The sequence below is a fragment of the Anas acuta genome, chromosome 14 (genome assembly GCF_963932015.1).
Source record: "Anas acuta chromosome 14, bAnaAcu1.1, whole genome shotgun sequence".
NCBI classification, from domain to species: Eukaryota; Metazoa; Chordata; class Aves; order Anseriformes; family Anatidae; genus Anas; species Anas acuta.
Genome location: NC_088992.1, coordinates 14,166,655 through 14,306,798, shown reverse-complemented (window position 1 = coordinate 14,306,798; position 140,144 = coordinate 14,166,655). Strand labels below are relative to the sequence as shown.

The 140,144-nt window shown below is 49.4% G+C and overlaps 3 protein-coding genes across 5 annotated transcripts; all 3 read left to right on the top strand.

Annotated features, from left to right (window-relative positions):
• Window positions 1-5,709: 5,709 nt before the first annotated feature.
• TLX3 (T cell leukemia homeobox 3) lies at window positions 5,710-8,574 on the top strand. Its single transcript, XM_068697997.1, has 3 exons — window positions 5,710-6,395; window positions 6,630-6,873; window positions 7,583-8,574. Exons 1-3 carry the CDS (start codon window positions 5,984-5,986, stop codon window positions 7,791-7,793), a joined length of 867 nt encoding a protein of 288 aa, XP_068554098.1. The 5' UTR covers window positions 5,710-5,983; the 3' UTR covers window positions 7,794-8,574.
• Window positions 8,575-38,087: 29,513 nt separating this feature from the next.
• Window positions 38,088-50,573, top strand: NPM1 (nucleophosmin 1). Its single transcript, XM_068697754.1, has 11 exons — window positions 38,088-38,249; window positions 38,758-38,837; window positions 41,461-41,580; window positions 42,409-42,502; window positions 43,378-43,481; window positions 43,848-43,909; window positions 44,296-44,350; window positions 45,577-45,666; window positions 46,604-46,705; window positions 49,175-49,249; window positions 50,217-50,573. Exons 1-11 carry the CDS (start codon window positions 38,186-38,188, stop codon window positions 50,253-50,255), a joined length of 885 nt encoding a protein of 294 aa, XP_068553855.1. The 5' UTR covers window positions 38,088-38,185; the 3' UTR covers window positions 50,256-50,573.
• A 9,446-nt stretch (window positions 50,574-60,019) lies between these two features.
• On the top strand, window positions 60,020-130,600 carry FGF18 (fibroblast growth factor 18). Of its 3 annotated transcripts, none has more exons than XM_068698402.1 (6): window positions 60,020-60,114; window positions 61,179-61,215; window positions 79,038-79,175; window positions 85,884-86,064; window positions 111,641-111,747; window positions 129,589-130,600. In XM_068698402.1, the coding sequence occupies exons 1-6, from the start codon at window positions 60,035-60,037 to the stop codon at window positions 129,853-129,855; spliced, it is 810 nt and encodes a 269-aa protein (XP_068554503.1). In that variant the 5' UTR covers window positions 60,020-60,034; the 3' UTR covers window positions 129,856-130,600. The 3 variants fall into 3 exon arrangements, with proteins under 3 accessions (XP_068554503.1, XP_068554502.1, XP_068554504.1); XM_068698401.1 differs by lacking the exon at window positions 60,020-60,114 and adding an exon at window positions 60,531-60,849; XM_068698403.1 differs by lacking the exons at window positions 60,020-60,114; window positions 79,038-79,175 and adding an exon at window positions 60,535-60,849.
• Window positions 130,601-140,144: the final 9,544 nt, after the last annotated feature.

Genomic DNA, 140,144 nt, shown 5'->3' with positions numbered 1-140,144 from the left:
CCCCCAGTGTTTTCTTCTCAAGAGCCCCATGTGAGTCTGTCTGGTTATGCAAACCAACTGGGGCTGCAAAATAGTTCTGAGTCTCCCCCAGCTGTGTTCTCTGCTGTCCCAGCGAGAGGCACCAAGAAACAAATCTCAGGTAAGCATCCGTCCTCCTGAGAGGGGAGAATAAAGCAGCCCCTCGAGCAGCCTCGCTCTGCACAGGCAAAGGCAGCTTTCTAAGGAAAACACAAAGTTTTAATATCTTGTCCTGCTTGCATAAGGAGGCTTTGAAGAAACTCAGCCGTGAGTATATGCACACTTTATAAAATAATTCCTTGGACTAGTTAATGTTTTATTGTAGTATGAGTTTATGATGACAGCAAACCTTTCAAACTGTAGAGGGATAACATGCTTCCTTGCTGTATTAAAAAATAATGTTAGTGTAGATTTTATGTACCATAGTTTAGATTGCTGTTAAGAGCGCTTCTTTGACAACATTCTTTTTGAGGCTTACAGAAAGCGCAATAAAATATGTAAGTTACATTTCTACAAACAAAAGCCATAACATAAGTTATTTATAAGTGTGAGATCCAAACAGTATCACGATAAATAAACCTTAATGGATACCTGCGGCATCCATCCTAATGTAATTTGCCCAACAAAAGTCATATTTAGTAGAAAAATCTGGCAGCAACCGCATGTTGGTATATAAAACAAGCATAGGAGAGGAGAAGGAAGGCACCGGCTGCGCTCCGGGTTTACGCAGCGAGCACCTGCACCTCCCCACAGCCCCTTGGCGAGGTGTGGGGACCCGATGGCCGCGTCCTGCAGGGTTTGTCCCGTTACCGGGATGTTCCCCTCAGCTCCGCCACAGCCTGAGGTGCTCAGAGGTGGCAGAAAGAAACGGCCCCGTCTGCCCCGCGTCCTCCTGCCGCTCTCCTCTCAGCCCCGGCTCCTTTCCTCACGCCCTCCCCATGTCACTGAGTCTCACGCTTTGGTGTGGAGCGATGCACGGATTTTGAGCCAAAACAAAGTTCAGGCTTTTCTAATAAAACCCGTAAGGCTACCAACCGGATAAAAATGCGCTCTGAAACGTGACTTGAAGCCACTAAGGTACGTTCGGTGTCTGAGGCTGCACGCCACCTCTACCCGTTTGCTCTGATAGCGTTTAACCCTTCCGACCCCTCTGCAGGGACCCACGGGGTTTATTTACCTCCCTCCTCTGCTTTTTGGGGGCTGGTGCCTCGCGGTGAGCGCAGACCCCGGCTCCCCCAGCCTGTGCTGGCGGGGGGCTCATCGCCCCTCTGCGCCAGGAGAGGTGCGGGAGGGTGAAAGGGGTCAGAGCTGGGGGGCTCTGCCTGGGAGGGACGCACGGCACAGCCTGGCAGGGCCCTGCAGGAGCGGGGACAGTGGCAGGGGACAGCTGAGAGCGGCCCAGGTGGGGGCTGCTGCCCAGCCGCCCGGCCTCCTTCCCCTGCCCGCTCCAGCCTCACCCCGCCGGCCTGCGAGGCCTGGCAAAAGCCTCTGCAGGGGGTCCATGAATAGTGGCAGGTGCTGTGTGTTCAAGGACACGTTTGGGGGTTACCCAAGGGATTTTATTTATTAGTAATTCTCACCCCGCTTTATCCCTACAGAACAGGCCGTAGAGAGCCAGCCCGGCCTTGCCTGCTGCCAGTGCCAGGCGCTGCAGCAGAAACCTCTCCGCACCCAGCACCACTTCCAGGCCCCGTGTGGGGAGAGACAAAACCCAAAGCAGCATCGGGGGCTGCTTTTGGGGTGTCGTGTCCCCGCCTGCAGGCCTGCGGCTGGCAGTGATGCGAGGTGCTGCGAGCAGGCCTGGTGGCTGCGGGACCTGGCTGCAAGGGGAGCTGCCCTGCAGCGGCTGGATTCCTGCATCAAAGCACAGCCTCGGGGTAACGGGGTGATACCTGAGAGGAGACGCTGCCCTGAGCATCCTTTAGAGGAGGAGGGTTTATTTGTGGCAGTGAGACCGCCAGAGAGGCAGCACGGAGATGCTGCTGAAGACTGGTGCTAGGTCAGAGGCATGAGCACGCGACCTTCACAACACTTTTTTTTTCCTACCTTGTTTCAGACTCGAGCAGGGCCTTGGGGAGGGTCCTGCAGCCACTGCCAGCCCAGGCCCTGGCAGCAGGAGCCCTTGGAGCTGGGGCAGGAGGCAGGGACAGGGCAGGAGGCGCTGGCCATGCAGGATCACAGCTGGATGGGGCAGGAGGGGGGGCTGCAGCGCTCCTACATCCACCTGTGTGCCACGGGTGGGCTGCACAGCCTCTTCAGGGCTCGGGGTGGATGTTTTCCCCAGCTCTGGGGTCGCTTCTCCTCTCCAGCTGGCTGCTCCAGCCCGGCCGGGCCTCCTGGCCTCAAGTCTCCTGCGCGAGCATCGATCTCGCTGCGGCCCCGCGCTCCCGCTCCTAGGAGCTGCGCAGCGATGTTGCCATCAATTAACGGCCCATTATTATAAAACGCTGCCTCCCGGTTTTAAAAGGTTGGAGGAGTCCCGCAGTGGTTTCTCTTGGTCTCATTCCCAGAGATCTGTCCCTCTCACCTTTGAAACAAAATGCCCCGTTTTAAAAATAATTAATGGTAAATATGATAAAAAAAAAATAAATTAAAAAAAAAAAAATGTAATGGATCATTTGGCCCACGCTAAATTTTGTCAATAAACATTTAACCAAGGCTACTTAGAGCAGAGCTGCATGGAGGGATGCTGCCTCGGGGTGCAGCCGGATTTAAAGCCAGGGGGTGCCCTGGGTCCCCCCAGAGCCACCCATGGGTGGTCTCAGGGTGGCGGCAGGACCAGGGGGCGGGTGGGGATGCTCGAGTTGGCAGCACCAGCCTCCTCCTGACAGGGATTTCGTTTTCCCTGGCACTGGACATGTCCAGGAGAGGGGACCAGCCCCATCTTGCCTCTGCTTTCCAGGAATCGCTGCCTCTTTCTGCCGCCCATGGGGTGCAGGAGCACGTGTGGGCAGCACGGCTGGGGCTGCTGCCAGCAAACCTACCCCAAACGCAGGAACCGAAATGTCTGGGGCCGCAATGGAAGAGGGGTGCAGGAGCCGACTCGTTTAAAAGGCGTTTGGGACTGGGGCAGTGCCTATTTCATCACAGTTTTATTCTCCCAGCCTACAGGAAGCTCCTTGCAGATGGATGGTGGCATCAGCTGCAGCCTGGCATGTGGCAGGGCCTGCGAGGACGCCCTCTCTGATCTGAGCCCATGGATGTGGTGGAGGCTGAGGGGTTCACGTGCACCCCACAACCAAACCCAGTCCCCCCGGGCTGTCACACATCCCCCTCCACACCCCACAGCCACGGGGCCGGGCACAGCTCCGGGTTTCGGGGCAGGCGAGGGGGGCTCTGCCTGGCCGCCCCCAGATCCTCCTGCGGGCAAACTCCGGGAGCTGGGGAGCCGGCTGGTTATTCCTCTTGTGTGCCACTATTTTCCTCTGTCCCCTTCGATTTCCTCCTCCCCCCGGTGCCTCTGCAGGTGGCTGGGCACAGCTCCCCAGGGTGCAGCACCCCAGGGCGCATCTCCCCAGACCCCCCCCGCCGGCTCCGGCGGTGTTTTGGCAGGGCGCAGCGCGACTTTTCCCGGGACGGGAAACCTTGCGAGCCCACCGCGGGTGCCCGCTGCCTGCCCCCGGCCCGGCTCCGGCTCCCGACGGCCCCGAGCAGCCCCCGCCGGGGTCCCGGGGCCGCGCCGTCGGGGCGAGCCCGGGCGCGGAGCCCCAGCGCTGCGCGGGTTCTGCGCGGGGGCTGCGCGCCCCCGGCCCGCGGAGGGGCGAGGGAGAGGAGGCGGCAGCGGGGGAGCCGCATTTAAGGATACCATACGTCCCGGGTTATTAATTATAAAACGTAATTAAAGTAAAACTGCAGAACGTCAACATATTAAATTTAAAAGCTAATATTAAAATAGAGTTAATATTTAATAAGGTAGCCGAGCGTTACAAAGCTCTACTCTATATTTAACTGTGTAAAACCGGGAGAGTTTTCCCAAAGAAAAATGTATTGTTTAGCTGATTATCAAAGACTCTGTGATATATTATCCATTTCACAAAAATAATATAGATATCTTTTTAAATATAGTAATAAAAACATACTAGCGCCTTTTAAATATACTATTACTTACCACCCCTTTTCATATTGTACTATCACAGACACTTTGGAATTGGTTTAAAAGCACATCATTCATTATTCAAAGCTCATCTTTGCATATTATTCCAGCTCAAGTCTGCCAGGCTCCCTGTGAAATCGTTCACAAAATTGATAACAGCAGACACACATGCAATAAAAAGATAGCCTTGGGCAGCCAGAGTTCCCATTATGCAGATCAAGCTGCAATTTTCTCTAACAAAGCCTGCCCTGATTCAGGACCGGGTGTCACTTTATTTATTTATTTACCCTCCCCCGGGTTGCTTTTATTTTTGTCGCCCCCCCCCCCCCCCCCCCGCTCCCCTTCCCCGTGTCCCCCCCTCCTCTCTCCCCGCCGCCCCCCACCCGCAGCCGGGCTCTCCCCGTCGGCGCTGCCCGGCCGGAGGGGGGGGTCCCCGCGGGCTGCCCCCCGCCGCCCCCCGGCCCCGCACCATCTTGCCGGGCTCGGGGAAATCCGATTAGCGCCGCTCCGGGGCCGGGGGGGAGCCGCGGCGGCTGCTGCGGGCGGCCCCGAGCGGGGACGGCCCCGTCGGGCTGCCCAAGGCCGGGGATGGCCCGGGGCGGCCCCGGGGCACGGGAGGGGACGGGGGGGGGGCCCGGTAACGGCCGAGCTGAAGGACCGCAGGGCACGGGGAGCCCCCCCCCGACGGCCCCGACGGCCGCGGGCAGCGCCGCGCTCCGTGGGCGAGCGGCGGCGGCTCCGGGGCTCGGCTTCAACCGGGGCTGGGGGGGACACGAGGGGGCCCCCATAGCCTCCTACAGCCCCCCGTAGCCCCCCATAGCCCTCTAACCCATTGCCCCCCCGGGCCGTCGGGGCGGGGGCAGGGGCCGGGGGCCGCCCGCGCTCGGCGCTGCCGTAGGACTGGCTGGGCGCGCCGGGGTAATTGAATCCCGGGCTGTACAAACTAATAAACTGCCGCCTTGTCACCGCTCCTGCGAGCACGGGCTCGCCCTACCAGGTGCTGATCAAATACCATTACATTCTATTAAAAGGAAAATTCTATTCCCTGTTTTCATTTCCCTTTATAAGAGGGGAACTAAGTAAATGCGGCTGAGCGTTATTTAATTTTTAACGCCTTTAGTCCAATTTGGACGTCAGGGAGCGTCTGCAAACTCGCTTAGCGGCCGCCTCCCGCTCCGCCGCCGCCAATTAACCGGGGCCGGGGCCGCGCCGGGACCCCCCAAAAAAAATCCCCGGACCCGCTCCCCGCTGCCGTCGGGGCGGGCGCCGGGGCTCGATCGCCGCCGCCGGGGGCCGCGGGGCCGGGCGGGGCCGTGCCCGACGGGGCGGCCGGGGGGGCCCGGGGGGCTGCGGGGCGCTGCGGGGCGCTGCGGGGGGCTCCGTGCCCCGCGCTCCCCCCGCGGGCGCGCCCCGACGGCGGCCCCGCCCCCGCGCCCCGCCCCGCGCGCGCCCATTGTCCTCCCGCCCCGAGTGACGTCACCGCGGGTCCGGCGGTTCGGGGCGGGAGGGGGGGGGGGGGTGTGGGGGGGGCTCTCCCCCGGTGGCGGGGCGGCGGGAGCCAATGGGAGCGCAGAGGCCGGGCGGCGGCGGCCAATGGCGGCGGCGGGGGCGCACGCGGCGCGGGGCGCGCGGCGGCCCCGCGGAGATGCCGGGCGGGCTGGCGGGGCGGCGCGCGCTCCGCAAAGTTCCCGCGCGGCGCTCGGCGGGGCCGGCCGGGCCCGCGCTGCCGAGCGGTGCCGGGCGGTGCCGGGGCCGAGCCGGGCCGAGCCGGGCCCTACCGCGCTGTCCCGGGCCGCGCCGCGCCGGGCGGTGCCAGCGGCTCCTTTATAGCGGGCGCGGGCGGCGGCGGCGGGGCGGCGGCGCGGGAGGAGGATGGAGCCGGCGGCGGGCGCGCAGCCCCAGCCGCAGCCGCAGCACGAGCCCATCAGCTTCGGCATCGACCAGATCCTGAGCGGCGCCGAGCCCGACGCCGCTCCCCCGCCGCCGCCGCCGCCCCCCCGGGGCCCCGACGGCGCGGCCTTCCTGGGCGGGCGCGGCGGAGCGCCCTACCCGGCGCTGCCCGCGCCCTTCCCCGCCATCGCGGCGCCCTTCGAGGACTCGGGCTCGTACGGCGTCAACCTGAGCCTGGCCCCCGGAGGCGTGATCCGGGTGCCGGCGCACAGGCCCATCCCCGGGGCCGTGCCGCCGCCCATCCCCAGCGCCATCCCCGCCGTGCCCGGCCTGGGCGGCCTCAACTTCCCGTGGATGGAGAGCAGCCGCCGCTTCGTCAAGGACCGCTTCACGGGTAAGGCGGCGCCGGGCCGCGGCTAACGGAAAGAAAAAGGGGAAAAAAAAAAAAAAGAAATCGAAAAAATAAAAATTAAAACCGTAACAAAATAGCGGTGGCGGCGGGGGGAAGGAGCGGGCGGCGGCGCGGCCCCGGTCCCCCCCCCCCCGGCACGGAGCCGCCGTCGGGGGGCGGCGGGCGCGGGGCCGCCGTCGGGCCGGGGCCGACCCCTGTTGCTTCCCCCCCGGGCAGCGGCGGCGGCGCTGACGCCGTTCACGGTGACGCGGCGGATCGGGCACCCCTACCAGAACCGGACCCCGCCGAAGCGCAAGAAGCCGCGCACGTCCTTCTCCCGGGTGCAGATCTGCGAGCTGGAGAAGCGCTTCCACCGCCAGAAGTACCTGGCGTCGGCCGAGCGCGCCGCCCTCGCCAAGTCCCTCAAGATGACGGACGCCCAGGTGAAGACCTGGTTCCAGAACCGGCGCACCAAGTGGCGGTGAGTCCCGAGCCCCCGGGGCCGCCCCGTCGGGGCCCGGCACCGCCCGCAGCCCCGGCAGCGCCGCGGCCGCGCTGAGCCGGGCCGGGAGCCGGGAGCCGGGAGCTCGGCGTTGGGCTGCGGCTCCTCCTTCCCTTGGTTTTCCTTAGTTATTTTGGGTTGGGTTGGGGTTTTTTTTGTTGGGTTCGGTTTGGGATTTTTTTTCTTTATTTTTATTTTTTTGCTTTGGTTTGGGTCGTGTTTGTTTTGTTCGTTTGGTTTTTCTTTTTGGTTTGTGTTTGTTTGTTTTTTTTTTTTGGTTTGGTTGGTTGGTTTTGTTTGTTGTTGGTTTTTTAATTATTATTATTATTGTTATTATTTTCTTGTTTTATTTTATTATTTTATTTTTTTTTACATAACGTTCTATTCGGAAAGAACGAAAAAAATGAAGGAAGGGAACTACTGGGAAAATTCGGGGGAAGGATTGGAAAAATCGGGGGAAATATCGGGAAAACGAGGGGTTGCTCGGATGGGTTGTCCGGCAAACGGCTGATTTCGAAAAGGGCAGATATTCTGCAAAATGGGGGGGGGGTCGCCGCAGCTCGGGGGGCTCCGCCGCCCGCAGCGCCTCCGCCGGGGCCGCCCCGCTCCCGGTCCCGGTCCCGGTCCCTGTCCCGACGGTGCCGGTGCCCGTCCCCGGGGCGGCCGGGCTGAGCGTGTCCCCTGGCAGGCGGCAGACGGCGGAGGAGCGGGAGGCCGAGCGGCAGCAGGCGAGCCGGCTGATGCTGCAGCTGCAGCACGACGCCTTCCAGAAGTCCCTGAACGAGTCGATCCAGCCCGACCCGCTGTGCCTGCACAACTCGTCGCTGTTCGCCCTGCAGAACCTGCAGCCCTGGGAGGAGGAGAGCGCCAAGATCCCCCCGGTCACCTCCCTCGTCTGAGCCCCGGCCACCGCCGGGCACGCAGCGGACTCGCCCCCGCTCCCGGTCCCGGTCCCGGTCCCGGCACGAGCGGAGCCCCCGGGCCCGGCCCCGTTCCCGGGCCCAGCAGCAGGACCGGGCCCCCCGCGCCGCTTCCCCGGGGCCAAGGCGGCCGCGGCGGGGCCCCGCGCTCCGCTTGTATCTTCGTGTCGATGTTCCACTAGGAGGGGAGATAATGTCACTTTTTGTAAGAAGTGTTAATAATTTAATTTATTTATGCATCGAGATTTTGGGCACTATTAATATGGAATTATATAAAACCTCGATTATTTATATCGAAATCCGGACATAGGGATTTTGTGTTGGCTTTGGAACAAAAGGCTATTTTATTTTATTTTTTTTCCCGTTCTGAGGATAGTCTAAAGAAAAAAAAAACGCACCTACCTATCACTTAGCGGAGGGGACTAAGTGGAGCCGGTGATGACTCATTAGCTTAGGAAACCCTATTAAGCTGAAAAGCGGTAGCTTCCATCTGTCCCAGGTGAAGTTAATGTCAGCTGTAATTTATTCACCGTAGTAATAAGGGCTCCTTTCAGGCGACACACACACTTTATTTCGTCCTCACCTTCTCCTGCCGACGAGCTTAGCGCACCGAAACAGCACCCGCACCCTCTCCTTTCGCCACCGACTCTAGAGAAAGCGCCTTATGTTTCATAATAAAGAAGATTTGGGGTTGACACAGACCATGTATAATACTTTGTACTTGCCGAGACGTGTAAATAAACGTTTTCTTTAAAAACGCCTCTCCGCTCCCTGCGTGCCTCGGGGCGCCGCCGCCGCACCGGGACCGGGACGGGGACGGGGACGGGGACCGGGGCCGAGCCGGGCTGGAAACGGCGGGGCCGAGCCGGAGGTGAGCGGGCGGCGGAGCGGGGACGGCACCGGGCCGGTACCGGGAGGGCACCGGGGAGGGCACCGGGACCGGCACCCGCGGCTCCGGGCGGTGCCGGCGGCTTCGGGAGCCGCTGCCACGACCCCGCCGCCGGCCCGGGGGGCTGCGGCCGCTGCCTTTCGTTTCCCGCTTTTATTTTGCGTTTGGGTTATTCGGTATCGAAGGCCGGGCCGCTGGGGGGCTGCGGGGCCGGCCGGGGGCGGCGGGCGGCGGAGCGGGGCCGGGCGCCGCGAATGGGGCCGCCGGGGGTCGCCCGCTCCTGGGCTGGCCCCGACCCCCGGCAAGGGGCAGGGTCGGGGCTGGAGCCCGTCCCCGGGGTGGGGGGGGGGGGGGGGAAGCGGCACCGCATCTCCTGCCAGCGCCGCTCCCGGGGGCGATGGGGCTCGGGCTGCCCCTGCCGCAGGGGTTTGGGTTGGATTTGGGTTGGGTTTGGGTTGGTTTAGCCCGGGGGGGGGCTGCGGCGGTGCGAAGGCAGGGCCCGATCCTGCCCCCGGGGCTGTACCGAGGCTGCTCGGCCGGAGCCGTTCAGCACCCGGGGATGTGCGGGCTCAGCTGGGCAGCGGCGGCCGAGAGGAGGGGTCTGGCGGGGAACGGAGGATTAAAAATCAAAAATAATAATAACCAAAAAAAAAAAAAAAAAGCAACGAGGCGATCTGTCCCTGGCCACGGATTCTCGGGAATGCCGCTTGCCCGCAGCTTTTGGCCGTCCCCGTTGTTATCCCCGTCCCTGTTCCCATCCCTATCCCCGTCCCCGCCGCCGCCGTCGGGGCCGGGGCCGGGCAGCGCCAGGAACGGCAGCGGGCAGGGGGAGGCCGGGCCGGGGCCGGGCTGAGCTGCCCCGGGGCCGAGCCGAGCTCAGCACCACGGGAGGGGGCTGCAGTAAGCGGGGCCCCGCTTTCACGCCTGTTCCTTGTTGTGTTTGGTCGGTGCCCCCTGCCAGCTACAAACCGCCTGCGTGGTTTTTTTTATTTTTTTTTTTCAACGCCTCCTTATTCTTTAGCTGTCGGAGTACTCCGCGGCCCCACGCCGCTGTATTTTCCCGATTTCCCTGCATATTTTTTATTATTTTTTATTTGTTCCCTGCGCGTTGTCGGAGAGCTCAGCACCGCCTCGGTCGGCTCTGCGGCAGGCGCGGAGCTCGGCAAAGCCACCGAGCGCCGCCAGCCCCGGTGCTGCCAGCCCCGGCAGGGCTCCGCTCTCCTCCCCGGGACGTGCTGGGGGCACGACGGCAGGATCGGGCCTCGGGGGGGGGCCCAACTTTCCGAAGGACTTCAGAAACCGGTGGCTGCCGTTTCTGCCGTGCGAATAGCCCCGGCAGCAGGGTGCTGGCACGGGGAGCTGTGTGCTGGGGCTCGCCGTGGTGTCTTTGTTCCAGAGGAGAGGGTTTCGGGGTTCGGAGATGTGCAGAGCACAAGGGCCAGGCTGCAGCTCACATTCCCGGTGTGTGGGATGGGACGGCTCGGGGGCACTGATGTGGCCCTGCGAGGAAGGCGATGGAAGCGGGGAGAGCTCCAGCCCCTGCCTGGGCGATGTTCATGGGAGCGCCAGGGAAACGCCAGTGGGAACCACTACGCTGCATTTCCCTCCCCGTGGGTGACAGCAGCGATCCCTGGCAGCCCGGTTCGGGGGTGGCAGGGCTGCCCGACGCTCCCTGCTGTGCGTTTCGGGATGTCCATCAATGGGTGAAGCCAGCCACGGGGCGTGCGGGGACCTTTGGTGCTCCCAGCGTGAGCCTGTCCGTCCCTGGGGGTGCAGATGCCCGGGGAGCAGAAGGCTCCTTTTTGGGGTGGGCTGCTTGGCTGTGCTGACCCTGGTGGGAGTGCTGCCCACATGCTGCCCCCGGGCTGTGCGCGGTGCCTCGGACACCTCGATCCGGGCTGCTGTCTGCGGGCAGTGGTTTGACTTGCAGGTTCCTGACGCAGCCTGGTTTGCCCCCACCCTCCCACCCCTGCCAAATGCCCCCTTCCCTTCGTGGGAACCTCCTGCAGACACCCAGAGAAGGGGGAGAGGGAGCGAGGGCAGCAGCTCCGACAGCCGTACTGCGGCACGGCCGCTCTCCTACGGGCCCGGCTCACTCGGGGGGTGCATTTTGAGCAGAGGCTGCATGAGCCTTGTGAGAAAGACGTGGCCTGAGAGTGTTGGAGGGGCTACACACCCCCCTGAGCCGTTTTAATATGTTGATGTTTGATGCTGTTAGGAAACTGATAATTCTTAGCATGTGGATGATCTTTCCTAAGCAGCCTGAACGGCCGCGTCTCCGTGCGCGGGCACCCTGGGAGGCACAGGCTGCGTGCTTACCTTCCCTCCTCTCGGAGCTTCAAGCCTGGGAAAACTCCTGTTCAAACACATGGGGATGCAAAACGAGGGTGAGTGTTATTGAATTATCCATGGGACTTAACGCCGGGCAGATCGCTGTCTGAACTTGGCTTAATCAGGTGTGCAAGTGATTTTCTGAGTGGGGCCAAGCAGCTGAGTGCGTGAGTGCGCAGTGCAGGGCTCAGGGCAACCAGGGCCACGCGAAACACTCACCCCTTCCTCAGGGTCCCTCCTGACTTTCCAGCCAAAACCCAAAGCAGCCCCTTAGCACGCTCGCATGCACGGGCGCAACCCCTCTCGGTATAAAAATGGCTGCAGAATTTGCATCTCTCAGCATTATTTTGTGCCCAGGGTATTAGATGTTACGAAGTAATGCACGGTGATCAGATCTGCATAGGCAATCCTTTTCCTAAATGGCCCTTAAAATCAATGGGTTATTAGCTCTCCTTCTCCACTCTGTGATGAAAGCGCGGCCCTGGTAAACATGCAAACTGCACAATATTCAGAGCCTTGGTTTACGAAAGTGTTTCACTCAGCTAGGTCATAATTTAGCTTATTTATAGCTAACATAAATAATACCGAGATTTACACCTCCCTCTCACGGAGGAATTTTCCTTGAAGCGTGTATTTCTGCACTGCAACCATCACTACCACGGATGAGGAATAATTTGGGGGCTGTGGCTCATCTGGGTGAGCACCTGCTGCTGTAGCTGCTGCTCCCAAAGTGGTAGAAGTTGCTCGAGCCAACTGGAGCGGGGTGACAGCATTCTGCAGCTGGGCATTTTGGGGAGAAGGGGAACGTGCACCCTGTGCTGTGCTCTGCTGGGGGCGTTTCCCTTCATGCTGTGCTTCCCTTGCCCACTCTCTGGGGGCCACGAAGCTCTGAACTTTTCAGACTTGCAGCAGCGTTAAGGTTCGAGCAATAATGGCATTTGGATATCTTACTCCTATGAATTTTATTTGCAGCTACAAGGTAAAATACTCTCTTGAAGTCACTGTGGAAAGTAGGAGCTGGCTGCCTAAAGGCGCCTCTGTGCTGTGCATTCAGAGATGCCCACGTGTCCGTGGAGCTGAGGCACCCGGCAGCTTTCCTGTGCTCTCTGGGTGGCACAGGTGAAGGCTCCTGCACCTCTTCTGGAGCTGGGCACAATGTGCTGCCGTGCCCCATGCCATTCTTCAAAACACCTTGATTGATTACATTTTTTAAAGTGAAATCTGGCCCTGGACAGGGGACTCATGCAGCACATCTCCCGGTAGCATTTACAGAGCACCCGTGCAAGGATCGGCGTGCCTGCCGTGTGGACCTTGGTGGCCTCACTGAAGTTTTCAGCCAGAGCTGTGGAGTACCCAGCGCACTCCCGTGGACGAGGCTGTGGGATTGGGACCTTCACTGCAATTAGGTGGCTGCACTGCAGGGATCGGGGCCAGGTGGTTCTGTTCCCGTTTTATCCTGCTCTGCACAGCTGTGCCTGGCCAGCTGGAGAGCTGTGCCACGGCCCCAGGAGCTGCTCCTTCCTCCCCTAGCCCTGTTTGCCAGGGTTTGGGAGCAGGGAATGGGGAAGGGAATGGCATCTCCAGCTCCGTCACTAGCCTGAGCTGCTAGGACAAACCTCTGCATCTCTCGGTGATGCTGTTAGCAGGTAGGGGCATTCCTCTCCGTACTGGGATCAGTTTGCTTCAGGATTTAATCCAGGTTGGAAGCAAACACAGTACAAATGTGTGTGAGCCCCTGGCCCGATGCAGATCACCAGGCTCTGCAGGCATGGCAGCACCTGGTCTGTCATCTGTGCGCCTGACCACAGCTCCCCGTCCAGGTCAACCTGCACTTCGGTCTGTTTGTTGTATTAGGGGCACCAGGCACGGGTGCATTGTCGTAGTTTCGTCATCTTTCTGCTTTCGACTAAATAGCAGCTGGACGGAGTGGGTAAAATTCACGGTCATGTTTTGCCTACAATGTTACAAGGCTTCTGCAGGCTTTGGAAAATGGAAGGTCATCAACCCTTGCCAGGCTCCTTAGATGACTTAAGCTCGATGCCACAAGTGTTCCAGAATGCCCAAACGATCCCATTAATTTGGCATCCAGCATGTGCTGCATTATACATACTGACTTCCATTGGCACATGCCACATCCAATCCATTAGTTGTGCGCAAATGCACTTAAGTTTTTTATTGCTCTTAGTTTTGTGTCATCAGCAAAGAAAGGTAAAGTTGATCTTCATCTAAATCACTGACATGGATTATTGCAATTGATTACAACGAAGAAAGAGCTTTTCAAGTTTCAAAGTTATGTTGTCTTTTATTTCCCCAAGTAGTAATCTGCACTGTTTAAGTTATTGCACGAGAACTGTGTCTGTAAGAGCTGTCCATATTACGTTCCTTGTTCAGAACGTTTGTGTTAGGCTGTTGTGATTTTTTTTTTATTTTTTTTTTCCTCCCCAGCTCTGTACAGCATGCTGCTTTTATTCCTTGTTGTGGCAGAAATACACTAAACATTCCTTATTCAATTCAGTGACAGAAGGGAAAAAAAAAAAGAGCGATCTGTGTGCCTGCTGAAGCTCACGTATACTGGAAGTTGTGTTTTAACGTGTAAAGAAATTATCTGTGTTTGCAAAAATAGTCTTCTAATTGCAATTTAATCTGGCATTCATCACAGGCTTAGCTCCTGAGCTGGTGTTTTTAGGTGCCTTAGTATTTGATTGGGGAAAAAAATGATGAGGGGAGCCTGTGGCAAGTCCTTCCAAACATCCCTGCATGCTCGGGCGGTGTGTTGCAGGTAGTACTGAGGTGCCCAGCTCCTGCCACGGGGAGCTGGGTGCTGGTGGGTGGGTGGAGAGACCCCTTCTGGGGTGCACCTGCAGGAGTTTAAGCACCCAGAGCCTGGCCAAGCCTCTCCTCTGCTTTCTTTCCACTGGTTCGAGTCGCTTCCAAATTCCCCACCTGATGTAAGGGCAGCAGCTTCTTAAAATACGACAGTGAAACTTCACTTGAAAAACTAATTATTAGTTAATAAAGCTTGTGGTTTATGGACTGGAGTGGTAGGAAAGGCTGGCTGGAGCGCGGGGCTGTTAAACACAAAGGCTGCTGGAAGGGCTGAGATGTTTTAACAGGAGCCAGAGAGGGCCAGCTCCTCGTTCGGTGTAAATCAGCAGAGATCCATTAAGCTCAGTGGATCTCATCTACTTTACATCAGCTGAGGACATGACCCCGAGTACTTAATTGGTGGTATAATATAAAGACATTAGGCTCCCCTCCCTCGCTCGCCGGCGCGCGCCGCTCCCATTAATGGTAATGGAGCCGCCTGCGAGGGACCCCGCTGCGGGACGGCCCGGTCCCACCAGGGCGGGCACCCCACTGGGGAGGGGACAAAGCCCAGGGTTAATAATTAAAGCAGCCTGCAGGTCCTTCCCTTGGCCAGGAGGCAGAACGAGGGTGCCTGCACCGGGGCTTGGTGGTGCCAGGAGGGGATGTGGATGGGGATGTCCCCGCTGATGGGGGCAGCATCCCTTCCTTTCCACCCGGCATTGCTGCTGGTAGCGATGGCACAATCCATACCTGAGTTATTGTTTTCCTCCAAATTTGGAAAATGGGGAGTTTTGCCACAAGGGGAAGTGTTTCTAATGATTCCACTGCATCCAGACAAAGGCCATGCGGGAGCAGCAGCTCGGGGGCCTCTGCTCTGCAGCCCCTTGTGATCACTGCTTGCACCCCCGGCACCTCGGGGTGTCCGCAGGGCTGCTGCTGCCATGGGAGCTGGGTCCTCCAGCACTGGGACCCTGCTGGTAGCCCAGTGTGCTGTGGTTCTGGCACCCAAAAACAGGACAGGGGAGGTAAAGTCCTGCAGCCTGGTTCACAAGTTCTTTTCGCCCTGTGCTCCTGAACGAAGTCCTGCATGGCGGTGCTTCTGCTGGGAGTTCTTGGTGTTTTTCCTTCTCCATGTGGCGCTTGTGTCTACTGCAAGTGTCCCATTTCCATGTGGCCTCTGCTGCTGCCTGCAGCCCCTGCCACCCTCAGGTCACAGCCAGAGCCTTTCTGCTCCCCAGCAGTTCCTCAGCCCTCATTTTCGGGCAGCCCCTTGGTGGTCGCTGGGCGCTTTGCTCCTGGTGCCGCCGTTTTCTCTCCAAATGGAGCAAAGTCCTCCCGCAGCCCATCCCTGTAGTGCTAGAGCGGTGTCTTGGTGCTGCTCTAACCCTTTTTGTGGGGTTGCAGAAGGAAGCAGGATTTTGCCTCTTGCCCAAAGAGGCCGGGACGGGTAATTGATTCTGAAAGCAGTTTGCACAGTTGGGGACCCGGTTGCTGAGGCTGCCGCCTTGCACTGGGGAGCTCTGTGGTTTCGGCGCTCCAGCGGAGCAGCTGTTGTGCATGGCACCGACGCCAGCTTGCCAGGAGCTGCGGAGGTTCCTGTGTCCTCAGGGTGTTCACCAGGAATGCTTTGAACTTGAATTTGACCCCCTTGGTCAGCAGGAGGCCAACAGGGAGCGTGGGGGTGGTGGGCGAGGAGGCTTTTCTGTGCCTGGCTTGGCACGTCAGGGTTAGGACTTTCACCTTGAAATGCCGAATTAGAGCCATCAAACCTGGTGCCTATGTACTCTGTGTGGCAAGAGATCACGCCTGAGAGCCCAAGCAGGAAAAACACCTTTGCCTCCCTTCCCAGGCTGAAATATTTGGGGGTGTGTGGAATGAGTGAAGGGTTCAGGAAAAAAACATGCACAGGACCTGTTTGGAGAGCTGCAGGATGGTCCTTCGCTGAGCTTACCAAGTGTAGAAATTGTGGGGTTTTAGATTTTGTTTTGTTTGTTTTTCCCCTGCCTTGTCATGCTGTGGCTTTCCAACATCAATCTACGGAGTTGCCCTTCTCCATTTATACCTTGGCTGAGTGCTTAGAGGGGAAAGGATACGGTTCTGCTGTACAGGGGCTGGAGCTAAACCACTATGCTCTTCTTGTTTTCTTCCCCCGCTACCAGATGGGGCAGGGAAAATACAGCAGCCTGTGCCCTTCCTCATGTCAGGGCTGCGTTTCAAACATTGCAGATGTGGTTGTCTAAACAGCTCTTTAGGTGAAGCTTCCAGCCTTCCCTGTGTGATCCACTCCTAAATCGCTCCCAGTGAAAAGCAGCTCCTGTCTGACCTAAGCCTCCTGTTCAAAATTCATGAGGACAGCCACCATTTCCCTGTGCGCTCTGCCAGGTGCTCTCGCACATCTGAGAAGACAGATGTCTTCTCTTCTTCCCACTACCCAAAGCAGGGTTTTGGAGCCTTTCATCTGGGTGTGAGATGTGGTCCTGCATCTCAAGCGGCACGTCCACGAGTGGAGAATAAACCTGGGGACTCTGGGTGGATGCACGCAGCGTAAATTGCTTTTTGCCACTTTGAATAGGGAAAAATATTGAACCTGCCTTTTTTTTTGTCCACCTCAGTTTGCTGCTATCTCCTTGCCCACTCCTGGTGCTGCTCTGTGGCTTTTCTGCCCAAACTGAATGCCTCTGGGAGCCTCTGCCCCATGTGTGGGGGTGAGCTGGTGAGGGAGCGCTGGGTGCGTGGCACAAGCAAGAAATGCAAGGTGGGATCAGCAGGAGGAGACCTCCCAGAGCACTGATGGAAAATGCATCTTTGCGATTGCAACCCTAGCGTAGCAGGGCTGGGCATGAGCAAGCAGCCGGGTATCACCTGAGGAACTCAAATAATTTGGGGTGAGGCCATGCAGAGGGGCAGGAAGGGGAAACTCCTGTGCGCAGTGCCCTGGGGGTCGCATCCGGATGACAAGTGCTGTGACAGCAATGTGGTGAAGCCCCCGAGCCAGCGAGCAAGCCAGAAGGCAGCAAACACACCCAGACATGGTACGAGCCACTGACAAACCCTGCAGAGCAGGGAAAGCTGCGTTACACGAGTGGCAGGGGGAAAGGAGAGAAGCCACGTGCGAGGAAGCTGTGGCAACCCCCCCATGAGAGGATGCTCCAAAAAAAAAATAACAAAAAGGCCCCGGCAGCGGCTCGCAGCCAGCCGCTGGAGCACACCCGGGCAGCGCATGGCACGGCACTGGCTGCCCGGCCGACATCTGCGCTCGGTGACGATGGCGCGGGCTGACAGGCCCGGCGGGGCGGCGGCTGGGGAGGCCGCCCGCGCTGCCACCTGCTCGGCCGCCTGCGTGCCCGGGGCCCCTCGTGCTCCCCGTGGCCCCAGGGGAGGGCTGGCCATGGGCAGCCCCCAGGTAGGGCTTTCGTGGTGTGGTTGGTTACAGAGAAATGCATTTTTATTTTTTTTTTTTCCCATTCATTTTTTAGTGAATAAATCTGTTTTGAGGCGATTTCTGTGCCCCGGCTGGAGCGTAGGCTGAACCGCGCATGGAAATAGATGAGGACAAAGTGAAGCAGCCAAGCCAAGTCCCACACCTGTAACTCTTCCTGAGCCCACCAGGCAGGGGGAGAGCTCAGCTGCTCCCAGCTCTTGGCTCGTGCCGCCCGCATGTTGTTAGTGCACAGCGGGGGCCGAGCCGAGCGGGCGCAGCTTCTGCCAGGAGGCGAGCGCACGCGGGGCCATCGAGGCGGCGCAGGACACGGCCCCGCTCGGCACTCGAGCAGTGGCCAGGGCTGGGGTAGAGGCCAAAGCCAGCTCGGGCAAGCCACCCCCAGTCCTGCAGTGGCTCGGGGGGAGCCCACATGGAAAGATTTCCTCCTGCCCAGTGCCAGCGGTGAGTGCGGGGCCTGCGCTGGGGTGGCACGAGGAGCGCGCTGCGGCCTGCGCTTGCTGCACGAGTGTTTCCTGGGCTCTGCGATACTGCTCTAGGCTGGGACGGAGCCTTCGCAGAGCTCTTCTGATTTACTGAAAATCTGGCTCGTGGGGACAATTTAACAATCCCGCTCATTGCCAAATGCTTCGGCGCACGTTTTTTGTTTGGAGTTTTAATCTTCATAACTGCACGCGTTTAGTTTTCCTGATGGCATGTACGAAGGCTTGTCTAGACTGACAGACGAGTGTGTGCAGCCCGTGACGGGCAGCAGGGGCTCGGATGGAGCTGAGATCCAGCTCTGCTTTCTGGCTGAGCGGGCTCGTGCCCTGCATCCTCTTGCACACCTTGGCTGGGTGCTGGAGGGGCTGCCCTGGGGCTGCCCGCCTGCAGGTGCAGCTGGAGCTGGACATATCACTGCTGGGAGTGCACAGACACTGCAGGTTTGCTTCGGTTCTGGGAAGCTTTTCCCGGCTTGTGGAGCACAGCACTGGAGTTCTCCGGGTAAAGCTGCATGGCCAGGTTTCCCCAGATCTCTGCTAGAAGTTGTTCTGGGACCGCCCCGCAGTGTCTGAGGATGTCCACTTGGAATCACAGTAAGATTTACATGAGTGCTTGAAAAAAATCACCCTAAGATTTTTAGAGATTTGCTTTCTGTTAAGAAGAGTAAATTAAAAAATAGTTGTTCCATGACAAGTTTGTCCTAATTCAGTGTCTAATAGCACAGACAATGCCTTCCTCCTGAATAAACCCTGATTTGAGCTGAGATCTGTCATTTAACAAGCAATCGAGTCTTGAATGGAACATTCCTCGTGCTGGAGAAGCGATTCTCAGCTGAAGTGCCAAATCACAGTCAGGGTAAAAATAGATCTCTTGCTCCCATTTTTGTTGCCTGATTTTTGCGTAATTTTTGCTTCCAGCCATTGGAATTGGTGGCACACTTGTTTGCTCGATGTGGTTTTGTTTGTGTTTTGGATTCCCGCGTCGGAAGCTGCGATTTGCTTCACCTCTGGGTTTTCCCTTTGTTCAGCTTAGCCAGGAGAAGCGCTGGCATTGCTGCCTCTGCCTCCACTCCACGAGGTGGCCGTCCCTCTGGTGCTGGGCTCCACTGGAGGCTGTGCTGAGGTCCCGGAGAGGAGGCCGCGCTCACGAGTCAGTGTGACGCCGCCTCCCTCCTTACACACTTTGTTGCGCAGCATCGGTGTCCGCGTCGAGGCTCTGATTTTTAGTGGTTGAATTAATCTTCCCGACATCGACACGAAATCAGCAGCCATCTGGTACCAGCACGGCTCGAATTTGTTTCCCCAGGAAATAACGCGAGCAACCTTGCTCGTTTTTGTCTGAGGGCTGGTGCGTGACCGCACCACGCTGCAGAAATTGCTGGGGGGCCAAGCGCGGGGTGAGGCTGACAGAGCGTGGAGGAGCTGGGTGGGCAGCATAGGGTAAAGGCTGTTGTTAGGTTTTGCTTGTGCTAAAGTGGCCAGGAGCAAAATAATTAAAATATAGACAAAAATACAGTCATTTCTCCCAAGCTACAGAGCAAGCACCCAGGTGTCTGTGTGCCCAAAGAGCATGAAAATGCATTGGTGTGAGGGGTGCAGCTCCAAGAGGCATGATGTGAGGTCCCTGCCTGTAGGAAGGAGGCAGTGCTGGTGGAGGAACTGCTGTGATCCTTGGCTGGCTTGTCAGTGGCGAGAAGTCAGCAAGGAAAAGCCGTGTTCCTCTGGTGGCTGCCTGGATTTACAGCCCCCGCTCGGAAACGCTGCGACGTTCCCCAGTAAATAGGGATCTACGAGCCAGGCTCTCTCTCTCTCTCTCTCCTCTTTCTCCTCTGATCCACTTTTCCCAAATATGTAAACTCTGAAGGAGCTTTATTCTTCTTAAATGATCATTCAATTGTCCTCGGACTGTATCTTTGGGTAAATTTATTGCTGGCTATTTAAAAAAAAAAAAAAAAAAAAGGAAAAACAAAAACAAAAAAACTGAAATGCATTTTGCATATTAACACGTAACTCTTGTTCCTGTCTGCTCAGTTTGGAAATGGTTGGATTGCTTTTATAAAGAAAAAAATGGCTAATAAAATTGGCCTGAGCACTGTTGCTTTGCAATTCTTATGAACAGTAAAGTGCTACTTACAGTCATTGATGTTAAAAGCTATTTCTAAATTATGGTGCCATTTATTATCTCTAGTGTCCAAAGTAAGTTTAAATGATGCTTATAATTCATGTTTTACCAAATTTCCTTTTCCCCCCGAGGATACCTCTGATTAACTTATGCACATTTAAGCGCTTTTTAAATTCTTCTTTTATTGCCATTATGCTCTGAAAATCTCAGCGATTCTCAAAAATGGGTAATAAACTTGAGATAAAATGCTGCAGTTTTAGATCAATGCTGACATATCACAGTGGTGATTTCTTCAGAGCTAAAGTGATAATGCTTCATATTTACAGAATATATACTAGGTTATTACTACAGTATTACCATTTTGTTCTAAGATGAAATGAGTAATTTACCAATTTATTAAACAGTTACATTTAAGTATTGCTTAGGACATTACCACACCAATCTGTTTACTTAGCTTGAAGAGTTACCATTAAGAAACCCTGTTTATTTAGGTAAAATTTGTAATGATCGTGCCCTCCATTAAGAAACTTATTTTTCTGCAAGCCTAATTGCCTGGAAATGAGTTTCTCCTTATTTACTATGGTGCATTCTGCTAAGCCAGCTAAAAATGTCACCCTCGCAAGAAGTGCTGGAGAAATTAATAATACATATATGGAACAGTTTTAATTAGTATAATACCAAACGTTAATAAAAGATTTATGATCCGGTTAAAAGTTCTAACGATCACAACAGGAAGAGGTCTGAAACGCAGCAGCAGCAATCTGTTAAAAATAAACAAATGCTGCCAAACTCCCCAGGTCTGGGCTGGAGGGGATATTGTTTGGGTTTGGTTTGGTTTGGTTTTTCCTGTCCCTGTGCTTATGTGAGTCCAGGCTCAGTCACCTGCGAGGCCAAGCCCTGACCCCACAGGAACCCAAGTAAATCCGGCGTGGCAACACCCGGGGGGTCCCAGCAGAGGACGAGGGGGCTGGACGAGGAAAAGGCTGCACCTAATTCACTCTGGGCAGCCACAGCTGGCCTGAGGTGGGTCTAGCAGGAACTCAGCACTTCTGGGCCAAACCCTTCAGCCCAGCCCTAGAAGTGCACATCCCGAGGAGCTCGGGAGGTGCAGGATGGAGGCAGAACCCATCCGGCTGTGCCAAAGGCAGAAGTAACGAGCAGCAGCTGAATTTCCAGAGGTTTATCCCCCTCGATGGGTGGCTCTCAGCTGGCGTGAAGCCCTCGCTCTCCAGAGGAGCTCCCCACACAGCATCTCTGGTCACAGACAGCCCAGCTCGGCCCCCGTTAGCAGAGGGAATGGCCTCTGCTGAAGGCCTGCAGGGAGGATGGCCAGGCCTGAGGTCCTCATGGGGCCGGGTGACTCCAGCTGAGGAATAAGGCGTTGGGAGGAGCGGCCCTCAGCTGCCTGCTGCGGCCAGGTGGGCTCTGAGGGGGGAGAAGAGGTGGCTGGGTGACATGGAGGGACACCAGTCACTGCTTTGAGTGGCTTCAGCCAGAGGAGGTGATTTAAGATCCCGTCTTAAACTCCCCAGAGCGCACCTTGGCTGGGAGTCTCACTGGGGTCTTCAAGGCAAAGTGGTGTTGGAAGCATTAGCTCTGAAAGTTGGCTCTCGAGCCATCCTCAGTGCCATTAGAGGAGGCAGAACTGCAAGCTGCTTCCCAGCTTTATTTCTTTAGACCAACATTGCTCTGCATCGAACTCATTACATCCGGGAGAATAAGCAGTAAATAGCAGTAAATGCTCTGCTTTCACCCAGAAGTGCCGTCCTTCCTGGGAGTGCCACCAGCCATGCGTATCATGGGCTTGGATCCGGGGTCTGCGGGCATGAGCAAGCACTGGTTTTGGTTTTGTTTGTTTTCTCCTCAAATGCTGCCTGGATTTGGCCTCCAGCAGTACTGCCAGGAGTGAGCTTCTCTCTGCTGCGATGGTTTGGGGATATCTGAAGGCCTTGTGAGAGGCCAGCCTTGCCCTGCTTCCCGCTCAAGGTGCTCAAGGGCAGCTTGCACGTGCTGGCTCCTGCTCCCTCTGCCTGTCCAAGGGGAGCAAGGGGACGTGGCATTGCCTCATGCCGGTAACCGAGCCCCTGGGGTAGGAACTGGCATCCCCAGGAGGGTGCCCAAGGAGGGGCCAGAAGCATAACTACGACTCGGGGGCAGAGAGGAGCTGGGGACGGGCTTCCCCAGTGGGTTCGCTCCAGCCAAAGGCTGGCTGCTGTGGGGAGAACATGTAGGATGTGCAGGATGAAGCTCTCGCTGGTGGGGCCGGGCTTCTCTCATGTGCTGGCTGGGTCAGCGCCCCTCCTGTAAGGTCTGTTCCTGTTATCGAGAGGGCAACAGGCAAGCACTGGCTGCTTTCCACTTTGACGTTTATGCAGAGGGTGTCTTCTGCATGGAACAAGTAATTGATGGGAAAGCTTCTGTCCGTGATAGCAGTGGATGCTCCATGAGTAGTTTGGCAGCAGCGGGTGGAGTCCGATGCATCAGAGCAGGAGCACTGCCCCATCCCCTCCTGCTAGGGAGCTGGCAGGGTGCAGCAGGAGCTTGGGCTCCTTGTCTTCTTCAGTGGTAGAGCCAAAAGTGGACGTAGGAGCTGTGCTGGGGCCTGTCTCCTTTTCTAAGCTCCTCTTAGGGCTGTGTTGGGAGCAGCTTGAAGCAGGGGCACAAGCTGAGCCTCCTGGCACCGCTGCCCAGGGTCATACTCACTCTGTGCTGGAGAGCAAATGAATGTCAGAGATTTCCTCAATTGTCTGTGAAATTATCTGAGATTTTATTCATCCCTAAACTTCGCGATGTGACTTTCCTTATTTGTTCCTTCCAAGGCCAGAAAAGGAAACACCATATTTATTCTTGCTAATGTAGCTATATTGATTAAGTCATAAAGCACATATAAATACATATTGACTCATATTACATTAAAGTATCTATCATTTACTACTTGCTCCTCAATAATACTACAGTTATGTTAAAAAAAAAATAAAAGACACAATGCATTAAAATTGGTATTACCTCAAGGAAAATAGGACCTGCCATCATTATTCATATTAGGTTTTGGCAAATGAAAGTTTTAAAAAGGATGCAAGTATTAAAAATGGAAAACCACCTCCCACCTCCCCCAGCAGACAGCAGGTATTTCTGGCTGGAGCAGTCCTGTCCTCTGCTGGCTTCAGCAAAACTTGGGGTGTGTTGGGTGGCTTTCTCATGGGTGATGTCCTGATGGATGAGGGGGCTCTGTGCAGCCCTCCGCCTGCCTCTAAGGTCTCTTGAGTGCCAAAATTTGTGCAGGTTTCAGGCTTGGTTGCTGCTGGTGGTGAATTTCCTTGCCACAACAGCATTCCCGGGTGGTAGTTGGGCACCCGATGGTGTCCCTGCAAGGCTACCAGGGTCTTGGAGGTCTGCAGTGGAGGTGGGCACACAGTGAGGGCTTCCAGCAGTCCCTGGGACTGGCTCTTAAACGCAGTGAGAATTTGGGGCATCGCCACCTCGCTCTGGCAACCCTGATACTGCTGCACAGGTGTGAGGATTTCCAGCAGGTTTGAGGCACTCCTTGGTCCTCGCCGGGTTTTGGCTTCGCACGGTGCGGGAGCCTGTGTGTGTCCACGCTGCCTTGGTGCAGGCGGTGCTAAATCAATAACGCCAGAGGAGGAATTTTTTAATACTTAAATTTCTCTTTTGCAGAACGCACTTAGGCTTTTCCACGCAAAGAAAAAATGCAGCAAAATGCTGTGCACATGGCTATTTTATGCTTCTGCTTGTCTTTGCTTCTCTTTATAATTAGCCTAATGTGATATCTGATCCCTGCTCTTTTTAGTGTTTGTGTGCCAGTCTGACAGGACTAGCGCTGTTATTTCTTAGATAAGCTAATCACTTCTTAATGACTGGACAAGGTATCTTTATTTAACTGCATAAAGAGATTTAACTTTTCCCGTTAAGATATGCCCGCTGGTTTGTGTTTTGTTAATGACACGCAACGTTTGTGTAAAGCTCGTGTGGTGCACGTGTGCAGGCAGGCCTGGGCTGCTGCTGTTGGGAAAGCCGTGAAAGGGGCTGGGACAGGAGGAACTCGTTCGCTATTAATCAGAATTTATTAAGGAAGCCCTTTGTGAGCCCGGCTGGCTGCTGCTGCTGCTGCTTCAAAGCCCGGCGCGTGGCCACGAGGCTGATCCTGCAGAAACCCAGCACCGCCCTCACCCTCGTGGCACAGCACCTACGGCAGGGTTTGTTGCAAAATTATTCTAAGGGCTTGTTTTCATGATAAATGCATCCCTAAAATCTGCAAGCACAAAGAGCGGAGCTTATTTAAGTCCAACGTGAGCAGCAGCCCGCTGTTCCCCCTCCTGCAGCCCCATGAGCCTGCAGCCTTCGGGAGGAGCTGGCAGCTGGGCTGCGTGGATCCGTCAGCGCCTGGTGCATGTGTGCTCACAAGGTTTGGGTGCTGCCATGAGCTCTCAGTGGTGCTCCAAGGCTTGCTTTCCCCAGCATCACCTGGACTAATGTTTTTGGAAGGAAGCACCAACACCAGGCTCTTCTGACCCCAGTCCAAAGCTTCTGGCACCTCTCAGGGCTGGGGCAAAGGCCAGACCCCTGAGAGCATCTCACGCTGCTCCGCCCAAGCTGGGGGCAGCTAAAATCCTGCTCTTGGTTTTATTTTATTTTATAAAGTTTTGTCCCTAACATTTATGAGTACCTTAAAGTGTTAGTTTGGCAGGGAGTCTGTATTCCTTGCTGACAAGAAAAGGGCCAGGCCGGTCCTTAGGGTTTTAATTTTACTGGCTGACTCTAATGTCAGTCTTATCAATGATATCTTTTCTTTCCCAGTAGCATGTTCTAATAAGAAACTAAATCACGAAGACAAAAAGCTTCTGGCATCTCCATCTCGTTGGCTCCTACCTCCATCTATGGCATGTTTACAAGAAAACATTTATCGCTGGAGCGCTTGCTGGCAATAAGGGAGGAGATGAGAGCAACAGCTTTTAAGCGGCGGCCTCCACGCTCAGCCATGGGAGGAAACCCAGGGTAGCCCCCAAAATTACTGCCTGGCCACAGTGAGCTCGGAGCGAGGCTGAGAGGCAGAGCAGTGGGTCGCCTTGGAGGAGTTGGGCTCGCTGGCAGTGAGTTTACAAGTGGTTTGTGCAAGGACGGAGCAGAAAGGAGTGTGCTTGTGAGCCTTGCAAGGGCATCGCGCCCACAGCAGCGTGGGTGGCGGAGGCATCATCCCAAAACACAAACTTGGATTGCAGCTGACCCCTTCCGAGGGCAAAGGAAAGGGAAAAAAGCATTTGGGAGCGCTCTCTCTGAACGCTGCGTAATGCTTGGGGCATCTCACGGCGTTTCCACGCTGCTGCAGGTGCAGCCCCAGCCCTCGCCGAGCCCACCCACGCCCCCCGCACTGCCGGCAGCATTGACATCCCCTGCTGCAGACAGGAGGGGGGCGGACAAGGGGTCAAGTGCCTTCATCGGGCCCCAGAGGATTTCACTGCTGGAGCTGAAAGATGGAGCGTGGCAAGCGCTCTGTCCTCCTCTGAGCTTGCATTTACACTTGCTGCTCAATTTCCCTTTGCCATTTTGGCACATGAGGAAGGGGTCGGGGCATGAGGCAGGTCTGGGGAGTCCCCCGGGAGGGAGGTGGCACGGGTGGCAGCGGGAACAGTGCCTTCCCAAATCCCACAGGGAGGGAAGCAGCGAAGGGGCAGCTCCGGGCACCTCTGGCAGCAACGCAGTACTCCTAACAATTAGCAATTAGGCAGAGTTACACGCCTTCGGTGCCTATTATGGGCATCAACGAGGAGTTCTGGTTCTGCTTTCTACCCGTAGCCTGGCCTGATGCTTGCATTTCCATAGCAGATGCTGGAGGATAATTAGAGCCGCTGCAGATAACGCCGTGGGCCATTTGCTGCGGCATGGCACGGCCGGGAAGGCTGACACCGTGTGTGCCGAGGTCTTCGGTGGCTGAAAGCCACGTGCTGTGCTTTTGGGAGGTGGAGGAGAGGGGATGGGGAATGGTGAGCGGGCTGGGACCTGTCCCTGGGTGATGGACGGGCTGGGCTGGGTGCCCATCGGGCCGGTCCTGTGGCCCAGGCAGGGGTCGATGCTGATGTCCCCTAACCTGGCGCTTTCCCTGTGGCCAGAGCTGCTGCAAGCTGGCCTTGAGGGGAGGCTGCGGAGGCTGGCGGGAGCCTCCCCAGCCCCGCAGCCTCCCCTCAGCGTGCCCATCCCACTGGCGCCGGGGAGCTGAAATGCAGAGCTGAGCCTCGGCTCCCCCTCGGTTCCTCCAATCCCCCTCAAAAAAGAAAAAAAAAAAAAGGAAAAAAAAAAAGGAAAAAAAAAAAAAACACGAAAAAACAAAAACCACGGTTAATGTAATATTACATCGGATTGTACTCCGAGGAGCAGAAAGCCAATTTTGGGGGAATGTGAGCCAACCTACATTTAACTGGAGTGCTGATATTTACTGTTGCAGCGATTCGGGCCCGTAGCATGGGTGAAGTCACCGGCTGGGGATTCGAAGTCCAATTAGGTAGTGCTAATAGAGGAGGCGGCGATGCTTCATTGAGAGAAATTACTAAAATTGTACTTTTAGGACAGTCAATTAGCTGTGTTTTGACAAAGCAACAAAAAGATGAAACTGAAGCCCTTGGAAAAAGAATGAGAGAATTCAGAAGGAACATGTCTGTTTGGGGAATCCTAATATTTTTTGTTGAAATCATTAAGTGAAATTAAATACTATTTTAAACCAAAGGGATAGAATATCTAATTAAGCTAGAAAAAAGGTTTGGGGAAGGGTATTGTTGAGGGGATTAGAGAGATGGTTTACAATTCGTGTTGACTGAGGCGGGGCCCCAGAATATATTAGGTATATTAGTAACGGGGATGGGAAAAATCCCCCGGCAAGCTGGGCTGAAGCCTAGCGAGGATTTCTTTGGGGTGACTCCTGGGCGCTGATGCTTGCATTTCTCCCAGGACCAAAATCCCTGCTTTCCGAATATGTTCTGGTCCTAGACCAGCATGTTCCCCCTGAACCGAGGCCAGGGTGATGGGCTGGGGTCTCTCCCAACCTCTTTTGGGATGGTGTGTGAGACCCTCACGACCAGAAGCACCCCACGAAGAGGGGAGAGTCTGTCTGGGAAGGGCAGGGGGCTTCCTTGGAATTTCTGAGTAACTTCAGATGATTTTCCTTTTTTTTTTTTTTTTTTTTTTTTTTTTTTGCATCTGGTGCTCCACACACACCTCCAGCCTGGAGGCCTCTCCTAAAGAACCTGGTTTTTGACCTATATCATCGCATTGTTTAATTCACTTGATATACAGAGACAGTTAGTGAAATATGCATGCTATATTATATTAAAGAGAAATGTAACCTTCAATTGGTATCTGATGTGCACTTTGCAATAACTGCTATTAGTTGTCTATAAAACTCCTAGACATCATTTGATTTTATTACCATTGTATTATTTTACTTGGGAACATATAGAAGGAGTGGTGATTGCAGGTCTTCAAGTGCTTACTGGGAAATATTTAACGCAGAATGTTTTATTTATTAGCATAAAGAGACACAATGGATTGTTGGTGATTAAAGTGATGATACTGCTGCCATACTTGTCAAAAATATAGACCTAATTCAATAGAAAGGCGACAGTCAGTCTCCATGTTGATCTATGCTGAAGCAAACTGCCTCTGAAAGCAGTACAAAGCCTGAATTGGCCTCTTAATTTTATGCTCTAGGGCATAGTATAAAAAAGGGAATTCTTTCTAAGTGCCTGTAATTGCATGTTACCAGAACCTAAAATATAAGCCAAATTTTTGAAATTATAAGTGTTAAGCTTTCCATTTCAATTCCTTCCCCTCCTCCAAAAAATCATCAAAACAAAAGAGACCTTTAAAATGCCTTGCTATCCCACATCATTAATAAAATATACAGCATACTTAGCCTTTAATTGCAAATGTACATTTTGAAAGAAAATACTTTTTTTTGTTGTTTTTGTTTCTTTTAAGTAAATCAGTTTCCTTCTCTCCCAGCTAGCCAGCTCAGGACCCAGCACCCTCTTGCCCCATCCGGGCGTCGTGGCTGCCCACCTTGAAGCAGTGTGCTTCAAACAGTCTCCTGCGTGGTGCTCTGGTGGTGAGGCTGAAATGTTGCTTGCAGGGCTTTGAAACGACCTGGTGAGTTGTGCAAGTTATGCTGGCCCCGTGTACCGACAGTATGATGGAGCCCAGCGTCCCTGCAGCTGGCTTTGGGGTTGGCAGGGCAGCACGGGATGTTTCTGCTGCTGCTGCACCCCATAACATCCTGCAAAACGCCCTGCAAACCTTGAGCGTGGCAGGGTCTGGCCTCGTCCCATCTCCTGCCCTACCTGCTCCTGGAGCTTGAGGCACTATGGCAATGCCTGTGGGGTTTGTAAGCAAGCCCCAGGCACTCATGGAGCAACTTGTCAGTGGGAGAGAAGGGCTTGTGTCCTTCCCCTGCCCCGCGCTGAGGTGGGATGAGCTTTGCACGGGCAGGCTGTAGCATCTGCCTTGAAAGTCAGATATCCCCCCCCCCCCGCCACTTGCATGGATTAGTGTTTACAGTTTCACTCCTCTGAGAAGACAGCAGGAAAAAAAAATATAAGATTAACCATTTTGTACACTCCACAGCTTCATTGGACAGGCAATAAATCAATACAATTGAATTGGAGAAGATAGTGTTCAAATGCTATTATCTGCCTCTCAGTTATTGAGCTGGGATCCTCGGACTGACTTGCCGAGGTGCCTGCACCTCCCGGGTCCCCTCCTCGGGCTCCCCGTGGACTCGACCAGCTGCAGCGGGCTGTTCTGCGTGCTCCTGCAGCCCTCCTCCCTTGGGGTCGGGGTGCTGGCTTGTTGGGTTGTTGGGGTGCCAGCAGGAGACCAGCAGCAAGCAGGCCAGCGCTGGTGAAGGATGCTGCGCTCACAGTGAGAGAGGAGAAATCTGTCCACAGAGCCAAGATGTGATGTGATGTGGCGATGTGATGTGTCCCCGGGGAGCGTTTCGGGCTTTCCAGGGCTGATCTGCTCCTCTGCATAGCTGCTCGTGCCGTCTGGTGGTGATGTTGCCAGCCGGGGTCTGGGTGTCACAGCCCCTGCACTTTTGGGATTTGGTTGTTCAGGGCTGCTTGGAGGCCACGGGGCTTCCACCCGAAGGAATCCCCGGTGAGCTTCGTGTGCCTGTATTCCCACATCTTTCCAGGAAATGGACGGCACTGTGAAGTTCAGGGTTTGCAGGGAGGGGTAGGAAGACTCCTTAGCAGTTCAGGATACCCTGAAGTCAGATCTCACGCCGATTAAATGGTTTTGACCCCAGCAAAGCTGCACCTTAAGTTACACCTTCATAAAGCAAAGGTAAATCAAGCCCAAACTTAAACACTGCAAGGACTGATGCTGCTTTTAAGACTTAAAAAAAAAAAAAAAATCATTAGCAAAATAATCTGTTTCTCAGTATAGTCTCTTATTTACAAGTTTTAATATTTCACAGTGATCCTTACGTAAAGGTTCAAACCCCTTGTTTACAGCCTCAGACCCCACTCCCCCCTCCTGCCAGCCGAGGTCTTTTCCCAGCCCCGGCACGATAAATTTTCCTTCGGCATATGTAATTTCACAGTGCCCTCTGGTGCACAGGCAGCTCCAGTGCAGACAGATCCACTCCTGTGTCAGTTTGTGGGTATCCACCCCTGGTCCACCGAGGGGGCACCAAATCCAAGTGCAAGTCCCGACCTGGCGACTGCACTGACAGGGACTTATCTTGAGTACCCCAAGGCTTCCCATCAGCTAGCTGAGGTCCTGCCCATCCCAGGGCCCAAAACTGCGACAAAAATGGGTGTGTGTTGTCACTGATGAGATCAATAATTGGAGCGCGGGTCCTCAGTGGGGCAGTGGTCTTGGTGGTGTTACCTCGGCGTGGTGCCGTGGGCCTCACCATGCAAATGTGGTGGCAAAATTCATCCGTGCTTTCCTGTGTAGTAACAAGAAAAAAGTGAGACAAGATAGTCCTGGCTCTATCTGCATCGACTCTGTGGATTTGACATACCTGGAGGGTGAGGTTGTGACCCTGAGGACACTTGTATCAGCTGAGAACGTGATCCCCTTTGTCATTGCATGCAGTGACATTTTTTTTTCTTTTTTTATTTTAAGATCTATTAGTTTTGGAGTTTTGGAAACATAAGCCTACCGTGATGCTACATCTTATGAAACGAGAACAGTGGAGCCTCTGTGAAGCAGCGGCTAGGCACCCTCAGTGCTATGGGGAGCAGCAGCAGGGACCCTGCGGCTCTGCAGGGACCTCAGGTGCTGGTGGCAGGTGACACCTGAGGCACATCACCCCTCAGCTCACCGTGTGCTCCCCTACAGCTGATGTACGGTGTGGATCGTGGTTGCTTCCCTTCAGATTGGAGCTGAGGCAGCCTGCTGGTGGGTGCCACAATGACCGGGACAGAGGGACGCCACCATGGACCTCGTGGCCCCCTTGGAGCTCATCCACCTGGTCTTCTGCTCAGCTCCAGCTGAGTGCCAAGGGCTAATTGAGCTGTCAACAGCTAGCCATTAACGAGGTACCTGGGACAGACCTTCCCACCTCCAAACCCTGCTGGTGAAGAAGCTGGAGAGATTCTGGGCTCTTGCTGAGGTGACAGAAATGGCAGATGAGCAGTAAAGTGACCGAGGAGTGCTGCTTGGTAATTAAATGCTAAGAGGCACCATGACAAAAGTGAATGAATCGGATGGGCCCTACCTGGCAGCCGCAGGACGCTGCTCAGATGTGTGCAGTACAGCTGGTTGTGTCCGAACAGGTCACATTTGTGGTTAATAAAACAAAGCAGAGATGGCAAAGAGGTCAGCAGCAGCTCGCTAGGAATTTGCAAGTAGAGAGACAGGCCTGAAAAGTGCTGTACTAGACAGAGGGGGGCTCTCGCTTTGGGGCTGTTACCTGTGCTCAGGCTTTCAAATTCCGGAAGAGATTGGTAGGAGTATTGAAAAATAACCATCTCTTTTATTTATTTATTTCCTGAGCAAGGTGGAAATCCTCTTTCTTGGAAAGGAAGTTCTCAGTTCTTTAGGGATCTATCATCCCATGGGACTGCCACCACTGGCAACCCCCTTGTCAGCCTTTTAAAAGCCTGGATCACACGAGCCTGCACCGTTCTTGACCAGAGTATCCAACTGGTGTGGGAAATGCAGAGAACCAGATGGGAGGGCCACGCCGACAGACTCCCACATGTGGGAGCATCAGACAGCTGCACCTGGAGGGCCACGGCCAGCACAAATCTCCTAAGCCTCTGCTGCTTGCCCTGGAACCCCGCTGAGCAGAGCGTGGGCAGCCTCAGCACTGAACTCGAGTCTGGACCTGAGTCTTTTAACCAGCACGGTGGAGTTTATTGGGCTGAAGGCAAACGTGAGTCAAAGGGGTTGTATTTTCCCCAGAATATCTTCCCAAGCAGTTATTTTGGATCGGGTCTGTTGTCTACTCTCCCTCCGATGAGTTTCCTTTTCCCATGAGTACACATTCAGTTCCCACCCATTCTCCACATGTATGTAAAATTCCCATGCCTTCAGCATCCTGTGGCAGTAACTTCCTCTGCCCTGCTACATGTTGGGTGAAGATCTGCCTCCTTATTTATTTACCTTTAATCTGCCACCTACATGTTTCGTTTTATGCCCTTCTGTCTCTTCTATTAGGTGAGACAGCAGGCAGTTGTTTCTCAGTCTCTATGCTTCTTGTTATTGAATAGTCATTTATTTTTTTTTTTTTCTCTTGACAGGACACCTGCTCCCTGTAGAAGTCAAGATGTGGCTGTGCCCTGCACTCACACAGTGACTTAATGCTATCTCCTGCACCTTGCAGTGGTGCAGGGGCTGGGATGGTAAGGAAACAGGCGCCTCTCCAGGTTTGCGTGCAGATCCTGGAAGTTTTCCTTGTGTTTCTTTTTTTTGGGGGGTGGGTAGTGGTGGGGCTGGTGGGGAGAGGAGCAGAAGGGCTCCTTGCATGCTGGATATAGGGAGCTGCCTGTTGCTCTAAGCCAAGAGTAGAAATAAATCTGGCCATGCCTTTGGTTCTTTTGACATCTGTGGTATCAGCTACACATGCACTGGGAACCTGGGGACAAAACATGACCTTTGACTGCTCTGTTTGAGGTCCTTGCTTTACATGGCGTAAACATGTGGCAAGGTCAAGCACAGCAGAGAACCAACGGATGACTGAGGATGGATTATTTATTTCCCTGAAGAGATTTATTTTGAATGCAGAAGCTGTGACTTGTGCCCAGGAAGGCAGGAAAGGCTTGCACTGAGCCAGACGGGGTCTGGTACATGACACAGAGATGTTTGTTGGTCTGCAGGTTAATTTGGATCATCTCATTCCTGCTCAGGGGGCTGTGGCTGAGTGCTCTCAGCCTGCACCATGCAAGAGCTTCAGCTAAGTAACCTTGAGCTGTAATGCTGCGGATAGGAAGAGACAGACAACCCCCTTCGGGGAGACCTGGAGGAACAGATGAGATGTGAGAGGAGGCAGACAGGTATCAGGAGCTGGCCTGGGGTCACTAGATGGTGCTGTTGATCTTGAAATGAGAACAGACAGCTCGGAGGAAGGCATCTCCTGAAGATGGCACCCAGAGCACCTGCCCAAAATTATGTCTGACTGACAGCATCCCACCTGCTTCCCAAACACCACATGGACTGAAGCCATAGAAACGAACTACATCAAACGTGGGAAGTTCAGTAATTGGACGAGTGTCTGCTGGGGTCCCACCTCGCAGCCTTAGCTCTGCCCTCACAGAGCCTGCAGGGACAGTGCATGGCAGGGGATATTTTAAAGCCTGGACCACAGAAGAAATACACGGGAGAAGTGACCACCAGAACAGGCTACTTTATGTGGAGCACCGTGTATTATCTCCTATCTCCATGCCTTCGGTTGTGACTGAGCCACAGCTGCTTGTAGACAGCCAGGAGAGCTCATGCACTGATGCAGAACATCATTTCGGGATCAGGTTCATAGGTTTAACAAGCAGAGGGTTGTCGTGAGCTGGCAGCAGGTATAGCAGTGGTCCGGGGCAGTGAATGATGTCCTGCTGGGAGGCAGTCTCACCCTTGGGACTAGCAGGGCACAGAAAGTGTCAAAGTGCGTAAAGCTTTAGGGGCAAGGTTTTCCAGGCAAAAATCCCCAGAGACAGCGCAGGAGGAGAAGCCATGTGTAAAGCATGCCCCGGGGTCGTGGTTCCTGGGGAGGAAACAGCAGCTGGGCGTGCTGGTAGCAGCCTGGGTCTGAAATGCTGCTGCAAAGCACGCAGATGTGCTCATGTACAAAGTTGTTAGAATTCAGTTTATATTCTGATGATACCCTGTTTAAGGACCAGAGGCTCTCATTTGGTAAGGACGGGCCTGGATATTGGTGAGAAAGTTCAGGACACCATGTCCCTTTGAAGTGTATCCCGTACACAGCTTTTCCCTGTTGTTCCCTTTTGAGGCGTGGCTTTTACTCATACCCAGCATGAAGGCAGGCGAGCAAAGACAGCTCTTGCTGCCCATCCCTGCATCAGGCCATATAACCCAATGGAAAAAGCAGATTTTTAACACCTTTCCCCAAAGCATGGCCCCGCTAACCCAGGTACTTCACTACCCAACTCCTGTGTCACTCAGAGCCCTGATCCCAGAACGTACGAAGGTCTCTATACTGCTGGTATGGCCCAAGCCACCCCGAGAATCCAACTTTTACTCTTTAGTATTACAAACAACCAGCTGAAACCTAAGCCCATGCCATCCATTTGGGCATGAGTAGAGCCATATCTAAGCCTAAGCTGTACACACACACACACACACAAACTGTACAGTTTTTAAGTCTTTTTATTTAAAGGGACCTTAATTTAGGTGCTTGATGTGTTATTTTTAAATTAGAGCTAATTATCCCATACTCAAGGCTTGGTCATTCATACCAAGTATTTAGACCCTGCATCTGTTGTTACAGCTTTTAGAGTACTTGATAAAGAAATAAGTAAGGAAAAAGCTCAGCCTAGCTCATGTTCTACTGTTGTGATGCTCGCACCCAGTGTAATCTATCTGTGTGAGTTTGTGCCACCTGAGAGCCTTCCTGTGGACATCATGGCTTGCCTGTCGTTCCTCCTTTATAGGAGTGAATCTCTGGAATAGGGCCCTACGCAAAAAGGATCCCTTGAAAGCTACGTGTAAGAACACAGACGAGATGGAGCAGCACCAGCACACCCTGTCATTAGCACGCTGACCTGGTCACCAGCCACTACTGGCTTCAGTCCCAGACTGGAGCATTCTCCAGAGCTGAAGGATCTTCTGATGCAAACCTTCAGGCTGCTCTGCATAAATAATGAGATACTGGAGAAACTGGGCCTGGGGCAGACAGTACATTAACGAAGGAGGATGGAGAAAACTTCTGGTGCCACCCATGGCAGGCTCAGAGGTAAAAGGAAGACTGCAGGTAAGAGGGAAGACAGCCAGGTAAGGCTGAGAGGCACTGAGATGATCTGCAGCTACAGGACAGCTCTGTCCTCACTGCTGCTGCAGTGCTGGAGCCAGATACTGCTTGTGCTTCCCCTGTGCCACCTGGTCTGATTACTGCAGTTACTCCAGGTACACTGGAACCACAGGGATTTTCAGGTTTGAAAGTCAAACCTTTTGATGTCAAGGAATGGTAAGTGTTTTGATGCCTTTTAAGAATTTCTTCTGGAGTTCTCTGGGCTAGGAATTATTGACCGGTGAAAGGAGGAGGAGCTCTGTGGAGGGTTATGTGACAGCAAGGGAGCTGAACATCGTATCATTGCAGCAGTGTGTAAATTAAGATTGCATAGAAAACCTTTATCATGTCTGTAGCTTCTGATTGCTTGAATGCGACCGTGCTATGGCTTTAACAATGTTTAAAATGCAATTTCCTAAGTTTTGTAAAAGCTTACTAAAAAGAGAATTCCATTAAGGGAAACCATGTTGACTCCGATTTCTTCCTCAGTTCTCCCTGTGCAGCTATTTCTAAATCACTTGTAAGCTTTTTCAGCTATGTGAGTACTAGATGGCGTAGAGTTGAGCAGAGTAAAATGATCGATATTGTAATGGACTTCTCATCCTAGTACATGGCAGAAATAATAAATGTCATGATATATGACAGCCCTTCTAAAGCCCTGTGGAGCCAAACGAGATGCAGTAAGCATATATCTCCTACTTGCTACCCGTGTTTTGCTTCTCTGTGTCTGTCCTTTGTTTCCTCCCACATTTATTTCCTCGGTAATGGAAGACTGTAATTGAATTAAAAGCGACTCTGTACAAAGAGGAACATGCTGTGGCTGCACTGCTTCCCTTCGGCAGGACTGGGTGGACTTCTGCAAGCACAGCCTGCGCTGTGAGCTGCTGAGCGCTGCACGGAGCAAGTTGTGGGGTGGTTTTGACAAGCAGCCAGGTACTCCCGTTGGCTTTACATCAGGTAGGTGTTCGTGCAAACAGATGCAGCCTCTTTCACTGTGACCACGTAGAATCTCTCCTTCCCACTCCAGGCTGCTTGTCGTTAGGGTTGTGCCAAAACTTCATTTTAGATTTTGATACTAGTTCCTATTTTCGAGCCAGATCAAACAAATGTCTTATCTGTATCTGTACAGCTCCCCTTGGCTGAAATGCCTGATCAATTAACACTGCCTTTTCTCTGCCAGTTGTCGCTGGCCACCATACTCAATGTGTTTTCTTTCCTCTGCTGCTTCACAGATCCCTGTGCCTGTCTTCCCTGTCCTGCACTGCCAAGCTCCCACTCTTTACCTACATTTTAAAGGTTACCCTTCAAAGGAATTGCTTCTTAAAGATCATGAGAAATGAGCCAAGCCAGAAGTTAGAAAATGAAACACTGTTCCTTCTCTGGTGTCCTAGGGAGATTTCGAGTGCAGTAAATTGGAAAGGATGTTCATGTTGCTTGTATGATCACTCTGCCCTTACACCAAGAAGTGACTGCAGATGAACTTCAGACATGCTTAGCAGAGGGCTCAAAGTACTGTTACACGTGTGTAAGACTGGCTGGGGAGGACAGGAGACTTTTTTTCCCTGCCTCCCCTGGTTCCTGCCCACCCAAAAAATGTGAGCTCATCCTTAGACACCAGAGGAACCACACAGAATGATTTTCAGTACTCTGATGATGAAGGAAGTTTGTGGGGGAGCTGCCACCTTGTCAGACACAAGCTATGGACACCCACTCGAAGGAAGCCAGCCTTCCTCAGCTCAGCTGGTCGCAGGCTGCTTGTTTCCTCTCTGATACTTGAATCTCCTAAGATTGAAGTTTTTCTGCACAGTTATGAGGGCTAGAAGTTCTGAGTTCTGGAAGTGAACTCTGTTCTGAGTTCACTTCCTGGCTTTAGTCTCAGGTCACTGATAATCGAAGCTTTACCCAAAAAATTGTTACTCAGAGGAAAAGGAGTGGCACCACGGCATCTTTGGTGTGGCACTTCTGTCTGCAAAAATCACAAAGAAGACTACTGTGGTCTAGCACTGGGGCAGGAGCTTAGGAAAGACGTAGAAAAGCCTGTACTGTCCTTGAAAACTTCCTCCATCTCCTAACAACTTCTGGTCATTCCAGAGCAATCAGGCTTTGTTACCAGTTTAAAGAAACTGCACACTCCTCACAGTTTTTGTTTGGCATCTATCTGCCAGTGGACAATTAATGAAATGATAAGGTTAGACACTACTCTTGTCTTACATTTACTTGGAGCAAAGCATATGCTTTGAAACACCCATCTTTATTCTTTTTCTCTTGAAGTTAATGTCTTATATCAAGCTCTTAGATTTAGCATTATAATGGAAAACAGATGCAGATCTTCTTACAGGCAGACCTACTAGTTATTTCTTATTTGTACCAGATTTGTGGTATTTTAGGTAGTTCTGCATTTCCAGGTCCACAGAATGAGCTATTACATACTCAGGATCACTTATGTTCTCTTGTGACCTCCAGTTTCCTTATGGGCATTCATGGTTTGTCACATCCAGAAGCAAAAACTGTTCAGCATAGAAAATATGACTCTAGGGTATGAATGAACAGTGTTAGGAAACAAAGGCACAGCAGGTGGGAAAATACTGCTCCTCACAAAGAATGTGTGAAGGGCAGGACAGAATTTGGGCTGAAGCAAAATGCAGCGCCCTGTGCCCAAGTCTCCATGCCCCTCGCTGTTCCCAGCACAAGCCCAGCACCTGGCTTAATGTCTCTGCCCCGATGCAGTTACTTTTTTTCCTGACGTGAACGTATTTTCCAGAGACATGACTGTGGTCCCCAACCCGCAGTGTCCCCGTGTGTGCCCACTGCAGTAACAGAGCTGGTGTGCTGTGCACGGCGCTTGCAGAGCTTCCACAAGAGCCGAGACCAGGCTTAAAATGAAGTGCAAAACTCCTCTTTTGTGACTTGACATCCATCAAGGTGTTATGTCTGAACAAGGGTGCAGGTCCCCCACCCTCACTCACACAGCAAGCCGCCCTATTTATTCCTCTACCTTGTTTTCGCACACAAGTCAATTTTACTATTATTGTATTTGAGTCAGCCTGTGGCAATCCGCCTGACAAAACCTCGGCAGACAATCTGCTTTAATGTTAACAGGATTGTAGGGGGATGTATCCTGGTAAACCCAGAGCTCGCGGAACCTCACCTTTGGGGAACTAATTGAGTTTTGGACCAAAATACGAGCCCTCACTCTGGAAAATAAGCGATTGTGGAACTGCATTTACTGTTTCTGAAAGGGGGGGTGAGCTCTGCGAGGGAGCAAGGTGAATGGTGCATTTTGGGGGATTAGATTCATTTCGCCACCGTGCCACTTGTCGCATTTTGGCAAGAGAATTGAATTTGCTACTCTGTGAAGGTGAACGCAGACGGTATGGATGCGAATTACACACTGCACATTAACAGAGGGGCTCGTGCTCTGAGGCTGCACGTTCAGAGTGTGAGGAGTGGGCGCTCAGGTAAGGCGTGTTTCTCTTTATTAGCTTTAAACCACCCAGTTTGAAGCACCGAGGCCTCCCCCGGCCGCATCACCCCCATCTCCCCCTCAGCGCCGCCTCCATCTTGAGGCCGCCCCCACGGCCACGCTCTCGCTCCCCCCCTCCCTTAGCCCCGTTAGGCGGGGGGGGGCCGGCACTGCGCACGCGCGGCACCCCCCGGCGGGGGCGTGGCCGCGGCGCGGCTCTCGCGAGATCTGGCGGGCTATATCTGGGAGGGGGGCGGGCGCGCGGCTTCCTTTAGTGCGCGTCCGCCCGCCGCGCCGCACGCCCCCCGCCGCGCTCCGCTCCGCTCCGCTCCCCCCCCGCCGCCTGCAGGCCCGCAAGATGGAGGACAGCGCCATGGACATGGAGAGCATGGGCCCGCTGCGCCCGCAGACCTTCCTCTTCGGTAACGGCTGCCCGCCGCCAGCCGGCCTCCTCCGAGCCGCGCGGGGCCTGGCGCAGGCCGCGGCCTGGGGGCGCCTCAGTGGGTGGGGGGGGGAGGGGGAAGGGAGGGGGGCGGTGAGGGGAGGGAGGGGGCGCGCGGCGCTGTTCCCGCCACCCGCGCGCGCTCGCCGCCGCCGCGCGCGCCCCACGTGGCGGGCACGTGGCCGCTTTGTTCCGAGCCCGGCCCGGCCGCGCGTGGGGAGCACGTGGAGGGGGGGCACGGCTCTGAGCACCTCGGCCCCCTGGGGGGGGGAATGGTGCTGCCGCGGGGCGCTCCGGGGTCCCGTCCGTGCTCGGCACCAGGCCGCGGCCTTGCCCGCCGCACGTGGTGGGGCTGGGGAGGGGGGGTTGTGGAGACGGGGGAGCCTTGGAGCGGTGGGATTGGGGGTAAAGGGTGGTGGGTGCCTGCCCGTGAGGAGCGCACCGTGCTCGTATCGCGCCCTGCTCATCGCTCCGTGGTTTCTTCGCAGGCTGTGAGCTTAAAGCAGATAAGGAGTACAAATTCAAAGTAGACGATGAAGAAAACGAGCATCAGCTGTCTTTGAGAACGGCAAGTACCATGCGTGTTTTAAGCTGGAGTACTGGTGGGTGATCTTGTGAGAAGTGAATTTAATGTATAAATTTGTTCCCTTCTGTGATAAGTGTAATAAAAACGTCCACTGATGCATGCTTTATAGTAAGTGATATAAGGCTGAAAAAGCTCAAAAATTAATTCACAGCAAGTTAGTAAGTGTTTGTTGAAAGGTATTAAAGGCTGGAGTATACACACTAACAAATCTAATGTAATAGTTCAGATGCTGCAGGAGCACAAGGGGAGAAGAGGTTATTTTAATCATAGATGGACATCCTTCAGAAGACTATGGGAACTTTATTTTGGAAAGCTGTTCTGTATATTTCCCAGATAAAACTCCATTGCCTTTTTTTCCTTCCTGCGAACAGCAAATAATGTCTTTTACTGCCTCAGTAAGCAAGACACAGCATGTCAAGGCCTTTGCTCAAGGCTGAGCATGTTTTGTTACGGTTAGCATAAGCACAAGATGCCACAACTTCATAGGCAAGGAGTTTGAGTTGTACTGTTTCTGTGCTTTATCATTTAAGAACAAAGATATATCCTGATGACAGAAGAGCTTTAGAATTGCTTCCTGTGGGAGACTTGGGTGCTAGTCTTGTCCAAGGCACAGCTTAAAACAATGGTTACAATGCTCTCCTTTACACATTAGTCTTTTAAATTACATGTCTTCAGTCCTTGCATTTTATGAAAATTGCAGCCTTGACAATGACTAATTTGTACTTAATTGGTAACCTTTTAAAGTTTATTTTGAGGGAAGAATAATTAGTATAGGCAGGGCAAGTTCATCTGGTAATCCTCACACCTAATGCAGATTAAATGTGTCAGTGTGAGTGACAGTTAATTGTAGAGTGACAGTTAATTGCATGGCTTTATCCACAGATTCTGATTTGGGAAGTTACTGATAGCATCTCCTGATTGAGTGTACATCCTTCACTGAGGATGAACCAGATTGAATGTTTATCAGTACTTAGTTTTTTAGGGTTGTCTGGAAAGAAGTCTCCTTCAAAAACCTGTCTTTTAAAGAGAAGATTGTCCACAGGAGTTATGGGGGTTGAAATAAGAAGGGACAAAATGGAAATATCTTGGGAAGTTTGGAAGCTTCTAAGAAGCATCTGTCAACAAAAAATACTGTGGCAAGCAGAGAAAGGAGGTACTGGGAGATGAAACTTGAAGCTGGTGAGCTCTGTGCCTGTGATCTGTGCACATGATAACATACTAGGTGAACAAGGGCTGACACATGTCATGCAAGGCATGTAGGTAAGAGATGGAGAAAAAAGTAAAAGTGAAAGGGGAAGCGGGACTGATGATGCATGTAGAGGAAGAAAGTGGTATGGGGACAGATGTACGTGTCTGGTCTTACTAATGAAAGCTGAGATAAAGCAGGGTGGTCACCACTTTATTGCCTACGTACTGCAGTTGTGCGTCTCTCCAGTGCAGAAGGCAAAGCCCAAGAAAAGCTACTTGCCAGCCACTCAATAAGCAAACAGGAGCCAGAGTATTGCTTGAGCTGTGCAAATGACAATGGTAGCTTGGGGTGGGGGCAAGTTCTGAAATGAAACTTGTCATGGTGGGTAGACCCACCAGCAGAGTGATTCATTGTGGTACTAACCCATTTGAGAGATGACATCAGACCACCAATTTCCCCTGATCAAATTTACAGTAACAAAACATGTCAGGATTAGTAACTTTTGTATCCTATTTCTCAGTCTTCAGCCTGAAAAGCCTTCCCTGGATCGTGATAACTTGACTAAAACACAGCTCTTAAAGAATGGCATGCTCAAGTTCCCACAGTCAGCCTGAAGAGTTTACACCCACATCTTCCATGGGGGGGTGGGAAGCTTTCTTTTCATTCCCATTGGAAAAGGGCACAGAGAGAGCCTTGTTAACTTGTCTCAGGAATAATGGTAATACTTGAGGGCATTATTGGTTTTCAGAGCTCTTACATGTAATGCTGACTCAGAGGTTAAGAAAACAGGAATTTTAGGCCTGTCCCGTGTCTGTCATTTGTGCCTCCCTTCAGCTATGATTTTGAGTCTTCAGAACATGCCATTGTTGTAGTTGGTGTAAGGAATAGAGGAACTTGAAATATATGCTGGGACAGCAGCTCTCTCCTTGGTGAATGAATACGGAAGGCTCCTGCCTAAAGAATAGCATTGAACTCAGCAGCTATATAAAATTTAACTCCTCCTCAGACTTTGTGCATACTGTAGTTGCATAGAGTAGGTGATGTGGTGAAAGATTTGGCAGATGGTAGGAAAAAGGTAAGGTTTGAGGCTGTGATACTCTGGGAATGAAAGTAGTTGATTCTGTTTCTGTAGTTACGTATTTGTGCTTCTTCCTATGGACCAGCTCCAGTGCTGGTAGGACTTAGCACTTGCCCCCCAGAAAGCTTTACTGTGTCTTCATTAAAGCAATTGTCTGCAATCGCACCCTGTAAGCACCAGTGTTACTGGGAAAGAGGTTATTGGCTGGGGGAGGAGTGCAACTCGGTCATTAGCATTCAGAATCACAGACATAAGTCTTGAGTCACAGAACAGTGAATGTACTCTAAGTCTTTGAGTATTTGTGGTTCTCAGAATGTGTATTGTTCTTTGCTTCACAGGTTTCTTTAGGGGCTGGAGCCAAAGACGAATTACACGTTGTAGAAGCAGAGGCATTGGACTATGAAGGCAACCCTATTAAAGTAGTACTGGCGTCTCTGAAAATGTCTGTGCAACCTACAGTAAGTAAATGAGCAAGGAAACATCTGTTACAAATTGGGTCTCAGGTGAGAAGGACAAGTTAGTAAAGGTCTAGGTTGTCTGGATTGTAATGATCTGCAAGTGATGTAGTGAGGCATAGTGAGTGGGTTCAGAGAAGAATCACCTTTCACACATGCCATGAATGCAAGCTAAATGAATATATATCTTTTTGCACCTAGCAGACTTGTTCTAGTCACCTGGAGATGATAGACTTCGGTTCAAATTACGCATTTTTAAAGAAGCTACATTAATTGTGTATGTCATCTCCGTGTATACAAATGTATGTATTTGCAAGTGGGTGCATCTCTAGTCTGTGTTTTCTAGTCTGTGCTTTCTTGGAGCCTGGGATGAGAAAATCTACTTTTTCCTTCAGATCAGAAATTCTTATAAGATTGTGAAGATGATTGATACCTTCTGTGGAATTAAAAGCACCTTCCTTTGGTTCTTGCCATCTGGAATGTAATTTGAATCAGGGTTGTTGATGTTGTGCAAGTGGAATTGCACAATGCTGGGGGCAGGTGTGATGGTTGATCTTGAAATTATCATTGCTGCAATGTTGTACAGAAACATGGATTGGTCTGGTTTTGAAAAGTGTGATTTAATTATGATATGCCATGACTGTTGTAAATCCGACCCTATTGTGGCACTTAGACTGGAATCACTTATGAAATATTCTGCCAGTTTGAAACTTGTAATTGCTGTATTACCATTGGAATCTCCGGATGTTGGTGCTGCTGGTTTTGTTTGAATGGATTGACTGTTACGGACACCTCACCTTCCATAGTTAATGCTTTTTTTTGTTCACCTAGGTTTCACTAGGCGGCTTCGAGATCACGCCACCAGTCACCTTGAGGTTGAAATGTGGTTCCGGGCCTGTTTATGTCAGCGGTCAACATCTTGTAGGTATGTATTGTTCTGGTTGCTAATCTTCAAAACTAATGTTCATTAATTTGCAAAGCAAATTAATGTTCAAATTACATGTTCTTGAAGTCAACATGCGTGTTACAGCTGGTCAGCATGCTATGTTGTAGCAGTGCCATGTGCTTAATTAAGGCATTGCTGTTGGAAAGTTCCCATGCTTGAGCCTGAATTGCATTGGGGGCAGAGCCCTGAGACCTTACTGTCAGAACCGTCAGAACTTTAGAGGTGTATCTGGTATCTTGAGCAATGCACTGAATGTCTTCAGAAGCCTGAAGTAACTGAGGGCAAAGGAGTTCAGAGAAATGCATATATAGACTTTCTTGCCTCATTTTTGTTTGGATAAGGGGAGTTTGTCAGCCTCTCAATTTGGGTTCGAATCGCTCCCTTTAAAAGTGGACGCTGCTGTTCCCCATATGGGAGCTTTTTCCTTGCCTTAGACTCAAAGGAGAGCCTCTGAATTATTATTATTATTATTATTATTATTATTTTTTAAGTAAGGGATAAACTTTTTCTTTATAGAACTGTCTTGAAGCTGATTGTTCTAGAAATTCTTAAACATGTTCTGGATATGAAGAAGTACTTCCTCTTACCTTCCTATGGCTTTTTTTGAGATGAGTGTTGTAGCATATGGGTATTTTTTTTATATTCTTCGATTTTGGTGTAGTAGTACCTGCCCCCAGTCAGCTGGAAAAGCTTCTGGACTTAGTGGTTAGTACTGATAGGAAGCTTGCTCGATTGGTTCCAGCATCCCAAGAAGGCCTTACTTAGTTGTGGGTGATAATTTGTTTTACTAGTAATCTTCTTTTTGCTATTGTTAAATGAGGTGGGTATTTTACACATTGCCATCATTTTATCAGCATTAGAGGAAGAACCAGAATCAGAGGATGAGGAGGAAGATACAAAAATTGTGAATGCCTCAACAAAGAGACCAGCGAGTGGAGGAGGATCTAAAACACCACAGGTATACTTCTAATTTGTTGGTCTGCAGAATTTTCTTTTGGTTTGGTATTTATTCTGCCAAGGAGTGGTTAGGTTATTTGCAGTAATTTACTTAATGGTCTGACATTTCGGGGGGGCAGGGGTGGCAGTGGGTGGCTATTTTGTACTTAGATCTTGAGATGTTTTAAGTTAAAGGATGTGTTAGCTACAGATTGTTTTCAAAGCTTTGCTGAATAGGCTAATATGAAGGCTATTTATGTAGAAACTTTGACCACTGAAGTAACTCAATATGTGCAGATTTTTGAATAAACATTAGTGTGCTGCAAGAGTTTGAGATTCTGTTGAAACACTGTAGTGTAAACCCTTAAAATTCTTTTTTTTTTTTAAGAAAAAAGCAAAACTATCAGAAGATGATGAAGATGATGATGATGAAGATGATGATGAGGATGAGTATGTATTTTAGTTTTGATCATATATTTTGAAACACAAGGATAACTTTAAGAATGAGTTGAGTGACATAACTAGATGTTAAGTGAGGAAGCTATTTCTTGGTCTTAGGTACCAAAAATGAGCTCAAATTTATCTCCACAATGTAACCTGAATCAATGCTATTCAAATATGTAATACTGGGTTAGGAAACTTCATTTACCGTAACTCAGTAACTTCGAGTAAATTTAGAATTTCTTTAGTACTACTGCAAAGCCCTAAGATTCACACATTGAGTACTAAAGCAAAGGGAGTACCTTTAAATACTTGAACAGTACTAAGACTATTTGGCCTAACACCTTGTCATGCGTTAAAACAAGTTATGGTGAGTGACCCCTTTCTAATTCTAGCGATGAGGACGACTTGGATGATGATGAGGAAGAGATCAAAACGCCAATGAAAAAAGTAAGTGGCATGTTTGTGTGTATCTACTGAATGTAGACATAGCGACACCTCTATGTGCTACTGCCAGATGGACAGTTCATCCGGACAGGAATGACAAGTACTCACACCTCCTTTTTAATAGGTGTTAATTAACTCTTATGAATTTGATGAATAGGCATCTGATTTCTTACTTTGTTACAGAGGGGTGTCTGGGTGCTTCTTAACTGTCCACCTATACCCACATGCAGTAGTCAGGCTGTTTTGGTTTTATGTATAAAACGCTGTTGATACATGTGGATTGTGCTTTGCCATTTCAATGAGTCCTGCATGCTGTGAGAAAGGTCTTAGTGACTTTTTTTCAATTAAAAAAAGTTCTGAACTGTGTAAGCCTATAGGAAAAGACTTGCTTCAGGCAGCCAAGTGCTTGAATGTGAAATTACATCAGCCCTTGAGTGCCATCTGGTGGTAAAAACAAAGGAAGATGATTTGACAGTTACAGAGATGAAAGATGGCTTTTTTTTTTTTTTAAAGACTTACATTTGCATATTGATGTTCTTAGAAACAAACGTTTAATGTTTTATTTCACTAAATGCTTCTTTCTCCTGATGAATTTCTTTAGGTAATAGTGCAGGGTAGCTTAGTGTCTGGTGAAGACTGTTTGACTGCAAGTTTCAGGCTATATAATCAAGTTCAGCGTGACTGAAGGAAATGGTCCCTTGATTATATAGGAATACAAGAATCCATTCTTAAATCTGTGTATGGCATTGCGTTTGCACATCCTGGACAAGATTCCTGTATAACATACAGAGAAGAGCTAATGATTGTGTTACAAATAACAAGTAGTGCTGGTTGGATCTTAGGCTAGCAGTGACATCTAGAATTCATGAAAAAAAAAAAAAAAAAGGCTTGCCCCTTGCACCATCTCTGCCAGAAAAACCCTATGGTCTTACATATACCCTTAGATAATTATATAAATGTATGGAAAATAAAGTCCCACATAGTTGTATGGCATCATAACCAAACTGTCTTGACTATGTTCTGTATTGTGTTGGACCAGCAGTTTGTCACTTGAGTTTCTGTTGCATAAGCTACTTATGCTCAGATAAGAGGCACTGATCATACTGCATGGGAAACGAGAGTGCGTTTTTGCTTGCAGTTAAATAGTATGTATTTGTCATAGTCTCTAGTAGTATGTTGGCGAGCATAACAGCAGTTTTTCATGACAAGCTTAAATGCTTTCTTTTCAGCCTGTCCGTGAGCCTTCAGGAAAAAATATGCAGAAAGCAAAGCAAAATGGAAAAGACTCTAAGCCGTCCACACCAGCATCCAAAACAAAAGTGAGTGAAGGCAAATAATGAGTCAAATGTTTGTTCTGCTGTGGAAGCTAGTTTCCTTGCCTACCAGAAACAAAATGTACTAATCCTAAGTTTTTGAATGAATAGGAACCATGCTGTTGCTTCGTTGCATTGTGTTGCCTTGTGAAACTCTTCAGTAAAACTGCCTATACAACTACAACAGCTGATACTTGTAATCAGCTCTGCTGTCCCTTGTGAAAGTTAGCAAACCAGTTGTTTAATTGGCTAGGGTATATTTTTTGGGCTACCTGCTTCTGCAAGAGTGTTGGTCCAACACTCAGCTGCAGTACAACGGGAGACCCTTGCTATTAGGGAGTCTCACTTTTGGTTCTAGTCTGCTGCCTACCTTGTCCAAGCAGTGTTGCTTTTGTGGCTTAATAATATCTTGGGTTCGGAAACTGATCCATGTGAGACCTGAAAGTTTTCTTCAGTTCTGTAATTGTCAAGCTTCCTTATGCAGCTTTTCCTTCCTGCGTGCACTCAAACAGGGAAGGTCAATACAGAAATTAGTGTGGGATGGACAGCAACATAGCACCTGGAAAGCGCTGTGGCTGTGTACCTTTTTTGAAGTATGAATTGAATCTGGCTGCAGTTATGGAGCAAACTTGAAATCACTGAATGTTCGGCCTGTTTTCAGTTTCATTTGTGTTGGGAGAAACAGCTGTGTTGACGCGTGCCCAGAAGCATAAGATAACTACAGTTAAATTCCTAACTTAGCATTCTTTACATTTTCTTTGAAGAATGTTTTGGAAACACAACTTTTTCTGTGACTTGTTGAAAATAATCTGAAATGTCTGTGATAGCTAGTTCTTCTATTAAATATAAATTACGATTTACATTTATATTACGATTTTTTCAGAAAAAAATGATTTTGTGTACTGAACAGCTTAATAAGCAATTTTCTAACAATACCTTTCAGACTCCAGATTCCAAGAAGGATAAATCTCTAACTCCAAAAACACCAAAAGTCCCTCTGTCGTTAGAGGAGATTAAAGCAAAAATGCAGGCCTCCATAGACAAGGTGAGTTTTCTAAAACTTCAGGTTTCATCAGCTTTATTTATAATACTTGTGCAGCAGAAGAATGTTGATAAATGTTTACAAGTCACGGCTTGCAGTCTTGTTAGCAGAGTAAATTGATGTTGAAGCTCAGAAATGAAGACTCACTTAGGACAAAGCTGAGCATTGGTACTCACAAGGAAAGGAACAAATAAGAAACTCTATTGTTACTCTACCAATATGTGAAGTCAGTGAACTGTCCTAGTGTGGTGATGGGGGGATGACATGACTAAACTGTGCTGCCTGTAAGACTTCATAACTTCCAGAAGGGGGAGATAGGTGTTTGTGAATAAAAGAACTGCATTTTAGTAGGTGCTCTGTCTGTAGGTTGGCTGGGTAAAAGTGTAGAGGGTAATAGCAATTTTTCCTCATTAGCCAATTTTGATGTGTGCTATCTAGGTTTGCAGTACAGTACAAACAAAGCTTTACTGCAGCATAGGTGGTAGTGGGGATCTGACATGTACACTATGCTGCTGTTGTGTTTTTACTTCATTGACATTGAATTGCAGAAAGCATGTAACTGATCCAAAGTCTTGGTTGGAAATTTATTTTTGGACAAAGCTAAAGCCTCTGCTGATGTCAGTGCTACAAAGAGTTCTGGCTTTAGTTTGGTCTGAGAAGAACTGTTTTTTCCTTATGCAGGCATTCAAGTCATCTAAAGAATTAGAATCCCAGAATGGTTTTGGTTGTAAGGTACCCTAAAGATCAGCCAGTTCCAACCTCCCTGCCATGGGCAGGGGGACATCTTCATCCAACCTGGCCTGGGGCATCCACAGCTTTTCTGGGCAACCTTGTGCCTCACCATGCTCTGAGCCTAAAGAGTTTATTCCTAATAGCTCATCTAAATCTACACTCCTGGTTAAAGCCATTACATCTTGTCCTGTCACTACACTCCTTGACAAAGAGTTGCTCCCCAGCTTTCCTGTAGCCCCCTTTAGGCACTGAAAGGCTGCTGTAAGGTCTCCTTGGAGCCTTCTCTTTTCCTGGCCAAACAGCTCTCAGCCCATCTTCAGAGGAGAGGTACTTCAGCCCTCTGATAATTGTGGAAGCATTAGGTTTATCTTGGGTTTAGATTCTTAAAGCTTTAAGGCAGTTTTGTCCCATAAACTTCTGAAATAGAGCAAAAAAGTTTTAGGTGTATATAGTAGGTGCAGAGCGATTTATGATGACACTGATATATGACACTTAATTGGGATAGAAATGCCTATCTCTAAATTGTGAACCTGATGGGGATGGATGGTATCGTTCTGCTAGGTCAAGCTAACCTCTTGGATCAGCTGGGCGTTAGGGTGGTTTTCGTGCATGACTCACGGAGGAGCAATGATCAGTGTTTCTGCAGTGTAGGCAGAAGGGGCTTAGTTATTCATGGTAGGCAGAGATGTCCCTTTGGAAGGAAGGATGCACACCAGTTAGCTGGCAGGTAGCTGTAGGTTACACTTCATTGCTGAAAAGTTTTTACTGGGAAGTGCTGTGTAGGCAGAAATACTGTTGAAGCAATAGCAGGCACCTTTAAGGCTTTCCAAGATGCTGTTAGTTTGCCTTAGTAAGTCAAACGGTTTGTGTGGCTTTTTGTCGTAACAGCCAGCAAGTTAACAGCTTCAGAAATAGCTTTTATTAATTTAATTCAGGGGATCTGCTCTAGTAAGTAGATGTCAGCAAGCTAATAGAAAAGTGTCAGTACTTGGTAGGTAAGACTTAGTCGAAATACAAGCTTTTTGGTTGTAATATCTTTCACATAATCTCAGTGTAGCATTCTATCCCTTGAACATAAAATTGCCAGCCTGCTAGGCAATTAGCTAGATACTTGAACTGATGTACCTGAAGAATTGCTCATGGGGCATGTGAGAGGATAATTATACTGTGCTGCATCTTCCCTGGAGATGGGAGGTGTGAGGATGAACCCAGATCATGAGTTACTCAGTCTGTTTTGTATGTTTGAGTACATACAAACAGTTTCAGAGGTGAAAAGAAAATGTCTCAAACAGTTCATTAAATTCTTAGAACTGCTGTATCAGAATGAGATGCAAGAGGTTTGGTAGAGGGAATGTAGGTGGGAGATGACTTAAATTTTTGCTTGGGAGAAGAGCTAAAGCAGATACGTGTCACAAGTTGCACCCCGCAGTAGGAATCCTTAAATGTAAAATTAGTTGATCTGAAAAGCACAGGAATGTTGACTACAGACTGCTTGCTGTTGTGTTTCAGAGCAACGATGCTTGTACGGGCGTTTTAAGTGTGTAGGCACACTGCTTTGAGAAATAACTGGGTGCTGTAGAAAAACAAACTTTTAAAAAATGGTTTTGGTGGGTTTTGGATGTTGCAAGTTGAGTTTGGTAAAATTCCACTTGTATTGCAAGGTATTTAAGCTTTGTTGGAGTTGTTTGTTGGAATGATGAAACGGCCTGCATACGCTAAAGTTTATTTTTTTCAAAATAGGGTTCTTCCCTTCCTAAGCTGGAACCCAAATTCGCCAACTATGTTAAGAATTGTTTCAGGACGGAGGACCAGAAGGTAACTAAATTTATTGAAACTTGATAAAATCCAAAAACTTTTATAACCTGACTTAGGGATTCTTTTCCACTTCTTAATCTTTACAAGCTTTGGACTGTTTCAAAGGGTTACAAACCACGAACAATACTTCAAATTAAATAAATGGGAACGGTTTTAAGGGTTTAGTTGGCTAAGATGAGAAAGCTAATATTTTATTACATTTTTCCAGCTTTTATATGGTTGGTAAATTATCTCTTGCTTACTAAACCCACAGAATTTTCCTTTTGGCACCATATTGGCTAAGGAAATGAGCTGTGGTTTTCCTTGCTGCTGAAGTTGGCCACCTAGGCCAGTCTGCTGTTCAGCCTTTTGTTGGGGAGGGTGTCTGGGAGGGGGAACTGTTTTGCAATTGATATTATGGCTTTCTTGCTGCGTTTTCTCCCAAAGTCAACTGAACTCTTGTAAGAGGGCAAGCCAAAAGGTGGTATCAGGAAGCAAGTTTCTGAATTAGTTATTACTCAACATGTACTAGGTTAAAATGTGTCTTAGATTTCCCTATCAAAATTCCTGTAAGTTAAGACTTTCTTCCAGTGACAGAATTCCTTATGCTTTCCTGCTTCCTTCAGTGGTTCAGAGTAAACTTGTCTGATAGACAAATTGATAGGTTCTTGAAAGAATGTTTAAAAGCAGTTAGCCTCAGCTACTGGAGTTGGTCTGACATTAGCCAGGGTAGGCAGAGTTCAGCCAATATTTGCCTAGCTGGTCCACACCCATCCTCTTACCTTCACTGAATTCTTACTATTGCAACTGAGTGAATAACAGCCTTTTAGCAGAAGGAGCTAGTGTGTTGCTTTCAACTTAATTTTCTCTGAAAGAAATGCAGTTTTGTTGTAATTTAATGTTAGTATTTTATAGAGTAAGTGGAGATAGTAAACTGAAAATAATAAAAATAGATTTCAATTACTAACTTTTTTGTGTACACTTCCAGGTCATTCAAGCTCTCTGGCAGTGGAGACAGACTCTGTAAGAAAAGAAAACAGTTTAAACAGTTCATTAAAATCTGCAGTCTTACTTCTGTAACCATTATTTGGCTGTCCTTTTTACAAATGCTGAAAGAGCTTTCCCTACAGTGTCTGATAAATGTCATCCAGATTACCTTGCCAAGAATGTGTTGTCCAAAATGCCTGTTTAGTTTTTAAAGATGGGACTCCACCCTCAGCTTCATTTTAAGTATGTATGGAATGTTTTGATAAGGCATGGTGGTGGTGGTGGTCAGACAAATGGAAATGGTGGGAAGACTAAATGTACGTGGAAAAAAAATAAAATTTAGTATTTTAATAAAGTACTATCGTTTCTTTTTTATGGGTTGGGGTAGTCTGCATACTCACTGCAGAAGATAACAGGGCTTTAAAGTTCTTGTAGGAACTACAGAATAAAATACTAAAGTATTTTAGCTGCTTCTTTTTAGCAAGTACTCATCAGTCAACTTTGTCATCAATGTTGTCAGCTTCAAAAACAACTATCCCAATTTGTATGAGTTTTACAGCTACTGAGCGTTCGGCTTGGTGAGAAGACTAGGTGGTAAGCGGGACTTTATTCTTGTCTGGAAGTGACCACTAATGATATAATTGCATAAAACAGCCCTTCCTGCATCTCAATTTCTGACCTGCTTCATTGCTCTTTGGTTTATGGTTTTTCTCTAACAACTAAATTTGTAGGGCTTGTGATTCCACTTGTAAAATGTAATGCTTTTGATTTGGGAATTGCTGGCAGTGCTGTTCCTCTGAGGGGCTACAGTCTCTGAGGTTGTCTCACTTAATGACTGGGGTAAGGGTTTTGTGGAGGAGAGAGTAAGCTTCAGTGCTGAAGGGTGTGCCTAGAGAACTCACACCGAGGGAGATCAGTGACCAGTGGATAAATTCCTGGGAATGGTAGAGGGCTAATCTCCAGTCTTTGAGGACTGCAAATCCCAGAAGCTCAGATGGGCAGGTAGGCAGTTACTTGGATCATTTTCCGAGGTGCTCCAGATAATGGCTGTCCAAGTTTAATCCTTCAGTTTAAGTGGGGCAATTTCTGTACAACTTCTAGCATTGGCCTTTGGGGAAAAATAATTCTCAGAGTAAACATCATGATGAAACTTTCTAAGCAGGAAACGTCCTTTAAAGTGGCTGAGATAGCACAATGCAGCCTTACTAGCTATTCTTGGTTTTGATCCTAAGGATACTATGAGGTTGATTTTAAATTACTTGTTGGGTGTGTTCTTATTGTCATACAAAGTAGAAATGCCAAGGTATAAAGGTACTTCCATGTGAAGGGAGGAAGGAAAGCATGGATGTGAACGTGTCCTCAAAGCTCTTGTCTAAATGCTGTATTGCTTCAGGTGCTCAAATGCTTTATCTGTGTAGTAACTGCAGTAATGGTATGAAGATCTAAACGATACTTAATAAACAAACAGTTGTAACTATAAAGCTTGATTTAATTCTTGCTGTGTGTGAGAATTAATGCAACTTCTTATTTTTCCCAGCAGAAATCTTAAACTTGGGAACTGAAAGGCGTTAGAGCAGGTCTTACAGGTTGAGGATTTTTCTGCCTGAAGGACTTGAACAGTTGGGGTCCTACAGAGGTTGCCTTTGTACCACATGGTTGAAAAAAATGTTGGGTTGTGCTAGCTGGGCATGGGATCTCTTCTAGGGTGTTCAAATTGTTCTAGAAGCAGAATATATCATTTAATTTGTAAAATTGTCCATGAAAATATTAAGTTTGCTATTACAAAACCTCATTTCTATAGTGGAGATTCTGGGTGCGATGGAAGCAGATGCAACTGTCTGGAAGCAAACGCTTCCTTTGGGAAAAATGAAGCCAAGCACTGCGCATGGTAGGGAAGCTGAACCACAGTGCACGTCTGGTGTCAAAGATGCATTTAAGCTTGACTATAATTGCAGCATGTGGAATGGCAGAGCATGAGCGTTTGAAATGCCTCTTTCGGTGGGGTTATGTCAATAGATGATGTCATACGCACAAGTGAGCGCAAATTTCCCTAGTGAAATAGAGCTAATGGCACAGACAGGCTCATTTAAGCAAAATTGCCCTCAATTTTGGCTGAAACATACTAAAATTGTACAGTAATTTTAGCAAGAGGTTATCCAGCCAATAAAATATTCTGAATATTAAATGTTTAAGAAAAGCCAGGGTGTTTTGTGCCCACAGGTCACTGACAAAGCAGGACAGTGGGGTGCAGCCATGTGTGGCAGGATTGCAGGGGGCAGATGGAGCCTATATGGGCAGTTCTAGTGGGAAAATGTGTTCCTGAAGTATGTAAAGCCACATCTTTGTCAGGCTGCCATTACGCATCATGAGGCATCTACATCGTGGCATAGAAATGGTACCTTTAATTAGCTCCAGTGAGTTGGCTTACTCTGTTTTCTGTCAGCTTATGTCCTTGCAGCTCCAGCTGCGAGGAGTTGGTGGCTCTCTGCTGCCTGCTCCCCACCCGGCTCCGTGGCTCTGCCCCAGCCCTCCCAGGGCCGGGCTCTGCCCGCTCCTGCCAGTCACGTCTCCAAACGCTCCGGTCCTGTTGGGACTGGCCGGCCGATGACTGCTCTGGGCTTCCCGGGCTGTGCAGCCGTGTCCTCCAGGTAGGATTTCACAGGCAGCTGCCAGTTCTTTCAATTAAAGTTCTTTTGACTGGAGCCTAAAAGGTTGAATTAAAGCATTTAAGCTTAGATTTGAAGAGAAGATACCAAGTACAGGATGGGTTGCTGAAGCATTAAGTATTGCTCTTGACTTCCTGCAGTGCTTCCCTTGAACGTGTTAATGGCATGATTGCACTAAAACTGGAATGTTTCAAAATGGTTGCATCCAATGATAGGGACTACAAAAGCCTGTGTGGTTCTGGTCCTTGAGGACGGCTTATTTGAGAGCACAGAGGCAGAGAAGGAGTAAAGAGCAGTGATGCAAGCACAGGCGTTCTCATGTGCCATGGCAAAGCAACGTGCCTTGCCTTCACAGTGGGGTCAACACTTCTTCAGGTGGCTGTTCCTCAACCTCTGCTGCATGGTGTTGGCTGCAGCCTCAGCTGCTCCTGATACGTGTTTTGTCTCCAGGTCTGCTGCCTTGAGTCTGGACATCTCATTGCTGAGGAGGTGATGGAAGGTCCTGCAGTGAAACGGCCTTTCTCAGCTTCAGGAGGTCTTGGTCTGTGTCTTCTTCCTTGTGCTCAAGTGCTTGTGGCTTCCTTAACTCTGCCCTGGGGCTCTGTTTGCTGCTCCCATACGGTTAGGACATCTCGGAGCCTAAGACAAGCGTGGGCCTCGGCTGCTTCACCTGCGCTCAGCCCCGCTTGGAGCCTTTGGAGAGGCACAACCCCAGCATGGCTGGCGGGAGGGTGGAAGGGAGCGTGTGTGGGCTGAGGTAATGGAAAGCAGGGCCAGGATGGGTGGTGGTTCTGGGCTCCTTGCCACCCAGACGGTCCCTCGGGGCTAAGTTCATGCTGGAACATGCTCTGTCCTCCCCTCCTCTAGTAACGTTACCAAGTGCCCCAGGCTGTGTCCTGTCTCCTTCCAACGTGCCACTGCTGACTTGCAGCCAACCTCTCCCAACTTCTCCTTCCCTCGTTCCCTGTGGAACAAGCTGATCCCTATTCCTCTCGCTGCTTCCCCAAAGGGGAATTAAAGGCTGCATCCCGCTTGTGAAATGTCGTAGACAAAGCGCCAAACGATTTTGGTGGTTTGGAGCTGAGTGTTCGATGGAGTGCCTTTATTCCCTGTCCCGGTCTAATGGGCACTTGGTCCTGGCAAGCGGCACCACGCGCAACTGGTTGTGTTGAGTGAGGTTTGGAGGCTTTGTGATCTGGTATTTATTAAGGGTTGCTTTGTCTGAGCACTGACTCCTCCATCTGAAAGGGCAGAGCGCAGCCTGCGTGGCCAGGCACAGGAGAAGAGGGGGTGCTGAGGTGCCTGCGAGGGCTGATACTGTCCTTCCTTTCTCGGACAGCAGAGGGAATCCCCCAGCCTCCCTCTGCTTGCTTTTTACCCACATTTAGGCTTTTGGAAGCAATCTGGTGTGTTGTGTTGGATCAGCTCTTCGGTGGCTGGCTGTTGGTCGTCTGTTATGCAAGTGGCTCTTTTAAGAGGGGATTTGAAGCTGTGCTTTATTTGGACCAAATAAGTCAATCAAAAATATATTGTGTGTTAATTAAGATGTTATAAAAGTGCAATGTGGAGACCACTTGACTCTTCTAATTGCATGCATGGGCTGTGGTCAGCTGTTTTGGGATGACTTTTGTGCTGCTGCTTACTTTAGAAACTTTCTTCTCCCCTTGCGCCACATCTATCAGCTCTCCTGAACCCAGCCAGAAAAGGGCCTTTGTGGGAAACGGATCCCAGGAGAAAACAAAGAATCAGAAAGGGCAATTCTTCAAAAAAAGAGCAAATGGGGTTGAGGATCAAAATGAGGGCAGGAAGAGTGGAGACCCTGCAGGGGAAGGTCACCGTGGAGCTCTGATGGTGCCTGCAGCTTGCAGAGGTGTCCTGGCAGGCAGTGCCGTGCTGCCCGTGGGCTCGTTAAGCTGAGGGTGAACTTGTTGTTATCCCATGAGTGTCCTTGCCGAGAGGCTTCCACTGCCACAAGCCATTACTGAGGGCAGTAACATGATATGGGGTCACCAGGACAAAGGAAACTGAGCCTTGTGATCCCGAGACTGCAGAACGAGGCAGAGGCTGGAGGATTTGGGCTTTTTTAGGGTCTCAGACTAAGGTGAGATGCCTCTGCTTGTTCCTCTAGCTTTGTGGCTCAGAACAGTCCCTGCCAACTCATTCCCACTTACAGCACTGTTTTCCTGGTCCCTCTTGCTCTCGCAGTATTTAGACAACATTTGAACACTGATGTGAACCCCGTGCCCCTGCACGAATCCATTCCCTGCTGCGTGGCTTTAGCATGGAGTGTCCCTGAGAGGGTGAAGAGCTGCAGAGGTAAATGGGTCCAACCCTGTCCTGCTGCTGGACACTGGGACTTCCAGGGGGTCTTTTTGTAGAGCTGTGGTGGATTTTCCAGGGAAGGGTCCCGTCTGGGTGTATTTTGTGGAAACAGCAAGACAACCCATCCATCTGTTATATTTCAAGTTCTGGCTCTGAAGCCAGGTGCTCTTCGGTAGAAATGTACTTTTTTCAGCCTCATTTTTAGAAAGAGCTGAGCTCTTCTGACTTTTTTTTTTTTTGAAAGGTACCTGATGCAGGTACATGAAAGGAAAAAATCATCCTGCCCAACTTCGTTTTGCAAAGCTAAGAAAAGATTTCTGTGGGATGTGCTGAGTGGCCTCTGCTTGGTCTTTGGTGGCAGTCTGAGGCTGCGGTTACCAGTGTGAGTCTTCCTCCTGCTGTGTTAGGAGGGATGCATAAAGCCCAAGGAGCATCTCCTAGCGAGCAGCCTGCCTTACGTATGGGATCCCAGCAGGAGCGTACCCAGGGCTGTCCCTGCAGCCCTGCGCAGGAGCACAACGCACCTTCACTGCTGGTGCTCGCTGCCAGCCGAATCCTGCACAGGTCCGTCTGCTGCTGACTTCTTACAGCTCTGATGCTCTCTGGTAGGAGGCCTTGGAGATCCAGGAGGGATGATGCTGAACCAAAAGCCCTCGCCCAGGGCTGCACATTGCTCCAAATCGCATCAGCCCCAAGCTGCCCTGGGGTGGCACACGGACGCTCTGGGGCCACGTGTGGTCGTGCAGCCTCCAGGTGAGGTCCTGCCCGTGGGACTGTCCCTGGGAGCTGTGGTGGTGGCGTGGGCAGGGACCTGTCCCCCCAGGGAGAAAGGCTCCACAGGCTGGGCTTGAGGTGGGGACTTGCTGGAGACAGCTTAATTCAGGAGACTTCAGTTAAAGAGGTTTATGTTTAAGAGCTGTTGAGCTGAAAAGCTCCGAGTTAAGGAAATATTAAGTTTTGAAGCTTAACAGCTTGCAACTTTTTTTTTTTTTTTTAGGGAAAAATGAAACCATGGAGGAATATAAATCCAAGGAGCCAAGCTCTAGGATTTAATGCAGTGCGAAGGCTGGAATTTCCCACTGGTTTGTGTAGGGTCCTCTGCAGAGGTTTGTCTGTTCCTCCTCCCTCCAGAAGCACTTGAGCAGCTGCCATGTGTTCTCCCGGGGGACCTGTGATGCTTGTGGGTGGTGGGACCAGAGAAAGCCCAAGGTAAAGCAGCGATGCCATTGCCACTGTTCCCAAGAAGCCCAGGAAGCTCCTGGGAGCAGCTTTGCTGTCCATGGCCCAGCTGGGTGGGCTGGGGGGTCCTGGCCAGCTCCCTCCTTGCAGGACTCGGTGCTGTCCCTGCTGGTTGTCCCTCCCGTTTGTATTGCTAAATGAAAGCTGCCAAGGTTGATATTCCATTATTTGCAATGATTTGTTCTTCTATGATTCCGTTACACGATTCCACTCTTCCCTGGCTGCCCGGGGACTTCAGGGCATCCCTCCCAGCTCTCTGCTCAGTGCTGCTCCATGGATTTGGTTTCTTCACCCAGGCTGCAGGCAGAGACCTTCCTCTCTCTCCAGTTGGGCTTCCCAGCAGCAATGACGTGGTCAACACTTCTCCTTGCACACCTGAGATCAGTGGTGCCAGTTGTTGAGTCCCTCGGTGGGGACAGAAGGCTGGGTGGGGGCTGCAGGGGCTGTGCAGCCCTGCTGGGGAAGCAATGGGACTCGTGCTGGGGGCTGTGTCCCGGGCTAGACCCTCTCCCAGCTCTGGTCTCCTGCAGGTCTCAGCGTCCCCATGGATGAGTTTGTTAGAAATTACAGCCTTGCTTGCTAAGCTTTTCTGTGGCCTAGATATCCATATCTGTATGTCCAAATATTGCGGTGTGGCTCTGTGCTTTGTGCTTCCAGGCTCCACCCCGGAGCGTGCGGCCAAAGCTGCGTCCTGCCTTTGCTCATCGCTGCGACTGGATGTCAATCAGTTGTTTTTGTTTTTTTTTTGGTGCTCTTCTGTCAAATGAGATTAGTTGTGAAGTATCCACCCCCTGCACAGCCCATCTGTGCGCAGAAGAGTTCCCCAAATCCGTTACCTCGGGCTGAGGTTGTTTCGTTGTGTGCATGCTGGGTATGGACAGAATATGCACCGCATCCCTTCCGAAAGTTGGCTGTCCTTTTTCAGAGAGCTTAAAATGTAAAAGTCCTCCATAAATTGGTTTTCAGTAAGAGTCGCTCATGCATGTGACCCAAGGGCAGAGATTCAGAACCTGATGGGGCAAAACTGGCGTAGGTACCACTGGTGGGGCTGAGCTGCATTGCTGGACTTTTTGCACAACGTGAGCCTGGGGTTTTCCTTGTGCCTTTAAACCTGGCCTTCTTGTCCCAGTTCTGAGCTCCAGGCACACAGGGACACCCCGCAGGTGGGGAGGTTTCCCCCCACTTAAGTGCGTAGCCCCACTGAATGTGCTGTGCCCCATAGAGCTCCCGCTGGTCTGAGCAGGGAAGGGGATGCCCTGACAGCCTGAACAAGATTCACTTCTGGTGTTGTTATTCTCCAGATAATTATTGGGATTTTAAAGACTGAAGGGCTTCCTCACACTCCCGAGGCACAAAACACGGATCTTCAAGTGAAAACCCCATTTGTGATGACACAGGGAGTGTTTTCAGGATGAACACCCCCCTGCAAACCCAGCATGTCCTCTTTAAAACCCACCAGCCCTATGTCCAGTGGGGATCCAGCAGCACCAGGTGCCAGCTCCACAACCTGTGAGTGGTGCTCAGGTGGCTTCCCGGTGTCACCACAGCCCTCGTGGGTGACAGGTCCCAGCCTGGGCTGGCTCAGGAGATGCTCTTCTTGGTGAGGAGCTGCTGGCGTCATAGGTGGTGCATCCCTACCACATGGTCTGGAGGTTGGCGTGGATGTGGGGTGTTGAGCTTGGTTACGTGTCCTGAGCGCTCCCCAAACCCCTTGCCAGCAGCTGTAGGGTCAACCAAGAGCTGGTGTCATGCTGCTGGTGCTGAGCTGATGCTTCAGGAATGACAGTGGGCCAGTGGGTCCATCGTAGGTAGGTCAATAGGTCGTAGGACCCAAAGTCTGGGGCCGTGTCCCTGAGCCAGATGTGCTCTGATGGGGTGGGATGGGGGCTCATGGCTGAGTCAGGGACTTTGCCCCTTCACAGTGGGTCGCTAGTGGTGGTGCTCCAAGCCTGGCAAGTCCCCTCAGCCGCTCCCTAGAGAGGCTGGGTAGGGAGAGCAGCTTTGGTGTGCCTCACGTTAGCCATTTGGGGTTTTCTGGTCTAGGAAAAGGAGCGAATTCAGCAGTTGCCAGCACTTTGCTCAGCAAGAGCTCTGTGGAGCTGCGGGTGGTGCTGGCCAGGTCTCAGCAGCCGGGGGGGCTTTTGGGGTCCTGCTTCAGAGAGGTGCAGGGGCAGCAGGGAGGGCAGGTGCCAGGCGTTGTCCCCCTGATGGCACCCCTGTGGTGAGCTGCTGGTGGGCACGGGGAGCAGCTGAAGTGCTGGTGGTGGTGAGGGGCAGGCTGTGGGGGTGTTGTGGCTGGGAAAACGTGATGGGGGATTCCTGGTGTCTGCGCTGTTGCTGCTTGGGGGTTTCTGTCCTCATGGGTGGAGGAAAATGTGGTGCTATCAATGGGTCCTACGGCTTCAGGGATAACTTGGGGAGCTGGAAGTAGGAAAGGTGGCGAGGGCTGTTGGTAGAGCAGGGGAAATCTGGTTTCATCTAAGGATGGAACTGGAGGCAGCCTGTGGCACGTTGGCCATCTGCAGGGGGCTGGTGGCCACGTCCGCAGCTTCTCCTGGGGGCTCCAGGCTCTGCTGGGCAGGGCTCTGCTGGCTTCCCATAGCCAGTTGGCAGCTGTGTTGTTCCCTACATGGGGTGTGCGGTGGCTCTGTGTTTCTTGGCACTTGTGCCTATGGTAGGGTCAGAGGGGAGATTACATCCTGAGGATGCCCAAAGCAACACATCAGGGCCCGACACACGTCCTGAGGCTGGTCTGGGGAGAGTTCAGATTAATTTTCCAATTGCTCTGAGGTTTGGTGTGTGGGAAAGCTGGGGTGGAGCAGTCAAAGCTCAGGTTTGAAGGGTATGGGGGCTGTGAGAGGGTCTGAGCAAAAGAGAAATAGGGATAATTAGGAATATATTGAATACTTTCCTGACTAAGCTAAGAGCTTTGATTTTGCGAGGGTTTTGACAAACTTAATGCTTTCTGTTACTCCTGGGCCTGAAACTATGAGCTGAAAACCACCGAGTTGTTGTCCAAAGGGTCCCTGCTTCAGGGATGAGGAGGCCGCTTGGTTCATGGCAGAAAACCGGGGGGCAGCTTGGGGTGCCCTGCCCGGGGGGAGAGCAGGAGACGGGTGCCCCTGCGTGCCGCTATCCCAGGGTTTGGGAAGCCCGCAGTCCTGAGCTAGGGTTATGTTCTCACTTAACAAGGTGTTAACTGACGCTAGGCTCTCTTCGGAGAGTCCCAACACGCGTGGAGGTTAACGGCTCCTGGCATTTTGTCTGCCCGAAACCAGCTCTGGGAACCACCCGGGCACTCACCGCGCGCTCTCAACGTGGGAACATTTTATTTATTTTTTTTTTTGTCCTTGATGGGAAGGAAAAAAAAAAAAGGAAAAGAAGGAGAAATGAAAGGGGACCTGGGGTGCTGAGGGGGGGGGGCCGGCGGGGCTGCTTTGCGCGGCTGCGGTGCTGCCGTGCGGCCGCTGGAGGGCAGGCGAGCCGTGCCGGAGCGCGCCGGGCAGGGCGCTCCGCGGGGACACCCCCGGGGGATGCTCGGGGGGCTGGGGGGGCCGGGGGGGGGGGATGCCCCTGCCCGGTGTGGGTGGTGATGGGGAGCCCGGGGGGGTCCGGGGGCTGCCGCCCGCCCGGGGCTCACCGAGGACGCGCCGCGCTCCCGGCCGCGCCGAGGTAAGACCCCCCCGGACCCCCCCCCCCCCAAACGGGTGCTCAGCGGGCTGCCCCCCCTCACCCCCCCCCATTATTTAATTGTTTTCGGGGTTTTCCTCGCGGCTCGGGCTCTGCCCGCTCCGTCGGGCCCCGCTCCCTTTTCTCCATGTTTTTATTTTTTATTTTTTTTTTCCTTATTTTTTTTTTAATACTTTTCACGCTTTCCCAGCCCTCCCAGCTGGGCTGTGCTCCCCCCCCCCTTCCTTCCCCCCCCCCCCCCCCTCTTTTATTTTTCACCGCAGCGGCCGTGCCGAGCGCTCCTCGCGGGGCTCCCCGGCCGGGCACCGCCTCCGCACCCCGCTCCGCTCCGCACCATGCCCGGGGAGGGGGCGCGGAGCCGCGGGGAGGCTTCAGCCGGCTCGGGGCGGGGGGGGGGGGGGGAAAAGCGGCGGGGGGGCACGGGCTGACGATCGGAAGTTCCTGACAATAAGCACCTTCATCCCCCCCAAAGGCGGAGAGAGAGAGGGAGAGGAGGAGGAGAGACAGGGGGAGAGGAGAGCTGATGCCTGAGCGAGTCACTCGGCGGAGGCAAGGCGGGCGGTACCACAACTTCCAGCGGTGCGGAGCGGAGCGGAGCCTGCCGGCCGGATCGCTCCCATGTCAGGGCGGTGGGGGGCTGCACTCCGCTAGCGGCAAGCCACCGACCTCCCCCTCTCCTCCAGCGATGTATTCACTGCTCTCCGCCTGCACTTGCCTGTAAGGATTACGGCATCTTTTTTTTTTTCTCCTTTTTTTTTTTTTTTTTTTAAATATATACATATATATATAAATATTTTTATTTTTTTATTATTTTTTTTAATTGCTTTTCTTTTTCAAACTTTCCTTTTGGAGGCTCCGGTTGCGTTTTCCTCGCGATCAGGTGGGAATGGGGAGCCGAGCCTTTTCATGCGCAGAGCATCGAGCTGCGCCGTTTAAAAAAAAAAAAAAAATCGCAAAGAAAAACAAAGCAAAAAAAAAAAAAATCCGACTTTAACCATTTTACCGCATCATTTGATCTTTTGTTGCCTTTTTTTTCTCCTCTCCAGATGTTTACATTTCCTGCTGCTGTGCTTTCAGGTACAGGTACGTGTCCTTTCTGTCCTCTTTCGCTTTTGGTTGTAAAAAAAAGAAACAAAGGCGGCGTGCTGACCTCGGAGTGCCAGGCAGTTTTGGCTGGGGCTTTCACTTTTCTTCCCCCTCTAGTTTTTATAGCCGCATTAAAATGATCCCCACGCCAGATGCTGGAGTGGCACTTGCCCTGGGAGCTGAGCCGCTTTCCAGTGGCCACTCGGTGCTCGGCGGGCTGGGGCGCAGCCGGGCGCCGGTAGCCTGCGTTAGCGGGATCCTCTGGAGTGCATTAGCCTGGCTAATGATGTGAGAGGCAGTGTTGGACTCTCCTCCTCACAACGCTGATTGATGCACTTGCCTTGGAATAGCAGGCGCTCTCCTGCTCGCCCTATTTTCATTTTTATTTTATTTTTTTTTTCTTCTTCGTAGGGAACTTACTCCCAAAAACTGATACTTTGAAAAACACGACTTTCCCTAGCCAGGAGAAGGAGGCTGCGCGCTCCCTCCCCATTATTCAGGAGAACGCAATCCAAGCCCGAGCCCGCCTTTGATCCTGCCTCGGCAGGAACGCAGCCGCTGGAGGAGCACCCGTGGGACGGGGATGGGTGGTCGCTGCCCCCCAGCAGCACTGGGGCTCCCCAGGGTGCTGCTTCCAGCCGGGCATCCCAGGGGACGCCCACCTGCGGGGTGGCCAGGGCAGGTGCCGTGTCCCCGTCACCTCCCAGCCGGTGTCCCTTGGGCTGGGGGCTGCTCGTGCCACCCCTGGCCCTGCACCGAGTTTTGGCTAGGGTTGCACCTGCTCGTCCTCCCGCAGCCAGGCAGGGTCTGGGCAAAGCGTGGTCATGGGTTTGGGAGGGAGCTCCATCCCCCCGGCCAAGCCTAAACCCAACCAGCCCCTTCCCTGCTCCCTTCCTCTAAAAAAAAAAAAAATCAGATTATTTTTTTCCCCCCTCATTCCCCCTGAAAATTGTGGCTCGAACATAAAACCAGCGGAGCAGCCTCCTCGTCGGGAGGGGTTCCACAGCTGTAAATTACCCTGTGGTTGGGAGGCGTTCGTTGCGTTGCTCCAGTGCATTTTTTTGTTGATGTTTTTCTTTTTTTTTTCCTTTTTTTTTTTTTTTTTTTCCAAACCCAAGGAATAACAGGCTGCGCAGGGCTCGCAGCGATGGCACCCTTTGCAGCAGGGAGACATTTTTTTGCGATTGTGTGGTAACTGAAGTTAATCAGCCCTCCAGCCCCCTCCCTCTCCCCTTCCCTTCGGTGCTTTTAGTGAATCAGGAAAAGTTTGGCTCTCTGCCTGGAAAGCACTTGCTAAAATCTGATCTCTTACTTCAGCAGCCTTAAAACTTGGGAAGTTATTGGCATTTATACAGTTGGAGCTTGCAGGCTTCCAAAGCAATAAAATAATATAAAAAAAAAAAGTCAGTCCGCGCTCTCGTGCTATTAGAACCATACTTTCTCGATTTTTTTTTTCTTTTTAGTGCTGATTTTGCAGCATTTTGCGGGATTTGCCGCTCGGCTTCGCCCCGGCCGGGCGCTGCGGGGCTGGGGGGCGGCGGGTCCCGGCGGGTGCCGCGGCGCGAGGCGAGCTCTTACGGCGCTGAGCATGGGGAGCCAAAACACGAGATTAGTCATACTCAAGGGCCTTCGAGTGAGTGTTTACAGTATTAATGGTAGATGAAAAGATGTGAACGCTGTAAGTTTTTATTGCCCATTCTGTTACACTTTCTTTCTGGATTTATTCACGGGATTACATGTTTTGAGCCTGAATGGGAGCGAGGGATTATAGGATTTCTTTTATAATGATCAGTTTGGGTAGGAGTTAGCCTTTGGTGAACTGGAGCAAATTAATGCATCGCTTAGGTTTAATATTTATTTAGGCTGGAGGAAGTTGTTTGGTTTTGCTTAAAGGGCTCTGCGTTGTGTTGGGGAGGTTTAGGAGCGGATTATATTCTCAGGGTGGATGGATTATATTCGAAGGCCAGCTCTCACCTCCCCTCGTTGCCGTGAGCAGCGGGTCGTCCTGCCTGCTGGCTCCGGCACCGTGTTCCCAGGCTGCTGAGCATCACCCTGTGACTCTGCATGGGAAGGTGACAGGACCCAGGGCAGCACCAGGGGTTTTGTGCCCACAGTTCCTCGTGCAGGAGGATTTGTGCAAGGTGGCATCGCCGCTCGCCTGCGGGCTGGAAGCGTTCCCGAAGGCACCAAGGCCCCTGCCTGACCCGTGCTGGTGTTTCTACATGGGGAAGCATCACCTGTGGGTGGGTCACGGGGTGGTGAGGACACGGGGGGCTTTGGGAACAAGGTTTAGGCTTGTGGAGGAGTTGGGCTCCTCTAGGACATCCCATGTCGGAGGGGATCCCAGCTCTGTACACAGCAGCGAGCATCCCGGCTCTGTGTCCCCTCCAGGTAGGGCTGTGAGGAGCGTGGCTCCTTCTCCATCCACATCCCCATCTTGGGCAGTTGCTGTGCTGCCTGGGGATGCTGCAGTCCCGAAAGCAGCTCTAGGCAGGAGGGGCAGCGGGTGTCCTTGGGGACACTGGAGGGATCACTTGACTCGTGCAGCTTTCTTTCAGGGATGACCCCGTGCAGGTCACTGACTGCTGGCACTTCCCCTTGGCGTTCTCCAGTTGAGTTCTCCCGCTGCTGTCTCGTGCTTTCAGGTGTGATTTGTTCTCCCCGCACTCATCTCTCTGTGCATCCTGGTGTGGTTTTGGGTTTGGTTTTGGGGGCAGCACAGCCAAGAAGCCCGAGATACACCCTGTGTCTCTGAGCACCCTGGGGACGTGTTACTGTCCGTGTGGCTGATGGGTCACCACGTTGTGCTGGCTCTGGCAGCCCCGAGGACGATGGCATTGGGACTGTGTCACCTTTGGGAGCGCCTCACCTCAAACGAGGCCAGCTGAGCCACAGGGGGCCAGGGCTGGGAGCTGCCAGCTCTCCTGGCCCCGCGCTGCCTCCAGCGCAGCAGCAGCAGCGGTGCCAGCACGGGCTGCCCGGCCGTGCCGCTCCCCTGCCCCGGTAAACCTCGGTGTGCTCTTCTACATGACGTGCATCTGTCTTAGATTATGGAGAGGTCCCCGATAGGGCCAAATCCTTTGCTTTTACGGCTCTTGTAGGTTAAGATCCAGCTTTGGAATCTGATCCAGAAGCAAACAGGAGGTCAGAGGAGTGCACAAGGCAGCACCGTGCTATTTTCACATCTGCTGTTGTTGTGTAAGAGGAAGGCTGCTGCGTGCTATGCCAATAGTAACTTATGTTTCTCCTAAGCTCCTGTGCAGCTACAGACAGTTATTGTTTGGGGCTTTGTAAAGTGAGACATGGAGAAGCGTTGCTTCCACACGTTCAGCGAGCCAGATCCTGCGGTCTGGCCGGGCTGCGCGCAGCACATGTCAGAGGCATGAGTCTGCCGAGCGGCAGCAACGGGGCTGCTTCTCCCCCGGCTCTGCGCCGGTCCCTGGGGGCCGCCAGTGCCACCAGAACAAAGCAGGCATGGGGACAGGCTCCGGGGGCTGGGGATAGGTGAGATGCCGTGGTTGTCATCTCCGCTCAGCTGGGACCGTGACCATCACCAGCAACTTCAGCACCGAGCTGTCCTGCTGTGCTGCGTTACCCCACGAGCTCCTCCACGGGGGTGCTGACGGGTAGCTTTAGTGGTGCTGGTGTGAAGGACAAAATGTGCTAACGGTGGTCTTGGAAAGGCTGAGAACGGGCTGAGCTCAAGCAGGAAAATCTTCTGTTGAGTTTTCTGATCACAGCAACTCTCAATTATTAGGCAGCGAGAGCTCAGGAGGAACTGCACGAGCAAAACCTGCTGGAGCTGGAAGCAGAGGAGCTCGGTGGTGGGGAGCGCACGGCCCCAGCAGGGGATGGAGCTGGTGGTGCCATGTGTGCGGCTCCGTGCTCGGGGCTGGGTGCTCAGGGTGGACAAAACACCCACTTGCATGGCTCCGTGGCCATCCTGCAGCTAGCCTGCAGCCCGAGCAGGCAGGGGCTGACCGCGTATTGAATCACAGGTTCTTGTTTTAAATCCCTTGCTCTCAAGGAAATGACCGTGCTTGCTTGCCACGAGTGATTTTTTTATTTCATTATTTTTCCTGCTGACTCACCGCTCTGCTCTAGGAAATGCAGCATCCTGAACCTGCCCCTCGTGCCCTGTTTCTGTCTCGGTCTTTGGAGACGCTCGGGCTCTGGAGAAATGGGAGGCAGCGTGGAGCAGGCAGAGCCAAGCGTGCATGCTTCAGTATTTTGGGGCTTGGTGGTTTCTGAGTGTGTTGTGGCAAAGCAGAGCTGCTGCTCGGATGCTTCCATCTCCAAACATACATTGCGGCTTGCATTGAGCTTTCAAAGCTCTGGAGATGTGCGGGGTGCTTCAAGGAAACAAGGAAGGGCTTGGCCATTGTTGAGGTGAGCGTGCAGGAGAGAATAGTATTTCGGGGGGGCGGGGGGTCCAATTTCCCTGTCCACGATAGCTGGCCATGCTGTGGGGTTGTATGTGATCTGTATTTTATCTTCTGTATTGCAGCTGGCATGAACAAAACTGGCTGGAGGTGAACGATGCTGGGGTTTGGAGGGATGCTTGCTTAACGGCTGCTTGTTGGCTGCTTGTGCGGCAGCTTGGCTGTAAGGTAGCAAATAAGGACAGAAAAGAGTGGAAGGGGCAGGGCTGATGCTTCCTGAGCCCTGTGGGGGTGCATTTTTGGATGTGGGGATGCTGCTGAAGGTGGCGGGGCAGCCGAGGGTCTGTCAGAGCTCAGGTGCAATCACCAGCATCGCCAGGACTCACCAGCATCAGCAGCAACCCGGGATGTTTTATTTTGGCATAGGCTGCTAATACCAGGCTGGCTTTCTGTAGGCTGTGATGTGAACACAGCTGAGCAAGTGGCTCTTGCTCCGCGAAGGAGTCTGAACTCGAGAGAAAGTCTCCCCTGGGGTTAAAAGTCCTTCTTCTGGATCTGTGACCTCCTTCCTGGACCCTTGGAGCATTTTTATGGGTCTCTTCCTTTCCTTGGAAGCTGGGAAAACCCCTACTGCGTGCTCTCCTCTCCTCCCTACCAGCGGTATCTTCCTGTGCTTTGACTTCTCCCAGATTTGGACGCTTTCGATATCAGTTTTGATAAGAGCAGGTGAAAAAATGTTTTCAGGGAACTATGATATTTCGGAAGGAGCCGTCTGCCTTCTTGTGGTGCCTGTGTGCAGGCGGGTGAGGGCAGACTCCAGCCTGGCTTCCGTGGGCATCCTGACCCCTGCTCATCACGGGAGGAGTGATGAGGCTCACGGCAGTGGCTCAGCTCCCTCAGGGAGCCACCAACCAGCCACGGGGACCAGCAGGGTTTTTCCGTGGGTGTCTGAGCCCCCTGCACCTTTTTGTGGTGGTGGGGCTGGGGTTTGGCCCTCCCCTGGCTTTCTGAGGCTCGGTCCTGCAGGTGGGAGCGGGCGTTGTGCAGAGCCACACATCTCCCTGCTCGCAGCATCTCTTGGGACGCCCACTGAGGATTAGGCATCCAGAGAAGTAGCTGGAGGGGAAATAAGAAAAAAAAAAAAAACAAAAAAAAAAAACATAGAAAAGACCGTCTGAGTCTGCCAAAGTATTTTCTTATTGGCATTCAGCAGCCTTGCCATAGCATGAAGAGAGAAAGAAAGGAGAACAGAGAGAGGAAGGAGGAGGCTTAGCCTGTCATGGTCTGCGTGCTTTCTTTTGTGAGAGCTCCTCGCCGCGCCGGTGTCTGCGGTGGGTGGGAGCGGACGTGCCGATCCCCCCGGGGGGGTGTGGGGCCGAGCCCCCGCTCCTGCCAGCTCCCTTGGAGGGCAGCCTCCCCTCCCTGCCTCTCCTGCCTGGGCCGACAGCTGGATTTTGAGCTAAAACGCGTGGCAGTGCTTCCCCCTTAGTGGGGACACATCCTCCCGGGTGGGCACCGAGCACGCCTGCCTCCTCCTGTGGCCCGCTGGAGAAGGGTTCAGGTGGAGAAATAAGAAATGTGTTTCTCTGCTCCAACACTCCTTGGGAAACGCTCCCTTACGGTGTGCCAGCAGCATCCTCTGGAGATAGGTGCTGTTTGCTTGGCTGCTTCGCAGCTCAAGTGGTGCTCGCCCCATCCAGGGCGATGCTGGCAGAGGTGAGCTTTGCTCCGGAGGAAACGGGCAGAGCTGAGGGTGCTGGCTGACCGCAGCCCACCCGAGGGGGCTTGAAATGGGATAGAAAGTGCTCAGCGGGGAGCAGTGCAGGGCAGGAGGGTGCAGAGGGTCCTGCGGCTGTGCTGCCCGGGAATTAAAGGCAATGAGGCAGAGCCCAGCCCTGGGGCTCGCACCACACCACTGAGATTAAAGGTGAGGAAGTGCTTTGCTGGGCTGGGCTAACTGGGGCAGATTTGGCTGGCCCTGGGCATCCTAAAAGCCTGCAGGAGAGCTCCAGACACAAGGACGAAATGAGGCAGGTGGAAGCATGGCTCGTTGTCCTGCGGCTTTGCTGAACGTGCGGTTTGGAGGGGCTGGATGGATTCAGCAAACAGCAGGGGGATGGCACCAAAGGGGAGCGAAGTGGGATGCAGTGTGCCCCATGAGCCTCCTGGTAACGTTTTATACCACAGGTCACATCAAGATTGATCACTAGATCTTGGTGAATTTCCCAGGGCACTGTACAAATACCAGAGCGCAGCAATTAATTAATAGTGGATTGCTCGTCCTGCAAGGTATTTCCAGCGCTGCTTCTTCCTCCCAGCTCCTCTTTCTCCTCCTGTGTATTTCTCATCCTCCTGTCTTTCCTGCTAAAATACCATCTTTGGCATCATTTGCAAGGACAGCTTGTTAAAAAGCTGGTGTATCTTCTGCAATATCCTGAGCGACCCTCCTGCAGCAAAGCAGAATTAACACAACTGCAGGAGGCAATGGTGAGCCCATCGAATAACGAGGTTTGCGGTGTGTGCCCTGGGCATAGCTGGTGGGTTGTGTTTCCCCAAACCCTGGGAATACAAATTAGAAAACACAGTGAAAGTCAACGCTGGTAGAAGGGCTTTTTGCTAATTCTCTGTTGCTATTAATCCATTTGAAGAGCCTCTGGTTGCTGATGAGAACTTGCTCAGACGGTGAGGAACGGCGGCTTGGTTTGGTTCCTCCCTGCCACCCACACCTGGCACTGCAGTGCTGGGATTTTGTTCCCCGAGAATGGGACTGACCCCGTTTCTGAGCTGAGAACCCCTCCTTCCATGCACGCCTTGGGCAATACGTTAACCGAGCCTCTCTTTGGGCTTGTCCTGTTGAATTATCTCCGCGACAGAGATGATGCTGAACAGATGCTAGTACTGTCTGGATTCAAACCGTAAGCAGAATGTTACCCAGTTTTATGAAAGTACCAACCCATAGCTGATGGGGTGTGCACTCAGTTTCCAGCCACGATTTACAGCTGTAAAATGAAAGCTGATTTTCACCCCGTAAGCTGCCAGGCCTTAGGGTTACAATACTGCACGAGCAGCATCGGCCCCTAGCTGTGACGCCGCACTGTAAGACTGCACGGCGCGGGTCTGTATTGATTAGCTGTAAAATAAATTATGATGTATGTAGTGCAGGTTTCTGACCCCGTGGTCGTGACCTTACAGCGATTGGTGAGACTTCCGACCAGCTGAGATCAGAACGGCAAGCGGCCCCCCAGCAATCAATAGGCAAGCCAGTGGGGCTGGCTGTGGGGGCCTTTCCTAGGAACACTGTGCTGCGTGTGCCTGATGCTGGTATCCAGGCGATTCTTTTGCAAACTCTGTCTCGAATTCCATGGGAAGCCCTGTCGGATTTTCCTGCTGCGTGACAAGCTGGCATAACTGCAGGGAAAGACAGTATCATCAGCAGATCTGATGGGCTTGGGGCTGGGCAGGGAGCTGTGGGGCTGCTGGGGGGGTTTGTGTGGGGTCGTGCTCGCTGCTGATCCCGCAGTGTGAGCATCGCGGTGACCTGCAGGGGAAGCAAATAGATGGGAATAGTCTGCCAGAGAGGCAGAGGAGTTTCTTTCTGGCTGTTTATATTGAAAGAGTAGATAATATGACTTTAATTGCCCTTTGAATTTAGCAAACAAGAAAATGGAATTTACTTGTGTGGTTCCCGTTTCTGTCTGGGAGCATGATTTCCCCGGTGCGCGCCGTAGCGCTGCGTGCCAAGAGGCTGAGTAACAGCGGGTCAAGCAGCGGGTTTGTCTAACAAAACCTGCGCTAGCTCCGGCTGAGCTCACAGAGCTGTGACCTTAGCTGGGTGGCAGCCCAGGCAGGAGGGGATCTGTAGGCATTCCCAGCCCAACTGGGGGGCTGTTGGTGCTTTTTCATTGCTGGTCCCAAATGCTGGTGCCGGCAGGACTCCCACCCATCCCGCAGGTTCACTTGCAGAAGGATGCTCGGTGAGCACAGGGATGGGGACATCTGGGATGAGGCACGGGGCTTTATGGCATCCTGGTGACACAGGCACAAATGCTGGGGCGTCAGAGGAAGGAATCACTGGGGAACCTCATGCTTTGTGGCAGAAAGTCCCTTTCTGGAGGCTGGTGGTGGGTGCAGCAAAGCGTGTTGGGTCTCCGTGGTATAGGCAGGCTGTGCGGGGCTGCAGCAGCCCAAACTTTTTTGTGCCTAATGATTATAATACCTCCTTTTTTTTTTTCCCTATTTAAAACGTTTCAAAAAAGATTTATATTCAGAAACTGTTGAGAGTTGTTCCCTGAAAACAGGAAACCTGCAATGCAAGGTTGATTAGAAACAAACAAAACTTTTCCCGGCTCACCAAAGCAGAAAGGTAAGAAATTGGGTTTGTCCGGCATTTGCAGTGTCAAGATTTCCGTGCAGGAGCGCAGCTAATACAGATCAGTACAAATCTTGTATTAGAAAACAAACCATGCTTTCATTTCTGGCCCCGGGCTCACATGTTTGTTATATCTGATCCCGAAGGCAGATTGACAGTTTGGTTTGGATTAAATTCAACACATGGTTTGTACTGTACGTTTGATAAGGCTCAATATTAATCTGATTTTTTTAATGCCATCTTTAGTATATTAGCAGCAGAATTGTCTGTCCTAGGAATATTTTTGCAGTGTAACCATTGAGGAATTCATTTCTGGAGGGAAGATGAAATTACTGATGTTAAAATCTCTCAAGGTCCTACGTAAAGTTGAAACTCATTAACTCCGCTAAGCTTGACATGACCTGGTCAGGTTTCCAGCTATTTTATTAACTGATATAGAGAGAGTTTCCTTTAAATATAGTTGGAAAGGCAGCAGAGGGGGTGGCTGGCTCACTGGGAGGCATCAGAGCAGGTTTCTGTAGTTTCCCCCCCATGCCAAGCACCGCCTCGTTGCTCTGGTTAGCTGGGAATGGAAATCCTTCCCATTTGCACCTGTAGGCTTGTGAGCTCAGGCTTCCTCGTGGAAGTTGTTGGCATTGCCAATGTCCATGGGCACCTGAATGCCCGGCTGTGTGGCGTCCCAAGGGTGGGCTTCCAGGTGCATTGGCCTATTAGGTACAAGTAGGTGTTTATTTGTACGTTATATATTTGTTATGTTGATAAACAGGCTCCGCTCCCTCCTGCAAAGCCTGTTAAGCCCAAGTCATTCGTCATTGCTCAGCTCACTAGAAAGGAAGCGGGGGAAGGAAACATCCAAGATTTGGGAACGAGGAGGGCTGAACGAGAAGAGAAAAAAGGCAGGGGAGGAATTGCTAGTGGCCTTTGAAATCCGCGGTCAGCAGCTGCTGGTCTGGGAAGGCAGCTGCGAAGCTCTGCGCTCGCTGCAGGAAGCAGGAGCCCGCTGCGGCTAGTCCTAGGCTGAGCTCGGTCCCGCAGCTCGTGCTTGCAGTGGGGACAGAGGTTGGCCTTGTCCCATGGGTGCCCTCGTTTGGCAGCGGGGTGCTGTGTGCTGCCCGCAGTCCTCGGCGGTGGTGAGCCCGAGGTGTCCCCAGCCTGATGTGGAGCGCGTCGGGCTCGCGTCCGCGCAATCAGCCTGGCCCCTTCCTTCCCTGGCAGCCGAATGGTTTATTGATTTCTTTGGCCCGCTCACCCCCACCTATTCAGAAATAATGACCCTTCCACCCCAACTCTAAATCATCCCAGCCTGGCTCACCCGTAAGCCCTCTAATCTTTTTGGGTTGTTGTTGGTATTTATGCTTGTGGAGGTTTATGATCTGTCGGCGCTGGCTGCTGAAATGCTTTATTTATCCATACTCTGGGCCACACAGGGAGCGTCCTTATTCTGGTATCATGTTCAGGATGCTGTAGTTAAGGTTTGTGTCAGCACTTCCATGCACAAACCTTGTTATTCAGGGGTTTTGCAACTCTGTGGAAAAGAAAACCAGCAACCTGGCAGAGGGATCGAAGGCTCAAAGGCGCAGATGAAAACCCAACAACCCACTGCCCATTTAGGGATTATTAGATGGGCAACCTCTTTCCTCGGGGAAAATAGCCAAAAACATCCTCCTCCTTTGGTTGGATTTTTTAAAAAGAAAACCCTCTTTTGTGTGCTTGTATTTGTGTCGGATGGGGAAAACACAGCGAGGTGAGGCGCAGACTGGAATCCTCCCCAGATAGTTAAAAATAAACGTCCAGCCCATTCAGAACAAAACCAGCCCACTCCGAACAAGTCGTCTGAGCGCTGCTGAAGGTGGAGCACTTGGAAGAGCCCATCAGTGGTGCGTGCCTTGTCTCACTTGTCTCATCCAAGGACTGGGTTCAGCAGGCAGAGTTGTAGAGATGCAGTACTCAGGACTGCCTAGCTAGGTATCAGCTTGAAAAAATAGGAATAAAAAATCAAAAAATAGGAAGAAAAAAGCCACTCCACTTTCAATGGAGCTTCCCTTTGCAGTTTCTTGGGTTCCTAAGACACGGTTTACATCCTACCTCTGCACGGTGCTGTCCAGGAGCAGGCTGTGGGGCAGTTAACCATGTTCCCATCCGATCTGCAGGGGGCTGGTGGCTGCAGAGGACGTGGGGTGGCTGCTGCCGCGTGCCTTCACCCAGCCACGTCCTGCCCGCTGCTCCCAACAGTAGGCAACGCTCTGCGTAAGCCTGATTTATTGCCACGTTAGCACGGGAGCTGGTGGGCTTATAAATTACTTGGAGATCTCTAGATAATAGAGGGAGCGTGGTGTAAACAGGGGAGATAATAGAGCTTGAAAATAACTTTTGGGGAAAGCAAACTTTCCATGCTGTTAGCAGATACGTGGTGCTGGCTGTGCTGGAGGAAGAGCGCAGAGTAGCCCAGGCAGGGTATTTTTTATTGCTCTCTCTTTATGGCTGATGGGTTTTGCAGGCAGAGCAGAGTTGATAACTCCGAGTAAAAAATGCCTGCAGAGCCCGTTATCCCAAGGCAGCAGGCTCGGGGGTGATTTGTTTAAGCAGACTTGCAAGCAGGAGCAGGCAGCGATAAATACCCTCGGGCTTCATCAGAAAGGAGACGCTGTGGCAGCAGGGCTTTAAAGGGAAGCCGGGAGCACCAAATACGTGCTCAGTGCTCCTGTTAGCACTGCCCATCATGCCAGCTCGGTACCTGCTAAAGTAGTGCTGCAGAGGTGCTTGTCTCACCTCTGGGATGGTGGCGGCAGGTTTGCAGTGTGCTTTGAGATGGGATGGCCCTGGAGAAATGCTCTTAAGTGGAAAAGGCGGTTGTTAGTGAAAATCAATTAAACTCATTAAATAGAACTGGGTCTTCCCAGGTAAGCAGATTTGAAGAGATTTATTTAAAAGTAGTGACACATCTTCAAATGGAAACTGGATCTGTCCATCGCCTGCTTCAGCAGGTTCCTGCAGGGATGTCTTTGGGGTTCGGAAAGCTCCGCTGTGCGGCACGGTTCATGGAGTTGCTTTGTTTGCCTAGCGAAACCTTACAGCAAGAGCAAGGCAAAATATCTCCCACACAAAGACGATGGAAACTTTACATCTTATGTTTCAAATAAGTGAATTACTGATCAAAATCAGCTCTGGAAAGCCCTGTTCCAGAAATAACTTGCAAGATTTTTGCAGATAAAGATATTTCTCATGTACGCAGGCAGAGGATTATGTGGGACAGACCCTAACATTGCAGGTGCTTGGTCACGGTAATGTGGGGAAAGGAAAAGGAAACTCATTGGCAAAGTGTGTGGCTGAAACAGGTGCTCAGCTCCATGGCTGTGACTTCATAAATTGCAATTTATTTTTAGGTGAATTGCTGGCCTGCTCCACTTTTCACCCTGATTAATCTTCCTCCAGTGTTGTTACCACAGGACCTTGCTTTATCCAAGTCCCTGGTGGCTGCGGAGAGCTCCAGGGGCTGGTTCCTGCAGTGCTGTGCGGGGTCAGGCTGAAGAGGCTGCCCCAGGCTGGGCATCCCCATCGGGCACTGACTTGTCTCTGAAAGAGATCAGCCCAGAGAAACGGGGCTTCTCTCCCAAAATAGCTAGCCTCAGCGGGCTGGTATTCAGGAAACACACTGGGGCTGCTGTGCATTACCAGTTTCCAGTGATGCTTTGGTAGTTTCCATAAAATGGATTTGATCCTTGCCTCGAACCTGCAGACACCTCCATTCAGAGCAGAGACAGCAGGAGTGGAGGTGATCCTCAGCTGCAGGCACCTGTAGGAAAACAGAAACAGAAAACAGAAACTTGAGATGTAGGGAGGGAAGGGGACGAGTTATGCGAAGGCTTTGGCATCTCAAACAGCTAATGCCAGCCAGTCCAAAAAGTAGGCGTGAAAAAATAAAAACCGCATGCAGGCTGGCAGAGATGAAGGTAAGGCAGAAGGGAGGTATCGGCAGCACAAATTAATTGGCTTCCCAGTGAAACGGCTCCTGCAGTTCCAGAAAATCCCCAGATTGGCCTCCAGGTACTGTTAGATGAATTAACCCTCCCGTCCTTGCCCACAGCTGTTTTCTTACATTCCAGAGCTGTGTAGATGCTGCCGAATCATGGGGTGACACCTGAGCAGGTCCCTTTCCACTTGGCAGCTGTCCCATGTCAGGTCACTGTGTTATCTTGCCAGAATAAGCGGGAGTGGGACTGTCTGCAGTTTAGTGAAAGGCTTCCAGAGGAAATGCGATAGAGGAGAAGCGGCACAGGATAATTCGATAGGGTCTCCAGCATCCTCACCGCTGAATCAGCGGAGCAATGGGAGCTGTGTGCTTTTGGAGAAGCCACCTTTCACGTGAGGTGGGTGCTGGTGGCTAACAGCTGTCTCCTTGGGCAGTAGCTCCCATCTCTGTTTCCCTTGTAAATTCAGTAGAAAAAGGAGTTCTGGAAATGCTGCCCTAAACTTGTGTGCGCTGTCGGCAGTTGCCATGCTTTACCCTAGAGGGAGTTGCTTTTCTGCAGTGGGAGCAGGGACCTGTGTGTTCCTTGGACGATGTCAAGGGACCGGGATGAAAGGAGCTACCTGGGTAAACACCAGATCCCTGCTGCTGTGCCGCCACTGCAAATATTTATTTCTTTTCTGGGGAGATCGGTCTCTGGTGATCGTCTGTCTCCTCCTGACAGTGGTGTTTTACTGAGCATCACTTGCATTTCCCATGTCTTGGGCTTTTGCTGCTGTTTTCGTGGAGGTCCCAGCGGGGCAGGCATTGAGCAGAAGAGCTAGAGATGTTACCTCGGACCCGACGGGCTTGTGCTTTAAAGCGTCACTGTAACTCCTACAGAGGAATGACTGCCTTTTTCCAGGGTTATCTGACCTGTTTCAGGGTAGTGTGCTTGGGGTTTCTTCTCTTTATTGCTGCAGAACAGCAGGCCACACAGCTTCATGGCTGGAGCATCTGCCCCAGAACGATGTGCCTGCTGATGGAGGGAAGGAGAGAAAAGCTCAGGACTGTTTTGAATTCGGTATTTTTTTTTTTGTGTCATTTGAAGAGATGAACAATTTGTTTTTAAGTATTTTTAGTGGGGTGTGTGTGTAGCTTTTGTCCCAGAACACCCTGCAGTGAGGACTGCCCTGGTTTCCACCTCAGCCTGCTGGCGTGGTCAGCCCGGGCTCCTCTGCTGCTGTGTGCCAAGTGGGGCGCTGCAGCCACTCGAGCCAGGCATGTATTTGGGGCCACGCGGCCAGCAGCACCCTGGGATGGGCAGCAGGGCAGGGGCAGCCCTATTGTTGTTGTTTTTGCCTTTTGTAGAGATGCCCACGCTTTTTGCAAAGGCACTCCCTGTTGTTTGGGGGCAGTTGTTTGCTGCTTCTGGGTCTGCTTCAAAATCGCCTCCTTCATGGCTCCTGGTGCAGGTGATATGTGCGTGGGCTCAGGGGTTTCTGTGCTGCTGCCGTGCTGGGCACCAGATTTGCTTTGTGAGTGCGTTTTAGGCTGAAGAGACTTTGCATTTTATTCTCCAGGTTTTGTTTTTTGAATGCACATTTCAACTGTTCAGAAACACTGAGAGACAACTACTTGCAGCAGCCTGAATTGCTGGCTAGTTTTCATTCCTGCATATCAGGGCAGTTTATTTCAGTGTGAGTATTTTCTCCCTAATGAAAAGCAACATTTTTGTTGTTGTTGTTGTTGTTAGCAAAGGCAGTTGTAGTATGGCAAGCTCCCCGAATCCAACTGCTGGCGTTGTGGAGCCGGGATTTCAGAGGTTGGCTGAGGCTGTTTTGCAAAGCCTGGTTACTGTTTTCTTTGCAGCAGTATCCATGCCACGAGGGAGGGCTGCTCTGGTGATGGCAGGGGGACATAAGCATGAATCTACTTCCAAAAAATACATCCTGGTGCTAGCAGCGGTGGCAGTAGCACAGAGCCATTGGTCACTCGTGGCCCCTGCAGAGCTTGGAGCATGTTGCCTCTGATCAGCTAGGAGCTTCAGCTTGTTGAAGTGACGGTGCTTCTGCTGTCTCCCATGCCTAAGGTGACAGTGCCGTACTGTGTCTTGCTCACAAGTGCCATGGGACCCGCTTTCAGTGATGTCCCTGGCGCTCTGAAAGCCAGCGCAGTCGGTCTGAGCTGGGAATGTGGAGTGTGTGGGGAATTAATGAATGCCGAAACTTCCTCCTGAGAGTGCACCCTGTGGAAGGCACGGTGGGAAGGTGGGAAATTGTTTTGGGTTTTGTTTTGCCCTCATTGAACTTGCAGGTGTCGGAAATAACTGTGGTGAAGCTGCAACAATAGGAGCTTAGCTATTGCCCAGCAAAAACCATCTGGGGAATAATTAAAGCAGGAGATTTCAGTGTTAAAGGGGAGTACTTTGGAAAGCTCAAGCTTGTGAAAGCAGTGATTTTTTCAGATCAGTACTGTTGGGAAGCCTGTTGTAAAGTAATGCATCCTCTAGAGCCGACCCTGTCTTCTCTGCAAGGGCTGCATGGCACAGGCTGGGTTTAATCTGCATTGTGGGAAGCATCCAGAGCAATGTAAGTGCAGTGAGGTCATGGTCCCGTTGACATTTAAGTGCTTCAGCTGGCACCACAGTTTGGGTTGCCATGATCACATCCTCTCCAGAACGGAGAACTAGAGTCACTTAACAAATTCGTATTTCAGGCTTCCACCTGCAATGTGGTGAATCTATTTTTTTTTTCCTAGAGAACCTAATTGCTATGAATGATGCTTTGAGCTGCAGAGCTGAGCTCCTGCAGATCCACCTGGGTGCGCGGAGTCCTGCAGTGACTCCTCAGAGCTGGCCCTTGCCTGTGACATCTTGGGGAGAGGTGATGCCAGAGGGAGGGCAGCGCAGGAGGACTTGGTTTTAACGTCCCTTGCTGGGACCTTCCTTGTGCTCTGTTTTCATGAAGCAGCCTGGCTGCCACGAGCTTGTGCAGCGCCAGGTCGGACCTGTCGCCGCTGACCTTCCAGCAGGGAAGGCTCCCTCGCAAATGCTGGGCAGCGGCTGCTGGAAGGCAACTTTCTGCCAGTAACAGTGGAAGTCAGGAGGACCACCCAGTTCTGATAAGGGCAATTTAGAAAGGAAGGAGAAGATTGTGAAAAGAGGGGCAAAGGGGCACAAAGGAAGGGGGGGGGGGGGAGAAAAAGAACAAAATGAAGATCAAGACTGCTGTTAAACACACTGCCTGCGAGGGAGGTCTTGATCGTGCCTTTTCTAATCTAGAGCCAGCAAGGATTGCATTAACAGCTTCAACGCCATGGAACAAATTAATCCCTGATGTAATTGAAATCGGTGAGGTCTCACAATAGGTGAGTTTGACCCAGTGGGATAGAAATAGAACAAGTATTGGAATGAAGTAGTGAAATGAAGTCACACTGTTAAGACACTGGTATTTCATTCCTAGAAACAAAGGCCAGACAAATGCAGAGAATACACGGCTCTGCTGGGCATGGTTGAAAGCTGCTCAATAATATCAAGCTTTGAAGGGATATTTCTGTGCAGGGAGGAAGTATATAGGAGAGATATAACAAGCATTAGAAAGAAAGACAAAGAAAGAAAGGAAGAAAGAAAAAGCCCTGCTTGCTCATTGACTGGTAGCTGTAGTAAAATTAACACCAATCCTGAAGAAGAAGAAAAAATTACAACTGGAGAAAAATAAAAAGTTAAGGTCTGAATTGTGTTTGCAGAGAATCTAGTTAGGGTAAAAGACAGTGTCCTGTGGGTAGCCATGTGGTTGAGATGCATGGGAATGGTTTGCTTCGGTTAATGGAGGTAATGGGAACTGATCCCATGGGGAAGGAGGTTCCTTATGGTCCTGGTAGCTCAGTGAGCAGGAAGCTCAGTCTTGGTCCCTTTGGCACTGCCATGTCGTGGCACAACGCAGGCTATTGTGGAGGGAAGAGTGGATGCTGCAGGGGTGGGCTTGTCCTTGCATATGGTTGAGCTTCTGCTTTTGGTAATGTATTAACAATGTCACTCGCATTGCAGGTAGTGACCTGGTTTTGAACCAGTGAGAACAGGCAGATGGAGGGATGTGGAGGATGCTGCTGGTGGTGCATGTCTGATAGAACTGCACTGCAGCAAAACTTGGGTGCTGAGCTTTGCTCCGGTGGCAGCGCTGGCTGGAGAGGCCTGGTCCTGCAAGCCTTCCCACCCCTTTCCTTTCCTGGTTTTACACAGCGTGGCTGTTTCTTTACATCATTAATCAAGGCTGAAACCCTGTTCTTCCCCAGCCTGAACCATTTCCCTGGGTGGAACGAGTTTAAAATGTCACCATCTAGCAAATGGTGCGTTTTCACAGTCCTGGCTGAGATTCAGCCCATCATCAAAAGGAGAAGCTTGGTTTTCTCGAAGGCATCATCGTCTTTCTCTAGAAAGCAGCCAAGTACTCAGTGATAGGCCATAAAACATTTGCTTCCTCAGGCCTTCTCAGGTTCCAGTTTTTTGGCACTTCCTCGTGGTTTTGTGCCGCACTCAGCAATACTGCCGTCCGTCATCGGGTCGATGGGCACTTTGCTTTCAGACGGGCAGAGGATGCGGAGGGGGGCAGCCGGGCGGTTTGGCCGAGCCATGGCTGTCTCCCTTAGGAGCAGCATGGCTTGGAGGGACGAAAGTTCAAGGAGTTTTAACACACAGCCTCTCCCAGTGTGGCAGGCAGCTCTCTGGAGACAGCAAGGCTAAAACTGCAGAGCAGCTTTTGGACCCGTGTATGTGGCACCCTGCATGTCCCCCCTGCCAGGCCCAACCGTTCTCCTCATGTTGTAGCCAGAGCCTGGGGGGGGGGGCAGGAATAGAAAGGTGGAGGGGACCCATGTGCATGGCAGGTGGCTGCCACAAACCACCAACACAATGCAGCTGTGAAAATGGCCAGGGTAGGCCAGGCGTGTGCAGTGGAGAGGCCTGTGACCACGCTGGATGGTGGCAAGAGCGCGGTGCTGAGCTCCAGCCCCTGCTGCGGGCGGGAGCTGCTCTGGGGTGGGGGCTGGCGTGGGGAGTGGGCATGGGGCGGTCGGCGAGGAGAGCGGGCGAACACGGCCGTACTTGGCTTTCTTCCTTCCCCAGCATGGCGAAATGAAGGCTGGGAGGAGAGCGGAGAAAGGGAGCAGCCTGAATGCATCACAAGGAGAAGCGCAAGGGGGAAAAGTGTTGTTCAAGCTCAAGGACGCTGTTGGTACAAGAATAAATAGACGTAAACTGGACGTAAGTACACAAGTTAGAGAATTTATGACATAGAGCATTAGCAAAGTCTGGTCCTAAAACAGCCTTATAAGGAAACAACCCCCCCAAAAATGGTTTATAACTCAATTTGTGAATGGGCTATGCAGTAATGTGGCTCTTGTGAATTGAGATTATTTGGCATTTGTGTTTTACATAGGACATTCATGTTTTCACCAAAGAACAACAACAACCCCCTCCCCCCAAAACAAAACAACAACAACAAAAAAGTCAAATACTTTGTGAGCATCATGGGTCTTTTGTGGAGTCTGGGAGCCTTGTGTCTGTGTTGTTTGAATAACCAATTTCTTGGTGCACCATGCTGCCCTTACTTACAGCATCCTGTAGGGTACATGGGCATCGTTCAAGGTGACATCTTCCAGCACTGAGAGTGACTTAGCTTTTTTGGAGATTTATTTTTCAAGGAAAAGTTACTGTTCTGTGAATAGCAGAAGGAAGTCACTTTGTAAAACAACAATGAAACAAAAATCTAAATTATTGTGTTATTGTGAAAGGTTTACATAACATTTGTGCCATCCTGGCAGTGTTGCGTCATAGCCTCTCTCCTGTTGGATGCACAGAGATTTGCTCTGAAGCGCTCTCTCCCTTTGCTTAGGGTTCCTGCATGGGGCACTTTGTTAGATTAATTTCCAAAAAAGCACAAAAGTGAGTACCTCAAAGCAGTCCACATCCATGTATGTCTTGCTTTGAACTGGGCTGTATAATGTGAATGTAACAACATTCTGGCTGTGGATTGACTTTGCAGTTAAGAATAAGAAAAAGCAGCAAATAAGGAATGCATTATGTTTCACTGTATGTCAAAGAATGACTGTCATGGTGAGCTAGCAAATCTCGTAATTGGCATAGAGGAATTTTGCCAAAGTCATGGAAGCAAAGCGGTTTGTTACTTGCCTTTGCAGACTTGAGAGAGATCTGTCTTGGATATCCTCTTGTTGACCTTATTAAGTTAACTTTCATGTGTTTAGAAGGTCATGGAGAAAATCATTAATATTAGGTTGATTTGATGGCTGAAAGGTAATAAGTATTTCCTGCTTATCAGATTGGGTTTTGAAAGGACTTTGAGTTGCTTGATTTGTTTATCTTTTGAAATCAGTAAGGCCCTCAGTGAGAGGGATTTTGTATTTCTAGTTCAGTTTGGGGAATGACATATGGTTTGCTCTCTGATGAGGCTTGGAGACTCTGTATGATAAAAAGCAAAAAATCAGGAAATTCTGAAGTCCAGCTCCCAGCTAATTTGGCCATGCTGTGGGCCTTGGACATCTAATGCTGTAACGCTTCATGACATGAACAATAACATATTAACATTCCCTTTTACCGGAAAGCTAAAAATAGAAAATGAGGAGTGTGCAGAGGTTGGTTGAATGGAAAGCCAAATCCCGTAAACATGGTTTGGCACTGTAAGGATTTCATTGACCTTGGTGGGGCTTTGATTGCTTGCAGTTCAAAACAACGTGGTGGTGTTTTCGGAATTGTGGCATGAGCTTGTGTAGGACTAACATCACGGTGCTGCTGTCAGAGGCTTTTGTGATTCTTGACTGTTTCTTGGATTACTTAATGCTGAAACCCTAGGCAGCATCAGCAAAATTGTCTTTCCCTGCCCTCCATCTGGGATTTAACAAATATGATAGTCATTCTTTAAGCTGATGGATCGTTGTAAAGTTATTTCAAATGAAATCCAGTCATTGTTTGAAAGCCGTTCCACAAAAAAGCACTGAAAATTTCCCACTGTAGTCTGTCAGAAGACGAATTAGACGTTACTTCTAGTTTCTGTGACTGTTTGAGTAGGAGTTAAGACTAAACGGACCTACCTTGAATGCTTGGGTAAGTAAAACAGAAAGCAAAGAGAAGGGAGAGCTGCTTATTTTCAGAAGTGAACATATTTCTGGTGAGGCATTTTAGATGCATCAGTTGCTTGAGGTGATTTTTTTTTCCCCAAAAGGACTGCTATTTATTCCCTTGCATAAACTTCTATATTGCAAACTGTATTTCTGGTATGCTGTTGTAGCTGTGTATTATTGCTGAAAAATGTGGTGATAAATAAATGGATGAAGAACTGTTTGGAAAGGAAAATAAAGGAAGAATACAAATGAAAATGAATGTGATGCTGTTAGACTTTGCAGACTATAAGCAGCAGGCAGAGAACTAGATGGAGCTAAATGACGCCTGCTCTTCGGAGATGCTAAAATTGTCCTCCATAGGCAGTGAAGGTCCATACCAGTTGAATAGATTTGCAGAATAGACCACAATGCAATGCCAAATAGCAACAAAATGCTGGAGGAGATAAAGTAATGTAAGAAATCCTTTTCTGTTTTAAGAGAATGTAAGTCATGTTCCTGGTCTGGAGCTAGAAGATGCAATTAGCCGTTGATTTTGGAGAGCTGTCGTGATGAACTTTGGATCTGTAGGTTTGCTACTGCGGGCAGTAAGGATATTTTAGCAGTTCTGATCTGATGCTGCAAATTTACTTTCCTGCTGGCATGTAGCACTGCTGGGTGACCCCAGACGGCTCACATGCAGGTGCTTGGCCCAGGGCCTCATCTATGGTTTGTTGAAGCGAACGGAAAAGCAACGGTAATTTCCAGGGAGTTGGGTTATGTGCTTTTTGCAGGATCTGCAGTTACAAGGTGGTTAGTGTGGATGATCAGATTAAAAGGCAAAAGCGGTCATTTTGTGTGTAATGTTTTCTATGCAGTAATGACACATTAATGTTTTTTTTTTAAAAAAAAGATTTCATTTTGCTTTGGTGAATACAACTTAAAGCCCTAAAGTTTTAAAGTGTGGCTAGGACTTGAAGACATTATTCGTTTTTGTGTGGTTGTGATTCTAACAAAAATATATTTAGGGGTGAATGGACTTGGTTTTAGGTGACTTTCTTGAGTGAGTGCTGGCGATCAGTTACCGAAGGATGCATATGTTACTAATTTTTTTTTGAGATTTATGAAGGAGAGCCACTCTTATGGTATATATAAATGGACCTCCTTATCTCAGTAAAGTTAGCTGCTTGAGGGAGTACACTCTTTAGGGCAGGGATACTGTGAGAATGGATTGCAGCAATGATCAAATAGGTTTTATCTCATGAAATCAACACTGCATGAAATTTTATTTTAGAATATTGATACTCTTTGCTGTGGGCCAGATGCAGCCCAGGCTGGCACAGCTAATTCACTTTGGCTATGCTCCAGCAGAGCATCCTGTTTCAACAAAGTGATTAAGCATGTGCTTATCTTTAAGCACACAGCTAAATCCCAGTGATTCACTGCTTCTCTGCATCAGGACTTCTTGACCAGGGGGACAGGTCAGCCACAAGGAGAGAACTTGCATCTCCACCTTCCTTTTTCAGGATTTCTTCCCCTGCTTTAGAGCTAGGCCTGCTACTAGAGGGGCAGACTGGCACAGGCCTGGATGGCCCTGCTGGCCACTTCTGATCCCTGCCACTTCTGTCCCCGGCTGATCCCTGCCAGGCCACTTCTGTGCTTGGATGAGCTGCTGGGTGCTGGAGTTAAGCTGCATGCCCAGCCAGGCCTTCAGCTGGGGGGAGCCCTGTTCTGGGGAGAAATAGTTGACTTCATCCCACTGCATAAAAGCTTACCCTTCTTGAGCTGGGAGGAAGCGCTTTATTATCTGGTTGTCATGCAGTGCCATGCAGGACAGTTGTGAGAAACATGTTTGGAGCTGTTTGCAGCACAAGGTGGCTCCATGGATGGCCCAGAGGCCATGTGTGCACTTTGGCTACAGGCTGGGGCCTTCATGGTGCAAGTGCTTGAGCTCCAGGTGAATGCAGCTCATCTCCTCTAGTGAGAAACCTCTTAAGGAGGTTGCTTTGGCAAGTTAAAAATCTGTCTTTCACTGAAAGACCTTGTGTTTTATGTGGGGACTCGGTTGGACTGGTGACATGGGTACGGTCAGGGAGGATCAGGGTCAGGAAGCCTGGGCATGCCCCAGGGCTTCGTCCTTGTGAATTTGCGGGAAAGGGCTTAGGGACGAAAGCTGTTAGGTACGGATAGGAGACCAGACACAGCAAAGGAAAAGTGTGGGGATGCTGGTTCACCCTGAAGGTGTTTCAGTGCAAAGAGACAATTAAAACACGTTTTGGAAAATAGATCGCCTTTTCTATTTGAAGTTTCCAAGAAAGCAAAACAACCTTCCCTTCCCCCTACTTCAAATCCCACCTGTTTTGTTTTTTCCTAGAAAAAATGTGAAATTCATTAACATGTGGTGAAAGCAATGGAGCGACGTCATCTTGATTTAAAATCTGTTTTAAATCTTAGAATGGTGAAGCCAGAATCTTAACTGCAAATAGCCTTGCTTTTGTGGGTACGAGGCAGACTGTTGACATTATTTGAACATCTCTATTTTTAGTAGGTCAGCATCCTTTGTAACAATATTATTTGAAAAGAAAGCAAGAAGAAATGTAGGAAGAAAAAAAATTAATATTATTCATGTTAAAAGCCAAATCCTGCTTGCTTTGCTCAAAGGGTAGCTCTGGTGACCCTGGAGAGGGAAGCGAGCAGAGCTTGGCTCAAGCAAAGGCTCAGCTCTGCTAGCCTCATGCCATGTCCTCTTGGCAGGTGCAAGGGCTAGGCGTGCTCTTGCTTTTTGCTGTGCTATTTGCTGGGAGTGGGAAATGTTGCTACTATTACTTGTGTGATTCTTGCCCATCACTTCTGTCATCCTGCTGACTGTCTGTTTAGACACAGCATCACCTTGAATCTTCGCTCTGCAGCGTGTGTCCAGCTCCTGCAGTCTCCTTTTGACTTCTGACAGTAAAATAAGAGAGTTAAATAGGTTTATCTCCTAGGACTTGGGATTCAAATAGCATAAACGCAGCATTTAATAAGGGCAGCAAAGGCAATTCTGTAACATCCCTGTGAACCTCATTGCTGTTGCCACCGTGTTGAATATAATGTTTTTGTTTGTGTTGCTTAGTGAAGGTCTGGTGCTAAGCAGCACTGCCAGCCTGAAGTTTTCCTCCTGCTGCTGATCTGTGTGTCTAGTTGATAATTGGAAAAGCTAAAAAGTTTTTGAGGTTTTGACTTTTAGTGAGTATTTGGTTATTTGGCTTCAAAGTACTTGCTGATATGAGACTACAGATGTAGGAGGCTTAAGAGGGTCTATATTCTGTGCTTTGACCACTTGCTCTTATGTGTTTTAGCCCAGAATGGACCTTTACAAGGACTTATTGACCCCTTTTTCATTTTCATCGTGAGCTCCATCCACCCACTAATATATCAGAACATTGCTGCTTTCAGGCTAGAAGGACAAGCGTGCTGTAGTTGGAATGCGTTAGGAGGGGAAGTAGTAAGTCCTGCTAGGAACAAGTGTCATTCCTTTGCCAGCCCCAAACCTAGGTATTCCCGTGTGATTCTTCTTGTGGATTTCATCTCTTACGTGCAAGTGGTACAAAGCATTAGAACTCATCAACAATGAGTAAGCTTTGAACATTATTTGTCACAGTCAAATTAAAAATTGCCTGTTGTGTGGTAGTGTTCTTGTGTGCTTCTCAATAACATTTTGTTGCTTTTGGTTTCTGAATTATTTATTATACTGTGAAGGGAGTCTGTCAACAAAATATTGTCTGTTTGTTGGATTTGTATGGGCAGTATGGTCACAGTGGTACAAAAGCTCTCAGGGCAGATCATGGAGTGATTTCTGGTCTTTTGTATTGTTTGGGTGTGAAGTGCTTTTGGGTGTGTGCTGCTGAACCTCCCAGTCGGGAGGGCCTTCTTGAGAGCATCTTGGTTGCCTGGTCCTCTGACCTTGGGCAAGCTGGGATGACTCTAAAGCAAAAGCAGGAATCCTGTTTCAGTGTTTCTTGGGAACCGTAAGTTGAGATTGGAAACAATATCTCCAGAGAAGGGCAGATATCGCTGAGAAAGTTTCTTGTAATATTTTATGGTTGTAGTTAACTAAGGTTAATTTAATCTATTGGCCAGAAAAAACACAGGAAGAGGCGCAAGTGCCCAGAACCCCGCTGGTAATGACCTCTCTGCTGGACGTGTCAGTTGTGCTCTTGCTGGTCCAAATGATCTCTCCCTGACTTGGAGTGGACAAAGATGCAGCAAATGACCTTCAGCAGTGATCAGGCTTCACTAAAGCAAAGCTGGAAACAAACATGCTGAAGAGGGCCCACAAACAAATGGCACTTTTATCATACTAGATTTTATGCCTGTGTGTAGCTAGAGTCCAGTCTACTAACATCAGCATAAATAGGTTTTTCCCTTGACTTCTTCCCTGCCATTAATCCATGCAGCTGCTGAAGGTGAAGCACAAATTTTCTGAAATGGAATTGTCAGTCCCCTTTCTCCCATACATGTCTGCGTAACTTGGTAGAGTCTATGCATATGCAAAAGCGAGCCTAAATTATGGTCAGTGTGGCTGACCAGGATTAAATCAAAGCAAGACCGAGCAGAAGTTTTTACTCAGAAAACCCCCCACAGTTTGATTGTAAAAATCCAGGTTTGGTTTACTGTCTAGAGCCAGCTCTGGATAGAATTACATTTTGAGTGCCTGATACCACGGCCTCGACTGTCAAGTGAAGGCCAGCCAAATCTAAGTTGTCTTGCGCCATGTGCCCTTTGGCAGGTTGATGTGTAATCTTTCTATCCAAGATGCTTATTTTGTTTCATAGTTTATTCTGTTCTCTTTCTCCCCCACCCTCCTTCCCGCTTTCAGATGTTTGTTGCCGAGGAGAATGTAGATTTTCGGATACACGTGGAGAACCAAACGCGAGCAAGGGACGATGTGAGCAGGAAGCAGCTCCGGCTCTATCAGCTCTACAGCAGGACAAGCGGGAAACACATCCAAGTGCTGGGCAGGAGGATCAGTGCCAAAGGAGAAGATGGAGATAAATATGGTAAGAATATTTACTGGGATCCCCCAGACTCCAGTTCAAAAGCTTGAATTCACTATGTTGGCCTGAGAACCTTATGGGAGAAAAATGAGAAGAGCAATAAAATGCAGAGGATCACAGGGAAAAAAAAAAAAAAAAGAAAGAAAAAGAAACTTTTCAGATTAAGAGCATGGAATTTGCAGTGCTAGAGCAGGCTGTCAGCTCACTGCCCAGCTGTGGGCAGCTCCCACAGTACCGTAATGCCCCAGTTTATGAGTGCATGATGGTGCTTGAAGACAAAATTAATTTTTCTGCCTATCAGATGAGCTTACAGTTTGCCTGGTGTAATTCGTAAATGATACTGAGGTTGGTGACTTGGAATGTTTTTTTCCAATGAACTCGGGCCCTGGGCTTAGCAACTTGGGAGCTGTGGTTATGACCTGGGCTTGAGTTTGGATGAATCCCATTGCATGAGTGAAGCATCCTCTCATCTTTCTGGGTGTGTGTGTTTGCTTTGAGCTGAAATTAAGCAGACTTTTGAGCTTTGAGTGCTTAAGTTGAATTTTGGGGCACGTAGATCCTGCAGAAATGCAATTAACTTGCACAGGCTAGCAGTATGTTCAACTATTTTTGTCTTGATTTGCACATAAGCATTATGATAGAAATGCCTCCAGGAGAGTGTACTATGCAAAAAAAACTCTCTAATGCTGGTACATTTGGAGATGGCTTTGGCAGAGGTATTTTGCTCTAGTTGTTTTAGGCCTGAATGACTGTTGTTGGAAGGGTTTCAGGGCTGTTTTGAGAAATGGTCCTTTTTCTCTTACGGACATACAGTCCGTATGTGTCACTGCAGATGTTGTTCGTATGTGTTGGCCGGCATGCACGTGTCACGTGAGGTTGACTTCATGTGCCGTGCTGGTGAGGTGGAAATGGGGTACGATGAAGGGCAGGACAAAATATGGGAATTGTTATTCCCTCAGGGAACTTTGGACAGGATGACATACGGTCCGTGCCTGTCAGCGGGGCAGCTACTGCCACGCCAACATGTGCAGAGCTGTGCCACTGGAGGTGTCAGCTAGAAAGTGCCTGACTGCTGTGAAATGAGCCCCCAGAGCTGTTGTGCAAACTCACCCAGTCTCAGGAAAAGCTCTGCCCTGAGGGATTTTCAACCTTGTCTTTTGTCATTCCAAAATTTTCAGAGAAAACAGGAGTGGAAAGTGCCACTCAGCTGCTAATTATTGTGTCATGTTATTACATTCATTCTCTTAAGGTTTGATATGTAAACTAGTCGCTGTGTGCTAGCTGCTGGCTTCCCAGGAAGCGCTCCTGCCCGCGGTGAATGTCAGGTAACGTGATGCAGTTTGCTTCTCCGTGAAAGAAGGCAGCATTTACAGTGGGGTGCAGCAGGGAAGTGTGCCCGTGAGCAGCTGACAAGTGCTAATTTATGTGTCAAAGCCCATCTTGTCCCCTTCATACATATGCAATCATGTCTGAACAACAAATCCTAGCGCAGGGGAGTGCTCGTGACCAGTGGAGAAGCCGCACAATTGTAGAGCCTTACATTTCCAGTCTGAAGAGCTCCTTGGCGTGCACATTGCTGCTCGCCACCAAATCCTCTCTGCTCCTGGTTGCTGGCATCCTTCTAAAAACCCGATGTGTGCTGACTGACCGCTGAGGCCATTTGCTAACACCCCTGCCTGCTCCCTCCCCCTCTCCCACTAATAAAACTCCTTGATGTGTCAAGCTGCAAAGCCTCCCCATTTCTAGCCATGCTGAAAGGTTATGGAAATCTGTTCATCATCTTGCTTGGCACAGGAACACTTAGAGCATGATAATCGGGGAGACAGTGAGGTGGGGCATGGAGGTCCAGGATGTGACCATGCAGAGCTCCTAGCTGTGATAATGAAGGGGGGAGAGATGTCGGAGTTACTGAAGTGAGAACCATCTGTGTTACAGCCAAAACTGGATACAAAGGCAATGACACAGGATTCATTATGTGCTGGGAACCCCTCCCCCAGAGGCATTATTATGGAGTAACCTTTGATCAAGACCAGAGAGAGGCTTAAACCAGGTCTGGGGATCTGAACAGTTGCGAACTTTTGATCCAAATCTGTGTAGCTGGTCAGAACAGCCTCTGTAGGAGGACACCTTTCCTCTTAAGCAGCAGATGGCTGTTTTTCCTACTGCCCTTTTTCTCTTCTTTCTTCCTTTCCTGCCTTTAAGTTGGCACAGTGAGTCAGAGCTAGGCTTAGCATTTGGGAGTGCCCAGTTCCCACTCCTTTTCTTGGCTGCGCTGCCCTTGCAGGCAATGCAGTCTCCCGCAGCTTTTCCCCTGTCTTAACCCTGTCCCCACGGAAAGGCGAGATCATGGTGGAGGTGATGTGAATTGATGTTGGAAGGATTACAGAGACTAAGTGTCAGCCTGGGGAAGGCTTTGAGAGGACGAGCAGGAGCCAACATCTGAGAAAAAGCAACAGATGTGGGAAAAGGTGCCTGTGGAGGTGGAACGTGAGCTGGCTCCAGCCCTGAGTTCTCCTGCCTACTCCTTCCTGAGCCGCGTTACAAACCCAGGCAGGGCTATCTCGAAACGCCTGTGCTGGGCTCCAGCTTTGCAGTCGTGGGGGACAGTTGTATCCTCCTGGGCACAAGCACAGGCAATGCAGAAAGGTGCCAAACTGGAAAGCTGTGAGATGCAAGTGTTACCGAGCATGCTTCCAGCTCCAAGTCTCACTGCTGCAGGGCCCAGGCTGTGAGCAGGAGGCTCAGCAGAGGTTAGGGGATGGAGCATGTTAAGAGTCTCTGCACTGGGGGCAAGATGCTGTTTTCTTGGCTTTTCAAAGTGATGCTGTGTCCTTCCAAGAACTCAGCCCAATTAAGAGAAGCTAATATTAAACAAGGGCAGTGCAGACTCGGGCTTAGTGTGGGAAGTACTGCTGAGAGAGAGAGCATGGCTATGGTCCATAGTGCTCATCGTGAACAATAAGCACTAGCCAGGTTAAAGGATGGGGAGCTAATAACATTTTAGCACCTTTCTCCTCCCATACATTCACAACTGGATAAAGAACAGTGTGTCCAAGTGAAGAGATGCCTTTTATTTTTTTGCACATACAGAGCTTCCAAATGGCTGGCGTGTGAGGGTTATTCTGCCTTTGAAGGAGAGTTGGTTAGTTTTATTGCAAGGTTTTATTGACTTCTGTAAAACTTCTCACCTCTTGGTTGAAGAGAATGCCCAGAAAAGAGGGGAAGTGACAAATCTCAGGCAGTGAATTGCTCGTTTCCAGGCAGCCATCACAAGCACAGCAAAATGACTGAGCAGTCGTGGCTCAGCGAGAGAGCATTCTGCAGGCCCAGGAGAAGTCCAACGGGAGGAAGCCCCCCTGAATGTTTTATCTGGGCCCGTGTGTCCCATGTGCAAGGAAAAATGCAACTCTGTAATGCATAGTTTTACTGGCATAATAATTCTGGTATGTGATGTTTGGCTTGTGCATTGTTCAGGGCCAAGATCTGGCCCCATGTGTGGAATTATTAAATGGCAAATTAAGTCAGTTAATAGAATTAATTGAGTCGATGTAATCCTTTTAATCAGATGGATTTGATCCCTTCTCAGATGAATTAGAATCCATTAACAGATAAGTCAATTATTGGACTAAATTAAATCTAATAATAATGCCTGCTGCTCACAGCTACACTAATTAATCTAAATACACTTACCTATCTCCCAAGGTTGTTTTCTTTTAAGGCTTAATTGATGTTCCTAAAGTGCTCTGAGATCTTTAGATAACAGACGGATCTATGTGAGCAAAATATTATCTCTTAACAGACTATAAACTAATTAAATGACTGATCTATTTACAGATTGCATTTTTACTTTAATCTCCTCAACCTATTCAGAAGAGTTTGCACTGGCCCAGAAAAACAATATTCCTGTTATAAGCTTATTATTACTTTACAGGTTCCTAAGTGGTCCTTTCATTCAGAAAATGAAAGGGGGAAGGAGAAAAAACAACCATTAAAGTGCTGACAAAAAAAGAAAAGGACCTGGAACCTTTATATTCTACCTCCGATAAATGGTACAGATAGGGAAGAGAGGGATCAGTGACCTGAAACCTTAGATCCTTTCATTTATTTTCATTTCACAAAAGGCAGAAGACATTCTATCCTGTTTGTTCACTATCTTTGTATCCGGTGCAGTTGGTGAGACAGAGCTCTCTTGGTTGGGTGAAGGCATTTTTTGCCTCATTTGTATTTCACAGCCATGTAATTTTTGTTTTAAAGTGTCTGCTGTTGTCCTGAGGGGCAATGTGAAGTGACAGACGTGAGGGGGATGTGAGGGGTGTTTGTGCTCACCCTTTCTTTTAGTTAACTTTTATTTAGGGCAAATACTTGGCTATCCTTAAGGTGAGGGCACGGTGTACATAGACGGGTTATTAGCTAGTGTGCTACAGGTTATCACCCACTGCTATTTTGTCCATTGGCCTGGTCTTTTCCAGTTAAAAATAAATAAATAAAATCTTCTCATTTATGGGAGGCTTTGTCTGAAGATGCCCCACACAAGGGACACAGCACGCAGGTACGGTCTCTCTCATCCCCGGCATCCCATCGGCTCCTGGTGTTTTTGGCTGCTGGATGGACTGACCCCAAGCCAGTGAGGTGCTCTCAAGGACTCCCTCTGGGCACAGGGGCTTTTAGTTCAGGATTCAACAAAATGCGTGGGAAGTCCACGGAGTTGGACTGGCATCAGGTGGACCAAGAAGGGAAGCAAAAGCATTGTGCGTGCACGATGAACCTTCATGTATCACAGGTGGCGTACACATCACTGCACCCTGTACTTTCTTTTTTGGTGCGCAGATCTCGAGCTCTGAAGGCTGCAACCAGCATCCTCATGTGTGCAGGGGAAGCACAGAGCTTGGGGAGATGGGTTATCCTCCCTGGGGCTGTCCCGGGCTGGGTGATGTGCCCTGCAGCTGGCAGTCCTGCCGGTTGTTCTGCTGCAGCTTCCCAGAGATGCCAGTGGACAAGCCCATGGAGAGCGCATTACAGCTGTCTAGACATCAGCCACACTCCATCCCGCCAGAGATTTCATTTGTGGTAGAAGTGGGCTCTGTTCCATGAGGAGGTGTAATATGTGCGGAAAATATTATTATAGCAAAATAGCCTCCTTTAATTGACTCGAAATTTTGCAGGATTCCTTCCTAGGTTTGGGTAATCCTGCGCTCTCCAGAATTAATGAGCTGACATAGCACTTCTTTGGGTTTGGCAGCCTGACAGCTAATTTAGAACTCCCTAAACTCATTTCATTAATGACTCCCATTTGTTCTATCTCAAAGCCTGGAAACAAATGCAAAATACCAGTGCCATTGTCCCATCTTTAGCAAGTCATTCTTTCCCCTCAGTATTTCTGGCACCTTAACAGCAAGCTGCCTTGGGAAAACTGATTAACCCTTTCCCTTCCTAGAATAGTTAAAATCAATTTTGATCCCCCTGGGAAGATCGGGATGGAAAACTAGACTCATGGCTGGAAGGCACAGAATTAACCTGCAAGGAAGATGGGAGATGTAGCCCAAGCAGTGGCTGAGGCTAGTTAATAGCCGTATTTCCACAAGCTCGGCATTCAGAAACCTGCTTTTCTTCCCAGGAGCCAGGTATGTGGAAAAGGGCCTGTCTGGCCCAGTGTAGATGAGCCAGATAGCCTGAATGCACTGTGATTTGCCTTGTAATTTATTCAGCTGAAACATCAGGATGGCTGTTTCCTATTTAAACTACGTATTGCTGCCTCCAGTCTCTTCCCATTACAGTTTTGACATGACAACAAGACAAATAATTTTTTTAAAAGACCTTTTATCTTCTAAACCATTTATTTTCACTTACTTAGCCCGGGGGCAGAGCTGACCTCAGCGTAAGCGATGATCATTCACCATGGCAGCTGTACAGTCATATGGGTCCTGGTGATTGGCCTAAGCCCGAGAAGCCTTCGCTGTCCAGCTGCTGTGTTGTGTCTCGTTTTTTTCCTCTTGCCCAACATCCCCTGATTGCTTTTTTTTTTTTTTTTTTTTCTCCCTTAAAATGTCTCCCCTCCTCATCTGGGTGGTGCAGTCAGCCAGTGGCAAAGTTCTCCTTTGAAAGCAGGCGCAGGGACGCGGGGAGCGAGGGGCGGCGGGATGAATTGAAGCATTGCAGCCGACTCGCGGCTTTGTTGAGCCACGAACAGTGGGGCTGGAGCTGGACCTCCCAGGCTTCCCCGTGCGGCGAGGAGGCTCAGTTGCCGTCACCTTAGAGTTGACTCTGAAAGGTTCAGCAGCCATGCGAATATGTTGTAATCGTCTTATACGAACCATCTGTACGTTTCAGACTTTTTTTTTTTGCTCTATTCTGTGTCTGTGCCAGAAAGCTCTCCTTAGGCAAGATGAAAAGTTTTTTTTGGGGGAAAAAAATAGAAACCTTTTGCTTTTTGATTTATGACAAGCCTATTTCAAACAATGTACGTTTTTGCTGGTTTCTTAAACTTTTGTTTTTGATAGCTGCTACCCCAAACTCCCACTGTGGCCTGTTTCACACCTGAAGTTCAGCTGCCTCTGCAGTCTCTGTTTGGTGTAAGTACCTGTCGTAGCCCTTACAGCAGAAGCTGCTGTTTGTTTTTCCTCTGACACAAAAATGATCTTTAATTTCCCGACTTTTGGGCCTTGAGTTGTCTTAAAGAGCCTTTACTTTCAGGGAAAAAAAGAGTCACTTTTTAGTTCTGTCTGTACTTAAAGCCCCTATAATCACTGCTTGGTGTTTGAAAAACCTAGTCCTGTCTGACAGTAAATGTTAGGTGCCCAGAAATAATGAAGAGAAGTAATATAGAGGTCTGCTGATAATTTGTCATTTTTAATTTCTGTGCAGAGTGGAAAGTGAGCTACAAAATGAAAAATCTTTATTTTCATGCAAGTCGTAAAAGAGTTTTTGTTAACAGTTTGTGTATATAATTCTATGCTGTGATTTAAGTGTTCCCATTAGAAATGCAGAATAGGAAATAGGATCCCATCTGTGAGCAATTTAAGAGGAAGTGAGACAATGGAGTCGATTGCTGCTTCAGTTTAGATAATCAATACAAATATTATTAGTATAGTGATTTATCTTCCTAGGCACTTTATGAAAATGTGAATGCCCAGACCCTGAAGACAGGTCAATATGATATTATCTGTTCCTGCCTTGCTGTGATTACGTTTTTTCCCATGAAGCTTGAGCAGCTGCTTTGCTAAATGCTCTTCACTGTGATGAAATAACACAAAAACAAAGTTGGGGCTTCCCTTTCTCTTTAGCAATTCTAAACAGGCACTAGGCATATTCATGCAAAAATTACTTCTATCCAAAATTTATACATTGGGACTTCATGTTGTTATAGGGAGATAAAGTTCTAGAAGATGTTTGCATAATTTTAAATATTTCTAGGCCATGACTGATTGTACACAAAAGTGCTGACAGAACTTGTCTTGAGTTGATTTTAGTTGTTTTATTTTAATGTCTGTTATCAAGCACTGTATTGTGGTTTCTGAGGTTTTCCAGTATCTAAGCATCCAGACAATCGTGAATTCAAGTTGGTTATTGGGACACAATTAAGAGTACCCAGAGAATAGGCTAGTCACTGCAATGTTTCTGAAGGGCTTTTTAAATTGCTTTTACTTTGCAGGGAGGAGGAAAACCTTGTAAAATAAAAATAAATTGACTTCTAGTAATTTTTGGCTTCTGTGTAGATGACTGTGTGAGTTGTCAAGAGGCCGGTGAGATTTGTCCTTTGTAAGAAACGTTTGGGGGAAACGAATAATGGTGATAACCTTCATGCCTATTTAAACAGAGGATGGGAAATTGAAAACTTGGAGCGTGAAGAGCACAGTTCTGCTTTTGAAGATAAGATGGTGTGTCACTAGAGTGCAGTTTGCAGACTGATATTCAGCAGCTTGCTTTGCCGGAGACTTAATATCAGTGGTGGCAGCAGTGTTCCTCAGCTGGAGAACCTCCACCACTGCGTTCTGACCAGGTTAGGTGGTGGGGTAAAGACCTTTGCTCCTCACCTGGGGGGAAATGGCATGAATTTCATCCTCTGTCTCAACATCCTTGGGTTGTACCTCCCTGATCTCCAACACGAGAGTGGCAATAAACCCTTGCAGGTTTCCGAAAGATAACAGCATTATGAGGGGGGACATGCTAACGAGACGGTGGTAATGGAGAATGTATCAGTAGTCTGGTTAAAACTAATGGTTTTGGTATTTTCAGAAGCTGTGAGGACATTGCTGTTTTCAGGTTTGGGTTTCTTCAAGAAAGGTGTTAGGCTTTATAAAAACTAAGGCACTTTAATTGCTCAGATTTTACCTCAACTTTTAAAAAACCAGATAGGAATTTCCGCAGTCGCGAGGTGGAGCACAGCAAACATTCACGATGCCAGTAGCATTGCGTGGCCGTCTGGAAGAGGAGAGAAGAGCCCTGTCCCCTCCGAATCTGCACAGAGCCTCAGGCTGAGCAGAAAGGTGAAAAATATCAATCTCTGAAGACGAGAAATTGCTGATGCATGACGCTTGGAAATCTGGAAGAGTCCAAAAAGGGAGCTGAAAATACCCCCCAAAAGTGACTATCTGTGGCTTGAACGAAATAGTGTCCGATCAGCATTCAGAAACCGCTGAATTCAGGCCGTTCCAATACTGGCATTTTCCAGACTGCCTGCCAGTCGGATGCAGAGGAGAACACGTGTAGAGCGTCTGCGGTCTCCTCAGCGCTCGCAAGAAGGGGAAGGCAAGCTGGAAGTAAAGGGAAAGAGAAGGCCCAGTAAAAAAAAAAAAATAAAAAATCATTATTTTTTCTTACTGTGAGAGAGAGAGGAGTGTTGGGGTTGGAGGGAGATGGTTGCATGGCTGCACTGTGTGAGCATCTTTCTTAATGAGCCATGCCAGCAATAAATAGTGCATGCTTTTGTCCCTAATGAATTTTAAGTATTTTCAGAATGCCCATAAGAGACGATTCAGGCTTTTATGGTGACATAGAAGCTGAGAGCTTCTAAATGTCTCCTGAGCTTTGTGTCCCTGATGTTTGTTGTAGTCACTTTAGGAACATGCCTATCTTTTGCATATGCTACCTGAAGTGACTGAGTTTGAAGAAGCACTCAGTAGTACTCAAATTTATTTTCCTCTTGTGTCTGAGCTGAAATGACTGCCTGTAAGGCCTTCTCCTTTGCATTTACAGCTGCAAAAAAGGGTGCTTTTCTAACCAAAGCAGTAAGAGAAAACCCAGCCATCTGCTGTGACCCAGCCTTCTTGTAACAGTAATGAGCTTTGGGTCTTCTCCAACGAGCAGCTTCCCAGAGATCACAACTGGATGGCAGCTGTCTTGGCTGGAAGGATTTGGCCCCAGGTAGCGCGGTGGAGATGAGTCCTCATCCTCAGCTGCTTCTGTTCCTCATCAAAGAACTGTGCTCGTGCGACGGAGGAGGAGTGGATGTTGTGCCTGGATGGTGGTGACGCAAGCTGAAACATATTCTGGTCGGTGTTGGAGCATATGGCAGGCGAAATACACTTGGGATCCAGGCTTCAAGCTGGCGTGGCTGGTATGGTTTGGTTTATACCCTTTGTTCTGAAGTGCTTTTTCCAAGAATAAGCAGGAGAGGAAGCAGACAACCAGATATGAAGAGGGAACCGTAGCAGCAGGAGAAGATCACCCGCAGCCACTGCAAGAGATGAAGACCCTGTGATGTGGAGAAGCAGCAGGGAAGAGCTAAGAATCGGATGGCATATATGCACCAGATAAATCTAAAAAGTGGAAAAGCAATGTCCAAATGGCTTCCAGTGCTTGGCCAGGGATGGTCATGAGGTCTGCACTGTGTCCCTGGCTCCCCCTATGGGAGATTATGTGGGGGATATCCTTCCCATAACCCCCCCTGTTCACCACTTGAGGACATTTTGGGATTCCTTGTTCGAAATTACATGTGTCAAAGCAGTGGGTGAACTCAGCTGCTGAAAGCTGGTCTTGTCTCATTGGCATCAGTCTTGTTGTCTCTGATTCCAGAAGCCTGGATGGGTAACTTTAGTATAAATCCTGAACAGAATTTCTGCTTGTTGTGTGGAGCTAGAGGGGTCACAGTGTTGGATCTCTTTTATGACTGAGCCCTGAGTTTCTTCTTGCCTGTGGTCATGAAAGTCCTCGGACTTCAGCAGAGCCATTTCCAAAGCGACTGTGTGAGACTGAAAGGAGATTAAGTGCCCAGCAGTGCCTCCTGTTCCTCTTGTGTCTTGCACCTTTGTTAAGACCTTGCATTTCAAGCCATTTTAGCCAGTGGGAGGCAAATCAAAGCAGTTAGGTTTTAGCCCGTGACAATAGTACGGTGCTGCGTGGCCAGGCTAGCCCCTTTTCTTTGTGTGACGCTTGGTCAGCAGCAATTCTTACCTTTATTTCATTTGCTTCTGCATCTGCATTCTTGACTTTTTTTTTTTTTTTCCAAGTTAAAGTTTTGACTGGTGACTCGTTAGGAGCAAATAGGCAAAAGGATATTGACTTTACACCTACTAATTTGGGGGTGCTAACAAGTAAACATAAGAGCTGTATGGTCACTGGGTAAATTGAGCCACCTGGAAGGACTGGAGGAGGGGAGCTCAAAAGCATAACAAAGAAACTGCATTTTAGTTCCTGGACAGTCATCTTGGTTGTTCTCGCAGTTGTAACGAGTTTGGGTGAACATTTGACTGTCACCAGTGCTGAGACCTGTTTTGGGCTTTGCCAGGGTTTTCTAGTGCCAGAACTATCAAACCTGTGTGGGCATAAGATGAAGCTAAAATCCTAATTAGGAGATGCTAAATATGTTTGCTCAGAAATGAGGTGCCCTTTACAGCGGCTGGTGGAACAAAGCCTTCTTCCTTCAGCATATGTGTGCGCAGCATGGTGCATGAGTCAGGATCCGGGTAGCTCTGGGGCTGGCATGCTGTGTATGCTGCAGGCAGAAGGGAAGTTACCGAGACGTGTAGCAGCTCTGATATACCTAGAATAAGTACAGACAGTAGCAAAAATCAGCAGTGTGGGAGCACACCAGACATCAGTCCTCCAGCTGCAGTGTGGAGGCACAGAGTCAGTGGGGAGATGTGTGGTAGGGGAGTGGAGAGGAAATTTCGACCTCCAGAGTGAAAATCTGGGGAGAGTGGGAGCTGTGTGGATGGTGGCTGGATTTGGAGTGGATGTTAATACCTTCCTGATGCCCAAAAAGTAAATGTGAATCAGTGCAGCTCCACGTACTGCAGGCATCATGGGGGCAGTCATGGGCACGGCCATGGCCATGTGGTTGCTGTTGGGGTCTGCTCTCAGTTCCACTGCTTCTGGAGCCCAGGCCTGTTCGTCTGCAGCGATATCTCTGACACAATAACCATACACCCTGAGGTATTCTTAACCCAAGCCAAGGATGTCAGCGTTCTCGAGGAGAGCAGCTGAGTCTAATCCTGAGGGGCCTGCTGTGGGCAGAGGGTTGAGCCAGGTGACCTCCAGAGATCCTTTCCAGCTTAAATTATTCTGTGATTTGGTGAGTGTCTTTCAGCAGTGATTATCAGAACAGACCTGGTTGATCAAGTTGTCAATGATCAGTTACTTTGAAGACAGTGGTTCTTCATCAGAGGCAGTGGGACCCTTAGGAAGCATCTTGTGGTGGTCTGCCCCTCCCTTTCCTCCTTGTGATTTTGAAGAATTTGTAGTCTGTAAAAATTAGAAGCAGGCAAAATTATCCATGCTGCCATGCTAGTGCTTCTGCCCTTTCCCTCAGCTTGACGTGACTCGTGTTTGTAAAGATGATACCTTTCTGCACCACGGGTGTAACCTGTAGTTCATTACAAGGTGTGCTCTGTGTAGTGGAGGGGCATGCTTTGCACCAGTGCCGTAACCAATACCTGCCATCTTTACTCCTTTCTGGACATTAAACCAGTTTACTGTGTACTTTGAATGGGGAGGAAAGGCAGACAAGGAAATCCCTCGGCCTGAGTCTGTCTCTCCACATTGCTTCCCAGACTCCAGACTGGAGTCCCCAGTCCTGCTGTATCCGCTCCAGGCTTCCTTTCTCCGAGCCCCGCTTTGCTGTTGTGACTTTCAGCCTCAGCCCTTCTCCTCAGTGCCTGACCTGGCTGAAACCAATATCAGTCTCTCAGCAGGAGGAACCTGAGGAAACGCAGCAAATTTCAGCTCCTGGGGCTAAATTGTTGTGCTCTTTAACAGCAAACTGTGTCGAACTAATTGACAACCAGCTTTAAACATACCCTGATCAAGCAAATACATTGATTTATTTTTTCCTCTCTTACCAAGTGTTAAGCAGCTTCCAGCTTGGTTTCCTCCCCAAGAATTGGATAACTCATCCATTGTGTAGTAAAACTGATGGGCAGTTTTGACCTTTATACAATCCTTTAGGTATGTTGAGGGAGGAAAGAGTTTTCTTATACTATACTCCTGTGACTCTTTGACCACTTAAAAACAAAACAAAACAAAAAAGCCCAACCCAAAACCACACACAACAACAAAAGATGAGCCATTTTCTCTGGATGTCTTTGAAAGAAGCTCAGTTTAGAGACAGACTGGAGAGAAAGGCTATTGATTTTGTTTGACCTCCAAACAGACTGCGGTCAGTATATTTTCCCTGTTGGAAGCGGTTCGGGGCTCTGAATTTCACTGTCAGCGTTTGTATTCTAAAGTGTGCTGGAGCTTTTGCTGCTTCTTCAATAAACAGCAAGCTTTAAGGAGAGGAAAGGTAGATAGGTATTTCCCACTGGATCTGTCCTCCCTTTCTTTTTCTATCCTGTAAAACTTGGTTGTGCTGCTGATCGAGCATTCACAATTTCTTTTCCCCAGACATCCTGCAGGTTAGCGGCTTAGGCTAGGACTCCAAAGCAACAGTTTTGTGATTCCTGTCTTGCTTTTTCGAGTGCTGAGCCAGATCTGTTACCAGCCTGCTACTTTCTTACGTGCACTCGCGCCCATTGCCATACCTGGCATTAGGAGAGAGATGCGGCTCTTTCTGCACTGATGCAGTCTTGGTTTGTCCCTCCAGCAGAGCCTTCCTGGCTTGCACCACCTAGTAGGTCTTGTGCATTTTTTTTTACCCCATCCTGTACACAATAATAAGCCTTCTAAAAAGTACTCTCCCCATCTTATACCCCGAATATCAACTTTTACATAGGAAAGCTTGCTTTATTTGTACTTGGTCTCCCGCAGTGAAACCAGGCATTCTGTTTGGTGACTGCTGTAGTCCTGGAAATGCAGGGACTGCTCTGTTTGCTGCAGGCTGGGGTAAATTGTAAATGTTCTTGTAACACAGTTTGTGCCAACTGCTGTGCCCTTTCTCGGGGGATTGCCTATCAAGGAGTGGTTCAAGGGCTGGAAGGACGTGCAGGATGTGTGAAGGCCACAGAGCTTTTGATTGTCAGGTTTCAAATGAACTTCTCGGAGCTCCTTTGAGATGAGCAGTACCAATCAGCATCTCTCCATGCCGAGGTGTTGATTGCATTATCTCCTCATAATTTAACAATAACGCTTTTCACAGCATGTATTTGGTTTGTGTACTTCCTCCTGCTTTGCGGCAAATTCAACACAGCCAGTTAGCTACTTTTGCACATCAAAGGGCAGCCAGACAAACCTGGGAAGATTTAATCAAGTGGTGGGCAGAGGCAGGTGACATTAGATACCAGCTGCTGAGCTCTGCTGGCCCTGGTAGCACATGCTTCATGTCTAGCTCAAATGGGTGGACATTCCTAGTATCCTCTGTAGAAAAATAGTTGGTTTTCAGTGCCACCGCCAGCCCCACGCGTGCTTCTAGCTGTGTTTCAGGTCAGGGTGAAAGCTGCTGAAACAGATGCGTGAGAGCCTGCCGTGTAACTGCCTGTAGCATATGTGGTCTGCTGACAATTACACAGCACCAGTTTCTAACTTAAGCGCTTCATTTCCCGGAGTAATAGTCCGCTGCATCCCTAAAAAATAACGTCTGGTGCAATACGTATGTGCTAGCCTGTGCCAAGACAGGCTGAGGGTGCAGCCTGTGCTGTGTGTGGAGCTGTGGTGACTCCCCAGGGCAGGACCTCAAGGCTCCCCAGAACTTTTTCTTGCCATCTTCAACCCAACCCCCCCATGTCTGAATATTCAATTACATTAACCCTTTGCAAATGGCTTGGCAGACACCTCCGGGAGGGGTGAGGAAGAGAACTGTAGTTGTTAAACCTCTGCACAAACATGAAGGAAAGGAGCCGACAGAGGCAGATGAGGTGAGGGGATTGACTTGCTCCTAGGAAGCCCCCAGCCCCAGGCAGGGTGTTAGCCTGCCCAGATCTGTGCCTCTTCCAAGAGCCCAGAGCGGCAGGTGACATACCAGGAAAATGTGTTGTTGGAAATGTAGGCAATCCCTGGGAAAGCAGCAGGGCAATATGTCAATGTACTGCGAATGTTTTCATAGGCATTTTCCAGTACATTTTAATGGTGGATTATGAATACGACAATTTCTTTTTAATGATCTCAATCAACAATGAAGCACACGTTTAAAAAAAAAAAAAAAAAAAAAAAAAAAAAAAAAGCTAAGATGTCCTTGTGTTCTGAGTGCCTGTAATCTGTTTCTAAGAGCTGGGTACCAAAATATCCCTTTGATTCTCAGAGGTAATTGTACCTCTTAATTAGCTGAAGAAAAAAAAACACAGCCTGAGATCTTGCTATATAAATTATAATTAACCCCTTGGCACTGGAAGTTGAGATTTCCTGCCCCCGAGCACAAATGCAAAACGCATTAGCAGCACTTAACGTCAGGCACTCTCGCCCACCGCAGCCGAGGGGTCAGTTCGCTACCCAATAAATACTGCCGCGCTCGGAAGTCCAGTAGGAAAATGGCAGGGAAGCCACGGAAACCCGAGGGGAAGCACTAAATACCCCATTTGAGGATGTTTGACCTGCTTTTTTCTGAGCGCTGCAAATGCCGCAGCGGGAAGGACAACACAGAAAAACCCGGTGGGGAGACGCAAGCGAGGAGAGGGACGTTTCATGGCGAGCGGTTTTGTTCCCTGACATGGCTGGTTGGTTCGCCGTGAGAATGGCTCTTAGAGCTCCCGGTTCACACACCTCGAGTGAAATAATTGTCTATGGCCAGACACACTTGGCTGTGCCTGTTGTATGCAGAGCGCACCAGCCACGGGCGACCGGCCACCCACTGTTATCATTCACCAGCATCCTGCTTTTTTGTCTCCTCCTTGTTCTTGCCAGTTGGGGATGAATTTTAACTCTTCACACTGGAGGTGGACCTGAAGCAAACCGCTGAGTCGGGAAGGCAGAGGCAAGGCAAGCACCACAGCTGTTGTGGGGAGGCTGGAGGCTGCGTGGAGCCTGCTCACACCTGCGGCGTTTCCCTTCCCTGTCCCTGCCTGCCCTGGGCTACAAAGGGTCTCTGCTCATTTCACGCCTATGCTCTGCCCCTTCCTGGTGAAGGGCCAGGCCTGGCGGGTTCCTGGGTTAGGGAATGTCCCCTTTCCCTGCCAGGAGCTTGCACAGAAGCTTCTTCACTCAGAGCAGCTTGTTCCTTTGCTCCTCCTGAGGTTTCAGGTGGAGGAACTGCTCTTCTCCTGTGTGTCAGCCCTAAGGTGGCTGCAACCCTGCCAGGGGGCTACAAAGCTTTCAGACAGGCTGTTGTTTCCCAAGGGCTGTCTCTAGTTGTGTGGCATGGCCTTGGGCCCCCAAACGCCTGTGGCTCTGCCTGTGAGGGATGTCATGGTCCCCGCAGCTCCTCTCGCAGCAGCGGTGGCCATCTGAGAGTTTGGGGTGGCCGCAGCCATGGGGCAACTTGGTCGCCTTGGCCAGGTTCCTAAGGTGGCTTTGTCTGCCACAGAAGTGAGTGGCGGTCCAACTCCTTGGCCTGGCCATGGAGGCTAAAGATGTGGCCATCAGGGCTGCCTTTAAATACTTCAACTCTACTGTTTGTAAATAACCGAGGGGAAACTTGTTCTGTGTACTCTGCTCTGCTTAAAGATTGTAGGAGATAAGAGGAGAGTAACGAGGTGTCCAGCTAGGGAGGAGCGATGTGCTCATCATGGACATAGGGTACCGAGGGCTGGGAGGAGGGATTTTCCTTTGCATTTTTCCTTTGTCCCAAAACTGAAGTTTTAAAAAGTGAATTATATGCTGATTAAAGAGCCCTCCAAGTTAAATAAGCTGTGTTCCTCTGTGCTGGGACAGGTATAGGCTGGACACCTACAGCAGCAGCATCCCTGACAGCGTGTCACCCACCATGTCGAGGGACTGTCCCCTGAATGGATCCACAGGGTCACCCCCGTTAGTGCAGGGAGAGGAGAAATGTGGGCAGCTGGGACAAGGGTCTGGAGCAGGACAAGGTCGTGTTCTGTTTGAGCTTGGCTTCTATGCAGGCTTTTTGCAACACGGTGATATGGGTGATAAATCAAGACAGAAACTGGGATTTTGTTAAAAGATGCTATGGGCATACAGACAAGCAGAGCCTAAAGCATTTGGGAAACTGAAGTATTTGGGGAAAAACATTTGGATGTAAATATGGGACCAAATCTGAGCTTTACAGAAGATGTGTGTCTCTAGGAAATTGAAACTGGAATAAGTAACAATAAGATGGATTTTCATGCTATCAACACTGGTTCTTTAAACATAGAATAACAGTAAGCTGTTAGAGATATTGCCCCTTTGCTGCTCCTGTTCGTAATGCCACAGAAGAAAACTGGCTTAGTTCTGTACTCAATTTATTTTTTATATTGAAATTTAACTTGGAATCTCCTTTTCTAAATCTGAACAGTTGGGCTTTGAATACAGAATTGCATTAGAGCTTTTAAAATACATTTATTAAAACGTAAAACTAATTTTACAGTTCTGACAGGTCTTATTTAAATATCCAATGCCAGATGCCTTTTGTCCCAAGTGACTATAGAAATGCAAAGAAAAAAAAAAACACTTTTGAAACTTTTCATGCAATTTAAAATGAAGTAAAAGGTAGGCAAATAGTCCTACATATGCTGTCTACCAAAGGCAATAGTTAAGAAAAAAACATGTTTCCAGAAATAGATATGAAACCAAAGGTGCTAAAGGCAGAGTTAATTTGTTATCAGATTTTTATTATTTCTGTTGCTGCTGCTCTGAGAATAGCTGGAAGAACTGTGTTATGTCTGTGGGGAGAGGTCTTTTTTAAGGGGTTGATATTGAAAACCCTCCTCTGAGGGACACCTTGGCTGCAGTCGGTTCAGAGCGTGTGCATCCCTGGAACGGAAGGACCAGGCTCTGCAGCTGATCAGTTCTCACTCCCCTATTTCAACCTTTACTGGAAAAGTCATGTTGGCATTTGACAATTGTATACTTCACTTACTAGTACATTATATTCTGTATGGCAAAAGCGAGTGTCAGCAGCATGAGCATTAAAAAGCCAGTTGTATTTCTTTGAAAATGTGTTTGCATCCGTTTGTAACACTGATCCCTGTTTAAAATCTTAAAACATATGGGGAAATGTTCTCTATGCCAGAACATTTTCTTCAGGTAGGTTGTGCTGCTGCCTCTGCTCTTCTGGGTTCCAGAGCCACAAGAATCCCATTGAAAATACCGTAGCATCGTGCAACTTTATTTTCAACATATTTTAACTTGTTGGAAGAAAGGAGAGTTACAATGAGCCCCTTTGAGAAAATGCACAAGCACGCTTATGTTCCTATCTGTAAAATTAATTGTCATATTTTCAACTTTTACTGGGCAGCACAGAATAATAAAACCTGCACGGTATACAGAAAATGTAACATTCATTTCTGTGCCAGATGTGGCTGATAACTTAATTCAACTAACACCGCAAATACCTTATGCATTGCTCCTGATTTGACACCAGTTTGGAGTATGCACAAATACAACATGAGGACCTGGATGGGGCTAACTTTTGGAGTGTGTGAAACCATCACGGTGTTGGCAGGGGGAGAGATTTATGTGCTTGGGACTCCTCGGTGAGGGGATGTGGTGATGCTAACATCACACCTACTTCATTGCCGAGGATGAGCAGCCAACCACCAGGCTGCCCAAGATAGATGGATGAGTGCTTTGGGGTCTGTCCTACGCCTCTGGCCACAAAGAGAGCAGCTTTGAAGAAGCAAGAGTACATGGGGTTCCCATAGTTGTCATTCTCTGCTTATTGTTATTTTTGTGTACATCAGTATTTTTTTTGGGTTCAGCTGAGACTGGGAACAAGAGAGTCAAAATAACTTCTGCAAAGTTTGTTCTTGTGGTAATTCTAGCCCTCCGTGGGACGGGGAAGGTTCACGTTATTTCCAGACCCAAGAGACTCCAATACTTTGGATGTGTTTCAGCTGCACGCTCAGGGCCAGGTTCTGAGGTCCTTGTCTGTTGGTCTTTACTATGTCAGTAGGAGTTTATTCAAATGAGAATGATCAAAGACATCAGGGTTTGGCCCTTTATTTTTCATTTTAGGTGCTTTTTCAAGCATAACAGAGCTTCTGAACTTTTTGAGGCTCATCCTTCACTAATTCCAGACTTGGAGCCTGGCAGCTTTTCAAGCAGTTTTCCTGCCTCTGTAGAAATACTGTCCACTTGAGCTGTGTTTGGAGACAGCAAGACACCCTGGTGAGATAGAGGAATTTCTGTGCTAACATTTTTAACGTTTCTCTTTCCAGGCCTACGTCTTAGTCATTGCAAGCTCGCAGGTGGTAAAGTTCAGTTCAGAATTTGTTCACTGCCGCTCCCCGCCCAGACGTTTTTAAAGCACACAACCTATTGCCTGCAGTTTTACTGAATCTTGTCTAAATAAGCTTATTCACCATAATTAAAGCTACTGCCAAAGTATTTTTAGTGTCTCTTATGGTGAATTATGTATAAAACATCTGCAAGAGGCCAAGTCTTATTCTCCAGTGCTTAATCCTGTTTTCATATACCTACAAATGGGTGCAAACGGCTCAGTGTCAGAATGACAATATTTTACACCCACTTTTCATGTGGGTAAATGATGACCGGACTCTGGGTATTGCAGATCTGGGTAGGTATCATGGTACTTATGGTCTTAATGTTGTCCTCATATATATACATATATAATTTTGTTTTGTTTTATTTAAATTGGGTAAAACATGTTAAGACCTACCTAGGTAATTATTCTGGTCTTACGTCCACTAAACTGTCAAACGATTTTCATATGTATGGACTGGTTAAAGACCTCAAGTTTAAGTGAATATTTTCATTTAGACTTCTCTCAAGACGAACATTGTTATTAATAGAGTTAGCTTATAGGGATTGTGTCTGAAAGCTCCTTTAGGAGCCAGAGTGGGCAATCCTGAGAAGAGTACTTCTTTGTTTCAGATTCATTTTTTTCCCCGTGGTATTGCCGTTCTGGCAGAAGCAGTACACCTTCTGCAGAGCTGTGAGGCAGGCTCACCTGAGATGATCCCTGAGATGCTCGGGGAGCGCTGGCAGCTCCAAGTCATTCCTTGGGCATCTTTGGTTAGCCGCTGCTGGACTGGCAGGGGATTTTGGGGTGGGCATCTCTGAAGGTGCAGGCTCTAGCAGCGTGACAGGCTTAAAGAGTGGATGCTTCAGCAGCATGTAAGTGACATTGTAGTACCCAAATGCCTTTAGTAGCTGAATATCTTGTCCTGTGCACCCTGCAGCATTAACTGCCTGTGGCAGGGTGTTGTGCTCGCACATCTGTATTGGGTTGGGTACATGGGCTGGTGTGGTTGGCACCAGCACGGATATTTCCACATGTCTTGGCCTCGCATCACGTAGACGTGCCCAGCAAGCGCCGAGTGGGTAGCTCAGGATCCTGGAAACAGGACAGGACATCTTTTTGCCGTTAGACTGTTGGTTGCAGATGAGAGTGCTTGGAAGCATTTCCCAGAGACTGAAGCCCTTATCAGCTACTTCAGAGGTAAAAACCTCAGGAAGATGCTCCAGTGTGTGCTAGGAAGGGAATTTTAGCTCATTTCTCTGTTGAAGCTGCTGGGATCCTGGGCTTTTCTATCTTCTCAAGCCCTTAAGGTGGTTGCAGGCAGCAGAGAGAGGAGACAGCCCTTTGGAGGGCTGGGAGGGGAAAGCTCCTACATCCTGTGTCCACCCACCCAGGGACAGGACCCTGAGGCCATGCAGCGATCCTTATCAGCACTCCAGGGACTTCCGAGGTGTGCAAAGTCCTTTGTGTGGAAGTATGTGCAGGATCAAGTAGCTGCAGTGTAAGTGCCTTTGAGGTCTTTGCTGCATTATAGATTTTCTTCTGACGTCTCCCATGCAAATATTTAACCTGTCTGGTTCCTGAGAGCTGCTAGCACTGGTGTGTGCTGTTATGGGAGGGACGGGTTGTCTCTGAGCTTCCTTCTGTTCCCACGGAGCCCTCTGCCCTGCTCCCCTTCCAGCCCCAACAGCAGGCACACAGGAGTGCCATGGGGGATAAGAATGGGCTGATGCTCCAAGGGGCTCACATGCCTGAAATCCAGTCTTTGTCCCTAACTCCATCAGTTGACTGAACAAGAGGTGGTGGTTGTTCCTTCAAACCTGGGTGCTTAGAGGCGTTTAGAAGGAAACACCGGGGGCCTGAACCTTGGCGCAGTTGTTCCTCCACTTCCTCGTGACCACCCCTTGTTGTGATTTGACATTTGTAGCCTGTGCTCCCCCAGGACAGATGGGATGAGCTTCTGGTATTGGGAGGTGGGGCAGAGCTCTGCCCTCCCGACCACCAGCCTCACTGATTTCAGTAGTTACACCTGATTTGCACCTGAGCAATGGAGAAGGGGATCGGGTTGTATGGGCTATAACTATTTAAAATGATGCAATTTGGAGGAATATAAAAGCGAGCAAATAAAAATTATGGATGCAGCATAGATTCCCTCACTTCTCCTTAGTCTACAGGCTTTGTTAGACTCTACAGACTTTATGTAATTTTGGCATTATTTCTTCTTCGTTATGTCATGAATGTGAAGTGGAGACAGGATCTTTCTCTCTGATGTTGTGGTCATACATAAAATCAAAAGGATTCGTGGTTTTTGGTAAGGGTAGGCAGTGTTCAAACTAGTTTAAGCTGCATGGATGTGCAGAAGAGTTTGCTCTTGGCCAGCCTGGGCTTCTCACTGGAAGGTCCTACAAGAGAATAAATCTTTTTCTCCGAAACTCTCAGGGGATGAGTTAGATGTGATACGTGCTGGGAACTATGTAAAAAGCTGTTCTCCATTGCAGGAGCTGTGGCCACAGCATCAGTTCATCTATACATCCTTTCTTTTCATTAACTGGAAATGGTTTCAGATACTGAGAATAGTTTCCCAACTTGGAATTGTGTGAGACTGTAAAGACAAAAAAAAAAATTACAAAAGCCTGGGAACTTGGTCCCTCTGAGGTCCTTTTCTCCAGAAAGCCTCCCTTAACTGGCCTGTTGAAGATGCAGACTATTGTAGCCTGGCCTCGAAGCTTTTAAAAATTGTTAGTTCAGAAAGTGCAAATACAGCATAGGAGGACTTGGTTAGATGGGCTCCTGTGCTGGCCGTCAGCAGACCGACTCCTCCAGCCTGTGGGCTCTGTCTCATCCAGCTTTCCTTGAAGGCAAAACCAGAGTGCGAAGAAGCAAATTGGTTTACTCTGATTATGGTCAGTGCTTCTTCAGAAATGTTCATAATTATCCAGTCCTGCTGCACCTTACTTGCATATTCCTTTTTACTGTCCTTTGCACCTGAAACTAGCTGGCACTTAGGATTCTGTGATACCGTATAAACCTGGTGCTTACTGTGCCCTCTTTCTCTTCTCTTTCCCTGGGCTTTTCTGGCTCCCATCCTTGCACTCCCAGAAAATATTTGAAAGATAATTCGGCATATTTTCTGCCACCTTCGCATATCTCCCTGACTTGGTGTTTTTTTAGCTGGAAGATAGCTTTTCAACATATATATGTAATCCTTTTCACCTAGACATTTGAGGAATTCCAGTCTCTTCCAGTGGGAGTTTTCAGGAAGGTTTAGGTTAAATGGGCCAATAAGGCAAAAGCATGTAGCAGAAGATCTTACCCTCTAAAGACATCTTTTTTTTTTTTTTTTTCCTTTCTCTGTCTCTCTCTCTTTTTTTTTTTTTCCTTGAAAATATGTCAGAATATCTAGTTGTCAAAGAATTTAAACAATAATACCTGATCTGAAGGCTAGAGTGCAGGGCTTTTGAAAATAAAGATTGTAATCTCTTCCCAGTGTATCCAGGGGCAAATGGAGCTCAAAGTAAGGAGTGCAGTGGGGTGAGCAGCACGCTGCTGTGGGGGCACTGCCCCTGCCTGGTGTGGCTGATTTCCATCGAGAACTCGCGTAAAGTTCCCTTGCTTTTACAGGGCTGGGATTCACCCCAGCTGGTTTTAGCTGTCTGGAAGCTAAATGTGTTTTTCATGGACGTTATCTGGGCTGTTGAGAGAATTTAGGTAGAGACAGGTAAATCCTCCCTCATTTAGGTGGCTGTTTTTAAAAGGAGAATCTAAAGGGTGCCTTAGACTAGAAACCAACTGGGTTGTGAACCCTAGCCCAGACTCATCTCTCTTGCAGGAAAGGAGGACAAGGATACCTAAAAGTAAGAACACATTTACAGTATCTTAAGACTCAGGTTCTCCAGAAGCAGTACCCATGAGTTGCCTCAGCCCATGCTCTGGCAGCCAGGATCCTCCTTCTGCTGATCCTCCTTCCCTCTGCTCCCTGTTCCTAGACTTTAGGTGCAGGGGCCGATGAGCCTTGTTGGAACAGGGGGTTATGTGGGTGCCTTTACTGGTGTGGTGCTGCACTGGGTGTTTGCCCATCCACTGCTGCTTGGTCCATGCAGTGGCACTCATCCGGGAGGGATTTTGGTGCTGGCATAACCTCTGCAGCCCACAGGAAAGGTGAGTCCCATTTCATTCTAAATTATAACATTATTTTATTAGATCTTTAAACTTTATTTAAATTCTTTATTTAAAAAGGGGGAGGAAGGTATCATATTTTAATTAGTAGTGGTGTCAAAGGAGACCTAGATTAATTATTTGAAATCACTCCATCCAGATGGTTTTAATTTTCACAGCAGGGAACCGGCATCTTTTTAAGGTGATATTTTTCAAATTAAAATCAGCTTGGATATTACTCATACTGGCTGCAGCACGAGGGGGTGGGGGAAGCAGACGGTGTGCCCCGTGTTTGTTCATCGCAGCACGGACTTGCACAGGGGGCACCCAGCGCTGGAGGCGTGTGGGTTGCTGACCGTCTGGCAGGACAGCAGCCCAAGCAGAGGAATGGAGAGGTTTTCAACATTTGCTTCTCCTTTGGCTGGACAAGACCCATACCTGATATTCAGGGTTATTCTTAGCAGTTCTAGTAGCAGCGCTGAGGCTCGGGGGGACAGGGGATGCCTTGCAGCTGAGATGTGTTTCCGAGCAGGGGCTAGCAGGAGCGGGGCAGGTGGTACAGGCAAACTTGGAGCATCCTGTTTTCGCCTGCGTGCAAGCTGTCAAGCCCTAGCTGGACAGCCCTTTGGTGGCCCCGCTTGCATCACTGGGTGGATTTGGCACTGTAGGTCTGCAGGCAGCTCCTCGGAGCTCTGGGTGTTGATGGTGTTTCATGAGCCAGTCTTTGGCATCTCTTGTGCTGGCTCTGGAACTGCCTCTTGCGTTCAGGCTGCTGTTCTCCCGCTCTCAGATTGACCATTTAGCGCTCAGGTCCTTCCTCATGTGAGGAGTCAGTCTTTCACAGTCAGTTCTTTACAGATAAATGGCTATTGCCTGATCCATTTGTGCAGCATCACATTCGAGCAGCCCCCCTGAGCTGCTTGTAGTGGTGGGCGTTCTCCAAAGGACATACCAGTTGGCTCGGCCTCCCCTGTAGCCCTGTCTTTGATCTGTGACATGCTCTGTTATCCTGGCTTTGCTTGTCTTTATGTCCTTACTATGGTGGAACATTTCTGGTTCATGTGGCCCTTCCTCACTTAAGCGTGCAGGTGACCCCTGGTTTGGTGCCTCCTTGGCAGGTGGGGACACAAAGCCTGCAGCCCTCCGCTGTTGCTGGCAAGCTGGTGTCCATCCGAAAATATGTTCCATTTCTGAAAGATTTAGAGATAAATGTCCATATTTATGTGTGTTTGCAAGTAGTATACTGGTATAAATCAGGTGTTATCCCATTTGCTGTCTGAAAGAAGTTGTTCTTTAGATATCCCCTGTGATAAAGGTTTAATATATCTAAATAAATGTAAACAGCTGGTAACTGGCAAACCTTGAACTTGCATATGTGACTGAGCTGCAGAGGGAAAACTCCATTTAGGGCCCTTGTGAGTTAAAGGTTTGTGATATTTGCTCTGCTGCAGAAGCCAAAAGCTGACTTTACAAGTGGGAAAAATATTAATGCGTTTAAATGAAACAAACTCCTATTTCTATCCCCATGGTAAATCCTTACAGTGAACATATTTGCTCTTAGAGGGTTTTAAAGTTTGAAATATGAATGCCAAAAAGAATGTGACTTTTTGCAGCACAGATCAAACATTCTCCAGAGTTTGGCAAAAACTGTGTTTCTACGGTAAGACTCAGTTCTTACAAACGTGAGAATTTCCAGAGCAGGACCGTGGATTTGCACTTGCTGACACTTACACATTCTTGCATTGTGTTTCTACCATGTCTACTTTCTCCCCTGCATATCGGAGATGGAGCTGAACCAAAATGTCCAGTCTGCATGTTCCTGCCTCTCCAGGGAAATTCTTGGAATCTGAACCTCGAGCATGACTGGAATTTGTGTTTAGATCAGAGACAGAATGAAATGCTGAATTTGAATGTGTATAGGTTTTAGTGATGATGATAGCATGCTACGCGTCTGGGTGACAGCTTGACCCAATTCTGCAAATAAAATTGTGTCAGGACTGTCTAAAGATGCAGCAGAAATCTAGCCCCTGCCATGGCTGCTGGAAATGCTCCAAAGCAGCATTGTAGCCTTAATAATAGGCATTATGAGATTGGCCATATTTCTCCTAGCTAGAGCATGAGTCAAGGGCTTGGCAGAAGTGGATTGCCACAAAGAAATCAGAGACGACCTGGGAACATATCTAGATGCTCTGAGGACTTCTGAGCGTGGGTGTTCATCATACAGAACAAGCAGTGCTGAATTTCTACCCTGCTAGCTGCCACAGGGATCTTCAGGAGGTCGCTGAGATGTCTGCACCACGAGCGTGTGGCTGCGATGCTTCTGTGAAGCGTTTGAGGGCTGCTGCCTGTGGGGAAAGGAAATTGATTTTAGTCGTGCTAGTCTTGTACCTTGCATGAGAATTAAATCCACTTTCTTACTGAGAACCCTCCTGCAGTGTGCAGGAGAGCATCTAGCGTTGTATTCCTGACGGGATAGCACGGACATATGGAGCGCACATGTGTGCGTGCATGTTCTGTGCTAAACGGGCATTAAATCTGGAGCATCTGCACAGGAGTCAGCAGAGACGTGTCAGACTTGCACCTGTAACAAGTCTGAAGCTCAGCGCATGGATGGTTCTTTGAGTTGTTCCCTTGCAGGGCATCCAAGCAGCGTGGTGTGGTTCAGGGGGAGGCAATGAGACGATATGCTGCTCAGCTTTGCACACTCTAACTTCATGTGACCACGTTGGTAAATGCTTTTTTTTCTTCTTCCTTTACAAGCCCAGCTTCTAGTGGAAACGGACACTTTCGGCAGTCAAGTCCGGATCAAAGGGAAGGAGACAGACTTCTACCTTTGCATGAACAGGAAAGGCAAGCTAGTGGGGAAGGTAAGTGTTTCCAATTAATTCATTTGTAAAGCGACTGTTACCTTCAGCAGCCTCCTCAAAGCTGTAATGGTGTGTATGAGCTGTGTCTGTCAGCCTCAAATGAAAAGCAGGAACGTGGCATTTTGAGGCAGTCCGTAACTTCACCAAGCCTCCTCCACATCCATAAAACCAAATCTGCAGCCAGCCACCGTGTTTCTGTGGCAATGATTTGGGTGCATGTGGGTTTGCATTTCATGGTTGAGGAAATTGACAAAAGATGTCATTTCTGCATGACAGTGTTACAGACATCTCCACGATAACTTCATGACTTGATTCAATTCTGACTTTAGAATGAAATTGGAAGAAAGGAAACATAGGGACGTGCTAGAAAGGGTAGCAAAAGAGAACTTGTTTCAGTGGTGAGTCAGGATGTAGGGTGGCAAAGCTAATACTGGAATCTGAACATCTTATTAGGGCTGGGCCTCCTGGTTCTAGCATTACAGGAATATTTTATTACTTTGGATCCCTGCTCGATGGAAGCATGCAGCAAATTACAGCATATTCACCCATGCAGCTTAACTTCTTTGCTGAAGTCATATTTTTACGTATTAACTTGTTTTTGTAACTTAGGCGGTTTTTCTGTATTGTTGGCGAACCTAGAAGCTTGCTAAGCAGGCAGGAGGTTGTTCAAAGCTAAAATATCACCAAACACCCCAAAAGGCCCCCTCCCCCTCTGCCCACGCTATGCACCGCCAGAAATTAAAATCTGGCATCTTTGTGGCTGTGAAAAAGGGAAGCAGAGTTTTGTTTTGAGTCAACAAAGGCAGAGCAGTGAAAGCCACACTCCCAAACAGAAACCAGAAACCAATTGCTCTGATGAAACATTATTTACTTTTGTGGTCCCAAGAGTGACACTTGTGGGACAAGTGCCTTCCCCAGAGGATCCTTCCTGCCACTTTTGTTTTCCTCACAAGCACTACAGATGCTTCTTTCGAGACTGAGCCCAGATCTCTCAGATGCAGCCGCTAGCTGTGGCGCCCTGCCTAGCTCACTGAAGATCTGCTCTTGTGACGCCGGGAGCATCCAGGATGCTGTTCAAAATCAGTGGGGACTTGGGAATACGTGGTGCTCCGGGAGAGCTGGACCAAAGTGGGCACTGCTCTCTGCTTCCTGCACCTCTGCGGTGTAATTACCTGCTCTGACTGGGACACCGCTGCTTGATCTTGGACAAGAGATTTGTTTTTTGGCTGGGTGTAGATGTCTTGGGATACACGCTGATGCTTTTGAACATTGCACTGAACGCAAACCCAACCGCTGATTTTTTTACACCTTAGTTTTCTATCATTTATATGTAATAATAGCATTTTTTCCCCTTGTCTTAGAAATGTTGTGAGGATAAATATGTTAATATTTATGAGGTGCTGGTAGTACAGTAATGGAGACCTTAGAGGCATCCAGATTTGATGGGGCTAAAATGAGCATGAAATATTACCATTTAATTTAATGGATTTTACCCCAGTGTGGGTCACTAATGGTACACATTGCCACCCACATTCTTTCCCGGTATGTGCTGAGTGTCCAGAAGCATCCTGGCAAAGTCCGAGGCTGTTTTTCAGAATGTATAGTATATTTTGGCAACATCAGTCCCTTTATTTCGCCCACTGGGCAAGAAGGCAGGACATTTCTTTAGCTTGTCACCTTTCATGCAGCATAAAGCTTTTGTTTTTTCTCGATGTGCTTTTTATAACATTAAGTTGGCAAACAGCTTGTTATTAAAAAAAAAAAAAATCTATTCTTGTAAATACGCCATCTGAGCCTTCCCACCCCAGACTGCTGACAAGTTCATAAACCAGCCGACCTGAGCAGGAGGGGGTACTGAGCATTGCGTTTGGAAGGAAAATGTTCCAGACGCATTGCCCATATTAACAGCTTCTCATGAGCAAAAAAGAAAATAATAGCATGTCTTCTTGATACCAAAGAGTGTGGTTTTAATTAGTATCATAGTTTCAGCTCTTTTTGTGGCAAGAGTTTGAGGGAATGCTTTTTAGACTGAATGCTCTAAACAGCTAGTAAACCCCAAGGAAAACATTAGATAAAAGTTACGCCTCAGCTTATACAAATATTTAAGTTCAGTCTGGGGGTGGAGGGGAATGAAACCCATAAACTGATTGTTTCACGGTTGCCCCGGTATGTTCATTTGGCAGCAGAGGAGCCATGGGATGAAATTGGTTCTTTTTCTCTGCTCATTTCCTATTGCCTTACACTGCATAATCCCTAACAATACCAGCATATGCCATCTGGCTTTGTTCTCCTTCTCAGTCAGCATTTTTGGATCCCCCCCAGTTGAAAACCTGCTTTGAATTTAGTCCTTCTTGTTTCCCATAATCACCTACAACGGGCATTACAAATGGGAGCAGGTTGTTGTTGTTCTCAGCTGGCACTTGTGACGAAGCACTCCAGAAACTGGGCTTGCTCCCCACTTTGGAGCTGGTTACGTTGCAGGCAAACAGATTAATCCACTGGGTTCAGAAGAGCAGCCTTTGGCTTCTTTATTTATTTATTGGAAGCTGCACACATGCCAGCTCTTTTGAGTGTAGGCCATCTGATGGAGCTTTCTCAGGAGCCCAAAGCCTTGTGTTTTCTCACTCATTGGTTACTGCATGTGTGTTCACAGCTAACGTTGGCCAAAGGGCTCAGAGGTGGTAGGGCAGGCTTCTGACAGTATTTCTTGTCACAGCTCACACTTTCTGAGGTCACCAATATTCTTATGGGCTGCTTACGAAAACTGGATGGGTTGTACAAGGAGTGACTTCTCTGTTAAAGGTGGCCTGCACCAGGGGAAAACAAACTGGATTGTGTTTCTTGGTTGGTTCGTAGTGTTATGTTAAGGAAGGGCCAAGAAAGATTTCTTTTTATTTATTTATTTATTTTCCCATGTTTTTTGCCTGTGGGTATTTGGTGTCTCTTAGCACATGTAGAAATACTAGCTTCTTTCATACGTAGGAGTTCACAGCAAAACACACGAGGTGACTTTTCATTTATAATGCAGGAACTCTGAATATTTGTAGTAATTCAATCTGGGGGGTAGGAAGAGCTAATGGTCACTTTGGAGGGGCTCTGAGCTGCTAACTGTGGTTCTTCTGGTGAGTCCTTTTGTGTTTTTTCTCTCTGCCTCCGCTTCTTTTATCCCATGCATTGAGATACTGATGTCAATGAAGTGGGGACTTGATGCTTTTCAAAGATAAGTCTTTTAAAGCTCCACAGCAAGGAATGGCAGACCAGGATGTGAGCAGGTGGCTGTTAATTAGCTTGGCCACCTCTAACTGCTCTTACTGTGTCTGTCCTTACTGCAAATTTGTGCTATCTAGAGTTGTGGGATGTTGCAGAGATTTCCTTTGCCTGTCTCTGCCCAGCCCTCTCATTAGGACAGTGTTTGCAAGAGGTCAGTGATCTGTCGGAAGCTTAAAGTGGATCTGTTGGCACCATTACCACATTACCAAAGCTCTGCCCCTTCCTTTAGGCACTGATCTGATTTCCCCTCACATAACACACAGACTTTGAAGATCCATCAGTGTCTTCTGGAAGATGGCAGAGCAGTCCCAGTGCTATTTGAGGGGTTGATGCCTCCCTCCACCGCTTACTCTGACGGGTGTCTGAGATGGGAGCCACGAGAGGCCCCGATTTGCATCGGGCACAGCTGGTGCCAGTGGCTGGTCCTTGGGATTGGGGCACCTCCTGATCCCCGGGGAGCGTTGCAGGGAATTTCCTGTGGTCCTGCAGCAGTCACCCATTGGATCACACGGTGTGGTCTGCACAAGTGCTGGTGTCCGTACCAGGAGTATTCTGCTCTCCCTGTTATAAAGGGAGAGGAGGGAACAGGCCTGTTTTTTGGACTGAACAAGGGCAGAAGAGAAAGGCTGCTTGCAAAGTTGCGAAGGAGGAGTAGAGGCTGCTTCTTGTAGACCATGGCAAGGGAGACGTGTTTTTTCAGAGCAGTATGTAGGAGCAGGAAAGGTAAGTAATGATTGGAAGGAATCCAAATGATTTGAGAAGAATGGGGAAAGGGCTGAGCATGTCTTAGATTTGATCCAGAAATTTCTTCAGAAGATGCTCCAAGCACTCCCACTGATGTTCTTCCACGGCTGGTTCGCCTTAGCTGGGTTGTGTATTTTCCGGATCCAACAGCAATATTGTTCCTCACTCTTTGTTGGTTGCATTTTGAGCACAGCTCCATCTCTCAGTGCTTGGAGACACTTCTTCAACCCTTCCAGGAAGGAGAAGCAGGGGGCAGGTGCTGGGGCCCTCTCTCCAGGGTGGGATGGGGCTCTGAGCACAGGAGCTGTCAGGACAACGTGGTTGCTGTCACTGGTCTGGTGTGTCGTGCTGCTGTGCTCATGACACTGTGAGCCTGCAGGAGATCCAGTGCCTGTAAATGGGGGCGAGCCCTTGTTCTGGGGCAGGATGTGGCTACGGAGGAAACTCCAGAAACAGGGGCAGAGTTAGAAAAGCGGTAGAAGGGGGTCTGTCCCAAGTATCATCCCCTGCCAGTTTATTTATGTTAAGGGAAAGCAGGGAGTGGTGGTGGTTGTGAAAAGCATGAGAAAAAGCTGCAGCTCTTTTCCTAGATGGCTGTGATGACCGAGTGTTTCTGGTTGATGATTTCCTCGACACAACTGCCAGACAGAAAAGCGCACTGCATGTCAAATCTGGAAACAAGTTGTGTCCCCAGAAGCCTCTTCTCATTTATATCAGTTCAGCTCCTTCAGAAGAATTGAAGCCAAAGTTTATGGGATGCTATAAAATGGGCAGTTTCCCACTAAAACCACATGCTGACTTGCACCATCTCTGTTTTGGTTTCCTTTCAAAAATCCTCAGTGACCCCATATACAAACATCCTCAGAAAATCATTACAATATTTATGCGTTATTTGGGAGAAAAATAACAATTTAATGAGCTTGCTTTTATTTCCGCTTTCCCTTTGTTTAATTTGAACGGTGGGAAAGAGCTGCTTGTGGCAAGGTAGGAACCCCGCTGGCTGTTTGGGGTGGCTGGAGCATTGCTTCTGCTCAATGACAGGTAACGCGGGGGCTTTCTGGGGACAAATTTGCTGCTGCTGTGCCTGCCATGCTGAAACCCTCGTGGCAGTCACCAAGCACAGATGAGCACCGCAGTGCAGCTCCTCTTGGCCCCGCAGCAAGGTAGTGCCAGGGTCCGGTTACCGGCTCTGGGGCTGGAGGTGGCACACTTCTGCCTCTCCTCCCTCTCCCGACTGCCACGGCCATGCTGATGCCGCTTACAGCATAGACCTGCCTCAGAAACGTAAGGCTTTCTCTGGTGTGATAACTGCTTTCCAAGCCAATATATTTCTTAATGTTACCAGAAAGTTGCTAATACCATATGGCAAGGCTCTCTGTATTTTTGCAGGACAACAAACAAATTGTTGCTAGATGCCAGACTGCTCTGGCAGAGCTTTATCACTGATTCCTGCCAGCAGTAGCCTTTAGGGGATAGTAATAATTTGGGGTTGTTTACATTACAGCTTTAAAATAGGGGTTTTCTTGAAGCATGTGTGTGTTTAGTCAGGAAAGTTGGCTAAAAAAACCTCTGACAGCATCAAAGAGCGAAGGCGCTTGTTACGGCCTTTGCATGCAGTCTTGGCCCTCTACAACACCCCTGGCCTTGCAGGAAAAGGAGCGTGTAGGGTTACAAGGGCTCGGGGTTATTCTCTGGGAGCCACCCTTTGTAGGACAGGGGATTTACCTGTCTGGGAGACACCAGGTGGATTCTCCAAAGCCTTGTTAGTGTGTTTGGATCCACTTTTTCACCAGTTGACTTGGATGGACACAAGGTCAAGGCTGAGGGCGAGCTTTCTTGAAAAGCCACCTTTGAAACACAAAGGGGCAAAACTGTTTGTGGGCAAACAATTTGTTTCTGTAAAGCCAGGGGTCTGCGCGAGCCTGAGAACAAGGACGGTCACGGATGGGCTCAGAGACTGGGGCCATTTGCCTACCTGAGGATGTCCTTCGTGGTCCTGGGTCTTCCCTGGTCCCTCCCTGTGCCAGAGCTTGTCACAGCTGCCAAGATGGGCCGAGCTGCTCTGGAGGTGCATGGTGTGGCAGGGGGGCACTCTGCCAGCTGTGATCTCTGTTACTCAGCAGTTTCGTGTATCGAGGGGTTGGTAGGTTGGTCCTCAGATCCAGCAGATGAGGTGCTTGCACTCCCCAGCTTGTATATTGAAAACTGTGCCTAACTGCATCTTGGATTTGGGGCAGGACTCCGAGTTTCACACAGCTTTGATGCTTATCCGGAATTTTTCCCAGAGTTGCACAGTGTTCGGGTTGCTTGGAAAAGGGACTTATAAAACCTAATGATTTCTAGGGCTGAATGCTGAACTGGCAACAAAAACACAAGCAGGAACAGTGGAGTGTCAGGTTTAATAACAGGCGCTTTGCGGATCTCTTTGTGATGTGTTCAATCATAAACTGTTCTGACTTGGCATCTCACTTGCAAACAAAACTTGACATGGCTTTTGCTGGATCTCGCTCAGATCTCATTTTGGACTGTGATCTGGTTCTTCATATAGGGTGGAATTGGTTCTTTTTTAAAATGAGTCGTTCCCAAGCTTTTATTCCCCTTTGAGTTTTAGTTTTAGTCATCTAAATAAACACCCCCAGCAGAACCTGGAGCCAACCAACCTCGAACCCTCTCGTACTTGGAATATGGACCTGATCTGAAACCAACCACAAGTGCCCAAAAATCCTGACTCAGAGCCTCCAGGACTGCAAAGGTCTTGAAACCATTGAGAAGACAATGCCAGTTTTCCTCCCATTGAGCGATTAGTTTTCTGCATTTGCCTAAGCAGACTTTTTTTTTTTTTCTGTGACCAGTGGAGAAAATTTTGATTTTTTTTTTTTTGTTCTGAAAACTTAGAAGCTGAGATTCTCATGAAATTAAAGGCACAAGTGGAAGCTAAAATCACCCTCCTCTATTGTCAGCCCCCAGACCACGAAGCTTTTGGTAACACTGCAGCCTTTCACGGCTGTTCCTTTCCTATCACTGGGCGAACTGAAACATTGCATTCAAGCTTCTGTGAATGCTGGGGGTATTTGCATCTGGTTCGCTTGCTGCAGTTTCACATCTCTGCAGTGCTGGAGAGGTGTTGGAGGGGCTGCTAGACATTGTTACAGGGACGTTGCTGTTGTACCGTTTCAAGTTATGCAGACACACGATAATTTTGTTGTGGAACTTCTCTGAAGCCAGCCAGACTCCAATATGCACCTTCCCTAATGGGCTGTGGTGATTTTTACCCTCCATTCTGAAGCTGTAGGTGGCATGGGGATGGAGCATCTCAGCTTGAGGGCTGCTCTGGGTTTGCATGCCCAGCGGGCAGGAGCCACGCTGGAACAACTCCTGTCCTTGAGGGCCGCCTGGGGCAGCCTTCAGATGCCAAGCGTTGCCTGGCTTTTCCAGGAATCCCTGCTCTGAATGGCACGACCGTGTAATGATTCCCAAGAAGCCATTTATGGCTGAACCCAGTGAAACTACTTTCCAGTGTTTATTACACTGAGGCTGCCTTGGCACAAAAGCAAATAGACCTAGGTGCTCAGTGGTTCCTTCAAAGTGGTCAGGGTTTGTGTGAGTTAACTGGGCCTTTGCGGCGTTAATGTTTGCTGTTAGCAATGGGCCTTGTCCTGGGTCTGTGTTTTTGGCAATTTGTTTACAGCAGGGTGTTACTTAAAACTTTCTCTGGAGGTGAAAAAGAAAGGGGGAAATGATGCCGGGAATGAATGCTGTGGAAGGAATTTAGATGTTCCGTGGCGTTGTGGGGTGGTGAGCAGCAGGTCTGGGTGATGCAGGGAGAGCAGAGTCATCTTGAAGCTCCGTGTATTCAGAGGCAGGAGAGCACTTCTGTGGATGGTGACGAATATTGAACAGCCATGAGGCTTGGGAAGTTTGCGCAGAGGATGGGGATAGCCAGGAATTGCTGGAGGTGTTTGAGCTTACTCAGTGCAGGAGACATTGAAGAGATGGAATAAACTTGCTTATGTGGAGAAGATGCCTTTATTTCGTAAATGGTGAAAAACTGCATCAATTCTTAACAGATTCTGGCCTCGGGGTGTGTTTGTGTATGTATGCTTGGATGCCAAACCTCTGAAGGCTGTTTGACCTAGAGGGTTGTGGTATTCGTGGCACTGCACGGACAGAGCTTTATGCCACCACATGGGCAGCTTACCAATGGCTTCCCTTTGCTGCTCAGTTCTCAAAGAACTCAGATTTCAAAGCACTGGCTGCTGAGTGTTCGTTTTACCTGCATGGTCTGATGGCTTTAGCTCACAGGTTTCATAGACTGAGGTTATTAAGCACATTTAAGCATGCACAATGCTGCTGGGCTTGGATTCCGATCTAGCTGCTCTGCCTGGCAGAGCACTCACATTTTTTGGGTTGGGCATCTAGCATCTGAAAAGAATGATGTGGGTATTAAGGTGTGTGCTAAGTCCTGCTGTGTTACCTTCACCTGATGCAATCTTCCAAGAACCTCAGGTGGATGTTGATCCTCTGAGGCTAACCAAAGACAGGTTTTGCTTTAACCAAACTGTGGCATCCGCTGTGCGCCCTGTGAGCCAGGGCTTCCTCGGCTGGTAGTGAAAACATCCAAGATGGGACTGGTGCTCGATACATCATTTCGTGGGTCAGGCCAGGTGGTCAAGAGGCCATCGTAGTCATGTTGGAGGCATGTGTCAGCACCTCCCGTTAACTTAGGCTTCTCAGTAATGGCACACTACTTTAAGTCAGGTGCTTGCTCAAAAAAAAAAAAAAAAAAAAAAAAAGGCAAAAGGTAGGTCCCTTTTGACAACCACGTGTCCTTTTGTTTTAAATATATATTTTTTTCTGGTTTTATGGTATGGAGTCCCGATTGTCTGTCTGGTCACCAGAGAGCTGTGTAATAAGTTCACAGATTTCTTGCAATTCCTCTCTAGCAAACCTCATGTTTCCCTTTAGAAAACCTTACGTATTTTTTATCTGAAGTACTACCAGTTCTGTCTCTCAGACTGGAGTTTTGCAAAGTCAGGGTTCACGTTGCAGACCAGGCTTGCGAGCTTGACATCTAAAGCTTTTTCTTAGCTTGTGGCAGAAAGCTGTATATCCCCTTCTGGACAAAAAATGCCACCTTCCTGAAAGCTATGTGATAATTTAATTTAATCCTTTCTGTGTTCAAGGAGCAAGTGTCACCATAAAGCTGCTAACATCCTGTCGTCTGTGTTTCTTGGTGATTGCAGCTGTGTGTCACATTGGAGTATTTCAGTTCCCTAGGGTTAAACATTAATTAAAATTATTGAGAGGGGGTGATCATCCCTGGTGAGCCCTGGTCATGCCTCACCCTGTTTGGGTGGAGAGGGTGTGCTGCATGTGCCTTGTGCAGATGCTTGTATCAAATTGCATTTAATTGCTTTCCTTAGATCATCTTGTGTCCCACATGCAATTTTTTTGGTCTTGAGAGCCTTTAAGATGGGGTGATATTTCTTCTAAATGTTACTTTGCAAATACGCTGATGTATTTAACAAGGAACAAAGCAATGTGGTCTTGTCTTCCCTAAGGGGATGCAGTTGAGATGTGCAGTCAGGTGGATCCAGCTGCTCAAGGACTGTTTCTGCTCGACTCTCAAGTGGGTTTTGGATGTGAAGTGAGCACAGAGTCTAATTCGTTAGTGGAGAATAAAAAGCTATGCTCCAACAGCAGCAAAAGACAGTCCATTTGGTGTGGCCATTACAATACCATTGTTAAGGCAATGAAAAGAATATCTTGCTTAAGTATGTTTTTGTCCCTGACATGTTCTTATGCTGTCTTTTGGGTGCTTAAAGAACGGTATTAGGTTTTCCTAAAGGAGAACAAGTCTTAAAAGCCTTTCATGTGTTGTTTGCAGTTACAGTTTTTTACATTTGTTGTTTACAGTTTGTCATTCACAGGCTGGAGCAAGTCTTGATGGTTTATGGATAGCACTTGATTTGAGTGTGGGCTTCTCCTTTTTCTTAGCAATATAACTTGATGTGAACAGAACTAATGCCATTCTGCAGATAATCAATGACCTTTCTTGGTCCTATATCCCACTGATTTAAACTCACCCCAGGGAAACTGGTGTCACTACCAGAATGTCAGCTGAATGGGATTGTGCCTGTTTGAAATGGCAACTTGGAAAGTCGGTACATGTTTGTTTAATGTGTGTAAATGTAGGATGTAGCAGGCCTACAATGAGGTCAGCAGCTGCTCTGGTCTGGCTTTTTTTTTTTTTTTTTTTTTCTCCAGTTATTGTCTAGACCTGATGTTTTAATCAAAAGTATTTAAGATTTCCTGTGGTGGCACAGGTCACCATATAATGAAGGGTGGATGACGCTGCTTTTACATACCTCATACAGAAAGTTCAGAACTAGCCTGTGGGTCTCAGTGGAGGATGCTCTAAAATGAAGCCCAGCATTGCACATAACCTAACAGGTGGTGCTTTGTATGGATGGGTAGCAATACCTTCCCACGTCTTCCTTCAGTTAGCACCTAGGGGCGTAAATTCAGCTGGATCAGGTGCAGGGAATGGTGGATGTCACAGATCTGCTCAGATGTCATGTCTGAAACCTGCCTGTGGTTTCACATCTCCTGAAGCCTAGCTTCCTATTGCAGGAGACCCAAAGTACTCACTTAAATTACATCCTCCTAAGTTTTCATAAAATTCATTTAAAGAGTGATTGACACTTCTTGTCATTAATAGTAAGTACACACAGTTCTCTGAGATGCAGTTAGGAATTTCTATTAACCAAATGTGCATCTTTCCAGATGAAGCCATCCTAATTTGCTCCAATTATGGATATGTGCCTCCCTGCCATGCTGTTAGCAATAAATTTGCCTGTGACAGAAGCAGCAGGTTAGGAGGCATGTCCTGACACAGCCACTGCCTTGCTGGGTTCATCCCTACAAGTACTTATTTCATCTCCGTATCCTTCTGTTTCTCCTGTGACAAAATGCTCTTTAAGGGTTGTACGAGGGTTGCTCAGAAAATACCAGTTAGAAAAGTGGAGTTTTTGAGTGAAATGTAGAAGGAAAGAAAAACTTGTAAACCCTCTCTTCCTTCCTTGGTTCTTGCAGTTCGTGCTGTGTCTGGCAGCTGGGCAGGACAGGGCTCTGCAAAGCCTGCAGGTCCCATCCCTCACAAGCAAGACTGTGCCCATATTTGCATTTATTTGCCCATATTTGCTTTCAGGAGTGCCTACAGTGTATGGGCAGGTGCGAAACATGGGCAAAACTAGTTTGAAACTGGGCCTGCAAATGCAGATGCACCTTCTTTGGAGAATCGCCTCTGCGGAGATTTTTGCATTACTTCCCCTGCTTTATGCATGCACTTAGATGTCCTGTGTACGTAATTAACCTCTCCGGTGCTCTGGCAGACACTTTTATTGAACTGCCCATCATGACTCCTAAGTATTTTCCTCAGAGGATTGTGCAGGTTCAGAGGCCAGAGAGCTGGAGGAAACGCGCATGGAGCTGAGTAACTCTTGGCAGTTATAGATGCAGCTTCCCTGATTTACAGCCCGGTCTAGGAGCAAGAATGCATTTGGGTCAAGAGGTGTCTCTGTGGTCAGGAGTCCTTGCCATAAATCCTGGATGCTGAGCATCAGGATGCTTTTGACAGATCTGTCCCGATAATGCCTATAAAGTGCACGAGTGTGGCTGCGCCCAGCTTACCGGCAGCCGCAGCACTGGGATCTGCCTTGCTGTGGGGGGATTTCTCCTACAGCATTGCCGGGGTTGTGGCTGCCAGCTGCTGTGCCCGCCTCATTTGTCACGCTTTCTGACCTGCGTTTAAAAGGTGTACGTGTGAAGGGGGAGAGGTGGGAGTGCTAAAAGCTGCTACGTTAACATAGCTCCTGCCTTACCTTCCTCCGCTCGGGATTTTCCGAGCCATGTGGGGCGAGTCTGGAGGCTCTGTGTGCTGCCCATCTGTTTGACTTTGAGCTGAGCTGGTGCAAAAACACTGAAGTAATATGCTTGCTGAAAATCACACGCCACTGCGTACTTGCTGCGTAAACTGCTCCGGGGTTTTATAGGGGGGTATCAGTGATGCTGGGTGCACTGGCCTTTGGTCCTCAGCCGGGGATGGTCAGGGAGGCTCTCTGGGAGTCCTGAGCTGGACATTTCCTGAAAATGTAAGACTTCCATGCTGTCACTGCTCTGAAATTTAGAAAACAAAGGGCAGGATTTCTTCTGTATAATGCGGCGCGCGAATCTAACAGTGCCAGCATTAGAAGGGAATTCTCAGCAAGCCTTTGAAATAATTGTTGTGCTCCATGGGGGGACCTCTCACCTGGGGTGGTGTGAGAGCCCAGCACCGTGGGGTAGCGCTGCTTGGGAAACGTCTGTCTGCAGAGGGGGAGGGAGGGATGCAGAAAAGGTCCGTTTTCAGGGATTTTCCTGGAAAAAAAAGGTAGGCAAGTGTCCCACTTGGACACCTTTTGCTTGAGTAGCAGCTTTCCCTCCTCCTGGGTCCTGGCTCTGCATGGGGGGCTCGTGTCTCCATGATTTCACTTAGAGCCTGGAGGGGCTGAACTTGCAGGGAGGTGATAATTAGGGGAGTCATCCCCGTCTCTCCTGAAACGCTGAGTGTCACAGCGTCCTGTGCCAAGCTGGCATTCCTGGGTCCTAACAGGCACGTTTCATACGGCTGCTTGTTTGTCATTATTTGCAGCCCATCACCAGTGCTTTCAGTCACCCCAGCCTTACTCCATGAGCTCCTAATTTCAGCATGGTTTGGTGGGGAGGGGAGGGAGGTGTTTTAACATAAGCTTAGTGAACAACAGCTTAACACAGCATTACTCACAGGGCTTAATTTGCGCCCTGATCTCTGCGAACAGAGAAACCTTTCAGTTTTTGGAGGCATCTCTCACTGCTCCGTGTCGTTATCCGAGCCGTTTGTGCAAGCTTATTGTTGCCGTAAAAGCCAAGGAAGTTTGGATTTGCCGGTGCCCACTGAGCCAGATTTGTGAAGCATAAATGAGAAAACCTGCCCTGGCCTCCCTTTCCCATAAAAAGCTGCTCAGGTGGCTTAGTGTTGCGGGCTAATAGGGAGGAGGAGGAGGCGGCTGCTGCACCTGCTAATGCTTTGGCTCAGGCTGGTGGCACAGAGGCTCCCGCGAATTCCCCCTGAGCAGCAAGCTGTTAGTGGCAGTAATGCCTCGCTCAGAGCCGCGCTCCTGCTACAACAACAAAGAGCCCTTTGATCCTTTCCATTTGGAGAACTTAAAACAAGAAAGCAAAACTACAATAAGACCAAGTTGGGTCATAAAAAAGGAGAGCGGGAGAGAAGGAGCACCACAGCGCTCCGGAGTGTAATTGTAGAAGCAGCAAATGCTTTGGCACTTAATTCTGCTTTAGTGTCAGTTCAACATGTTTCACGTTTAATACTGGGGAGGCCATCGCCAAATGCTCTGCACAAACAATCCAGTGCTCCTCGTTGGTGAGTTCGTGGCACTCGGAGAGACCCTGGCTCACATGCAGCTCCCTTAACTCCGCGGCCTTCCGCTACACGCGGGGTGAAGCTGGCCCGGGGTGGATAAACAGTTCCGCAGCACAGAGATCCTTTTCTGGACTTGGAGCGGCTGCTGCTGCCCGAGCCCTGCTTGATAAAGAGATTGCCACAGCTCCAGCTCACTGCCACACCACTGGGCGCATCCAGAGCCGGTGCCCGGCTGTGAATTCCTGGAGATGCCCCGCTGAAGCCATGGCTGCACGCTGCCCGCCTCACTGGGTCTGTCCGTGTCTCACCCTCAGGGCTGTGCTCTCTGTCACCTCTTCGCAGGCCTGCCTGATGCTTGAGAGTTTTCTGTGGAGGGTGGATTTTAGGTCAGGCATTTTGGAAGAAGTTTATCTCAAGTCTGGCTAACAGCTCCCGCGTCGTCTCACAGGGATTGGGGGTGTGTTTAAAAAAGAAAAATCTTTATTTCTCTGGAAAGAGCTGAGGTCTCAGGAGCTGAGCATTGGTGTTGGTGCAAAACCGAAGCTCGGTCCTGCAGGTCTTTCTGCGAGGCAGTTGTGGGCTGTGTCACGGCCACTCGTCCCAAGGGAGCTGGGGCACAGCACCCGTGTGGGGCTGGTGGTCCTGCTGGGCAGGGATGCTTCCTGCAGGGAGGGGATGCTGTACACACTCTGCTTTCAGTAAAAAAGGAGGAGAAAGGCCTAAGCCATTACGCCATATTGAGCTTTTCTCTTTAAAACTTCATTTATTCACATAACTGCCTGCAGACTGACCTCCTCCAGGCAGGCAGGTGCCAGCAGGCTGCAGAGGCAAAAGGGGCTGAGCGCCGCTGGCTGAGCTAGCCCCGCTCCTCAGCCTCAGGAGAGTAAAAGACAGGAGCAGCCTCAGTGCTGCTGAGGTCTGTGTCCTCCTGGGGCAGGGTCTCAGCTGGGAGCTCTGCAGGTAGATTCCTCTCCCTGCATTTTGTCTGTCTGCACCCCTCATGCCAGCCCTGCTCTGGGCTGCCAGGGCACTGGGGCTGGGTGCAGGTCCTCCCCCGCTGCTCAGCAGCTCCTGCCCAGCTGCGAGGCTCTCAAGAAGTCCTGTTTATTTTAAAGAATCAGTTCAAAAGATAAAACTCTGTGTTTTGAAGGGTGAGTGCTCTGCAAGGTGCATCCTGACAGCGAAGTATGTATGAAATGCAGCTTGGCAGCATCTCCCCGCTGACGTTGCAAGAGAGGTTGCAGCCCCATATTGGTGGCAAACAACTGCATTGAGAGCTCTCAGAGAAGGGCAGGCTGCCTTGTCACCGGCTGTCTTGGCCTGAAAGCCACTCACACGTGGTGAGAGCTGTCTCCCTTTTCCATCCTTCTCTCCCATGGAGGAGAGAAGGACCAAGGCAGCAGTCTCCATGAGTGTTGGGCTGCTGTTTTAACAGGGACGTGATGAAATGATTGGCACCCGATAAAAACAAGGTGACAGAAAATATTGAAAACCCTTATAAATTGTTATTTTGCCCTAATAGATTACTGTGGGTCCAGCTCTCCATGGTGTAGGTAACGTGTGTGAGTGATTTATGCTCTATTGGGGATTATAACAGATGCTGTAAAATCATCTTGTAAGTATTTGAAAATCATTTGTCTGTCTCTGACATGTCTTAGCACGTACAGGAATGCTCTGTTTGGGGAAGAGCAAGGTCCTTATCCTGAATTTATCTTGAAGTACTTGTAAATGTTGCTGTAATTTCATGTTATCAAATCATTTAGCTCTTCCTCTTCCAGAACGAAGTTATTTTATCTCGTGTACCTTGTTTACTTCAAATTAGCCCTGAGGTTGGCCTGAAGTTGCACCTTGTTATTCCTACACCTCCTGTCTCCGTCTTAGCCTCTGTCGGCAAATTTGAAGGTATAAGTAAATACTTCTCTGTTATGAATAGAATAACTTCCCCCTCCTACACACACGTTTTCTTTTAATTCCAGTCTTCGTTTTCCATGAGAAACTGACATTGCAGTGCAAGCGGAAACCTCCCAAATTGCATGAAAACGCCTCAATTCTCCTAGCAACAAGGTCAGGGCTCAAAGCCAGGACCTTTCTGCAAGCGCGAGGGAAACAGCCGTTCCAATTACCTGCTGCCCCTGCAGTACAAATTCGGTCGGTTCATCAGCACCTGGTTTTGGGTGGATTTGAAAGCCAGCCATGGTATTGTTTAAAAGTTCTCCATTCATTGGTGAAAGGTTTCTAGTGGGCTGAGCCCTGAGAAACCTGGGGCTGGTTTTATGGCCTCACATTGAAACCTGGTGGAACCCTGTGGTGTCAACTGATTTCCCCCTTCCCCACTCATGTGGCTTTGATCAAACCCAGGGCTTGGAGAATGACCCCCCCAGGAACTGAAACCACAGTGCTTCGCCTAGTTCTGCCATTCATTAATGCATTTGTAACCTTCAGATTGCAGATGATGAAATTAGGACCTTTGTGCCTGGCCCAGGATGGAGTTTGCTGTTGTATGGCACAGTTGGCTCTGTCCCCGTAGGCGTGCAGACCCCTGGGTTAGCTGTTTGATGCTAAAGGAAGTCATCCAGTGCCATTTTTCAAACCTTCTCCCTGTTACCATCCTGTTCTGTTGTGCAGAACTTGCCGTGATCTCTCCCGCCCTCTTAATGAGACCTACATGTGGTAACGAACCCCCTCAGACAGGATGGTTCTAGGTTAGCACCACATGTTGCTGCTTGGACTGTTGGTGCTTCTCTCCTGCCCCTGCACACCAGCTCCCCCGGAGTGCACCAAGCTGCTGTGGGTGTGCAGGGCTTCAGGGAGGCTTTCAGGATGCAGCAGCAGCCTGGCCCCACGGAGCTGGCCATGGGGAAGGGGCTCGTTCCCCCAGCATCGTGCCCACAGCAGCCCTGTGAGGAGGGGCTGGGCACTGTTGCTTCTCTGTTCCCCCAGGGACAGAAAGGTCTGGCACTGGGGTGTTTGTGCAGAGAGGGATGAATTTAATCGTAAGCATGGGCCTGCAGAACCCAAAGCCCCTTACTTGACTTTGCTGGGCAGAGTCTGTAAAACACACAGGGCTGATATAATATCCAGGGCTGAAGTGAGCCTGTGTCTACACAATATCTTCTGATGCCTAAAACAAAGCGCTGGTGCAGGAGGCACTCGGTGTGTGATGTGGTCTAGGTGCACACCAGTAAATCAGCAGTTAAAGGACAAAGCATGTCTTCTGGCAGAGGACTGCAGGTGAGAAGAATTTCTGCTGTGCATAACAACTTAAACGTGCTGTTGGGTGATGCTGGAACCCCCTCCAGCGCTGTGAGTGCTGTGCAGATTGGAGTCCTGAATCCAACCCGAGACTGATATGTTGTCACACTCCAAATTCAGTTCTGGGACTGGCAGAAAGCCTCCAAGCTGAGGAGAACCCATCTTGCCAAAATCTCAAACCAGTGAGCAGTTTGAGGTCTGGGTGCTGTCCCATCACGGGCCCGTGGCAGTGACGGGGAGGTGTGTTTGCATTAGGCTGCATCTGAATGGTCCTGGCACTGCGGGCGTTTTGCTCCCAGGTGGTCAGGGAACAGCTCTCACACTCAGGAGCATCTGACCTCCAGTGCTGCATTCAGTCCTGGCTCCCTCTGTGAAGAGGAAAGCTATTTAGGGGCATGCTGTGGGGTGGATGTGGTGCCCAGGACACCGCTGTCCCTAAGCTGTCCCCAAGCTTCATTGGCTTTGGGGTGCAGGAGGTGTGTAGGATGCAGACCCATCCTGAAGGGCTGCTCCGACATGGGAATCCAAGTGGGGTCGGCTCGTTCCAGGAGCCCCATGCGCCATTTATTTGCCTGCTGTCATGCCTGGGAGGCTGGGGGAGTGTTCAAAGCACTCAGAAAGCTTAGAGAAAGGCTTATAATAATTTTAGAGGGATTTAGGTAGTTGTGGACACAGCTTATAAGGTATTTTTGGAAATATATCAAAAGTGAGCAGTAGAAGCAGAAGCACCGTTGTTTGGCCCATGTGAATTTTTTTTTTCTTCCCCTGATCTTGTATGAGGTTTCCCTGGAACGAGTTCAATTCATCCTCCTTGCTAGTGGAATATGCAAAGCGAAATGTCTTGCTTTGCTTGCAGTTGAAGGAGCTGGACTGGATAAACTGTTGTCTTTGAAAAATCTCCCCTCGGACAGAAGTACTTAAGAAAAACACATAATGGGTGATCTTATGTTTTTTAATCATTTCTATTTGAGCTGATGTTTGTTACTGCTCCGATTTATCAATGTCGAACCAAAACAACAGTCCAGATGTGATGATTTTATTTATGCCAAATTGGGTTTTGGTCACTGTGCTTGCATTTGAATAATGATTAATGATTTTTTTTTTTTCTTTTTCAGCCTGATGGCACCAGCAAGGAGTGTGTCTTCATTGAAAAAGTCCTAGAAAACAACTATACGGCACTGATGTCAGCAAAATATTCAGGCTGGTATGTTGGATTCACCAAAAAAGGGAGGCCACGAAAAGGGCCCAAGACCCGGGAGAACCAGCAAGATGTACATTTTATGAAGAGGTACCCAAAGGGGCAAGTGGAGATACAGAAACCTTTCAAGTACACAACAGTCACCAAGAGGACTAAGAGAATACGACCCACCAACCCCAGTTAAAAATAGACAAAACAGTGTCACAATAATAAACCACAAAAAAAAACTGCACCAGAGGAATATTTTTACATTAAAAATAAGGAAGAAGCTCTATTTTTGTACATTGTGTTTAAAAAAAAATAAAAATAAAAAAAATTAATAAAAGACTAGATGGCAAACGCTGGGGAAAAGCTGTTAGGGATTTATTGTGACTTGAAAAACAAAATGAACTGCTCTATTTAAATTGACTTCTTGTTGTTGATGACACACAGGTGCTTATTTCTCTTTTTGGAAAGGACAACTTTTCAAGCATATCCCCAGAGGAAAAAGTAATTATTAAAAATAAATAAATAAAACCAAAGAAAACCAAAGTTCTTTCCCAAAGTTACTGAGACCCTGCCCTGAAAATTGCCAGTTTTGCAGTAATCTATTTATTGTCTGCTGCAAGCTGGACCGAGACAAGATGGTGTGTGCCGCAGTGACTGAGTTTCCGTGGAGTTCTCGACGCATCGATCTTCTGTAACCTTTCTGACGACATAAGGTGTCACGGCTCCGTGATCCTGCATTATGCTCAGTTCTGGAGAATGCTGCTAAATACATTCAAGTGACTACAAAATGACCTAGTACACCAATGATAAGGGAATATTTTAAAACCAGCTATATTATATATATTATATATATATAAGCTATTTATTTCACCTCTCTGTATATTGCAGTTCCATGAACCAAGTATTACTGCCTCAACAATTAAAAAATTATTTAAAACACATGTATATATTTTTGCTGTTCATGCTTCTTTCCCTTTGCTGAATAGTGGTGTTTTTATTTTTTTGTTTTTATTTTATTTTATTTTTTTTTGGATGAACATTTACCCTTGATGTGAGGGCTATACAGTATGTTTGAGATGGTTTCCCCACTATAAACATCATTGCTAATTTAATTCTGTGATTCCTCCTTTTCCTCTAGATTGTCTTCTTTCTTCTCCCTCATTTCCAAAAGGGAGAAATCTTATGTGGGGTGATGGGCTGATGTGCTGGAGTTTTTCAAGAGCAAGGCTTAAATTTGATACTTTTCAGTACACCAAATATTTCCTAAAGCTTTGGCCAAGGAGAAGGTAAACTGGAAAATTAGCATATGACTCAATTAACATGTTCTTACGTGTAGCTCGTGTTTCCTTCACAGGAGTTTTTGAGAGGGTCTATTTGTTTCCATGGAGTCGACATGATTCAGTATTCTTCTATCTTTTAAAACTCTCCCTAGACCTAGCAAAGCCCCAAACAGACCCATTCCCTCCTTGCCCTGTTCCCCAAGCCTCTCGCTGATTTGCTTTCCTCCTCAGCACAGCCAATTTTCCTTGCAAGTGTTTTGCAGAGAATTTGGATGCTGTAAAGCCACGTGTAAACATGAAGCGCTGCTCCCTGTTTGCCAGCAGCATGTACTGACCCACCTGGTGGGGTGGGTGAGACAATATTAAATAGGGACCAGCAAAAAGGTGGAACAATCGACCTTAAATCATTGCCGAAATGACAACCGAGCCCCAGAGAAGCTTTAAGGAAAAGCTCTCTTGACTTTCTTCTTGCAGTGTGCGCACGTTGCTGCACTACCCGGTTCCAGCCAGGGCTCCAACTGCTCAGAGCCACTCAGAAAGCTTTTTCTTGTTAATCAGAGGAACGGCTCTCCCAAGAACAAGCTTTCTCAAGATAGCTTTGAGAGCTGCAGCCAAATCCTGCAGATCAAAGCCGGTTGGGGAGATGGTGCAGATAAGCATGCAAACTTGAGGATGCTTATCTGAGCAAATCTCCAAACCTCGCAAGCCTGGAGAAAAATGAACAATGCTGAGCGGGGTCACTCCAAGCTGCTCAGCGAGAGGCTGGGCAGCCTTACAGGTGATGCCCTACCCGTGTCTGTGGGCAGTGGCTCGGGCAGCCCATTTTCCAGTGGGAGCCACTCCTGACCCACCTGGGGACCAACACCGAAGTGGGACCTCGCTGTCTGATGGCACGGTGGTGGATATGGTTGGTGGGGGCTGGAAGGCTTTGCCAGCTTTGCCTTCAGATTGATTCACGTGGGAGAGATTTGGGGAGAGTTCAGAGAAGCTCTGGGGGTGGGCGATGGGGAGCGGCTGTACATTTGCTGTGTGAGTTCCTCCAAGAGGAGAAACCCAGTAGCTTTCCAGAGCAAGAAAGGGTTTATGGATGCCTTTCTTCTCCTTGAAATACAGCCATGGCCCATAGCACTGAGGATCGCTGTCAGCACGACAGGGTTTGTTTGCCGTTGGGGAAATCAGAAGGGGTGGAGGCAGTGAGTGATGGAGAAGGGCTGGGCAGGAGTCTCCTGTGAGGCCAAGACCAACTGGGGAAGATCTGCTCCCTGTCCCGCAATGCCCACAGGAAGGGGTTTGGAGTCTGGCAAGTGCGAACTAGGGGCTGTGCATTGGCAACAGGGGCCTCTGACACTTGTGGTTTGCAGAAATAGTTGGTGGATGGCAGTGAGGTGGGCTCCTCAGGCTGTGAAAAGTCACTGTGGTGAGAAGATGGCGTTGCTCCCCTGGGTTAGGTGCCTTCAGAGAGCTCTGTTGGCTGAGGATGGTGTGTGCTGCGTATGTGTGTTTGAACATCCGCTCCTCACGCTTCATTAAAACAACAACAACAAAAAGCAGCAGGATAGATGAGACGATTTCATCACCAGGCTGCCTTCAGAGCACCTTCAGGAAGGGCAAATGGGTGCTCGGGAGCAGAGACACTCAAGAAATGAGAAGAAATAGGGGAAATCCACCACATGCCAAGAGCTGGGCAGGCCGATGCCAACGGCCACCGGGCACCTGGTGGTTCTAGGCCTGGGTCATGCCCCATGGTTAGGCCGGAGGTTGCCAGTGATCACCAGCAGCCCCGCTCTCTGTGGAGAAGAAGCTTTTCTGCGTTTATTTCTTCCTTTCAGAAATTCTTCAGGCTCCCTGGATATGATCTGCGGTTCCCTTTGTAGGCTATTACCTTTCATTTACTTTATAATTGAAAACTGTTAATGAGGATTTAATTACTATTGTGGAAATAACCTCAATAGCAAGGGGTGTAGCGCTAGGCGATTGCTCGAAGCAACTGATGGCATGAATGTGTGTGGAGCTCTGGGTGGGCACATTTTAAACAAATACACGGCTTAATTGAAGTTCATAATAGCAGATTGTAACTACGGCTCGAGGAATACGGCTAGATGTGCAGCGATGTTTTCCTAGCTGGGATCAGATCGTGGCATGGTCTGGGAACGCCATGGTTGGGTTGGTCATGGAGCTGGGTGCAGGTGCTGCAGGGCCCACGGGCATGCCAAAATGTGAGTCTGTCCTAGGGGGGACACTTTGTAGGTCCAGAGAACTTTTTTGTCAATATGTTGAGTGATTGGCACAAACTGGACTGCTGGCTGGGGAGACCTTCTGTGTGGTGGCTCTCCTGGTGGTTCTCCTGTGCTGGTCCCATGACAGTGATGGGTCAGTGGTCCATGCCCAGCTGGGCTCTGAGGCTGTCCTGAGCAGAGCCCAAGCCCCAGGTGAAGCACTGGAGCTCTGCAAAAGTCTGGATTCTGGTCCAGATCTAAACTTTGCACTGGTGTGCTTCCCATAGCACCTCTTGTCTGAGGGGCAATGAGGAGGGAAAGAGTCTGGATAGAAACAGGTCCAGCTGTCACTGGGGCAGATACAACCCAACTAAAGGATCTCGTGAACTGCTGTCTGTGCTGTGCTAAGATCAGCCTTTCCCTTTTCAACTCGCCTTCCATGGAGCTCTGGGCAGAGAAGGGTGCAGCAAACCTTCACCACAGCTTTGTTGCACCCTGCCTGGGGCTCAGCACCAGCCAAGAGGCCAAGGAGTGTCCGGGTCCCCATGCAAGGTGCCCAGGTGAGCTCGGCTAACCCCAGCAGAAGCTGGTTTGGTGTTCCCTGCTCAACAATGGCATATTTTTGTTCTGCGTTGTTGAACAAACACAGCTGTCATTGCAGGCTTGGCCCCACCAGGCTGGGCTGTAGAAGATGGTCAATCGATTTGTCTCCCTGGGGAGACTTTGTCCACCAGCAAAGCTCTGACACTGGGTTGGCTCTAGGTGGGATGGGTTGGCTAACACAAAACACATGTGAACTTGGATGGAAGAGCACGCTGCCTTACCGTACCTAGCTTTGGAAAATAAGGTTGTGTTATGTGAAGAAGTGCATGTGTGTGGAGCAGTGCTGGTTCTTTAATCTCCAAGGCAGGTACCTGCCTACAAAGAAGGAGGAGGTGTGTGGATGCCGGTGAGACTGTGAACAGCCTGCAAAGCCCTTTGCCTGCCCCGGTCTCCCTCGCTCAGCCCTTGGCAGTGGCAGAAAGGGAAGGACAAAGCCTGGGTGACCCTGGGGAAAAACTTTTCTCCTCCATTCCCTCTCAAGGCATTAAACATTGCAATTTTTGTCTACTCCAAGGGAAAGCAGGTATATTCCTATGCATAATTTCCTGATTTACTGCCAAAGGGTGGAAGTTTACACTTAAGATTCACAACAGCTGTTTAAAGTGCCGCTGTCTCGTGCCAGCCATACCACCTGAATGGCCAAGGGATATATATAAAACTTCAATTATTTTTTGAATGTTTGTTGTTATTCATTTGGAGACGGATGAGAGGAGATTCCTCACGAATGATGTAACCTACGTAGACTCTGTTATTTCCAACGGTGTGAGCTGAAAAATTAGGGAGGAAAAATCAGGTCAAACTGAAACTTTTCTTTTTTAAGTGAGACAAAGTACTGGGTGGAGAGATTTGGGTTTACCAAAAACATTTAATTCAACCTATTTAACAATTTACTTCTTCTCTTAAGTGTAGATGATTTTGTAGGTAAAAAAAGACAGAGACAAATCAGAAACTTCACGTTGAAAACAAAAAACAATATTTGGTGTTGAAAGAAATTTCCCCTGCTTATTTTTCAGTGGAAACTGATTTCAAAATATCCAAAGAGATTTGAACTCCCCCCTCTAAAATGCTGTTCCTGTGGCAGTTTGTCTCTTCAGCAAATGCCACCCCACTCCAAGCACTGGTGTGCCCTGTGTGAAGACACCCAGAGATATTCCTTGGAGCCTGTGGCCATCCCCACGTCCCCAGCCCTCCTGGGTTAGCCATGCCTTGCTTGTTCCTGCTGTTCCTCCACCACCACCCACTTGTCTCCAGGACATGAGTCCCAGCTGATGAGGCTTCTCCAGCAATTGTAACCAGAGGAAAAGAGCTCATAGCATGTTTTACTTTACCCCATGGTGTTTTAGCCTCATGTAGGAGGGCACAATACCTGTGTGGGGTTATGGATCCAAAAGGCCATGGACCATGCCAGGCTGGGAGCCCCGTGGCAGAGCACATGGGTGGTGGGGGTCCTGGTGAGACCAAAGGGATGGGGCCAGGGAAAGGCATGAAGACCCCAAGTGCCCCTCTCCTAGCCCAGCATCCCAAACCTGCTCAGCCTGGCTGCATTTGCACCTGATAGAGCAAGGGAAGTCCTTTTGCTGTCAGAGCAGGCAATTCTGAAACTGCATCCTGAGTAAGCTGGAGGAGCTGTGGGAATCTTGGGAGAAAGCTGTAATTTGGAGATTTCATCCCAAAACTTTCGAGCTAAGGAATCTGGAGGAATGCAGCTCTATTGGGGTGTTGCTGTCCCTTGTCACCATCAGTAGCTGGAAGAAATCTGCCTTCAGCAACCTTGGCATGGGCAAAGAAGAAAGGGAGAAGGCAATGGCTTTTGGGGCATTTTGTGATGCTTCCCAGCTTGAAGCAAGCCCTGTCCTGGGCTAGCTGGGAGCCAGCTGTCTACTTGAGGGATGTTGTGTGCAAAGACAGGAGGAAGCAGTGTCAGGAACCATGGAGCAAAGCGATGGTGTGAGATAGGCCATGGCCCAGGGCACGTAAGTGATTAGTGCATTAGTTTCTGGGAGGTAGCACATGTTACTTTGATCATATGACCGTATTTGCATGAATCAGAATGTAAAAATCTTGGCTGGAGTTTACAAAGGAGCCTAAAGGAATTAGCTGCCTATCTATCCATGTATCTGACACAGGCAAATAGTGAAAACCCTTCCACTCCTTCATGGCACTATTATTTCCCAAGGAGAGTCAGCTACGTGGAGCTTAAATGTTGTTTACAGCGATGGCAGGCTTTAGGGCTGTGATCATCTCTGCTCGAGAGTTTTCAAAAGGATAAAATGAGCCTCCTATTATAAGGGCTGAAAATGATCCTAAATGAATAACACACATGCAGCTTTTGCAGGCACACATTTTTGAGACATTGGAAATGTTGGCACATGCAAACAAACAAAAACACATGTCTCAGGTCTCTGGTTTTCATAGATTTCTGCATGCCATGACATTTCGAGGGGTGGCATTGCCAAGAGCTAACGAACCAGATTCCCCAGCTTGGCTCGCAGAGCTGGCTCGGGGACACGGGGACCATGAGGGGAAGCTTTGGGCTGGGAGGGGAGCACCCAGCAGAGCCCTCTGTGGGTGCTGCTGCCCGCGGGGGAGGCAGCAGGAGGGAGGCCATCCTCTTTGCCTCCCACGTGAGCAAGGTTTGCAGTGAGGAGGCTCTCAGGAGGCACCTGAGACTGGGTCTAACACCCACATCTGCTTGAATGCCAAGAGGGGACGGAGCCTGCGTGCTCCGGTGTGGCTCTGAAACCCCAAAATACTGCCCATGGCTTTAGGCAAGTTATGGGACCGTGACAGCCGTGACTTTGGTGAGTGCCATCAGAGCCAGTGCTGGGGACCTGTCTCCTTGTCCAGGCTACGTCCCTGTGCACCAGCAGTTCCCATCCCATCTGTCCATCTGAACTGCTAGGGAAAGGCAAAATACCATTTCCTCTGGGGTCAGATATTTTGGAGAGGGAAGAAAGCAATTTGCGGCTGTGTTGTCTGCTTGATCAAAAGTGTTACCGGACTCTGCTACACAATGTGCACTCCTTAAACCAGTCCCAATTAGCCCTTCTTGCTAATGCTGCGTTTCATTCCTGGGAGACTGCACTGGGAGAGCTGTTATGACTTTGTGATTGTGCACATACCTTTATGTGCTTTCATTCTTAATCCCCTTTTTGCAGAAGCCAAAAGGTCTTCCAGCCAAAAAGGAAATCAAAACCTTTTGTTGGCTGCTTCATAAGAATTAAGGGTGGGATGAAGGTTGTAGCAGGATCTTAATTAGCCATTGTAAATAACGAGAGCGGCAGTGCCTGCAACCATATACCACCTTGGGTTGAGATATTGTCAGACCACACAAAGCTAGGTGAATGGGCAGCACAATGGCAGCTAAAATTCACCACCGGCAACCGCGGGGCACGGCACTCTGCAAGGAATAGCTCGAGCTCTGCGCACACCTCCAAGGGCTCCAAATTAATTGCAATCGCTCGCACTTTTCTTGAACCATCCTCGACGACTCTGAGGTATTTTTCCTTTTTGCTGTCAGAAAAGTAAAACAAAATATGGGGATGGTTAAAGAGAGGGACAAAAAGTATTCCTGAAAGGCTGCCTGCTCACGTCGGGAATCCCGAGGAGACCCGTGTTGAAGTGCTGGGCTCCAGGCTGGATATCTGATCTCGGAGGGGATGTAGGGGGAATAATAAGTGCTCAGAGGCTGACAATGCAAACGATTAGAGGCCTTGCGAGGGAACGCTTTATGAAGAGGTATTGAAAGGACTGCGCCCGCCTCATTTAGAGACAGGAAAGTAATGAATAGTCTAGACTGCAGGGAAAGTGAATGGGGATTGCCCGCTCACCTGCTCCCAAAACGCAGGCGGGGAAATTCCGAGAAAGGCAGCGGGCTTCAAACCTGTTAAAAGAGATTGGTTCTGGGCTTGGGGAAAATTAACACAGGGGCTGGAGACTGACCACTGGGACTGACCACTGGGACTCATTGCGAGGCAGGTGTGGGGCACGGCCAGTGGGACAGGGCTCAGGACTGGGTTTTGTCCCTTGGGGCTTGGGCTCTGGGAGTGCACCCATGCTGGTGATAGCTCTGGTCTGGGAAGGGGAACCAGGATGCAAAATTAAGACCTGCTCCTCAGCAATGGAGGACTCGTGTTGTAAGAGACCTGCCTCAGACAAGGAGGGCACTCGGCACCATATCATTATGGATGGGTGGTTCTCCCCTTCCGCATGGTGAAAGCTGTGGTGGCTTCTCCCTGTTTTATTCATGCCAAACGGCTCTGCACAGGACACCTCCTGTTGTGCTTTGGAGCCTTTTCCCTTTCTAGCACGCATCCCTGTCATCTCATGCTCCTGTGCTGGCTGAGGGAGCAGCCAAGGGGCTCCGTGATGCCCCCCGGGGTCCTTCCTCCCTCCGTTACCATTCCACCCCTACACGAAGATCCAGAGCCATGTTTCCCCGAGGAGCCACGCTGCCTGCAAACACCATCCTGCATTTCCTCGTGGTGGATCCCAAAGTACGCCCCACGAGCTACAGGCCCGCCTGCTCACATGGCAGCTGTGTGCACCTGGTTGGAGCTGGAGAGGACAACCGGCTCTGCCTCCATGGAGCCGCCTGGCTTCCTCCAGCACAGTCCCACAGAAGCAATTAAGTGCAGATGGTCCTGCTCTGGGGGGTGGAGAAGCAGTGTGGGTGCAGAGCGGGGCTGTGCAGGGATTGGGATGTCCTGGGTGGCTGAACCTCACTGCTGCTGCTGCTGCCAGCCATCCCCGTAGGTGGTCTGAACCTGGCCTGGAGTGCCCTAATCTCCGATCTGCTGTAGGAGCCAGGTGTTTCAGGGCTGGATGTTTGCTTCGTACCTGCACGAGGTGTGACCTGGGACCACGTCATGTGCTCAGCACCACCAGAGCCTCGCCCTTCCCGGCCAGCTGCTCCAAGCAGGAGGCTCGGGTGGTGGGACACGTGCTTGGGGGTGCTGCTGTCCCACCACCTGCTTGTCCACAGGCCCTGCAGAAGCCCTTCTGTCTCCCTGGAGCATCCAGAGCCTCCCCTTGCAAATTTACAGGTGGCTCGTGCCCGGCACTGTGTGGTGCAGGAGCCAGGAGCAAGGCATGGTGTCGGGGTGCATGCCTTTGCGTTATGCTGTTCATCCACCAAAGCCAAGTGGTTCAGGCACCAGGATGGAAACCAAACCCTTTTTTTGGCTGCTTCACAGCCAAAGGCAGGGCCGTGCTGGCCTCTGCTCAGCGGCGAGGCAGCGCCTTGGAGGCTGGGCAGGGAGCGGAGGCACCTGGAGCTGCCCCAGGTCCGGGCACACACAGAGCTCCAGGATGGGTAACCACAAGGCATCGGAAACAGCACCAACGGGGGAAGAAAAATCGCATCAAAGGGGCAGGCGGGGATGAGCAGAAGCGGTTTGGTCTGGAAGCTTCCAGAGAAGAGGTTGTGGGTGAGAGTGAGAGCGGGGCTCTGGCTGGGCTTGGAGGCTGGAGAGCCAGGGAGGGCTGCGCCCACGCCTCCTGGCACAGACCCTGCTGCGAGCATTTTGGTTCATTATCTGCTTCTGGGGTTTTATTATCGACTTCACATCCGTCCCGCAATTTCTCCTCCGCTGTTTGGAGAGCGTGGCTGCTTCCAGACCAGAAACATCCGCATCTTCCTGGAGGGCAGGGACACCTGCTAAGGAGGCCGAGTCCCTGCACCCACGTGGACTGGGGTAAATTGAGTCAATTATCTCCCTGCATCTCTGTTGAAAGTGGTACTTAATCCTTTCCTCTAAACCTTTTATCTGACATTAAATGGTCATTAGTTTAAAAGAAAAAAGTTAAGCTGACTCTCTTTCCAGCTGGAAAAACCTTCATAATTGCAGTAAAAATGCACCGAGGGCATGTACTGATAACATTGTTTTAGGGAACAAACAAAATCCACCATCAGTTTTGCATTAATTATTTTTCTGGGCAAATGAATTAAACAAACAGGACCGCTGATTTGTTACTTGTGGGCACATTATTGTGTTTACTATTAGACCTTCCTGGAAATTTCCCGAGTTAGAAGAAACATTTAAATTATAACCAGCTACACGTTCCTAGTGGGAAGCGTTCCCAGTCATAAATAATAAAGCAGACTTTAGGCTGATGAGAAGGAATTCAGATCCATCTCCCCGACGTTTCCAGTCCAAACCAGGAACCCACAGCCCTGCTGCTCAGTGCCATGGGGTCCTGCAGGGATGCTCGGGCAGGCACAGGGCACGGGGCTCATCCTCCTGTCCTGCACCAGGGCTCGTTAGCTGATGAAGCCCAAACGGGAGCCCAGCCCACCGCCTGCACTGCAGCACGGCAGGATGGGTCTGTCTTTGCTCCTTGTGACCAACGTTGACCTTGAGGAGCTCGGTGCACTGAAGGCTCCC

Excerpts from the sequence above, each read along its gene's own strand:
- NPM1 (XM_068697754.1), top strand. The coding sequence starts at position 38,186 with ATGGAGGACAGCGCCATGGACATGGAGAGCATGGGCCCGCTGCGCCCG. Across the intron at positions 38,838-41,460 it reads ATCAGCTGTCTTTGAGAACG|GTTTCTTTAGGGGCTGGAGC; the intron begins GCAAGTACCATG and ends TTTGCTTCACAG. Across the intron at positions 44,351-45,576 it reads TCAAAACGCCAATGAAAAAA|CCTGTCCGTGAGCCTTCAGG; the intron begins GTAAGTGGCATG and ends CTTTCTTTTCAG.
- FGF18 (XM_068698401.1), top strand. The coding sequence starts at position 60,656 with ATGCCTGAGCGAGTCACTCGGCGGAGGCAAGGCGGGCGGTACCACAAC. Across the intron at positions 61,216-79,037 it reads TGCTGTGCTTTCAGGTACAG|CATGGCGAAATGAAGGCTGG; the intron begins GTACGTGTCCTT and ends TTCCTTCCCCAG. Across the intron at positions 111,748-129,588 it reads AAGGCAAGCTAGTGGGGAAG|CCTGATGGCACCAGCAAGGA; the intron begins GTAAGTGTTTCC and ends TTTCTTTTTCAG.
- TLX3 (XM_068697997.1), top strand. The coding sequence starts at position 5,984 with ATGGAGCCGGCGGCGGGCGCGCAGCCCCAGCCGCAGCCGCAGCACGAG. Across the intron at positions 6,396-6,629 it reads CGTCAAGGACCGCTTCACGG|CGGCGGCGGCGCTGACGCCG; the intron begins GTAAGGCGGCGC and ends CCCCCCGGGCAG. Across the intron at positions 6,874-7,582 it reads AACCGGCGCACCAAGTGGCG|GCGGCAGACGGCGGAGGAGC; the intron begins GTGAGTCCCGAG and ends GTCCCCTGGCAG.